At 34.7% G+C, this 144,179-nt stretch overlaps 1 protein-coding gene across 1 annotated transcript; it reads right to left on the bottom strand.

The window, feature by feature from the left end:
* Window positions 1–41,397: 41,397 nt before the first annotated feature.
* LOC110596015 (contactin-associated protein-like 2) lies at window positions 41,398–114,178 on the bottom strand (the record flags this gene model as incomplete). Its single annotated transcript, XM_021714743.1, has 5 exons — window positions 41,398–41,670; window positions 45,695–45,838; window positions 53,695–53,879; window positions 58,393–58,596; window positions 114,031–114,178. Coding segments are annotated over 5 exons (954 nt in total), but the record flags the coding sequence as incomplete, so codon positions are not given.
* Window positions 114,179–144,179: the final 30,001 nt, after the last annotated feature.

Below are 144,179 nucleotides of genomic sequence, written 5' to 3'. Positions count from 1 at the left end.
AAGGAGGAAAACTCAATTTGGAGCACTATGAAATTGAGGTGCCTATGGACCTTTCAGCTGTGACTGTAGAAGGGAGGTTGATACAAATTTGACTAGCTAGTTGTTCAGGAAATACAGATTTAGAAGTCACTGATTATTGGAAGCATGTGAATAACAGAATGCATAAAGATTAAAGCGGGATGAGTGTAGTTGGAAACTCCAGACAGTGTCAACCCTTAAGGTAGGACATGCATGTGGTGGAGACATAGGAGGAACGGTCAGGGTGGCACAGGAAGAACAAATAATAATCAGGGTATTATGGAAATTAACAGACAGCCTTGAGAGTAAGTAGATAACAGGTATAAAATGTACCAGCTGGCTTCCATTAGGTAAAGACTAACCAATATTGACTGCATTTGGACATCAAAATGGCAATATAATCTTAGAGCAGTTCTGTTAAAGGGTGAAGACAAATAGATTCTAGTTAATTGACAAGTAAATGAAAGGTAGAAATGTAAATTCAGCACTATGAGCATGAGAGGAGAATCAGTAAGGATAACTAGAGGGTGGTGAATATTAGATTAGTTTACAAATAGGGAATTTGGAAACTGGAGAAAATCAATTTACACAATCAGAAAGCTCTATATCTGTAACACAGTTTATGTCATTAGATTTAAGAAATTCATTTTTGAATATAACATTGTTGGGGATAACACCCATTTGTCTAGATTGTAATGCCATCGACACATTCTCTTTTTTGATGTATTTTTTTAAAAAATAAGATCTATGTAATTTTTGTGTCTCCTTGTATGTCTGAGTTGCCAAAAATTGAGGAGTTAAATATTATGCCAAACTACAGAAAATTGTTTTAATGCTGGCATTAATATGCAGCCTTTCTTCTTTCCTTTCTTCTTGATTTGTCTTTCTGTAAAAGTTTTGTTAAGGCATTTTGTGGTATAAAATTACACTTTTTAAAGAAGCAGTGCTTAAATACACCAAACTATGCAGGTGTTTGTGTCTGCCCTTACAGTCAGGGTTAGGGGTGGGATATGTTCCTGGAAAGATCTGGTGCATATGAGTCCAGTGTTAAATTACAAAATATCCTGAGCTTCATCTTTCATCTTAGATCCTTGAATTCAGCTCCAAGAAATCTTACTAGTTTGATTTTTCAGCCAGAATTACTCAACTGGAAAATTATGCTGTTTTTAAAGGTAGGTAACTACTTTGTCTTTGAATCTAATTATGCATAATTACTTGAACAATGTAATATCTTACAACATTTATGTTAACATGAATTAAGAAATTATAACCATAGAGTTACAAATGACTCTGAAAAAATATTTGATTTAATTAAATATTAACAGAAAAATTGAAAGGTAAGTAACTACATGGTAATGATTCTACTGAACAACAGAATAAATTAGTTTTAGAATCAATATACTTACTAATCAATATTTGAAATGAAAATGAATGCATAATTCATCATTCCATAATTATCATTCAGTCAATCAACTCAGTATTGCTCTATAGAGAATTGTATTCTTCCTTTGACATTTTTAAAGTTAAATGTTGTCCATTTGGAATAAATGTGATTTAGGTAAACTTTCAGGGAGCACAGGTACATAGGATGCTATAAATGTCAAGGAAAAAATAAACCTTTTTCTCTTTACCCAAACATAATAAAAATAAAGCTATTATTGGTATACATTAAATAGTCACTGAAAAGTCTGCTTATCTTCAAAATTATCAACTGAGGATATCATCATTAAGAAAGGCAATAAAAGTATAAATTAAAATGAACCAATATTAGTGAGGATTATATCCAGAGAGTGTAGAAACATCATGTTAATCATCTCTGTATTCCTGACAGTGTCTAGCATAATATCTTGAAAATTCTGGGCACTCAATAAATGTGAATTAAATAAATGACATTTTGAATTATTTAATTGCAGGTATTTTTTTTTTCGAGGAATATATTTCACTTGCAGGTTTCACGATTATAATGTAATGCCTAATATGCAGGAAGCTGGCAAATGGAAGACATAATTCTTGACTCAGTTTCCTGATACTACTTTAATCAGAAACTATTCATCCAATGAGATCATTACTCCAAGCTCCAAACACCTGATTTGGTTTCTGAAATATATAATTACATGATATATACCACATACACGTTTAGGCAAAGTTCTGTGGTTCAATGATAAAGACTTAGCTATCACAAATCTATTGTTTTCTTAAGTCAAGATTATGACATTAGAGTTGCATAACCAATATATATATATGAAAACACATATATATATGAATATGAATATATATATATATGAAAACACATATATATGAAAAAGTAACACATATATTTTTCTTATCAGTGTTCATGATTATTATACATTTGGTGGAATTACTTGAAAGAGTGAAAACAATACCACTCAATTGAAGTGATTTGCATTGCTTAATTTGAGACTGCTATACTGATCTAATCTTATAAAGGCACTGATTGGCCTTATTGCCAGTATAGTCTGTTCACCATTACATGTGTCATATATAATATAGAATGGTGACTATACTTTTACTTTTTTCCCTTGTTGGAGTCAATATTTATAGAGAGCTTTAAGAAAGGGAATAATCTACATTTCTAAATTATAATATGTTTGAAATAGTATGTTGAAAAGATGACAAATGCATTATAATTAATTTCTCAGTAACAATTAGGGAAAAGATATCATTTACAAAACTTATCTTTAAATATGAAACATATGCAAATTTTATTTTTCTGATATGATAGCAATGAAAAAGGGAACTTTAATATAATGGAAATGAAATTTCAATATAATACACTGAAATATCTCAAATCTTCACATACATTTTGGTTTATTTTTGGAGTTAGAGCATAAAATTTCTCATGAAATGAAGTTAAATCAAACCTAACCTTTATTATATGGGATTATTGCAAAGATTATAAATATTTACATATCAAAAGCAGTTTAGGAAAAAAACTGTTAATTAGAAAAAAATCTATATTTACCATAGCAACTATTTTTATTTGAAAATATTGGACACATAGAGCTCTTAAAATAACATCAGTAACTCTTATTTATAATTTTTATTGTCTACATTTAACATTACATACGGATGTCACTTAAAACATACCTTTGAGTTGAATTTTATTGATATATTTTGGGATTTGCCTTCAGTGTTATATTTGGACTATCTAGTCAAGAAATATACCAATTATATGAGAGGGATTCCCCCAAAACTGGAATGTATTTATTGAAAAAAAATTGTGTATTTATTCATACATGTTTAAACTTCGGTCACCTTCAAAGTACTCTCCATTTGATGCAATACACCTCTCAAGATGCTTTTTTCAGTTCTCAAAACAGTTTTTGAATGCATCAATTTTTGATGATTTTAGTGCTTCTGCTGTTTGTTGTTTTACCTCTTCCACATTGGCAAAACATTTCCCTTTGAAGTTTTTTGTTTTTGTTTTTAATATGGGGAAACAACAAAAAAAGTATCTTGGGGTGAGATTGGGTGAATACAGACATAGGGTATGGGGGTCACGCCGTTTTTGGTCAAAAACTGATGAATATTCAGTGTTGTGTGGGCAGGTGCATTTGTAAGTCACCTATTATGAAATGGACAAAAGTATTGAAAGAATCTAAAAAAAAAATTTACTGAAACCAAACACAGTTTCTCATAGCAACACTAGCTGGTACACTGATGTCAGTGGGCTCCTATAGCACTTACCTAGCAGGGGTAGCCTGTACTACAAGGGTCCCTTCCTCTGAAAGATACTTTTGCTTTTGGCGAGGTCTTCCCCCAACACTGTAAATGATAGAGAAAAATCAACTCCACTGGCAAAAATTTACCATTTGATATTAGAGGTAGAGTGTTATACCATTACTCTGGGAATCTTGGGAAAGAATATGAAGATTCTTGAATGAGAAAGCACAATAAACATGGAGACAACAAAAACTAATGATATTAACCACTAATGTAAATGTCAAAGGTGTGTGGATGAGAATAGTCAAGAAAGGGAAATGTCAGGTTTCATATAATGTTTTCCAGGGTTGGTTAGAGGGAAAAAGATTTGAAAACAAAAAAACCCAATCGGCCTTATTGCAATGGAACAATTTTAGATGTGGTATCAAAAGCACTACTTGGTTTGTTTAAAAACTTGGCAATTTATGGGGCAGGACTGGCAGTAGTGGGATTCTTCTAGGGGGGCATTGTTAATAAAATTATATTTTGTAGTAAAATATATTTTGTGGTAATTACTATCAAATTTTAATGCCATCAGTATTGAAATAAGGATGGTGAACTTTATCAGTAGTTTTTAAAATAAGGTATTTACCAGAATCTTTTGTTGAGCTTTTCAGTATCATGTTTTTAAAATATGGTATCTATTCAGAATCTCTTGTTGAGCTTTTTAGTATCATGTAGACTGATTCCACCTCAGTAGGTCTCCTTGGAACAGCTAAACCAAATAATTGCCTTGTATGATTCATTTTTTTCCCTGGTAAGTGTCTCAGGTAATGAGATTAGGAGTATAAGAAAATTACTTTTCCATCACAACAAATCAAAATGATTCCCTAAAATACCAAATTGTTTTATGAAGTTTTAGTTTTCATTTGAAATCCTTAAAGTAGAAAAAGGGATCCAGCCTGAGGAAATAAATGGAACAAAAACCATGGGAGGACAGCATGGTTGGTTCCAGGTTCTTGCTATTGTGAACAATGCTGTGATAAACATACGTGTGCAGGTATCTTTTTTATAGAGTGATTTGAGTTCTTCACGGTATATTCCCAGTAGGGGGATTGCGGGGTCATATGGGAGGTTGATATTTAGAGCTTCTAGGAATCGCCACACTGCTTTCCACAGAGGTTGCACTAGTTTACATTCCTACAAATTAAAAAAATGTAGTACATATACACGATGGAATACTATGCAGCCATACAAAAAACCCAACAAAATCATGAATTTCGCAGCAACCTGGATGGAACTAGAGCCTATAATACTGACTAATCTCTCACAGAAACAAAGATCTGAGTATCACATGTTCTCACTCATATAGTGGACCTTGAACATCTATCATAATACTATAAGAAAAGGATTGACAGTGGCGGGAAACTATGGGGGGGGTAGGGAGGGGAAGGGAGGTGGGATTAACGGTAGTCAATATCTGTCTGGGGACGGGGAGACACCCCTTATCAACAAGGGTGCCTGAACGATGCATATTTGTATATCTAACCCTTAACTGTACCCCACAATTTTAAAATAAAAAAATATGTTCATTAAAAAAAAAACCACAGAAGGGTCGATTGTAGTCAAAAAATGCTGTTGTCCCCTGAATCTGAGAAGCACAATTAAAGTTAGAATCTATAACAAAGGAGGGAATACATTTTAAACTGAGATAAGCAAACAAACAAAAAACTAACGCATATTGACTTCAGTTTTCTAATACTTAAAATTAAGAGTGCCAACTAAGAAGCCTTAAATTTCACTTCTGATTCTATAAACCTATTTAGACCAAAATGTTGCATTTATTTAAATTACTCTTCCTTACACTTAACTATCTCTTACAGTTCACATTGTAACTCAAAAATATGTAAAATTATGTGTCCATTAAAAATAAAGCTTACAAAAGAGTAAATTTATTATTTTAGTATTTTTTAAAGCACATTTGAATGGGAACCATGTGCTTCTTATAAGTCTTTTTTGAGCCCCGCTTGGCACAAAGCCTAACTACTTGGTTTATCCATCCTACGACAAGGCCCCACTCACCTGGAGGCAGCTACAGGCGCGGAGTCTCACAATGAATAAGCGGCCTCTATGGGGCCTGCTTTATAAACTCAGTCCTATTAAATAATATCAACTGTCACACCTGGCTTTTAAAAATGAGAAATACTTACAAACAGTTCCCTTTGTTTCTTAACTTACTAAACGACGAAAACTAAATAACAACGTTCTTTCAATTATGCTTTTGCTTTCTCCACATGAGTATGCCAGGATCACTTGAGAATAAAGTCTTCTACTTATCTGTTGAGCAGTTCAGGCACAAACACCTGTCACGTAAGATTTTGCTACCAAAAAAAGTCAATATGTATCTCTCTAGTTGTAGAGGGATTTACAGTAGAACGGATTTTCATTTTCTCCTTGTATTTTGCTTTATCTTGAGTTTTAGAATGAATCTCACTTTTTAAATTCAACCTTTTACAATTGAATATCTGACTCCAGAAAAAGCTAAAATGACTTTGTTCAAGAATAGAAAATGGGAAAAGAGTGGTAAGTCACAGACTCTATTCTGCCATTTAAGATATCTAATTTAGAAATCCCAGAAGCTCATCCATTTCAACCATATGAGACATAATTATTTACAGAGGTTTCTTCCACACCTAACTTTACTGCTCTCTTCTTGACACCATAGAAGACACAATACATTGCCTGCCCTCTACATTGTAGAGAAGGTTACAATTTAATTGGGATAATGAGTAGTTATATAAAAATGACATAGTGAGATGAAACCTAAATAACTGTGTTCTGTATTAACAAAGAAGATTTCAAAAGATAGTAGCTCTTTCTCAACCATAGGAGACAGAAGGTTAAAGAACAATCTAGAAGGAAAAATTGGTTAAGTATCTTGAAAAAATAAATGAAACATATTGAGGTGCTTATAAATATTTTAAATTCACTAAAACAATACAGACAGCACACTCCAGAAATGTGCCACTTATTTTAAGCAAATATGGATGCTGTATTATCTTTTTTGCCTTTTGAATGGGTAGATTTCAATTTTTTTTAATTTTAAGGAGCTAACTGTTAAGATATTCCTGCTGTTGTGTTGTAGAGCCCAGTCATCTATTTCTTTCTGACTTTTATGACCTGAGACTCATGGTTGCCCTACCTCCTGACTCTTCATCAACTACACTGAGACACATTCCTAAACTGTCTTGATTCTTGCAGATATGATGTCCTGATGGTCACTTCATTAGCCTGAGTTTATGTTCTCTGGACTTCCTTCACTTTTTCCTAGGTTTCATGACAAAGGCTTGAACTTGTGTGATTCGGCCTAGAACACTGTGTGTTGATCATCACCAGGAGAACAGAACCCAACCCCAGCTTTTAGGAGAACCCATGAGTGAGAAACAAGTCTCCGCTGCCAGAGGCCACTGAGTTTGTGTCTAATGATTGTTGAGAAATTTTTTTTTTTTGAGTTGGAGTCTCACTCCATGCCCAGGCTGGAGTGCAGTAGACAAATATTATTGATAGATAGATTCAAGACAGAAAGTGAATTTTATTTTCCTAAAAGTCAAACACATTTTTAATGCTTACTTAGCTCAGCTAACATATTGTAGCCAAAATTAAAGATGCATGTCCTTCTAGGTGGGGTGAAACTGAATAATGCTTGGAGGGTGCTTGTTAACTATTACAACAGCTCCCAAGGTTGATGTGCCATCCAGCCCACACACTGTGGTCTGACTGATGGATAGGAAGAGAGAAAATAAAGTGAACAGTAAATACCGTGTAAAAGAATGATTATGACTAAAGAGCTCCAGCATAATTAGATCCATAGAAGACATTTTCAGTTTCTAAATTTATACCTGTCTACACCCATGTGCAACACATGGAGAAATATTGGATTTCTTCTTCTGCCATTAATAATGGATTGACTAATTATTAACAGACCAAAAGCAAGAGCAACTATTAGCTTATGAAAGGAGAGTTTTTTTATCTTCTTATTTTGTATTGTACAACATTATTCATAATAATAGTTACAAGGCAAATTGCCTTTTTCTTGTACTAAATGAGCTCTGAAGATAATCTAAAGATTAAATTTTAAGCAGTGATATATGGAGTCACATAAACACTAAACTACATAAGAATATTGATGGACCATTCAGTAGGCCAACTATGGGTATTCCCATGTGCCCCAGAGTAGAATATCGACAAATCTCTGCTACCAAGAGGTAGAAAGAACATTTGTGAGTGTGCAAAAAGACAGATGAGAGATTGCCAAAGATGCTTTTTGCTTTAAGGAGACAAGACACTGGGTATGGTTTTTTTGTTGATCTGCTTAAGAGCAAAAGATTTCATTCATAGAACATGCTCTGGTAGCATAGATGAGGCAAATGTAAGTCCTTGATGAGGTTTTATGAAAAAGTATAAACCTTCCTTTGCTCTCCTTCTTTTGTTCTGGAGCAGAGAGAAGGTCAAAGCAGATTACTCAACAAATAGAAACATTACCAGTTTAGAGTTCCTTTTGATGAAAAAGGAATAGAGACTCATCAAATAAATCTTTTAAGGTTTCTCTGGGATAAAATCTATACAATAATGCATGAGAAAGGATATTCTAGAATGGATAGAGCCATGTACACTAGGAGTGAGAATACTGAACAGTGAATCAGCTCTTTTCTTTTAAATCAGATTCAAGATAATCGAAATAGAACCCACTCAGAAAAATCGTCCTTACAGAAAAACACTGGTTGGATGCTCACATATATTCAGTACATTGGTGTTGAGTTCCTGTTATATGCCAGACATTATACTCAGCTGGTATATAATAGTGGTAAATATATACATATATCTTAATTAGACATAAAACATATATTTATTATATACACATATGTGGTCAAAGTTAGGCCGACTGAACAATAGTATCCAGGATATAAAGCACCCCCACAGAAAAAGGCTCACTTATCCTATTCCACATATTAAAGTATCAGAAGGAAAATCCAAATTCTCCTATTTCTGCTTATTGCAAATCTGAGTTGGGCTAGTCAACTGGTACTTCCGACATGACATGTCTTAAGCTGAACTCATCACTCCCAGATACATTTCCTTTTGTATATTTTGTATCTCTGTTATTGTCAATATTATTTATCAATTAGTCACCAAGTGCTTTTGAACTTTTGTTGACTATTCTTGAATGTCTTTTTCTGGATATTTCTATTATTGCTGATAAAAATCTGTTTTTTCAAAAAATATTTTAATAGTTCCTTTATACTTTTAGGAGATAATCCAAATTTCTTTATTTAGCATGCAAAATTATTTACTATCAGTTCTCTTACTTACCCAACAGATTCAGTGATTCTTTCTTCTTCTCTCAGGTTTCTGAGTCTGAAATCATCTCTGCGATTTGAGCATTCTGTCACTACTAGCGGTATTACTTTTCATCTCTCCCACACCTCTATACTTTCACATATTTTAGCTTTAACAGTACTTCCTCAACAACAAAATAAAAATAAACAACCTCCCCTCTTAAGATTTAATTGTCACTTTTAAATGCATATATATATTATAGTACTTAACACATCATATTGCAATTTTATAACATGTTTGTTAAATGCTGGACTCCTTCTGGGTTTTAAACCTCTACATTCTCTATGATGGGCATATTTTATGCCATAAAAGCTGTTGGTATTAATAAAATATAAATAAATATATGCTTAATTAATAGAAGTAGGTATTAGTAATTTAAAATATAGCTATAATAATAAAAAATAAAATCTTGACAGAAACAAAGGCATTCAGCTATATGGTTTGCAACTCAGATAAAACTTCTGCAATTATAAACTCAGCAATAATTTTCTTCTCTGAAGCAGAGGTTAACGGAAACATTTTTATTTCATACTTACATAATTTAATAAATAAATTTGGTTCCTAAGAATGTGAACATAAATAAAAGAAATTGTCTAGATATATTTGATAAGTATCCATTAACATCGCTTATATTGTTGGTCTCTATATAGAATATTTATTTTTACATCAAATGACATTATCCTGGAAACACTTAGTAGCTTTATGACAGTATTTAAGAAAACAACTATCTTGTTTTGCAATTTCTTGTGATATCGACAAACCAATTTGTCAGTCATAGTGGTTCAGGGGCTGGATAGCTAAAAATAATGTTACACTTTTCCAAGCAAATCTTTGATGTTTCTAAGGTCTACTAATTATACTCTCAACTGCATAGTATCAGATAACTAAAACCCTTGAATAATTTATGTCATGTCTGCTTTGCAGCTTCTGCACCAAAAACCAAATATAAATAAATATGATTCATAGATAGGTAACAAATTTCTTAATTGTGGCTTGTGTACCTTATATGTACATTTATCAGTTTAGGAGGCAATAATATGCTCTCATCACATATTCTGAGTTGTTAGATGACTCAAAATTATTATTATTATTAGGTGCACAATTAATTTGGATTTGCTTGTATACTTGAGTTGCTCATATTATACAAGTGAATTCATAAGTATGAAAAAAATTACTTGTAGATCATGTACTGATTCTGGCCTTCAGGAAATATGGTTATGACTCAAAAGAGATGAGCATACTCTACCTTGTTCAGTATATTTTAAAATAATATGAAGACTCATAAATTTAACCCACATTAAAAATGAATGGAGTTGGTTCCAGTAAGTACCCTACATATGAACTCTCAAGCTGTGAACTTTTAAAGATGCGAATGTGTGTTCACATGTATAATCATGTAAGTTAGTTCATGTGTCTGGTGTACATTGTTGTGTGCATGCATTCTCTACAAATGGTTGTGCTTTTTGTGTACTTTACTGTACAGTGCTGGATACAGTACAGTAGTACGGTATATTTCAAACCCAGAATGTCCAGAAGCAAGTGTAAAAGCCGTGGTGTTGCAGCTTGTGCTGTCCTATAGCTGATTGTGTTAGTTAGGTACCTAGGCTAACTTTGTTGGACTTATGAATAAATTGGACTTACAAACATGCTCTTGAAAGGGAACTCATTCATATGTAGGGAATTACTGTATATAACTAAAGTTCTTTCTTAAAAGGTTTCATTCAAATCAAGCAATATCTGAACACTATTGACAAACAAGTATATCTGATTTTCTAATTGCTGGATTCATCTAGTTTTATCTTTGTTCAACACTAATCTCGTGTAGATATGTTAATAACGCATATACCTTTACCTTTAAACAATTGGAGACATAAGAGTTAAACACTCCCATAATAATTAGATTTCTGAAATAGAAATTTGATCCTATGAGTCTCTTATGTGCGTCTAAAAGCTACTCATAGAATAATATCTGAATCCTCTAAAGGACACACACTTCCCAGTTTGAATTATTATATGCAATTTCTGTTGTTTTTTTTAATAGTTCACATGCTCCAACCACTAACGTTGCCTGAAGATGTTGTGCAATTTCATACCTTTTAAATGCTCCCTTTGCCTGTTTTAAATGTTCCCTTTGCCTGTTTAGGGATAATTTGATTTGCCTCTTGCCCAAATCAAGAACCCTGACCTTTTCCTTTATGTCTCAGATCAAATGTTACTTCCTCTGTCAAATATCCACTGAATCCTCCTGGAAGCAAGTTGCTCTTTTCTTTATACATAAAATAACTTTTATACATCATTTTTATGGATTTTATTACACTGTATTGTAATTTTTTGTTTGAGATCTGTTTTCCCCTTTAAAGAATAAACTCTTCCTGCTTAGGGAGCCTGTTTTATGCTTCTCTATATCTTCTAAGTGCATTGCTTGGTGCAGGGCTTCCAGTAGCAGTTCAACAAGGGCATAATTCATTCTGGCACATATAGGAAGGGAAAATGATAATGATAGAAAACTCCATCATTCAGTCTTGGCTTTAGATTTAGGCATTGCCAATGCCTTTTGATCTTGAAGAAAAATTGCTCTGAGACACAAACACCTACATTTTATTTTCAGATGTGCTAATGCTTGGATTAAACCACCACTTTACCTCCCGTCTTATTTACAGTTAATGAATATGTTAATTGTTCTCAATCTAAGGTCAGCAGAATAAGATGTGATATAACTTAACAGTGTGAAAAGTAGTTTCTTTTCATAAGTACACCCAGTATGTGTTCCTGTTGTGCACGTAATCCATGGTGCAAAATAAAACAACTAAAGAACTATTACCGCAAATAGCATTAATAGGAATGAGCTGAATTCAATTTTTTTCAGCTATCATTCAAAAGGGATTTATAAAAACATTAAAGGTTTTTTTAAAGTATGGTGGAAACTTGCTCCATTAGATGCCGATGTGGTTATTATTAGATGTTTCCATATGACTGTTTTCAAGAGGTCCATGAAATTTTAATTTACTTGAAAACGTAAAACGCAGAGTTATTTGTTTTGACATGTTTAATCACTTTTCCATTTTAAAGCTAAAGATGAGAAGACACTGGGAAAAGTAAAAGAGAAGACAGTGTCAGTATGAGCACAAAGAAATGAGAGATTTGCAAATGAAACTTCACATTATTAAATTGTCATTTAGCTGAGCATTTTTATTACTTCTTTAGAACATGAAAAGCATATAAATTGTTTTTTGTTATTGCTGATTTAATGTGAAATTATTAAAGCCCTCCAAAAAAATCAATAAAGTCCCACTATGTGCTACTAATTTAATTACCAATAGCGAAAACATCAAAATGTAATAAAAATTTGAATTAAAGTTTAATAATTTATTATCTGTTTTATGGTAAATAGAGTATGTTTATATTTAAATGGAATAAAAATATGCAATTCATTCATACTGTTTGTTCATTCACTTGTTCATCCATCTAACCAAGGACATTAAAGCACATACATCTGTACCAGGCACTGGACTAGCCTCTTGAAAAACAATGAGAAAACAGAAATGCAGGATCCTAATTTTCAAATAGCTTATATTAGTGGTAAAACTAAACATGAAACAAATACAAATTGAATTTCATATTATTACAAATAGATGATAAAGGAAATAAGCAGAGTACAATAATAGAAAAAAAGGTAAGCTTTGAAGAGTATGAAACGCTTAGGAAGCGTGTCTTTGAGGAAGTGCCTCAAACCTAGTAAATGAAAAGAAACAAGACAACTGCTCTGAAAAAGCACATTTACAGGAAGGCACTGACATTTACAAAACAGTTATATTTGTTTGCAGTCAGACTATCTTCTTCTTCCCCCTTTTCAGTAGCCTCTTCCTTCTGACTATTTCTTGTACAATATTCACAACAAAATTGGGCTTTAGGAAAGACAGTGTGAAATTTCTTCCAGAAATACTTGCATTTTAATAGAGGTCAAAACCCCTGTTCATCACCATGGAAAGAAATAAGTGCTCTAATGCGAATGTTTCTGGCATTATGTGCTCAGTACATTCTGAGGACCTGGAGGAGGAATGGAGGGTCTTTCTTGGCCTCACAGAAATGATACCATGAGGCAGTAACTGAAGATCAGCCCTGTTGACGGCTTCTTGATAATATTTTGTTTCTTGGGCTGCTAGCAGGACATCAAGCAGTCAGGCCTGGAGACAAATGAAGAGTGGAGCCAGGTGTGTTTATGACATGAACTTTCTGGCCTTTCTGGGTTTATAATTAAGAGGAAGGGTGGAGATGGGGGGAGAAAATTCACAATTTTTTTCTTTTCCTGTGAACTCCATATAGGGCTCAAGGTTGTGTGATATCAAAGGTGACATATGGTTGGAATCATGTAAGTATGAAGTGAAAAAAGTAATCCCTTCTAGGAGAATGTCATAGTTACTTCCATGTTTGGTACATAATGTGATGAGGTCATATGCATGATCAATCCTACTATTAAAGCTCAAGGTTTGGGGAAGAACTGTAAAGGTCATTTGACTCAAGGACAGACATCTTTCCTACCATGTACTTGAAAATCCTTGACATATCCTTGTGTTGCCCTCCTGAAAAGAGTCGTGTTTTTTCTAATTGCCTCTCAAGATTTTTTCACGACTTAAGTGAGCTGACATCAATGAAAAGACGTTTAAAGCACACGCTGTGTGTATGCGAGGTGTATGCAATGCAGCAAAAGCAAGAAAAGTCAGATGAGGATTACTAAGAGAAGGGCAGAGATCATTTTAATATATTTGACAATTTTGCATTGATTTTTCTCTGGCAAACAAAGTAAAGCGTTTATGAGGTTAGTTTAAATGTCAGAAATGAGAACAAGGCATGTATTTCTGTGTTTATTCAGAACATTTCCCTCACATACTGTAGGTGCTAAAAGTTATCATAAAGTCTTTTTTTTTTTTTTTTGGTTCATCAATTTGTATAATATAAAAAGTGGCAACTCAATATAATTTTTACTTACCAATAGACCAAAACCCACATATGATACTTTCAGTCAAATAGTAAACCATTGTCTCTCAGCTCAAAGCATATCTTTCTATAATCGGAATGTGATGCTGAGTTTGAAGTTCTGAAAATGACATTTTTTCCTTTGCCAACTGGCTCTATGTTAGACTCTGCAATACATGCAGGTATTAGAGGAAGACTGTCAGGCAAAAGGAAAAAGAAGGAACTTGTTCCTTCCCATTTAGTTTATTGGTCTTGTCAGCATTGCCATAAAAATAATCCTTTACTTTATGTACTTGCAAGTGGCACTGGTAGCAACCGGTTCCCATTTCCAGATTTCTTGTACTCTGAGGTATTTCAACACACATGGGCAAGTACTTGTACTCTGAAGTTTGATCTCAGCTTCTCAGGGTCTCTCCTCAAAAGTGCTTAAGGTATTGGCACAGGCTGGGCAACACTATGTTCTCAGTGGCGTCTTTCCCTACTAAAATACAAGGTGGGACCCAAAATAATGGACATATTTTTTGGTGAGCATGGCTCTTGAAGTACAAGCTTCCCCGGCTGGGTAAGCACAAGGAACCCATCGGCGTTAGTTACCAGATAGCCTTGTTGTGAGAGGTTACCTTCCGTCTCAGTGAATTATTTGGAGATTCTGTCAATGCATTTGCCCATTTCATGATGTGTGATTTACGAGCACACCTGCCCACACCACGCTTAGTCTTCAGTAGTTTTTTCCCCCAAACAGTATGACTCCCATACCCTACCCTCTCTATTCACCTGATCTTGCCTCGAGTTACTTTTTGTTGTTGTTGTTTCCCCAGATGGAAAAACCCTCAAAGGGAAATGTTTTGCCCATGTGGAAGAGGTAAAACAAAAACAGCAGAAGCACTAAAAGGCATCAAAACTGATGAGTTAATAAAATTGTATTAAGCAGTGGAAAAAGCTTCTCAATAGGTGTATTGTGTCAAACGGAGAGGACTTTGAAGGTGACTGAAGTTTAAACATGTAAGACTATAAATTTTTATTAAGTAAACATATAAGTTTAAACATGTAAGACTATAAGTTTTTATTAAGTAAATTTGGCAATTTTTGGTCCCCCCTCATATGTACTATGACTATATATACTTAATTTGACCTAGTACATGCTATATATTATCATATTATCAAGCACATACATGATAGAACATACTAAGATAAGCATGCACAAATTATTCTCAATAATATATATTATGCTTAATTGTGTCTGATATTGTGTATAGGAATAATCTTTACTGATGAGTTATTCTTGCATTTACATATGACATTAAATCTTTAATTGTGAATGGTGCATTCTACCATTAAATCCCTATCAGCATCCAGATCACCTATGCAGAAGTCTGGTTCCCATTTCTGTAAGAGGCATCCTCCAGATTCTTATGGTCTAAAAATTTAAACTGTTCGTTCCTTCAGTATCTACATTATCTGTTGCTTTTGGTCTGCTTCAACTGTTATAACAAAATGCCATAGATGGGTGGCTTATGAAGAAAGAACAGATATCTATTTCTCACAGCTATTATGGTTGGAAAGTCCAGGATCAAGGCACTGGCAGATCAGTGTCTAGTGAGAGACTCCTTCCTCATAGTCGGCCGTCTTCTCGCTGTGTCCTCATGTGTCCTCACATGGCAGAAGGGGCAAGGATCTCTCTGAGGTCTCTTTTATAAGAACATTTTATTAATGCCATTCATGAGGGCTCTGCCTGCAATACCTAATCACCTCCAAAAGCCAATAAAATTTGGAGAAATATCAACTTAAAGACTAGGATTTCAATATATAAATTGGCAGGGTGTACAAGCATTCAGACCTTCACACCTGTATTGCCTCAGCAGTCCTCTTTTGCCATTTTAGTCTGTCAGTGTCTATTTAGCCATTTCACTCTATTAAATTATCTCTGTTGAAATAACTGGATGATTTCTGTTTTTGTAACTGGATCCTGACTGCCTTCAATAGCATACTAGGACACAATCTAACCACATGTTTTATGTCTTTTATTCCTATCAGAAGCCATATCATAGATATATTTATCTGTACTTCATATATTTAAAACATTCAGTAGTCAGTAATATGAAAACTTCTTGTAAACAAGGATAGTTTTAAAAGTTGCTGGTTTCTGTTCAATATCTTTTTTGGAAGTAGTTAAAAACAGAACTTCCATTTGGTGCATTATGTGCATTTTATTTCTATTTACTAGAAGTGGTGATGAAAAATAGGACAGCATAAACTGTATTTTCTAAAATACTTAATGCTTAATAAATAAAATCATAAAATGAAAGATATTTTAAAGTCAATAAATATTATCAGTATGTGAGCATCTACAATTGCTTATGATAAAATAAATACAAATACATTTGTTTGTGAATTCTAAGTAAAAGTCCACACTTCCTTTAAATAGGTTCATTTTAACTCAATTCAGAAGAGATTGAAAGTATTCCTTAATTTTGTATAACCTATTGGATCATTTCATTGTCAAATAAACATTTTTTTATTTATTTTAACTGGAAAAAAATTCTTTCATTGCAATTTCTCATTCAACTATTCATTTATTTTATGCCAAATTTCTCACATGAGAAGGTTGTACTTTCCCTTTCTAATTCCTCTGATCTTACTTATCTCTTTTTCAATTAAAACCATTTTATCCAGCTTTCACCTTTGCTGCTCCACAGAAACTGCGTTCTCTTATCAAGGTCATTATGAATGTTATTACATTTAGTGGATAATTCTCAGTTCTTATCTTTTTTGGTATCTTAGTAGTGTCATACCTTCTTGACATCATTTCTTTGCTTCTTTCTGACACTGCACTTTCTTGGAAGAGTAATCTTTGGCTCTTTTTCTCCTACACAGCGTACCCAGTCCATCAGGGAATTGACTTCAACTTATATTCAGACTCCAACTACTTCTTAACACTTCAACTCTTTTTCCACTACCACACCATCAGCTGTCACCTAGACTGAACAGTTCTCTCTGTTTCTATACCTGGATTCTAAAATCTGCTTTTTAACACAATAGCTAGAATGAACATTTATGATGTGAAACAGATGATGTCACCTCTATGCTCAAAACTCTTCATTTGCTTCCTATTTCACAAAGAGTGAAAGTGTTTTCAAGGTGAACTATTAGCCTTATGTGTGCTGTTCACCTCATTACCTTTCTTTTTTAACACCTCTCATGTCATTCCATCTTGTTCTGGAAACACTGACTTCTTTGCTGTGCTTCAAACACATGAGGTAATCTACTGTCTTTGGGTCATAGTTTGGAATTTCTCTTTGTCTTGAATACTCTTTCTCCAGATATCCACTTGGCTTACTTTCAAACCTGTGTAAAATTATTTTATCACCTTTGTTATAAAGTCTATGCTGATGTGCTTTACCCTGTTAAGTGTTCACTCCACTCATATTCCAAATCCTAATCCTACTCCTTTTTTGCCATAGCACTTTTCACTATCTCTTCCATCATTCTATATAATTTCTGCATGTTTTATTTATAATCATAAACTCTTGTTTGTCCACTTTTACCACCGTTCAAGCTCTCTATAGTCCAGGAATCTTTGCTTTGCTCATTGGTTTATATTAGGTTCCCAGAACACAGTAAGTATGGCACAGAGTAAAACGTTCAATAAATATTTGTCACATTCATGTAGAAACTTATGTAACAATTCAGTTTTCCTGACAAATCTTTGCTTCCCTCAAATGACTTCCTATTGTTCCGTGGAGAAGACAGTAGCACACTTATCTTCTTTATAAATTTACTTCCTAAAAATTATCCCTTCCTTCACCTAGCTAAATTGGAAGCATACTCTAAAACTCTACTCAAACTATATATTTTGTACGCCCTTCCCTTATCTCACTAATTTGAAATGATCTCCTTGTTCTGAATTTGTAAAGACAGCACAGACCAATAAGAACTTCCAGAATGAAGTTCAGAAAACATACTCCGTTCTGGATCATGTTACTACATAGGTCTGTAACCCTGGGCTGATCCATTAATATCGCAGCCTCAATTTCCTCATTTTAAAACAAACTGTGCATATTATTACCTGTGTGACTTCTTTTTTATTCTATTTTCTATTACCTTAAATATAATTTAAGCACAATGCTTAGAGTACAGTACATATTTGTTTAATGACCAAACATTATTTAGTTAATGATCAACCTATTATTTTAGCATTAAACCTAATACTTTTAAAAACTCATATGATAAGCTACATACCCATTTATTTATCTTTTCAACTTTTATTAAAAATTACTTGAGGTATTGAGGTATTGATTTATGTTTCCATACTACCAAGATTGTTACCAACAACACAGTAACAATAAAACAAGCCTAATATTTATAAGAGACAGTTACCCTTCTAACCATTTCACACTTAATTCTTATTGCTAGCCTAGATGGAAGATATTACTATTATCCTCATTATATCATTTTACAAAGGAAAAGAAATTAGTAGTTCATAGATATTTATGTACAAAGAGAGACCCAAAAGAACCCAGAATTTATTTATTTAAAAAAGTATACTTCTTCTTACATGTTTAAACTTCCACTGCACAAAACACTTTTTGAACTCATCAATTTTGATGCCTTTTAGTGCTACTACTGTTTCTTTGTTTTACCTCTTCCACACTGGCAAAACATTTCCCTTTGAGGACTTTTTTCATCTGGAAATAAACAAACAAAAGTCACTTGGAGCAAGATCCTGGTGAATAGGGAGGGTGAGGCACAGGGGTCATATCATTTTTGGTCAAAAACTGCTGAACACTCAGGATGGTGTGGGCAGGTACGTTGTTATAGTGGAAGAACCAGTCACAAAAGAAATTTGTTTGCCACAAAAAATTTCACTGAGGCCGAATGCTGCCTCTCACAGCAATGCTAACTGGTAAACTGATGCCAATGGGTTCCTAGAACATTCATCAAGCAGGAAAAGTCTGTTCTACAAGGGACCTGCCCTCCATATTAAAAAAAAAGAGAATTCTGGTTTTTTTTGCAGGGGTCCTCCCTCATATATAGTAAATTTGAAACCAGGCATTTGGGTTCTAGGCTCCAAATAACTACCACAACCTATTGACCCTTCTTTATTGCTCAATACATTTTAATTATTTAGTGAACACAGTAAGTGATTGAAAGGCAGAAAACAGAACCAATGACTAGTTGGTGCTTTTCTGAAATGAAACTTTTTGAATATGACTAGATTAATACTATTTAATTTCCTGAAGCAGAGTTAATCTCCCGTGTACATGAGTCATTATCTTTGCTAAAAACTTCTTATGCTGGATCCTGGCTATTTCAGCATTGTAGTAATCACTTAATTCAAAATGTATATTTGGGGCATCCAGAAATGATGCTTCCTACCATTTTCCAGCAGTACAAGGTGAAGATGATGCTTGCTACCATTTTCCATCAGCAAAACAGGGTAACACAGTTTTTCCACGGCTGCATCAGAGAAAAGGAACTTGGATGCAGAAGTATATCCAAACTTCAAAATTAACAAGGAAGGCTTCCCAAAGACAGTTTCATTTCCAAATTAGTGCATGGAAGCCAAAGATAGTCCCAGCTGTTCTTCCCAGCTCTGCATTCTGGTAGAAATGATTCAGGATATTGGAGCAACGCATTAAAAAAAAAATCTTCAAAGGCACTACCATATTTTGGATTTGCAAGCAAAACAGACTGCCAAATACACGCTAACTGAAAATTATGTTTTATGTGTGCATGTTTTTTCTTTTTTCTTGGTTTTGGCTTTACCCTTTAAAAAAAACTTTCCATAAAATTACTGGCAAAGAAACAAAACAATTATGTTGACACAGGTGAAAGTAAACTGAAGAATGGAAGTACTAAATTTAGGCCACTAAATTAGATTTTTGCCTGAAATACCCAGACAAGATGTGAATATTTGAGTTGTCATCTAACAGTTATTTCACAAGATTGGTGTAAAAAAGTAGAGTTTATATTTAGTCCTATTTGGTCATTTGTTATTTCTAACAGCTTGTATGCTAGATACATGTGACTTTAGTATCATTTAATCTGTCTATTTTCCACATTTTTTCCCCGCTGCCTAAACTTACAAAAGAGTAATTATACTCATGCTTATTATTTTCCTCACACCAGTTTCCTCTTATTCAGCCTTGGATTTACTGAACATTTTCCCTGACTTTTGGAACATTTGCCACGTCTTGTTTTTCATTAGTATGGGCTTCTAGAAAGAGCAGGCATTTAGGAACAGAGCCAAATTAATTCCAAGTATCAACCCTGCCTCAGTAGAACTTAGAGAATTTGTGTGAGCTTTTTGAGCTTTGGCTTTGGCTTTCTCTTTATAAAGAGGAGGATCATACAAACTTCAGTTGTTGTGACAACTTATGTGATGCAAAATAGGGTCAAGCACTTAATAGTAGCCACAAAGAAACCCTTCGAAGATGTTAGTTCTATGCTTTCTGTTTATTGGTTTTCATTTTTTAAAAAGTCTTGATCGAAATTCTATTTCTTTGTAGTCCGCTTGGGCTCTTTTCAAGTTTTGCCTTATTTGTCCATCTCCTTTCTAAAATTTCTAGTTTCTTTTCCTTGTGTTCCAATCTCTCTGATTACTTACCTACTCTGTTTTTCTTTGAACTTTTGCCATTTTGAGCATACATATTGTGACTTCCCAACGGGAGTGGGAGGAAGATGTTGAAAAGGGAGTAAACAAGAAATTAACATTGATCATTCATAAGTCTATGACAATATTTTCCAGTTTTCAAATCACACTAGCCTTGGTTTTCTCTACCAAGTGGAAATGGCATCTGTCCTCTCAGAGCCTTCCACAAAATCAGTAAGCAGTAGACTCTAGGATAGAATTTTTGTACTACTTACATTTCTGCCTTGCACTTAAACAAGGTCTAAGTTGTGCATTTCTTGTTATACAGTTGCACACTTAGGTTATTATATTTTTCTATTGTTCTTGAGGAATGTTACATCTGTGACTTTTAGTATGCCACAGTCTCTACTGTCCATTCTCTGTCTTCTATTGGTATTTCCTCCTCTTATCAAATTCTAGAAGGTAAAGTTCCTGGAGGCTTAGTTTGGGACTCTTTCTTCTTCTCTTCCATTCTTACACAGAAAAGTAACCCAACCCTATGATTCCCAATACTATCTATGTGCTTATGACTCCAGCCCTGATTCTTCTCTGAGCTCCAAACACACATCTCTAACTGGCAACTTGACTTGTCCACATAAATATCAAGGAGACATCTAAAACATAACATGTTTAAAACAGGACTGAACTTTCTCCAAGCTCTTCTTGTTCTTTTCCACATCAGCCAAAGGTGGTACTATTCAGTAATTCAAGTGATGAATCTGTTTCAGTCTTGATTCCTGTCTTTCTTTCACCTTCCACGTAGAGCTATTGCTGAGTCATGATGGTTCTACCTTTTAAAAATTTCTCAAATCCTTCAATTTCTCTTCATCTCTATGGCTATCATCATTGTCAAAACTACCACTGCTTACTCCTGGACTGTGCAATAGTTTCTGCCTTGTCTCCTTACCTCTTCATAATTTTCACTCCATAATCTATCTATCTATCTATCTATCTATCTATCTATCTATCTATCTATCTATCTATCTATCATCTGTTATTCACTTAGTAGACAGAAAGATCACTGAAAAATCACGTCATATCACTTTCCTAATAAGAAATCCTTCTACAGGTTTCAAATCTAATCTTTTACCATCATTTGGTTTCTACCTACCTTTCCAAGTCATAGGGCCTCTGTCCTTTGGGATTTTCATATTCTAGCTAGACCCTTTCTTATCTTTTATGTCTGGGCCTAAATTTTATATCCACAAATTTTTGTCATCTAGTTTTGCATATTTTCTTTATAGCTGTTATTATAATCTATATTTTGTATATTTATTTAATATAGTGAGGACCTTCTGTTTATATCCCCTATTCTTCACATACTAGTTACCCAATATGTAATAATGAATGACCCAGGGAAAGAAGGATTTGTGTGTGTGTGTGTGTGTGTGTGTGTGTGTGTGTGTGTGTTTGCAATCTGCAAATAAGACTGAAATCAGAGATGAGAGGATTGTCAAGGAGGACTGTGACTTCTCTTAGTATGTAATTTATGACTCTCACCTGGTGGTGCTGTATAATTTTTTTGTAGACATCAAAGACCAACCAGGTTAATAAAGGGTAGTAAAGGAATTAGAAGGAAGGTTTGCCTTCTTTGTTCAGCAATTATAGCAAAGGAGTAGCATCTAAGGTGTCATCAGTAGCAAAATTAAAGGCCCACTTAGGAGTAGGTAATAGTAAGGAAGGACACATGATGAGAAAAAGGAACTTCGAAGTTGACTACTCACAGAAGGTGCAAGATAATCGTGACCACCAACTCACATAGAGGAAGCTGAACAGCAGAGGTGTTCAGTGCTCACTCTCATCCTTGACAAATCATCCTTCAGAGAGACCTGAAACACACCTTCAGGTCTTCCTCTTTGGCCCTCCACACAGAACTCTAAGGAGCACACTTAGTTTCTGTTTGTTTGTTTTGTGGAAGGGGTATCATTTACTGAATTCAAAATACAGGGGGTTTTTTTGTATCTATAATTGGCTTACCTTAGATAATAAAAAGACATTGCATTGGGTCACCACAAAGCAGGTTTACATACAACCATCAATTTCAGAAAGACACAAGAAAGTTAAGTCTCTATCTGATACCAACAGAGGTACTCTTTCCTTGATTATAAGAAAATGATGTATTTTTAGAAATTATAGCTATCAAATTTACAGAATTGCAAAACATCAAAACACTTTAGGCAAAAAAACTCTTCATTTGTAAGAAAAAGGTACAATGTCTTATTTTGTATTCTTTGCATAAATTTTAATTCTTTCTTGTGGAACCAAAACCTCCTGAAGCCCTTTCAGTGCCGTCTAGGACTTAAACTTCTATTGCTGGTTAAAAATCCTTTCACAAGTGAGCTGTGAAATTTGATCACATTTTTTTTTTACTTCAACTTTTTCTTTGCCAGAATTAAACAGTACAATACCAATATTTCCTCTATAACACCAGTCTCTATGTCTGTAAAGTGCTTTGCAGTCAAGCCAGAGTATGGAGCAACTTTCTGTAACACCCAGAAGGAAGAGCTATCTGAATGTATGTTTCACAAAAGCTTTCCCCACAGGTGGTATTGAATAATCACTGGCACTTTACAGGTCATAGCCCACAGGTTACATGGGCCAGACATGACACATGTCTCTTCCAAGCAGAGTGTGGCAGAGTGAGAAGGTAAGTGGAAGAGAGAACACAGGAAGCAAGTAAGAGCAGGATAAGCCCCGGGAACACACTTTACAAATGATTATTTATTTTATTTTTATTTTTAGATCTCACTCTGTCACCCAGGCTGGAGTACAGTGTCTCAATCACAGCTCACTGCATTCAACCTTGAATTCCTGGGCTCAAGTAATTCTCTTGCTTTAGCCTTCTGAGTAGCTGGAACTACAGGGTCAGGGAACAATGACTAGTTTTGTGATTTGTTTTGTTTTTTAACTTTTGTAGAGATAGGGTTCTTTCTATGTTACTCAGGTTGGTCTCAAACTCCTGGCCTCAAGCAATCCTCCAGTCTTGGTCTCCCGAACACTTTGCAAACTAATAGATGGTAATTAACTCTCTTTTCTGCTCTATTTTTTTTTCTCTTGCCATAATATAATTAATTAAATATTCATAACACCTGAACTTAATATTCACAATCTATTGTGGCTTTTTAATATAATTGTATGCTGCCTCATATCAGGCTTACACATAGACATGTAATTTATGTGTGTGTCTGTTACTGATAAAAATGGCAGGACCAGGTTATATATAGTAAAGCAAGGTACTAGAGAGGTCAAATATCTATAGAAATAGAACTTGGCATTTGTATAAAAGAAATAACAAAATGTGGTTTAGAACAGTTCCTAAGAGAACTGTCTCATTGCAAAGATAGTTTTGACCATATTGAGAAGAATCGATAATGTCTCATCACTGCTTTGAAGTGCAAAATTTCCACAAAGAAAGCAAAAGTAAAATAAAAGGGAGGAGTCTGGAGTTTTTCAAAGCATGCATTTTGGAAAGGAAAAGAGGAAACTATAACAACATAGAGTGAAACAACAAAGAGAAGAAAAATTCTTAAGTGCACCTAAAAGGTGCCTCAGGAATCAGCTTGCCTAAAATTGCTACTGAGTCCAAGAGAAAATGTAAGTTTGTGGAGGGGAGGGGAGTCTAGCCTTTTCCCTCTGGGTTCCTGGCTTTTGAACAGGAGCTCCTTCAGATCAGGGTCTCAAATTAGGCACTATTGACATTGGGGGCCAAATTAATTTTTGGTGGAAGGTCGGGGTGGATGGGTATTGTCCTGTGTTTGTGAGACATTTAGTAGGAATTTTTAGTCTCTACCTTTATTATTATTATTATTATTTTTTGACTGTATTATTTTGGTCACCCAGGCTGAAGAACAGTGGCATGATCATAGCTCACTCCAGCCTCAATGTCATGGGTTCCAGTAATCCTCCTGCCTTAGCTACCTGAGTAGTTGAGAAGACAGACACGCACTACCATGTTTAGCTAATGTTTTAAAAAGCTTTTTTGTAGAAATGGGGTCTTTCTATGTTGTCCATGCTGGTCTTGAACTTCTGGCCTCAAGTGATCCTCCCATCTTGGCCTTCTAAAACACTAGGATACAGGCATGAGTCACTATGTATGGCTGGGTTTCTCATTATATATCAGTGGCATATCACTTCCCTCACCCCAGTTGTAATGATAAAAAGTGTCTCCAAATATTGTGAAATGTCTTCTGGAGGTCAAAATCACCCTTAGTTGAGAACTACTGCTTTAGATTTCTTCTTCTCACTTCCCTGTATTTCTTTCTATGGGTTTATTAAGAGAAAAAAAGAACCCAGAAAAGGTAGAAATTGTTATGCTATGTTTCTTAATAGTAAATGTTTGAACATTTGAACAAAAGAAATATAAAAAAAAATCATTTTCTACAAGTTTTGGATGAGCTGTAATTCTGACTTTTTAATGTCGTGTCATGTTACTGATTCAGTCTTCTCTATTCTAAATCACTCAAATATGGCAAATGGAGACATTATAGTACTCAACTAGAAAGAGATTTCTTGAATTTTAAGGTTTTTACTTCATAAAGATTAAAGAATTTTAGCCAGGTGCGGTAGCTCATGCCTATAATCCCAGCACATTGGAAGGCAGAGGCGAGAGGATTGCCTGAGACCAGGGTTTGAGACCAGCCTGAGTAACTTGGTGAGACCTCGTCTCTACAATTAAAAAGTTTTTAAAAATAGCTGCTCGTGGTGGTACACGCCTATGGTTCTAGCTGCTTGGAAGGTTGAGGTAGAAGGATCATCTGAACCCAGCAGGTTGATGCTGTGGTGGCCGTGAACGTGCCACTGCACTCCAGCCTGGGTGACAAAGTGAGACTTTGATGAAAAAAAAAAAATTAAAGGAATTTTTTTAAAAGTATGCACACACACCTGCACACACCTTTGCACTCACACAATACCCATCGGTCACATGACATCGCTAGGGTACACTCATTCACGATAATTGAGCTCACATTCCTTTTTTTTTTTTTAAATAGTGATGCCCATTGGCTGTTCTATGTAATAAATTGCATTGTGTATTACAAAACTGCTCCAGGAAGTAAAACAATAGACATAAAGCATCCTCTTTTTCTTTCAGATTCCTAAAGGGAATATTTCTTATAGAGACTATCAAGGGTTTATTTCCCTCATCAAGCTTTTTATGAACAAGCCATTTGCTGTGTACGCCTATGGCACTGATTATCCTGCATGAAATGAGATCTAGTAGCTTTCTGGATAGAAATGGTTAGAAATTTACCTGCCAAAGGATCTACATACATGATCCAGATTTTACATTGTCTTATATAACATCGCACTATAAAGACTACGGGGGTAAAAGTAACGAGTTTATTAGCTCTATTTTGCCCACCGTAGTTGAATAGAATATGCTGGAAATATAGTAAATATATGCTGTATGGTCTTACATGAACCTATGATAAATGTGCTGGGGTCAGGGTGAAGAATGGCAGAGATGAGATTTACTCTTCCATGTCCACATACAGTGTCTCCTATAAAGTTACTCTGAAGTATAGGTTTTATTGTTTAGTTATCTAAACAATGTTATCTAATGTTATTGTCCGGAATTTCCACATAGAGGAAATCAGAGACAACATGATTTGTTATCCATAGACACCATTTCCCTTAACAAAGCAAGTCAGATTAGCCTCCTATAATGACTGGATAGTCTCTGTTTTAACCAGGTGTAGAACTGACTAGATATCAGGAGGTTTATACAGAAAGTAGAAGAAAAATGTTTGATTCCTTATTTTTCTCTAGAGTTATCATGTCAAATGCATTCCCAAGCCTGAAGAAGAGAATAAAACTAAATTAATTTTAATCATGCACATTTAGTATTTTTGTATTCTGTGTGAAAAAATAAATACAAAGGAAACATGACCAATTTCAAGGTTTTGCTTCATGTCATGCTCCTGAGAATACAATTTTTTTTGGAAAATGTACATACACTTTCAGTTTGTTAATAAAATAGTTTACCCAGTGCAGCTCTAAGTTTCAATATCTTTGAAAAAAATCTCTTCTTATTATAAAAGCAGCAAATCAAAATTTAAGTCCTGATCAATTTTACACACATTAGCCTCCCAAAGGCTAAGCAATTATTTCCTTCGAGATATTTGCTACTCTGCTTTCATGACGAATTTGGTTTATATACATTGATGAATTATAAACTTACAGTTGATAACTTCTAGTTATCAGTTCATTAAAAAAAAATCCATCAACTGGATATCTGAAAACATGCTACATTTAAGGCATTGTGCTAGGCACAGAGGTAGACAACCTGAGTAAGAGCAGGATTCTTGTCCTTAAAACATTTAGAACATTAAGCATTTTCAAATAGAGTAGTCAAACACCTGAACAATATAGCATCATTCAAACAAGCGAAAACAATAAGAGTGATTTAAAATTTTAAAAGGATTGAGATCACCATGAGATGAATGTTCAGGCTTTTTGTGAGGCTCATGTGAGAGTTAACCTTAAAAATGTAGAGGTTTGTGAAAGATTTTTAAATAGGAACATAACTCAAAGGAAGCAATCATTTCGGAATTTTAATCAGGTGGGAATGTGTGAAATGGGCTTGTGTAAAAAGACAGCAGACAATTCTGCAAAAGTCCAAGTGTAAATCCAGCAAAGAAATGCAAAAAGGAAATATTGATTGTCTATTTTCCAATAGGTGTGAGATAAGTGTTAAGGAGTACAGATATGAGTGAGACATGGGAGTAAAGGAGTTTGCAATTTAAGACGAAACAAAAAAAAATTATTATTATTCAGTATATGAGGTGCTGTACTAGAGGGTGGTAGATTGTTACCTGGGGTTTGGGAAAGAAAATGATACTAAAATGGAATCATAAATGATGAACAGCAAGTGGCTGGGATGATATACAGAAGAAAAAGTTGCTGGCAGATAGTGGAACACAGAGAAAATGGGATAAAGTAGGAAATTTGAGGCTAGATACTCTTACTGGGCTCAGTTTGTGCATGCTCTTGTGAGACATCCTAAGAAATCAGGACTCATCCTTCAGATAATAGGAGATAATTAAATCATTTTCCTTGCCTTTCAGAAATCCAAAATTGGATAATGTGGAGGAAAAATGAGAAACAATAAAGGAAATTATTAGGGTGCTCCTGTGAGAATCCCAAATGAACGTGACAAGGATATCACTGATGTTGGGCTCTGCAGTCATCAAATATTTCAGATGTGCAATACCCGATCCTGTATGAATGAAAACTGAGGTTTTGAATGAGTGTGAAAGGTAGTACCACAGAGTGGCCAAAGGTACTGACTTCAGACTCAGATATTCTGGATTCTTTTTCCAGCTCTAATGTTTACTAGCTGGAGGAACCCTGGTGAGTTACTTATCTCATATTCCTGTGTTTCGTTATCTAGAAAATGCAGCTAATAATACCCTTCATCCTGTGGCAGTGTTGAAAGAATTAAATGGTTTAATATATTTGTGTATATTATCTTTGTTTTATTAGTGACTAGAACATAAAAAAAAAAACTCAATCAGTATTACCAGTGCTCATAACTATTATGCTATAATAAATAGGTCAGTGATTAAAAAGAAACATTTTAGTTTTGGGTTCAGATGCCCTTGATTATCTTTTCAAGTGATGTGGTTTTAAACTAGGATAAGGAGACAATAGATGGGTGAGGTACTTTAATAGAATCAGTGGTAATTGTTAAATCTTTACATGTGTCAGGTAAAGATGAAAGACAAAATTTGATTTTTCTCAAGGTTTTGAACTTTGGTTACCAGAAGAATGATTTCTACCATTGATATAAATGAGATAGAAAAAAGTTTTTTCAATATTTTCGTACCGAATTTACAAGGTTATTGGCACCTAAAGCAAAATAATGGATGTCAAGGTTTAGCACAGTGACAGGCAGAGTGTAAGTATTCAATAACCATTATCCATTATCATTGTCATCATCGTGATCTTGGATTAGATGAGAGATATGTGTGGAATGCCCTGGAGTTTCATTCCCTCCAATCATTATAGTGATGTAGGAGAGAAGTAGCTCAGCAGGTCTGAGTAAGCACAAAGAAGTTGGCTAATATGTGTCACTGGCATCCAGGGTCTCCCCTTCTCTAACAAGGCAACTTTTCTGGCTCCTGTCCCCATAGTAACGGTGCAGGTCTCTTGCTTCTAGGGAATCTTGGCTGTGGTGTCAGCTGACTAGCTATGCTCAACCTAAGCTAAGACCTTGGTGGATTGTATGTGCCTCAATATTTTCTGTTTGGAGTTTTCGCCTAATAAACTATATGTTAGATTTGCATGCCAGAAAGCAATAGAAAATTGATGACAAAGAAAACAAGCAATTGGGGATATTTGGCATAAATCTGCACAGGGATTGAAATAAGCATTTCAGATAGGGAGATGGCTAAAACTCATGCTCAAAAGGTAGGCAATATTCATAGGCAATAGGAATTTACAACCTAGACTCACCAAGTCAGCAATGTCAGGGTTAAAAATAAAATAGGAGAGAAATGGAATGAGGGAGAGGAAGAACTCTGGGAAATCAGAACTAGTGGACTTTAATATCCAGGCAGGGAACTGACAACGGGATATGTTTATGGGTAGCAAGACATACACTTCTGGACAGAGCTTCTACAATAGGAATACAATATCTGAAAGAATCCCAGAAAGCCTGGAATTCTAGAAGAAAGACTGGAAGTGCTTCTAGAAAGACTAGACATCTAAGCAGGTTATCAGCATCCTTCAGAGGCTACTAAGTGCTACAACAAAGATCTAATGTAAAAAGTGGATGATAAGGAGAAAGGAAAAAAATAAATGTGCCTGGAAAGAAGAAAGAGATTCAGAAATAACACAAATTTTGTCACCAGAAGTAGAATCTGAGCTCAGGCTAGAAAAGCCTCAAGGGAAATATATCAGAATAAAATAAGTCATAAAAGTGTGATTGAGGATGGGACCACAAACATCATTATTTCCTGATGCAATGTTTACCAAACATAATCATTTTCTAAGACATATTGTATGTCCTACCTCTATCCCAAATGTTATTGTGAAGAGCTTTTGTGAAAAAAGAAGAGAGACTAAGAAATATATATAGCTAAACACCATATTGGGTATTCAGAGGAATCATTCTTTCAGCTGATCTCAAGTCATTGTCAGAGATTCCCAGCATTGCAGTATCCCTTATCCAAGAAGACTCATTTCCACAACTAACTGAAGTCAAGCAACAGATAACCCAATAGCTTAAATTCGTCACAAACTTCTTTAAGAAAAGAAGAAAAAAAAAGGTAGATGCTAGTAAATGGTACTATCTCACCATCTGAATTTCCTGGTCACATTAATTATCTTGAGTAAATCTCATCATGAGGTTAATGGTGAAGTGGGGAGTGAGTTGGGGCATGTTCCAATCCAATGACTTAGTTTTGTAAATTTTTAACTCTTGATTGCTCCGTGTCAACACAATTTTGTTAACTATTTGTAACAAAATTAGATAATCAACGACAAAAATATCTAAAGTTGTCTTAGCTATCCCTCTACTATATAAATCCATATTGCCCACATTTACCAATTACTCGTTTATCAGTTTGAGAAGTTTCAACCTTATGTGAAGTTTCAGTCCCTGCACTTAAAACTAAGGTAAAGAAAAAGGGCCACAATGTGTATGTACTTCAAAACATCATGCTGTACACAAGTTCATACAATTTTATCTGTCAGTTACAAAATACACTGGCTTTTAAGCAAAGCTAATTTGCTTCTTTGTCCTCTCTGTTCTTGTTTTGGAAGTATCTTCAGCTACATACATATATTAATTTTGAAGTTTCTGGACTATGTTCTTTGTTGTTCTTTCATTCTCTTAGTTTATACCAGAGGTATAAAATTTTTTTAAATCTTTGATGTATGTGTACAGCAAACTGAATCTTTAAAACCATAACCTAGTCCCCATTGGCTGTTTTTGCCTCCATTTTATCCATTGAAGTTTACTAAAACTTTATCCTCTTTTTTGTAATTTTAAAAAATTATTATACACACATACACACAACATGTTTTATTCATCTTCTCTGAAAAAGTCATAGACCATTTTAAAAGGCCCAGAAATCTTGTAGAAAAAGAATGGAAACGGTATCCTGCAGTGTGATTATAAATTAAAATAACCCGTTTGCTTTCTAAAGAATAAGTCAATACCTAATATCATAAACTCTCCTCCCCCAAGCCTTTTATTCTTTCATCCTGGAAAATAATGCTTTTACTGATGTAAAAAAAAAAACATACCACTGTACACTGAAGAATAATTAAAGTAGACTTCCACTCAGCTTGCATGACAGTACAACCACTTTGGGACTTGAAATATAATAAAAAGTCAGTTGAGTGAAGCTACCCCTGAGCAACAGTCCTTTTACTCAGATACTTTTAAACTTGGTACCATGTGGCTCTCACAGCAAGTCAATTTATAAATTTGGGGAAATGAAATCACCAAACTGTGTTGTAGATATGCCCAAAGATATCGATATTTATATTCAGGTCTATCAATCGAGAACTATCCTTTTTTTGGCACTGTTCCAGCACAAATCTGGGCTCCTAGTTAAAATGAGCAAAGTACTCTATGAATCAGAATTCCTTAGACACCATGTTTTCCCTAAGAATATAGAGCTAATATTCCCAAGCATTATGCTTTTCAGGAATATAATTGTATCTCCAGTGATTTTGCAGTATGCCTTTTTTTTCTATTTCAATAATATATGATGTTTATTGTAGGAAATACAGATATTAGGGAAAATGTATTAAGAAGTTAGCATAAGCCAGGCATGGTGGCTCACACTTGTAATCCAACTACTTTGGGAGGCAGAGGCTAGAGGATTGCCTGAGTCCAGGGATTTGAGACCAGCCTGGGCAACTTGGCAATACCTCATCTCTACAATAAATAAAAAAAATTAGCCAGGCATGGTGGTACATGCCTGTGGTTCCAGCTACTTGGAAGGCTGAGGTGGAAGGATAACCTGAGTCCAGCAGGTCAAGGCTGTGGTGGCCATAAGTGAGCCACTGTATCCCACCCTGGGTAATAGAGTAAGATTCCGGCTCAAAAAAATAAACAAACAAATAAAAATATAATACATATTGCTACATAATTCTCCAATTACTTTGCTATAAAACATAATATAAATATAACAAATCAATTCAAGTATTTGTAGTAATGCCTAGGTAAATATTATTTAATGTTCTGAGTTATATAACTTCCTTTTAAGAAATCTTGGAAGAATATACATAGTCATATAGCCTGAAAGGACGTAACATGGAATCAATATTGCCAATGAGCAATCATTTTAACATTGCTTAGCTTTGTCATATTTTTCTAGTAGTTTATTTTAAATTATCCTATATTTCACTAGCCAAGGACAGAGCCGGTTTCTCAGAGATAGATATTGATAATTACTTTACAGCCCCCTCCCCAGCTTGTTTTGTAAGCAAATTAACCTAATCAGCTCTCCGTGACACACACAGACCCTATCATCATTGCAGCAATCATGTGACTAGCCCACCCATCTGCCTGCTGTCCATCACCTGATGTCAGTACCTGTGTGTACCTGCCCTCCATAATGATGTGGAGCAGACAACCACCCAACCACCTTAATGACCTGCTCCCATCAAAGGGAATGCTTAAAGTATTCAACTTCAAGTAGTCATTCACCATTGCTTCGTTAAACTCTGGTGTGTACACGTGGCTCTTTGAGCTATGGTTGTCATGTTTCCGGGCTTCGGCCCCCTCCCCTACATTGGTGAGCTGAATCTCCTGTCTCTCTCTCTCTTCATCATTTACTTTCTAAACAAAATATATTTTCCAATCTAACTGCTGTGCAATTCTTTGCATCTTTTACACAGCACTGGATGGCAGACTATCCCACCCAGGCAGGTCTGACCAAACATTTTGGAGGCTCCACTGGGACACATTTCTAACCTAATATTTTTGGAGGTCCCACTGAGATCATTAACCTAACAGAGCCCAAATTAATTTTTCAATAAACAAAACACCAAAAATTATATTTCAAATGAGAATTTTTTCTTATATGATGGAAGAGTTGCCTCACAGTGCAACATATCCCTAAACTTTGGAAACTGGTATGAATTACTTATCTTCAAGAAATAGTAGTATACTGGCTATTTTTTAAATGTTCAGAAGATTAAAAGAAGAGATATTCTAATTGTTTGGGATAGATGGTACAATGATGCAAAGCAAAGGTAGTTGCCCAGATTGAACTGGAAATTTGCCAATACTTCCCAGCTTGCTCCCGGGCCACATATTTCCATGTATGCTAGGAAACATCCACTTCTTCACTTGACACACCCAAATAGAACTCAACAATTTACAAAGGAAATGTTCCTGAGATGTAAAAGTAAATAAAACAATGTTGCAAAAGTTTTTCTCTGGAGATAGAAATACAAACAAAGATGACCTTTGCTAAGTACAGTTTTCTTAAACAGTGTAGAAGCTGGACAGCCATTCTAAAATAGAATCTTTATGTAAAATCTACATAAAGAAAACAAGGAGTGTCAGATACTTGAGTGTAAACTAATAGTTGATTTAGGACAGGACATATTCTGAATGACTTTTCTGAAAGACTGTTTATAGGACAGAAATTGATTTCTTTCTCACTAGATGAGAAAGGATATTAATAGAAATGACTTCTGCTCCATTATGATAAATGCTGAATCACATTTGACAATTGTTTTTATATGAGCAGACCACAACTGAGTATTGTTTTAAATATCTGTTTATATTTTGTGGCATGAAATTGAGGTATTTTTGTAACAGAAATCTTATTTCAAAGGTAGGTAGAGTTTTTTTTTGTTTGGCTCTATGTCAGATAGTAATATACATTAATTATTTTTTTGAAAACTACCATTATAATATTACAAAATTGTTCCCAGAAGATACAATGAATTTTTTAATATAGGGTGATGGAGTAAATACTCTCAGGCAACTAAAATTTAAAAAAAAATCCAACTTCAAATAAGAAGACAAGCCTATAGATTAATGTTCTCCAAACCATTTTGGGAGCATGAAATTATTGTACAGGGCCATGGTAATTTAAATAAATAAATAAAAATTATCATAATTCATCTAAAATAACACAATAAGTTTAATTTCATGAAATTTTGTGTCAGTAGGTTTTTAGGTGTGTAATAAAAAGATTTCTTACTGTGTTTTGATCAAAATCTTTTTAAAAAACACAGCTCTGGGACCACCTTCTTAGAGTTCTGACTTTTAAAGTTAAAATAAAAATTTTCACAATTTCAACCAAGAATTTACAATCCAGCCAAGTTCAGCTTCATCAGTGATGGAGAATTAAAATCCTTCCCAGACATCCAATCCCTAAGAGATTATGCAGTTTCCAGATCAGCTCTGTAGGAGACACTTAAAAAGGTATTAAACATAGAAGAAAGAAAAAAAAATGACCACACACTTTCCAAGAGAACAGTAGACCACAGAATCAACAGAGAATACAGCACAACAAGAAACTTGAAAACATACACACATCAACCCCAAAACCAAAAGAAAACAAGGAAACAAAGAAAAAACATTATAAGAACCTCATGACAGGGATAAACAATCACATTTCAATAATCAGCCTGAATGTGAAATGGACTAAATGCATCACCGAATAGACACAGTATAGCAAACTGGGTAAAAAAACCATGACCCAATTATTTGCAGCATATAGGAAACTCATCTCAACACAAGGGGCACACACAGACTCAAAGTTAAAGGATGGAAAACAAGTTTCCATGCAAATGTATCACAAAGAGGGAGGAGTTGCAAGCTTAATATCACACAAAACAACCTTTAAGCTATCAAAAATTAAAAAAGATGCAAAAAGACACTACATAATGATAAAAGGTTCAATCCATCAACAAGAAATATCCATCCTAAACATATCTGCACTCAACACAGGAGCACCAGCATTTATAAAGCAAGTACTAAGTAAACTAAAAAAAAAGATATTGACTCTAACACTATTATAGCAGGAGACTTGAATACTCCACTAACAGCCCTAGATAAATTATCAAGGCAAAAAATCAAGGAGATCCAGAACCTAAACTTGACACTTGACCAAATGGACTTGATAGATACCTGCAGATTATTCCATGCAACAACCACAGAATATACATTCTACTAATCACCACAGGGACTGTACTCCAAGATCGATCACATCCTTGGCCATAAATCAAGGATAAATTCCATAAGGTTGAAATCTTGCCAAGCACCTTCTCAGACAACAATGGAATAAAAATAATTATCAACACAAACATTTCTCCAAAGCCCCCAAAATCATGGACACTAAACAGCATGATGCTGAACAACTATTGGGTCAACATTGAAATCAAAGCAGAAATTAAGATTCCTGGAACCAAATGAAAATGAAGAAACGTCTTACCAAAACCTCTGGGATGCCATGAAAACAGTTCTAAGAGGGGGATGTATATCACTATGAGCACACATCAAGGAGACAGAAAAATCACAAGTGTAGAAGCTAATAAATCACCTAAAGGAGCTGGAAAAAGAAGACCACCAAAACCCCAACTTTAGCAGAAGAATCAAAATCATCAAAATACAAGCCAAAGTACAGGATATAGAAGACAAATACATCATAACAAACATCAACAAAACAAAAAACTGGTTATTTGAAAGAATTAACGAGATTGATGGACCCTAGCCAGAAAGACCAAGAAAAAGAAAGAAAAAGCTCAAGTAAACACAATCAGAACTACAAAAGATCAAATCACAACTGACCCAAAGAAAAGCATAGAAGAAAGAAAAAAAAAGAATGACCACACACTTCCCAAGAAAACAGCAGAGCACAGAATCTCTGTACAGAGTATACATAGTAATCTCAAAGATTATCAGAGATTACTATGTACACCTATATGGAAAAAAAAACTTGATAACCTAAATGAAATCGAGGACTTTCTGACATCAGACAACCTCCCCAGGTTGAAACAAGAAGACACTGAGACACTAAATAGACCAAAAACAACCCAGGAAATTGACTCTGTCAAACAAAAACTACCTACCAAAAAAAAGCCCTGGACAGGATGGCTTTCATGCAGAATTCTACAAAACTTACAAGGAGGAGCTGATACCAATCCTATTGAAGTATTCCAGGCAATTGAGAAGGATGGAATTCTTCCCAAGTCATTTTTTTGAAGCTAACATCACACTGACACCCAAACTAGTAAAGATTCAACAAAAAAAGAGAGAACTACAAGCCAATATCCCTTATGAATATAGATGCAAAAATCCTCAACAAGATTTTAGCAAACCAGATCCAAAAACACATCTCAAAAATCATCCACCATGACCAAGTAGGCTTCATCCCCAGGATGCAGGGCTGTTTCAACATTTGCAAGACCATAAGTGTAATTAAATACACCAACATATGTAAAACCAAGAAACACATGATTATATCATTAGACACAGAAAAAGCTTTTGATAAAATCCAGCATCACTTCTTGGTAAAAACCCTCAAACACCTAGGTATAGAAGGAACATACCTCAAAATAGTAAGTGCCACCAACAATAAACCCATAGCTATCATATTGCTAAATGGACAGAAACTGGAAACATTTCCCCTGAAAACTGGAACAAGACAAGGCTGCCCACTCTCAACCCTCTTGTTCAACATTGTGTTGGAAATCCTAGCTAGGGCAATTAGACAAGAGAAGGAAGTTAGGGGTAACCAAATAGGAAAAGAGTAAGTCAAGTTATCCCTCTTTGCTGACGATATGATTCCATACCTTGAAAATCCAAGAAAATCTGTCAAAAATCTGCTTGCACCAATAAAGGACTTTGGCAAAGTCTCAGGGTACAAATAAATGTGTAAAAGACAGTTGCATTCCTATATACCAACAACAAGCAGGCAGAGACTCAAATTAAAAGCACAATCCCATTCACAATAGCCATAAAAAAAACAAAAAGAGAAAGAAATACCTCGGCATCTTCCTAAGCAGAGAAGTGAAAGACCTTTACAACGAGAACTACAAAACAACGCTCAAAGAAATCCAAGAAGACACAAGCAAATGGAAAAATATTTCATGTTCATAGGTAGGAAGAATCAACATTGTTAAGATGTCCATCTTACCAAAGGCAATCTACAGTTTCAACACAGTACCCATTAAGTTATCAACATCGTTCCTCTCAGACCTGGAAATGACAATACAGAAATTCATATGGAAACATAAACGACTACGAATAGTCAAAACAATCTTTAACAAAAGAAACAAATCAGGGAGTATCACACTTCCACACTTCAAACTTTAAGGCTAGAGTAATCAAGTGTGGTATTGGTATAAAAACAGGCATATAGACCAATGGAACAGGATAGAGATTCTGGAAGCAAAACCTTGATTTCTCAACCAACTCATCTTTGACAAAGCCTCCAACAACAACCACTGGGGAGAGGGGAACCTATTCAGTAAATGCTGCTAGGAAAACTGGCTGATCACATGCAGAAGGTTGAAACAGGACCCCTATTTATCATCATACACAAAAACTAAGTCTAAATGGATCAAAGACCTAAACGTAAGACCTCAAACTGTAAGAATCTTAGAAAACGCAGGAGACACCCTTATGGAAATTGGAACTGGCAACCAATTCCTATTTAGAACCCTAAATGCCCATACCTTAAGAAATAAGATAGACAAGTGGGACCTCAACAAACTGATGAGCTTCTGCAAAGTGAAAGAAACCATTAAGAGATCAGGGAGACAGACCTCAGAATGGGAAAAAATATTTGCCAACTGTATATCTGACAAAGGCCTAACACGTAGGATCTACAAGGAACTCAAATGTGCCAAAAGGGAAAAAAACAAACAGCCCCATTAAAAAGTGGACAAAGGACATGACCAGACATTTCTCAAAAGATGATATACAGGCAGCCAATAGACACACAAAAAAGTACTCAGCCTCACTCATCATCAGAGAAATGCAAATCAAACCCACATTGAGATACCACCTAACCCCAGTAAGAATGACCATCATTAACAAACAAATAACAACAGATGCTGGCCAGGATGCTGAGAAAAAGGATCGCTTCTACACTGCTGGTGGGAATGCAAACTAGTGCAACCTCTTTGGAAGACAGTGTGGCAATTTCTGAAAGAACTAGAAATTGACCTTCCATGTGACCCAGCCATCCCCCTATTGGGAATATACCTGGAGGAACTCAAATCATTTTACAAAAAAGGTACCTGTATACATATGTTTGTTGCAGCTCTTTTTACAATAGGAAAAATGTGGAACAAACCATGCTGCTCATTGAAGCTGTATTGGATCTTAAAAATATGGTACATACACAGAATGGAATGTTACACAGCTAGAAAGAAGGACAAACATATGGACTTCGCAGCAACTTGGATGGATTTAGAGTCAATCATACTCACTGATCTATCACAGAAACAAAGAACAAAGTACTGTATGGGCTCACTCATAAGCAGACCTAGAACAATTATAATACTATAAGTAAGGGATTGGCAGTAGTGGGAAACAGTCAGGGGAGGAAGGTGGGATTGACATTTGTGGGAAACTGCTAGGGGAGGAAGGGGCACACCTCATCAGCAAGGGTACCTGCATAATCAACATTTGTAGACCTAACCCTGAATTGTACCCACATCTTTATAATATAAATAAATAAATAAAATTAAAATTATCCCCAGAGTGAACAGATGTTATCCATTAGAACCTTATTACCACTTTTTTATTTTATTACTTATTCCTAATTTAAAATAATGCGTGAATATTTATTCATAAATCAGTAACTTCTATACTATAGAAATAAATATAGAGGAATGTGTTTTAAAAGTTCATGTTGCAAGTTTGAAAATATTTTTGTGGTTAGACAATTCACTTTGTAAATTCATAGTTGCTCAGTTTGACAATTTTGTAAGCTAAATCTAGTGGTGGTTAGGCATATGGCTTACACCTGTAATCCCAATATTTTGGGAGGCCCAGGTAGAGATGCTTGTGACCAGGAATTTGAGACTAACTTGGGCAACAGCAAAACCCTGTCTTTATAAGAAAAAAAGTCTACTGTCAATGAGATTGTAGAAAAAAGTAATTGTAACTTTGAGGGAAAAATACAAAGAAGGAGTGAACAATATATTAAACATTATTTTATTCATAAGATTTATTGACTTATTTTGAATTAATATCCAAAGAACCATATTGCTCAAGATTGAAGAAAAAGCTCACCAAATGAATTGAGTTACCTTCATTCTAGACTATCAAACTGACTAAGAAAACAAACACATAAAATACAACTAACCAATAACCAGTATACACAAACAGTATCTGAGAGTTTCTATACTGACCTCTCAATGTACTACTTTGTGTATACAACAAAATGTTATCAGTGGCTATTTTTATCTTCTAAATTTTCTAAAATTTTCTAAATTTTTACAACCAAGTTATTTGAATAAAGAAGAAGAAACAGATTGACAATCTTCAACATACATGCTAATAAGAGTAATTCCCTTTGTTAAAGCAAACAGAGTTTTGAATTAACTATCTTCCCAGTGTTGCTACTTTACAAAGTTATTCATACATTTAATTGAGTTTGGTAAAATACAATTGTTATTGTCTTTTTGGAACCCATATGTATTTTTAGGCTGAATGAATAAATATAAAATATAGCTTTTTAAAATTAGATGGATATTTATTTTTAAACTAATCTTTTCTCAATTGTGAGCACTTAGTTTCCCCTGTTTATATAGGAAAAGATATTTGAAGTAATAAGTTATTTTCATTGGACTTTATAAGGGTGAGACTATAGAAATGTCAAGATTTCATATTATTTTCTTTGAGTTGTGCAGATTCTTGGATAAATTGATAAAAAAAATTTCACGGTCTATTTTTATCATCTTTAAGCAAATCTATCAAGGTGAATTCATTGTCACATATTAATTTTGTTTGCTCATTTTAATTTTTTAAATAAACACAGCTTTAATTAGATGAGAGTATTTTGGAGTTCTAAATTAGGCCAAATCAAATTAATAAATGTTTATTGATCAGTATGTTTAAGATCTTATTCTTTCAAATACAATTGTTCCTGTTGCATGGAAACCTACCAACAAGTTGGATTTGCTCAGAAAATACAAGGAGAAATGCCTTTATACTAATATTTTTATATGTTTAGTTACTAGAATAGAATCATTAATCATAACAGAATCTAGTGGGAAGCTTTTCAACTGTGGTAAACATTTGTGTGTGCGTTTCTTTTATCTGTTTTTCTTTTATCTGTTTTCTCCAGGTAGTTTCTATTTGCTCTAAATCTCCACAGGTAAACATCTACTGAAATGTAGTGATAAAATTTGGTTGATTAATCATTCTGACTAGTCATTCAAGGAGAAAGCAAAACTATCAAAGCAAAAACAGAGAAAGTGAATATCTAGGCATTTCACAAGAGCTTTTGATTTTAATAATTTAGACACATCTCTGACACAACAGTTTTCATATTTTCCTTAAATCCATACTATCAAGCCATACATAAACACAAAGCCTACTTTACAAGAAAATATATGTCCTTTAGCACTAGCTATTCTGCTAGTGAACAATAATTTAAAGGGTTAGAATATTGAATTCACAAATATTCCCAGACACCTCTTTCATACAGGTACTGTCCTGTATGCTAGAAATAGAACTAAAAGGTGTGGCCTCTACTCTCAAGGAGCACATAGCCTAGAGGGGAAATGAGATGGACACAAATAATATAGTATGTTAGAAACTCTGTCAGGCATATGCATAGGGTGCTATGAATGAACATGGCATATTTAGATATCAGAGTCTACAGTTAAGCACTTGACCTCTCTGTCATACTTCTCTCAACATTTGCTAGTTCTGTACCAAGAGTTCAGGACATGTTACGTTCCTCTGTCTCCTATTTCTAAGTAGTTCCTCACAAATGAAACATGACTGTTGCAAATAACATCCTGAGAAATTTTGTACAAAATTTTCCTATGTATCAGTCTCATATAGTGCCTAATTTTTCTTTGCTTATAACATACCACTTCATAATATCAGCTTTCTTTGTACCATATTAATAAAAAAGTTCCAAAGATGCCAAGTCTGTTTAAAATAATAAGAATAAGTCTCAGCTTATCTTCTCACTACAATGTCAGATTTAAAATTACCCTAATTTTAGTCAAGCCAGTCTTTCCTCAATTGATATACACATCTTGTCATTCCACCTTGTATTGTCTTTTTTAAAAAAAACAATTTACATAATGTTAGCAAGATCATTTCGAAATTTCGATTCTGGCAGTGGAATATTTCTTCAAAATTATAATTAAATTAATATAATCTTGTTACTAATAGTAAAATATATTTGAATGTTCATGAAGTCAAAAGATACCAGATATGTTATTAAGATAAATATTGTTTTTTAAATCATAAAGTATTCACTAAGAGGAATAGTAATTTCTATATTAAGTATGGACTAGCATTTGTAAGGAATTTGATGCTGTAAGACAATCTCAACCAACTTTCTCTCTCTCCCATGATTTGCCCTCTCAGCAGTTTTCTAAGACTCCCTCATTCAAACAGCACACAGTGCAACTAAATAGGTATCACAGAAACCTGAATCAAAATCTAATCCCGAGGATGTAACACCAACAAAATAAGACAAAACACAATGTCAGCTTTGGAAATCACAATAGCAGTTCCAGGAACAGATATCAAACAGATTTCACTGACCTGAGGAAATATCTATCTGACTCATCTTGGTCTGTGTGATGTTGATGTGAACACCCACTTTGCTTTCAGTGAGGTCAATCTCCACGTTGCCCAAATTATCCGCAAAGTGACTGAAGACCAGGAGACCATTGGGGTTCCAAGTCCTGAACTGGAAGCTGACTGAGAACAGGTCCTGGTTGAGCCGTCCAGGCACCTCCAGGTAACTTGTAGCATTGAAAAAGACAGGTACCGTATAGGGCTCCACACAAGAGAAACTCAAATTTCCCTATAAAACAGAAAGGCACAATTTGAGCCAAATAAGAAACAAAATAAATATCCATGTAAAGGTGTGGACAAAGCTATAGTTCTACAAATTTTGAAGCAGCGATTGAGTCTGTGCCAAATTCACACGCAGTATCATGACATGGATTCAGCGATCAGATGCATCATCATGAATCTACACCAAGTGTAAGACCTAGTATTGTGCAGCAGTTGGCTGTATAGTTGTGGGACATAACAAGCGGCTTTCACCGTGGAATTGATGGTCTGACAGCCTGATATGGTGGGCTGACCATGAGATTTGATGTGTACATGTGTGTTGTGGGCTTTGCTGGCAGAAGGTGTATCAAGGAGAGAGACACCTTTGCCCTTTTCTGGATATCTGATGCCAATGTTTCTTAATATATCAATTACCCTGGTCTCAATGGGACCTGTGGTTGTTTGTTTGCTCTTTCTAAAACTGATATTTTGAGGCAAATATCTTTGGATTTTATCTGCATACCTAATATACATATAACTATTAATAATTATTTAGTCTCAATATAATTGTGATTATTTCATTATCTAACTCAAAACCCCATTTAAATTCCCATAAAGTGTGGTTATATCACAATGCATTAATGCTTGTGGATCTAGCAGTACCATACTCCTCCTTTTTTGGCATGACCCTCTCCAAATGGATTTACCATTTATATACATAAAATTTTATATTACAGTGCCTAAGTATATTCCTTTTAAAGATACATATATCAACACCACATAGATATAATAAATGCCTAGTTCGTTCATGTTAGTACATTATTTATTAAAGGTAATGCAGGCTGTCTTTCTGAATTAATACTCAAATTCAATTTGTTCTGTTCCTTCACAGATGATTATTTTTTAAATGCTTGCTTTTACTAATGAAAATGTCTAGGCATAAAAACTGAGATGTTCTAACTGATCACATACCTGTGTTGAGAGGATCACCTCCTTGACAAAATTAAAGATCCATCCTGAATAATGGTTCTGATTCAGGAGCCAATGCATAATGAGGGATTGGGAAGGTGTGAAGAGAGGGGTTGGGATGAGTGCTGAGGTAATTTCACTGAAATATCAGCACCTGACATCTTTGAAAGCAAATGTTTTCTATAAATATTTGCCTTTGTAGGCCTGCTTGCAGAATGTCCTACTTGTCGCTATCCTGCCTAAGATTTTTTTTTGTATGTATATTTTGACTCAAAATTATTTATTAAAATAGAATATAACTACAGGCCACTTGTGCTTTAGTAAATATTTTTGCCATCCAGGCTTGAAACAGCATTTATAACCACAATACAGTTTGCAGGTCCAGTTGATTTGAGAATAAGTCTCCATAGTGCAATTCACTTTAGTTTGGGTACCAGATGAGTACATGGACTAATGGTGAAGTTTGGGCAGAAATAATATTTTGCCTCTTCTTAGAGGGGTCAATAATGTAAACTGGATTCTGGTTATTTGGATTCTGTACCTTTCTATCTCAAGCGACACTTTCTGCGAAAACAAAAGGGCCCTGGTGACATTTTATCCAAAGCTTAAAATAGTAGATAGATGATAGAAAGATGATAGCTTGCTAGCTAGCTAGCTAGACAATACTGCTCTATATAAGAAATAGTACAGCTTGGAAGAAGACTATTGCCTCTGGAGTCAAATAATATAAATCTATGTCTGTTACCCACAGTCACTTTGGAAAATTACTTTCTATGAAAAATCTCAATATTCACATTCTCAAAATGTTCATATCTTTTTTCAGTGTTTTCAGATTATCAAAAATGTTTGTAGCATGCCTAGCAGAGTGCCTGTTGCCTATAAATGGAGTTATTACTATTTTTCTCTATAGTCATTATACTTTGTGAGAAAACTTCATAGTTTAATTTTTAATTATTAGTATAAATTTATCATTTAAAAAATATTAAAGAATCATTTTGCATTAAACTCATGTTTTAAAATTTCTTATATTCAACCTGAACTCTGTTTATTCATTTAGTGATTTCCATTCCTTCTAATCATTTGATGAAAACCCTAAGCTCAAATGTGAGGCCACAAGACCGTCAGAGTTCTTTCAGAGCACAGGGCAAAACTCATGACGTTATTAACTTCTAATATCTTCTCATAAGTGTGGGTCTCTGAAATTGCCTCTCCCAAATAAGATTTCTAGGCTAAAGTAGCCCCGATCTCATAGAATTATAGGGAATTCACATATTAATTCTTTTTTTATTATAAAGATGTGGGGTACAATTCAGGTTTAGGTATATAAATGTTGATTAGGCATGTACCCTTGTTAATGAGGTATGCTCCTCCTCCCCTAGCAGTTTCCCTCAACTGCCAATCCCACCCTCCTTCCCTGACAGTTTCCCACTACTGCCAATCCCTTTCTTATAGTATTATAATTGTTCATGGTCCGCTTATGAGTGAGAACATATGGTACTCTGTTCTTTGTTTCTGTGATAGATCACTGAGTATGATCGACTCCAAATTCATCCAAGTTGCTGCAAAGTTCATAAGCTTGTCCTTCTTTCTGGCTGCATAATATTCCATTGTGTCTATGTATGACAGTTTTTAAAAATCCAGTCCAGCTTTGATGGGCAACATGGTTAGTTCCATGTTTTTACTATTGTGAATAGAGCTGCAACAAATATACGTGTGCAGGTATCTTTTTGTAGAATGATTTGAGTTCCTCCGGGTATAGTCCCAATAGACGAATTGCTGGGTCATATGGAAGGTCAACTTCTAGTTCTTTCAGAAATTGCCACACTGTCTCATATATTAATTATTAAGCTAATATCTTTCAGGGATTCTAAGGAGTTTCCTGGGGAGGCAGGTGTGCTGAGGCTGGTTTTGCTCTTCTTTCTGAAATCTATTGTGCTGATGCATAAGTTTGTAGTGTTTACTTTTGACATGGCAACACTGCAGTGCTGGGAGTTTGTTTATGGTTTGGCATTTGTCATTTGGAATGATAATGTCCACTCCATATTCGTGCTTGCGAATATGCCTTGCATTTTGCAGATTCGAAGAAAGTGCCATTTGTGGGCTAAAGAAGATGGAGTGTCAAGTGGAAAAGAAATGAACACTTCTGATATATTCTTCTTTTTAAGTTTAACAGAGGTGTAAAGGCAGTGGAGGTGGCTCGAAGCATCTGTGTTCTGTATGGGGAGAATGGCATTGGGGAAAGCACAGAGAGAAAATGGTTTGTCGTTTCAACGAGGGTCACTTTGACCTCAGTGATTCTCCATGTTCAGGAATGCCATCGGGCTTTGATGAAAACCATTTAAACACTTTAATCCATGATGATCCATAGTCAGTCAACCCGAGAATTGGTGAATGTGATGAACTGTGGCCAATCAAGCATTGGGCAACTTTTGTATTCAATAGGCAAGCAAAAACGCCACGAACTTATGCATCAACCCCATAGTTAAATCTGACACCCACTCACACAAGAGGCAGAAGAAAACCACTGTGAGCATCTGTGGCACAACTTTACTGTCCAGTAGAAATCAAACTTTATTTAATGTATAATATTTAGTATGATTAGAGGTTTGACAATATGGTATTTATATGCACATTTGAACTCTGAAAACATAAGAATAAATATAATTAAGTCCCTAGTTTAAAAACTGTTAAAACATTAAGTTAAATCACAAACAAAAAAACACAGAGCATGTGTAATCAAACATTTGAAAACATGGTGCTGCCAATTTAAGAATTGTGGAACCGCTGGGAGGAAGCTTGCACTGATGTGCTTTCCTGCCATGGGCAATCCTGAAACACTGAGTATGACAGTCTGCGCCCTATTTGATTAACCCCTACCATCTATTCCAGGCTAATTCTTACAGAATATCAAGTATATACACAATTTCAGGCAACTCTAAAATGTGTTTTATGTTATTGAACCCAGTGAAGATATGATAAAAATTATGATGATTTTGTTGTTGTTCAGTACTCCATAAAAAACAAAAAAAAATTCCTTGATTTTTGATTTTATGGACCAATATTTTAGGGACGAGAATTCTTACCACATTTGAAGGCTCTAATTTCTTCCTTCTGGCAAGATCAGTAATGTTGATGCCATTGTAGTTAATGCTTTCCATACAGCCTTTGAAATTCTTCCTACTACTGGAACTTGGCTTGCCAGAGAAAGGTATGCCTCCAAAGGTTATCTGTGAGAAAAATAAAATAAAATGTAAACATCCACACTGTATTACAATAAACTAGAAAAAAAATCTATGAATACAGCCAATGCCAAGTATCTTTACCTCAATCAAAATATATAAATATTATAGTATTCGGCCTCCAAATTCTGTTGCACATTAAATTGTTATTAAAGTGCATAATTGAATCATTAATTCTGATACCTAGATTATAACTTAAACAAGAAAATAAAAATTCTTTGCATTTTTACAACCCAAAAGACATTTTATAATTGTTCTTGAGAATGTTTTAAATCATCATTTTATCTGGCAAAATCCTTTCATTAAATAATTCTAAAAATATATTTTGTGTTTATCATTCAAAGGCATATTATCAATACATGTCTCTAGTAATTATGAAATAATCAGTACTAATGTAATAAAACTACAGCCCAAAGCAAGAAATATTATATTATATTTATTCTATGTAGACTTGCAGCTGAATGGCCATTAGAGTCAAAAGTTCATTATTTTGAATAAAGAAATAAAATAGTTTTACTATATTTTTAGAAATCTCCTAGGACTTTGGAGCTATAAGTTGAGCAGTACAGGCTTAAAGATAATAAAGAGTTTTAAAATCCTAAGAAATAAGGACAATGTTACTTATTGTGCTTCTCTGGCTATTATTGCATATAGAAAGAACGTATTTTTAAATACAGTTTTGAATATGTATTCTATTGTAGCATTAAATTTCATACAATAAAAAGTAATATGTAATATATGTATGGCCAATAATATCATTTACTACTAAGAGTGAATTACTAGAAAGTTAAGCCAACTGTTAATCAGAGTTATAATATCAAGATATATGATCCAAATGTTATGTCTCTTTTAAATTATTACTCATATTACTATTATAATTGTTTCTTAAATATTTTTGAAAATGAAAGCAATAGTTATGATACTTTTAAATGTCAGGACTTCACATTTGATGCAGGAGGGAAAGATCCTGCTTTGTATTTTCAAGGACGCTCATGTTCTATTATTTAGTGTCATGGCATTTAAAAAGCTTAATTAGTTTGGAGGAGAAATACAAACTGATAGTTTGTGAAGCAATAGTAAAAAACAAAACAAGCTGGACTCGGTGGCTCAGCCTGTAATCCTGCGCCTTTGGGAGGCTGAGGTTAGTGGATTGCCTGAGCCCGCGGGTTTGAGACCCGCCTGGGCAGCGAGACCTCCTCTCTACAATAAATCAAAAAATCAGCCGGGCGTGGTAGCGCATGCCTGTAATTCCGGCTACTTGGAAGGCTGAGGTGAAAGGATTGCCAGAGCCAAGCAGGTCGAGGCTGCGGTGGCCAGGAGCGGCCACTGCACTCCAGTCCGGGCGACAGAGTGAGACTCCAACTCAAAAAAAAAAAAAAAACCAAAAAAACCCAAAGCAAATGTGGGCATGGGAGTGCATTCCTGTAGTTACAGCTACTTGGGAGGCTGAAGCCAGAGGATTACTTGAGCACAAGAGTTTAAGACCAGCCTCAGCCAACAAAGCAAGACCCTATCTCAAAAAACAAAAAACAAAAAACACCAAAAAAAAAAAACCCACAAAGAAACAAGGTCTTATTTAATATAACATGAATTATATATAGTTCACCACAGAGTTTATATACAAGAAGGAAATGAGAAAATTGAGAAAAAAACAAATATTTTTTAAGAATTAGAAAACTGCAAAAAAATAGAGAATAATTTAAAATAGAATTACTAGAAAAATATTTTCAAGTTGAATGGAACAGAACATATTAAATATTGTGTAAGTGTATCCGATATCAAAGGCAATCGTTTTTCACAACAAATTGGAGTACGGTATTTCCTGCTTACAATTTCTTTGGTCAATTTCTTCCCCATCTGACAGTAATAAAATCTTCTGTTTTGTACAGTCTCACATGTTGAACAATATTACTATATACAAGTTTCAAAATATTGTTTCTTGCCTCCATATGCAGTTTAACTTAGGTCTTTCATTTTCCTTTGAGAAGATGATTCAAATGCTCCTTATGTTTTCTCTGCTTTCAACAATTCTTGGGACACGTCCTGTCCTATCAAAGGTGCCCTGATAAAGCACTACAGGCTCAAGGTAAGAGATTCCTAATGATTATTTGGGTTCTAACTCCAATTGCTAATGCCACTAATGATGAGATATTAGATTGTCACTTACTCTTTCTTAATATGTATTGTCATTGGTAAAAAGAAGGGTAGGACCACAAAATATTTTCTGACATCTTAATGGTTCTGATAGTTTTAAAAAATTGTTGCAATTGTCAGATTAATATAAATTTGCTTGTGGTTCATATAATAGACTTATTAATGATATTGCCAGTCAGTAACCTTGCTTTTAAAAGAAATAACTGCATATTAGCAACTTTGTTAGCTAGAAAGTATGACAGAGGCTGCTAGATATCTCTATTTTTTCTTCTTCTCACTTCTTTAGGGAAAAAAATACAGTCAATGTAAGAAATTATCAACCTCTTTGAAGCTAGTTTTGGTTTTATGATATTCAAGTGGAAGGGTTGTGTGTGAGTCCAAAATTGTCACTAAGGGGAGATGGTAGTCTTCTTTAGTCTTTAGTCTTCTTCCTTCCTGCTGGTTGGAGTGCAAAGTAGAATGTGAGCAGCCACATTGGAGTGAATTGCAGTTGGGAAAGAGCACAGCAAGATTAAAAGGAATAGTGGCCTTAATGACCACAGAGTGGTCATTGAACCTGTTACCTGCCTCCAGATTCTTTTTATATATAAAAGCCTAAGTATGCATCTGTGATATACAGCCTAAGAAATCTTAGCATATGTATGTATGTGTGTGTATATACACACACATATTTTTCCAATTATATTCTTTTGCCTCCTTACATAAACCTATGAGAAATGTACTATTATACTTATTTCATAGAAGGGGAATATGAATTATCCAGTCACACAACCAGTAAGGAGCAGAAAGGGATTAAAACTCAGGCTTCTGCTCCTGTTTGAGTCTATGTGATTGATTTTCCTACCAGCCAGTCTGTGGGTATGCCATGGTCAAGAGGGAGTCATTTCTCTACTTTCCTGGCAGAGCTGTATTGCAAAAGAAAACAGCAGAATTTTCACTGCGGGTGTGTTCTGGAATTTAGCTGAAGAACAGAGAGAATCTAGGCCAAACACCATTTTGTTGTTCTGCCCTTTGGTTTCATTGGCTTGGAGGAGGAAAAATGAAGTGATGCACATCTGTGCGTCACCATACCAGTCTCTGCTTATCCTGTGGCTATCAGGCTAACTGCAGGTGGTGACTGGCCTACCTCGTAGTGTACACAGTTAGAGAGAAAGGGATGAGGTAAACTCCTAGGCCTATGATAAATGTCCACCCTGAGTGAGGTTAAGGAGTTAGCTTGCATTCTGTTGTTTTTTTCATAATATTCATCTCTAGGAATGGTAATAGGTATATTGAATTTACCCCTGGCAGTGCTGTGCTGGACCCTACCCATTCTGGCTCATGAGAACTGACTGTCAAACAGAGCTATTATTAACAATTAAATTATATAAGCTAGAAATGAAACAAATTACAATAAATACAAGATAAATAACTGCTCAGAACTCATATATACTTTTTACTGTCATATGTGTTCTTGAGGTTATTTACACTTATTGTGTCTATATGATGGAAATGCTGTGCTATTGGGCAACCCTTACCACCTTGCTGCTCAGTGCTGTCATGTTGGTAGGATGAAATCAACCATGGTACAGAATTCACATCATGAAAATTAACAAATCTTACATATCAGAAGATTTCTCCCTTCCTCCCTAGAGAGTCAGTCGTTAAGCATTTACTGGCACATCCTTGCTCTTAAGTCTCAATGTCCATGGCCTTAAACCACTCTGGAATAACAGAAGCAGCGTAATCTTGGGGAAGCAGTATATACCATCTTCAGACTTTGTGAAGATAAGACCAGGTTTCTGTTCCTTTAAGCTAAAGTCTTTAAATACATTGGTATGAACATTATATAATTTGTATTATTTTATATTTTAAACTAATTTTCATGTAGTATATGAGATGTGTCTAGTTAATGTGTGGAAACATCAAGGAGATAAATCCCACAACACTGAGAGACTAACTTTAATATAGCCCTCAAGTTTGTCTAAACAAATAAACAAAGGGAGTCCCTTTCTACTGAGATAAAATTGTAGAAATATAAAGGTAGGCACAACCACTTATAATACAGCTTATGCCAATAATTGCAGTATCTAAGACGGTAATAAGTCAGTAGCCAGGAATAAGTTACATCTATCCTGATTCTTTCTCCATAAATTTAAATTTCTTCCTAGTGTCTCTCTCTAACAAATGTTTCCCAGGCATTTGTAGTCTTCAGTTGAAGATCCTAAACATAGTATTGTATAGAGATGGGCTTCAAAGTGTCCATGGAACGGTGGACCCCATATGGAAAGTGTTGTGTGTGCATGAATATTTATAGACTTCATCAAAAACTCAATAGGATCTATGACCCCAAATTTTTAATTCTGTTTTTTGAGAATTGAAATTATGTTTGCCCATTGCTAACGTTCCAGGATTTCTCACCTCTTCTATGATAGTTCAAAGTTTATTAATGGAAGATAAATAATTCATCCTTAAGATCACTCATACATCAGGAGACAAGTCACATGAGTCAAGATTTATACTAATTTAGAGAACATAGAAATTTCTGGGATTTTCACATTATTTTTTATTTCCACAATCAATTTTCTTGAAAGAGATATTTATAAAGAGTAGAGAGAAAATTATTTCCCTATAACCTTAAATTAAATGACAATGGAACAGCCCTGGATCGTAGGGCCATATATCTCTAGGCTCCTTTTATATAAAAGAGAATAAACTTGCATCTGTCATATACAGTCTAAGTAATATTAACTTATATATATATATATTTTCTACTCCTTCCTGATGTCTCCTCATATAACTCTATAGGAAATATGCTATTATATTCATTTTACAGACAGGGAATATGAATTGTCCACTATAACACAACCAGTAAGGTGTAGAAACAGATTCAAATTCAGGACACTTTATATTATGTTAATGAAGTCTCCCTCAGTATTTATACAGTATATTCTATTCTAAATTTTTATTTAGGGATATACGTATATAGTGTATTCATATTGCAAAAGTTTTAGAAACTATTTAAGTATATCAAGAAAATCGAAAACACAGCTAATAATCCTGTTCTTTCCACTTATTATTTTATATTTCACATTCTTTTTTTTTTTTTTTTTTTGAGTTGGAGTCTCATTCTGTCGCCCAGACTGGAGTGCAGCGGCCGCTCCCAGCCACCGCAGCTTCGACCTGCTGGGCTCTGGCGATCCTTCCGCCTCAGCCTTCCGAGTAGCCGGAATTACAGGCATGTGCTACCACACCCGGCTGATTTTTTGATTTATTGTAGAGATGAGGTCTTGCTGCCCAGGTGGGTCTCGAACCCGCAGGCTCAGGCAATCCACTCACTTCAGCCTTCCAAAGGCGCGGGAGTACAGACTGAGCCACTGAGCCCGGCCCATATTTCACATTCTTAAAATTTGATGTATAAATATAGATAAAACACACACATGTACAGGTACATACCTGCAATTTCAAGACTGGATGCCAAGAAACACTAAGGTGGCACTGCTAATTCACAGATTTCCATAGTATATTTTGAATTTTTAAAGAAAAGGCAATACTTGACATAGTTTGAACATTGAGTGAAACATTAACTTGAGGCAGTTTACTGTTCTGACATTAGATCATGCTACATTCCTTTTAATATGCACCATCTTTGTGAGGTTGGGCTTTTTTTGTCATTACTCTGTTTAAAACAGAGTATCACATAAAGTTAAAAGTGGAACAAAAAACTAGGTTGTTGATGTCAATCTGATTCTAAAATCTGACAAGTGTGCTGTAGAAGAGCACTTAACCCATTATTACTTAACCAATTATTACTGCTATTTAAGAGTGAAATAAAATTATTTCTTTTATTTTACATGTATTTCTTTAAATGGCTGCCAAAGATTTAGGATATAAATTTTTAAGTTCTTTGAACCTGATAGTCTAGTACTGTTATGGAAAACATTCTAAGACACTAAAGACTCCATGAACTGAAAGAGTTTGAAAACCTCTGACTGAGTAATATTTAATCCTTTTCATTTTACCTTTAGGATGCTTTTGTACGTGTAGTGTTATCTTTCTTTTTGTAATAGACATAACACTGTGACAAACATCTTCTGAGCAACTCTTGTCTTTATATATAATTAACAATTTTGATGGACATTTAAGGTTGAATTGCTCTCCAAATAATTTATTTAAAAACCTGATATGGGCAGGGTGAAGAGGCTCATGCCTGTAATTCCAGCACTTTGGGAGGCTGAGGGGGAGGATAGCTTGAGGCCAGGAATTCGAGATCAACCTGGGCAACAAAGTAAAACACTCATCTCTCCAAAAATTAAAAAATTAGCTGGGCGTGGTAATGCATGCCTGTAGTCCCAGCTACTTGGGAGGCTGAGACAGGAAGATCACTTGAGCCCAGGAGTTCGAAGCTGCAGTGAGCTGAGATAATGCCACTGCACTTCAACCTGTGAAATAGAGTAAAACCTGTCTCAAAAACAAAACAAGTCAGGGATGGTGGCTCAAGCTTGTAATTACATTACTTTGGGAGGCCAAGGCAAGAGGATTGCCTGAGTCCAGGGGTTTGAGACCATTCTGGGCAACTTGGTGAGGCCTTGTCTCTATCATAAATAAAAAAATTAGCCAGGCATGGTGGCAGGCACCTGTAGTTCCAGCTACTTGGAAGGCTGAGGCAGAAGAATAGCCTGGGGCCAGCAGGTAGAGGCTGTGACGGCTGTGAGCATGCCACTGCCCTCCAGCCTGGGAAATGAGTGAGACTCCAACTCAAAAAAAAAAAAAAAACCATACCTGATCTGTCTACTAGTAAGTTATGGAAATATATTTTTAACAATATCATCGATTATTTTTAAATTTCTAATTATTAGGAGAGTAAATTTTGTCTTTTTATTAGTGAACAATCTCTTTACTACTTTCTTTCTTTAATGACAATTATACCTGAGAAGATAAACTCATCAAATACCCATCTACAGTCATGAGTTTATAAATGATTTAATATAAACCAGAAACTAGGATTTTCTATTCAATACTTTGTAATAAATATGACGACCCTTTATATATAACATACTGCACATTCTCAAGGGGAATTACTAGCATAATTAACTACCAGTGAAAATATTACAAATTAATTTATCCTGAACTTATTAAATGTCCCTGTTAATATGGTCCCTCTATTTAAATTATTACTTGGGTATAAGATTCTTTTTTTTTTTTTTTTTTTTTTAGTTGGAGTCTCACTCTGTCGCCCAGACTGGAGTGCAGAGGCCGCTCCCGGTCACCGCAGCCTCGAGCCGCTGGGCTCCGGCGATCCTTCCACCTCAGCCTTCCAAGTAGTCGGAATTATAGGCATGTGCTACCATGCTCGGCTAATTTTTTGATTTTATCGTAGAAATGAGGTCTCGCCTGCCCAGGCGGGTCTTGAACCCGCGGGCTCAGGCAATCCACTCACCTCAGCCTCCCAAAGACGTGGGATTACAAGCTAAGCCACTGAGCCCGGCTCGGGTATAAGATTCTTAAAACAATACTCATGGTTGCAAATTTAAAAATAAATAAAATAACACGCATGTATAAAGTAGGTTTTAAAATTGTAAGTTTCTCTTTGAGAAGAAAATGAAAATGGTATAGGTAGGTATATGAGTAACAACAATACAAAAATACAGTAGGAGACTGAGGCAGTTGTTGGATATTTATTGCAATTTATATGTCATCACCACATGTACCTCATAGTCCAAGTCCAGGTAGTCAAACTCTCCATTGGTACGGAAGTGCTGCATGCTCCTGTCCAGGGTGAGGTTAATACTCCGTCCCTGGCGCTCAATGACCACAGAGTGCCAGTGGTGATCATCCAGCAAACTTCCTGTCATCACTGATGTGTGGCCATATATGGGGCCAAGCTGGTTGCTTCCTGTCAAAGGAGTAAAAAAGAAACAAGCCAATGATCCCATGACCAACTTCCTGTAGCAGAAGATCTTTCATTTACAAGACCTAGGGCTGACATTCCATCAAAACTCTATCCATTGAAGATAACCCACAAGTAACTACATTTAAAAACACAGTATGTAAAAGATAATACAGATGGAAAAAAGTCTATTCCCTTAAAAAGAAAAAAAAATGAGTGTAGTCTGACTGTGCCAGGGATTCTGCTAAATTTTGGTAAATTCCTTCCAACATCATCATTACATGGGCTTTGACATCCCCATGCTGCGTTCTGATGCTGGCTCCACCAACAGCTCGGTGTACATCCTGGGGAAATTGATGAGTACTCTGGGTCTCTGTTTGCTCATATATAAAATGAGTCTCTGCTTTATAAAGTTGCTTGAATATTAAGTGAGTTAGTATAGGTAAATAATTTATTATACTTCCAGGCTTATAGACAGCATAACTGTGCCTGTTAATCTTTTATTACTGTTATCATTATTGATCAAGACGACACAACATGACAAGTTTCAGTTTTTGTTGACTCCAAAAGTCATTGTTGCAAAGTAAGCACTATATAGTAGTTAATGGCATAAAATTTACTTATTTTTTAAATTAAAATAAAAACATGCAGAAATACATAGGTAGCATTGACCTAGTTTTGAAATATGATCTAAATAGCAACAAAACTATAAGTAAGAGTAAAAGGTCATTAGAATCTAAAATGTTTACTAAGTTAATCTCTTGATGTGGTTAACATGTTTCATTTCATTCTTTTATTTTGTTTAATCAAGTATTTCTTTTCATGGTCAGGCAAAATTAAATGCTATAAAAACATAATATGGTTTCAAAATAAATAGCAAAATAGAAATGAAGCATAATAATCACATTAAAATGTCTTTCTTTTTTTCTTTCTCTTTTGACATTTAGTATGCTAATGATCCCTAGGTTGTACATAATCTCAGTCTTCCTAGATAATCTTTTCTTCATGTATGGTAATGAAATCAAATTTTGATGTGTAATAGTGATTGCATGTGTGAATAAAAAATGAAGGAGAGAAAAGAGGAGGAGGGAAAGAGAGAAAGAAAAGTGGGAACAATCTAAGTGAAAGGTCATACTGAGTTTTATTAGTTTAAATATTTATATTAGAAGACTGAGCAGCAGACAAGTATGTCAGATATTTAGATAATCACAGAAAATACTAACTGTAAATACTGGAGTGGATTTATTTATCTGGCTAAATTCTAGTCAGTCAATAAAATGTCAGTAAACTGCTTTTCAGTGAAAAGGTAATAAACCTTTTTTGGTAAGGTCATATAGTCAGTTACTTGTTTCAAAACAGTAATGCCACACCTCTATATAAACCACAGTTGATTTTAAAAGGTTACTCTACATGTTTCATATTTTTTTTAAAAAAAGAACGCTTTAAAAAAGTAAACATTTTTAGATATAATTCAACTTCTATGGGGGTATGCATGCACAAGTGCATATTTTTACAAAAATATTTATATTTTGTTTCTGGTTCCTCTCCCTTCACCCTTTTGTCTTTCCCTCTGTTGAATCTTGTTTTAAGAATAATTTCAAGCCGGGCTTGGTGGCTCAGCCTGTAATTCCGCGCCTTTGGGAGGCTGAGGTGAGTGGATTGCCTGAGCCCGCAGGTTCGAGACCCGCCTGGGCAACTTGGCGAGACCTCATCTCTACAATAAATCAAAATGAGCCGGGCATGGGTAGCGCATGCCTGTAATTCCGACTACTCGGAAGGCTGAGGAGAAAGGATCGCCGGAGCCCAGCTGGTCAATGCTACAGTGGCTGGGAGCGGCCACTGCACTCCAGTCTGGGCGACAGAGTGAGACTCCAACTCAAAAAAAAAAAAAAAAAAAAGAATAATGTCAGGCTATTTCCCCCCAGGTAGCACAATGAATGCATGCTACTTCTTACAAGTAGAGAATATTATGAAGAATTAACAAGTAAAATAGAATGTAAAATCATTTCCACGGCTAAAAATAGTTTGGCTTATTTCCTTCCAGATGTTTTTTTCATGTTTAGTCATGTACTGTGTAATGACATTTCTGTCAATGACGGACTTCATACACGATGGTGGTCACATAGACTTAATATAAAAATTTTACTGTACCTTTTTCATGTATCAAAATGGAAATACCATAATTCTACAAAGATCCTACAGTATTCAGTACAGTAACATGCCGAAAAGCAATAGACTATACTAGGAGCAATAGACTATACTATCTAGTTTAGGTGTGTAGTAGATTAATGCCATCTGGGTTTGTGTGAGTTTACTCTATGATGTTCGCACACCTAGATTAAAATTGCCTAACACAGCATTTTTTAGAACGTGTCCCTGTTGTTAAGCAACACACGTCTGTACATACATTTAATTATATACATAAATGTTACACGTATGCTCATGCATATATATTTAATATAAAATAATGATATACTATTTATATTTTCATTCCACAGTTTTAATTTAGTTTTTTTTTTTTTTTGAGTTGGAGTCTCACTCTGTCGCCCAGACTGGAGTGCAGTGGCCGTACCGCAGCCTCGACCTGCTGGGCTCCGGCGATCCTTCCGCCTCAGCCTTCCAAGTAGCCGGAATTACAGGCACGCACTACCACGCCTGGCTGATTTTTTGATTTATTGTAGAGATGAGGTCTCGCTGCCCAGGCGGGTCTCGAACCCGCGGGCTCAGGCAATCCACTCACCTCAGCCTCCCAAAGGCGCGAGATTACAGGCTGAGCCACCGAGCCCAGCTCATAATTTGTATTCTTAAGTGACCCAGGTTTTTGTGTGACTTTTTCTTTCTTTCTTTTTTTTTTATAAATGCTATTATTTCCATTACTTTGCACGAATTGTAATTTTGAATGCTAGTACCCATGTTGTTGATCTTTTCTTTAGATTTAAGTAAATTCTACCTGCATTATCCATATACAAACATACATTAGTATTATTCACTTAAAAACAACAAAAACTCAAAACAAAACAATAACTGAGTTAAATTTATCTTTCTCTGGCCAACATTTCATTTGTTTGCTTCCTTCATTTCTAACTGGCTGTATTCAAGATATTTATATCCACATCCCTCCTTCTTTTTTTAACCTATTAAAAAAATCAATGAAACTTCTGTTCTTTCCAGTCCACTGAGAGTAAATTAACAATAGCCTCCATGTTGTCAAAACCAATATTCACTTCTCTGTCTTCACCTTATGTGACATTTTAGATGAATTCAATACATTTGACAACTTCTCTTATTTCCTAGGTCTCTGTGATGCTATTCTTTATTCTTTATTTCTTCCTATTCACTGTCTACTTCTTCTTAGTCTCCATTGTATGAGCACCTTTTCCTGTCAATCTCATATATGCAACTCCATTACAGAAAGTTGTACTTAGATATTTAATAACCAACTCTAATGAACTATGTCTAGATGGATCCCCAGATATTCTCCTAAAGTTTTCTCTATTTCTAAAAATGGCATTAATGTCCATTTAGCACCCAAGCTCAAAGCCTAAGAATCATTCTCTATTTCTACTTTTTACTTCTAATGCCATATAGAATCCATCACAAGTCATGCTGAATTTACCACTAAAATAATGTCCCTAATCGACACATTTCTCTGCATTACCACTGACAACCACCTTGTGCAAGTCAGCCCTCTTTCCCAACCATGCAGAAGTCCTGCTTTGACACTCATGCAGGCACAATTCTTACACAAATCTCAGTGCACTTTTAAAATTAAGATGCCATACAGTTGAAAGTCTTCCAACACCTCCCCATTCTTAAAATAATATCTAATACTCTACCATACCCTGCAGGAAACCACCGAAATTGGTCAATTTCCTCCTCTTGGATTTCATCTTCTATCTTAATAACTCACTGCTTTTATTCACATCAGCCTCCTTGTTTCTTTCGCATGCCAACCCGTCGTCTTCAATGATCCCTCCCTATGAAACTCTTTCCTTTTGATGGTTCATGGCTAGTTTCTTTTTATCACTCGAATCTTAGCTTGAATATTTTCTCCTTAGAGAGGAGTTTCCTCACTATTCATTCTAACATTGGCCCCAGTGCCTCTGAAAAGGGCATATTAACCTATTTTCCTTATCATCTTCACCTATTTTACTGACTTCATAATATTTATTATTTGAAGTTATTTCTTTTTGTTTAGTTGTTTTAAAATAAAAATGATAGATGATATAGTGTCTGATTCCTCTGCTCAGTCACAAACTTTATGAGTTTAAGCACTTTGCCTCTTTGTTCCCTGCTGTATGCCTAAGGCTAACATAGCGCCTTATACAGTACAGGTGTTTGATAACCATTTCTTGAGTGAATAGATATATCATTCTATACCAACCACTATGGATTAAGAATGAACTGACAATGCAATGAGAACTCTTTCTACAATTTACATTTTAAGAATTTAAGCATTAACATTATCCTAAAGGGAATATGAATAACACAAAGAATGGTAGCAATAGTCAGGATATACCTAGGTTTAAACTGAGAACCAGCTTGGCTTTTTTCAGTTCCAAAGTGATGTAATCCCCTTGCTGGCCTTCACCATGCAAAATTACTCCTTCACTTTCAGAGGTTTTAAATTTCAAGGCAATGACATCTTTCAGTGTTTTCATCTTCTTGTTTCTGAATCTATATGGTAGCACAACATGACCATCAAAGTTGATAACATCAGCCCCTAAAAAAAAAAGGGAAAAACATTTCAGTTCAGTTATTGTATGCTATCATCCACTTCCAATGGGTTTCTGCACAGTTTAAATGAGAATTAAAGATATGCTTTTCATGAGAAATCTAGAGTCTTGGGTTCTCATTCTATTTCTTCTTTGGATTGACTGGGTATTTTAAGTGGGATTTAGAGAGAATGTTAATTTTTAAAAATTATCATAAAAGCCTTCATCAATATAAAATTTTGCTTTAATATTACAATAAATTAAAAATCATGTAATATTAAAGTAAAATTCATGGAATGGTTCGAAGTTATATTGCAGCCATTCAGATCAAATATTGAGTTCAAATATTAATAGAAGCTTAGTTACCATTATTAAGTCTTTATCCCAAAAAATATTGTCAAAAATCCACTGCTGCTAGCTTTTCATTTTTAAGTCATAAAAAACCTGGTTGAACCAGATAGTTCTAATTGCCATAGAATTGCAAGCCTGAACAAAGCTAGCCTCTAGGTTTTGAGTAAAGTCTGGCTAAATAATTCTACCAGGAGACATTGGAGGAAAATAATAGCAAGTTTAAAGCCTGTCAGAGAAATATTTTCTCATTTCATGTCCTAGTTCCCTGGCATTTGTTTACTTCAATCACCACTGGGAATACTTTGGTTCGCCTTGTAAGTGGAGCTTACCACCTGATAAATCCCCGTGGTGGCAATGTAAGAGGAACAAAGCCGCCATAACCACGTCTACTGTTTATTGTACACTATCTCCCATTCCAATTACTTGACTTCACCTAATTTTATGAAATGAATTGTTTGAATATAGTTATTTCAAACATTACTTTAAATTAAATCTAAACTTTTCTTTTATGTCATCAATGTCTTTCACATACTTTAAAAACATTTGCTTTACTATCTCAAATATTTGTGCTTTTGAATGATAGCTGGGGCAATGTTACATCATAAAAAGTTCAGAAAAAAATAAACTTTAAGTTTTAATTCTTAAAATAAGCTCTTTATTGCCCATAAAAAAGACTTTCTTAATCAACAGAATTCTGTTCTGTGAGACTGTGAATCACAGAGGTTTATTTTAATATGAGGAAAAAAATTCAACCATTAAATTTTGGCTTCTGCTAACACTGCAAAGCCAATTAGACTTTAGCTTAATCATCTATACTGTCACAGCTGAATTCCAATGGCAATATCTTTATCATCTGTGATGAGAAATAAAGAAGAGAAAAAAGTAGAATCTGATTTTCAGATCCCAGGTTGAATTTACAATCCAGCAGTTGATAGAAATTACTTTTTGTCTTGAAAAGTGAATAAATGAAAGGAAGAAGGGAGTAAATTCTAAACTCTAGAAAGTAATTTTGTAGTCAATTTCATATCAAAGACAGTTGAATAATAGACACATCATTGTTTAATACACCTTTATATACATTAATTGACATAAAATATTTCTTATTCATCTCTCAGAAAGTACATGTTCCCTGAGCTGAGGGAGAGGAAGGAATTCAATCCCTTAGACTTTCTCCTAAATCAAAACCTACATTCAGTTCCAGGTACAGAATAGAGATTCACGCAGATGTTGATGCCTTTCTGCCTTACATTTAAGGCAATAAGAAAATGTGACAAAAAGGATGGATATGGTGATTTTTTTTAGACTGTCTTAAGATGTTAACAAAAACAAGAAGGAAAGCTATTCATGTAGACCTATCTAATTTTACAAAAGCTAAGTGGTCAATGATCAGACGGGAAATTGATCCACAGCAAAAACAAAAAGTTTTCCTATGAATGGGTTCAATACATCCAAATTATCAGCCTGTTCTCTTGTGGATATAAGCTCAGGGCTGGCTGGCAAATTATGAAATTTCTAGAAATAATCTATGATATGTAATTTATACTTAAACATGTCATACACTTTTAAAGACTGTGAGATTATATTTCAATCATGTAACATCCATCAGAGTTAGCTCAATTTCCGACAGAAATACATTAAAATTTCACTTGGCATCTAATAATATGTTGCGTTTATTTGGGGACAGGCCACTTTTTTCTTCTATTATCCTGATTGCTCATCATTCCCTAGAATTAAGTTTTCTATGCAATGATTAAATATGTATGATTGAACTGTTTAAGCAATCTGAACAACAATAATGGCTAGTCAAAAAGTGAATGCAAAATCATAGTGTTTCCAAAATTTTGTTTCTAACAATAACATAGAGAGCTGGTAATATGCCCAATTCATCCAATCATCATGGTAGAAAAGTCTTTTCTTAAAAAAAATAGTTACTTAGTCTTTACTTACTAAATTTGAATAAGATATTTTAGAGAAGTATTTGCCATCTCAAGATTTTAATATTTTAAAATATATATTTGCTTTTACTACAAACTATGCTTATTGTTAAAAGAAATTAGACAATACAGAAATATAGAAAGTAAAAAGTGGATCCTAGCCACGAGATCACCAATGTTAATGGATAATAAGTTGACGCATATCAAAGATTTTGTACATTTACCTACTTATCTATCCATCTATGTAATATATGGAATCATACATGAAATATAAGCATATGTGTGTATGCATATGTGTGTGTGTGAGAGAGAGAGAGTGATAGAAGAAGAAAGGGAGTGAAAGAGAGGGAGAAAGGGAGAGAGAGAAAGAGGAGAATTTCATTTCATTTAGTCATGACCCAAAATGTACCATGATAGCATGATCGTATCATAGTTTGAGCTTTGGGTAATAAAATATTTATAGTGTAAGAAAATTGTATGTTTTAGCTCATTAATATGTTTTATTGACCTTTATACACTAAGGCTCTTATAAAAGTGAGTATATATATGTATATATATATATAATTTGTAAATGTAATTTATCATATTTATCACTTTTTAAAGTGTTTGAATATAGCACACCAACAAATTAGTATTTAAAAGTTACTTGTATGTAAACCCTGTTTTCTTATAAAAATGTATCACTTACTTGTAGAAGATCTGAGAGAAACAAGAAGGATTAAGGCAAAAAATTAAAAGGGCATGATTCTACTTTCCTGAAATAACCAATGATAATGTACTGTTCTTGATTGTTTTAAATTGCATGTACAGAATATTTATGTATGTACATAGGTACACATAGAGATAATATGGTATATAGCTTTACATTTGGTTTTTGTTACTGAATATCATATTTTTAAGCTCATCTCATAAATTTTTTTTCCAAAAAGCAGGATTTTGATTGACTAAAAATCTACCATCATTTTTATGTCCAACTTCTTCAATGAGAATAGTGGTTGCAGCTTTTTGAAACAAGCTTTTAAATTTTTGAATAATTTGAATTCAGCCAGCCCTGAGAAATTTAGCCCTGCTGTATTTTCCAAACTCATAGCTTGCTTTTTTTTTTTTTTTTTCTTTTTTTTTGAGTTGGAGTCTCTCTCTGTCACCCAGGCTGGAGTGCAGTTGCACTCACGGTCACCCCAGCATCGCCCTGCTGGGCTCCGGCGATCCTTCCGCCTCAGCCATTCAGGGAGCCGCAACTATAGGCACCGGCTATCATCCCTGGCTAATTTTTGATCTATTATAGAGATGAGGTCTCGCCAAGTTGCCCAGGCCGGTCTCCAACCTGCAGGCGCAGGCAATCCACTCACCTCGGCCTCCCAAAGTGCTGGGATTACAGGCTGAGTCACCGAGCCCGACCCATAGCTTACTTTTATACCGGGCTACCATCACCTCTTGTGTTGCCTATTGCATTAACACGGTTAAATGAACAATTCCGTCCTCCAGTCTTTTTTGCCTTACATGTATCCACCAGAAAACTAGAAAGATATTTTCAAAATTAGGTTTTCGCTGAAAAGATCCAAACCCAAGCTCTTCAGTATGGCCTATACCACTTTCAGTGATACAGCTCCAGCCTTCCCCCACAGCCTCATATTTTAGTGTTATATTTCTCCTTATATGCTAATGATAAAAAGCTGGCGGAATTCCTTGTGAATGTCCTAGTGCCTTCCCTCATGCTGTCGTGACTTTCTTCGATGAACAGTCATGTTTTCTTCTGTTCCTTTACTTTTAGGCATCTTCCAAGCATCAGAGAAGCTTCACCCACTAGAAAGCTTTCCGTGTGAAACCTTTGCCTATTGTTCCATAGCACCTTGCATGATTTTATCATATCACATTTCATGTTATACTGAAATTATCTTTTCCTCTGCATACATTAAGCTCTTCTAAAGTATAGATTTTGGATTGCTCCATCTTATTTTCCTGACACAACAAAAACTTCTTAAACTGGTCTAAACATAATTTGTGTTTGAAACAAGGCAAAAGAAAAATTCCACTGTTTCTTCTCAAAACCATACTTGGTGCCATACAGTTTACTTTCTGAGAGTATAGACATATACATTATGTAATGGTAGGCATCGATGCATTGATATAAATATCACAACTATGGGTTTATGCTATGAATAAATTTTAAAACAAAAAATGCTTTATTGTACTCACGCTTAAGTAAAATTAAAGGCTAAGACATTTAACTTCTGTATGAGTCTTAAATGCGAAATATATACTTTCTTTTTAATTGAGTGAATTTATGAGAAACTTGCCTATTCTAAGATTAAAGTTACTAAATTTTAAACATCCCTTTAACATAGTCATTGTATACTAATCTTAGATAGTTATTGATTTACGGAAGTAAGGGGGATTTACTTATTTGTTTTTATTTTTTGATGACTTCATACAAAATGAATGAGTCATGAGTCACGTTGTTGGCCCACTGAATCAAAACAAGACAGAAAAATATTAGTAATTTTTTGAAATTGTATTATTAAAATCATATTGTTATTCAACATCAAAATAAAAACAGAAAGCTGAGGTACTGTCTGCCTCCCAAAATGGTCATTAGTACATGTACACACATATATTCTATTCTCTCTCTTATCCATTCATGACCCACAGGATACCAAAAAACTAGAGTGATCTATTTTTAAGCAGGGTTACAACTCTAATATTTCTGATAATGCAGAGATAATAAGCAATTTCTGAAAGCTAGTAAAAAATCTATTTGTAGAAAATCAATGTGGAAGCTATTTTTATTTATTTTTATAAATCAAAAAGTCAAACAAATGAGACTAGACTTCTCTGTGATAATATTGCTGTATATTGAAAATAGCTCTATAGTCTTTGACCACACAAAATCTTTTTTTTTTTTTTGGCTGGGAAAAACTATATTTAGAATTATAAATCCTAAACAAATGTTGTACAGATGAGGTAAAGAACCAGACATCAAGAAGCTCCTCAGAATGTCTTTTGATTTAAATTATTCTCAATATTCATTTCAGATATTTTTAAATCACTATTTCGTTCCCATTCTAGTTCCATTTAAAACATCATTGTTGGTGTTGATGTCCAGATTTCAACACTATATAGGCTAAAGGATGGCAATTTGGTTGGAAGTGAAGATAGGGAACTAGTTTTGAGGCACTTTTTTTCATAGTAAATTATATAACAATGATCTCTATTAGTAGCGGTGTGGGGGTAGACACTGGGGGTGCAATGGTAGCCACCCTGGTGGTTTCTTGAAGCATCCATGGCTTCAGTTTCCCCTCTGCACTAACCAATGTCTTTGATTTTCTGTGTTCTGATGCTTTGACATTGGGCATTGCTCACCCTGGAGGCAGTGCTCTTGCTCGTGTTAGCCAATTTGTAGAGCTAGTAAACACATTGTCCGCCAGCACACTTTCCAAATATAAAACAACCAATCCGTAGTCTACACCCCAACCATCTCCTTTATCTAGTTCTCACTCTCTGAGCCACTATCGATCTGTCCCAGTCACCCCAAAGTCAGATGGCTGACAACTAGAAAGAGCTCCATTCCCCAGAGCTCCCTGAAATAACTCATCCTGAGCCTGCTTACCCTGTCTCACCCACTCCTTTTCATGGAAATAACAATAAAGTTTCTTGCCTATAGTCTCCCTCTTGCCCTCTGCCTCTGACAGACCCTCGTGCTTCCCTGTGCCCCCCAACTCCTGGCGTCATTCTGTAGATGACTCCCTCCTCTTGGAAGCTGTGAGTAATAAGCTATCTTTTCATGGCAGATGTTTTCTGATATGTTGGCTTTCATGTATCTCAATTATTTCATGAATACACTATATTTTAAAGTACCCTGTATAGACTATTCTCATATATGAAAGAAAATAAAAATTAAACTTCTGATCAAAAAAGATAAAAGTCTTAGATTTGTTGAAAAGAGTTAGTTTATAGATCTGTAAAGCATACTTGAAAATAAATTTTAGATGTCATTATTAAATGTCTGATATCAATTAGTGGTCAATGGAATATATTCTATATCCATAACATTGTATCGAGACTGTAGGGTATTTGAAATAAAGGGGTGAATTTTAAGAAGAACTAATACATGAGCTTTCCTGTAAAAAGAGAATGAAGATGAAGATAAATTCAGACAGAGAGGGAAACAGGACATCTGATTGTGTTACAAAGCTCATTTCTTTGTGACTTTAATATATAAGGCTCACAGGTCATAGGCAAGTATATAATTGGAAGATGAAGAATTTAATGTTCTCTACGGAAGATGTGAGTCTATGTCTGTAATGTAAAGGTGGAAACACATGTTCAGATTTGCACTGGAAAGGTAACTTCTGTGCTGATATGGGATTGAAAAGGATGGGAGGAGGAATAAAAAGGTGGAGAGAACAAAGACCCAGACTCAATGAAGCTGACATTCTTATGTGTTGACAAAGATTGCACAAAGCCAGCTTCAGGACTAACCTATGTCACTAAAGTATGTAAAGTGTTCTGATGATGCATTTTCGCTACCCATAATTTCAAAGTAAAGACTTTTATAATAATTGAAGAATTTCAGGTGAACATTTACAATAGTAGTTTACTCCAATTGTATGATAAGAGCTATATTACAAAGCCTCAGAACTTTTAAAGGAATTGAAACTACTCTAAAAACAAAAATAAAACATCAAAAATTCTTATTTGAAACATGCTAAATATTGGAATGCATTTATTTCCATCACATTAATTTTTAGATAGAATCTTATTGTGCCACTTCTGCTATCTAACATTTTTATGATCTATCCTTACAAATTCATTCATCCATCCATCCAACCATCCATTCACACATACATACCAAAACAAACACCATTTCTTTTTAAATGTAAAATCAATATTGTTCTATACTGTGTACACTTCACCAACAACTCCTACAAAGATTCCTGGACAAGTAGCAATATGTAATAAGAGACTAGTAAAACATGTCATCTTTATTTTATTTTCTGTGCTTTCCTGAAAGCTAAATAAGTTGGTACAAATGATTTACATTTATTTGCAAGAGTTTAGGACATATGTTTGGTACGTTTTGAGTTTATGTATAAGGTATGGTACATTACAGCTATGCTTTATTTTTGTTTTGATTTCACATGCCTTTGGGTGAAGCTTTTACCTCAGCCATAAGATAGGATTAATAAACCTCAAAATGTACACATGTTGTGAGATAATGTGCTCTTTCCTCTCCATTAGAACATTTGGGTCCTGTCTGGTAAAACATTAAATGGTGCTCTGTGGTCTGGTCATTAACACAACTCAGTGGCTTGGGCGTTGGAGGGAATCTGATTCACTGTGAACTTGGGTGCTGTCTATTACTTCATGACACCTGCACACTCACTGGAGCCCTGGCAAACAGGTTGAATTAATTTATTCCACAAATGAGCAATGCTCATACCACTTGTGCAGAGAGCCAGTCCTGGCAGAGATAAAATGATTTGAAGCTTCTAAAATTAGAAGTCACAACTTCAATGTTCAGACAGGACACGCAGTTCATACAAATGAGTGACACTAGTTTGTTGTAAAAATCATGTAGTTCCATTGATCTTTCATTTTATCAGTTTTGATAGTGATATGAGTAATAGAGACATGCCTTTCCCTGATTAGAAAATCAACTGGGGAAAGATGCTAATTAATGACTAAAGTTCTCAGCCATGATAGTGGAGAATCAACAAGGAGTGTTAGAGATATGTTATGTGTATAGGGGGAACAGTTCCTCTCCACCTGTAGGTGATTGAGGCTATGCAGGAATGCTGATGTTATTCAACCATTCAAGTCAAGACAGGGCAAAAAAAAAACCCAAAAAACAAAATTATAATAAAATTGCCCTAATTTAAATGCTGAACTGTTGATTTTGGGTTGTATTAGAAGAGGCTGCTAACTACGGCCCACAGATGTGTATTGTTTGCCCACACATCTCTTTAAACTTGAATGCAGCCAAAATATATGACTACATGGATCATTATAAGTCTGAAAAAGTAAATGTACTTTCTATTATATCATAATTTACCTTTGAATTACTGCAGTATGTATCAGCATGGACTTTTATTTTTTAAAAGATAGATTCTATAGAAAAAAGATGATTAATGCTAAACCAATAGAGTATGTATGGTTAAGAAAAGCCAATTCTAATGTAAATAAGAGAAGGAGATGGGGTTCGAGACCCGCCTGGGCAGCGAGACCTCATCTCTACAATAAATCAAACAATCAGCCGGGCGTGGTAGCGCATGCCTGTAATTCCGGCTACTCGGAAGGCTGAGGCAGAAGGATCGCCGGAGCCCAGCAGGTGGAGGCTGCGGTGGCCAGGAGCGGCCACCGCACTCCGGTCTGGGCGACCGAGTGAGACTCCAACTCAAAAACAAAACAAAACAAAAACAAAAACAAAAAAAAAAAGAGAAGGAGATGCATTTTTTCCTTATATGAAGGATCCAAAGAGCTCATGGATCAGGTCACATATGAAGGAAGATGCTACCTATTGTTTTGTTGCTGCTGGTATTGTCAAAAGGAAGAGTAAATTTGTAGGAACAAAAAATCTCCATATTTGAGATTGGAAATAATTAATTACTGAATTAGTCATAGCTAGTCAAATGTTGTTAATGACAACTAAGTAAACCATCTTTGGAAAGATGTACTGAAATCAAATCGATTGTCTTTTTTTCTGTTTTATTTCTGTAAAACTGGGTTTAGAAATAATGTAATGTCAAATCCAAAAGGAAGGAAAGAGAAAGAAAGAAAGAAAGAAAGAAAGAAAGAAAGAAAGAAAGAAAGAAAGAAAGAGAGAGAAAGAGAGAAAGAAAGAAAAGGAAGAAAACACCACAAATCTTATTACCCCTTTCTTCTTTTCTATTTCTCTCTTTTGTAATGAGACTGTCATCCTACAACTGTCCCACCATTGTATTTTGAAAGCACACATGAGGGGAATCCCCCCAAACCCCAAAATTATGTATTGGAAGGCAGTCTTCTAGTAATGCAGGCTTTCCCTGCTAGGTAAATGTTTTAAGAACCCATCAACATCAGTGTACCAGTTAGCATTGCTGTGAAAATCTGGGTTTGGCTTCAGCAAATTTGGGGGGTAGAGTCTTTCAAGGTGTCTGCCCATTTTATGGTGAGTGATTTATGAGCGTATCTGCCCACAACTTGCTGAGTGTTCAGCAACTTTTGGCCAAAAAGGGCATGACCCTCATGCCCCACCCTCCCTATTCACCTGATCTCTCCCTGATCAACATTTTTGTGTCCCCAAATGAAAAAAGTCCTCAAAGGGGAAAAAAGTCCTCAAAAGTATTTGCCCATGTGAAAGAGATGAAACAAAAAATGGCAGAAACACTAAAAGGCACCAAAATTGGTGAGTTCAAAAACTGGGGCAGTGGATAAAGCGTCATGATAGGTGTATTGCAGTGTATTGCATCAAACAGAGTACTTTGAATGTGACAAGTTTAAACAGGTAAGAATAAATACACAATTTTTATAAATAAATTCCATTTTTTGAAGGGTCCCTCTTATATCTTGTCTGATTTCACAAGTCCAAGCCAGAAAGCAATTTGCCTCAAAATGAATGGTTCCTTTAGTCTCACTCATGTCTGATTTAGATGTTATTTAGATAAGACTTTGGATATAAAATTCAAAGTTGATGCCGGAATGATTTAAGATTGTGGGACTACTGGATGGAATGAATGGATTTTGCATGTAAAAAATGAATGAATTTGGGGATTTCAGTGAACAACACTGTGTAAAATCCATTTTTTTTTGTAGTATAGAGATATGTAGAATCTCTGATTCCTGGAGAATCATAGCATTCAAATCAAATCCTCCAACTTACATTTCCTGTGAGGCAAGGTCTAGACTTTTTTCTTTTAATGTAGACATTTGAGTATTGACTACTTTTCCTGACTTTAGAGAAAATATTATGCTTGAAATTTGCAACATAAAAACACTGATTTTAATGACTCTATTAAAATGGGACATTGTTTCTTCTCTAAACTCTGAATTACTCTAAGGCTATAAATAAGCTTGAAGTTAACTTCCTATTTTTATAAATTTTAGATATTCCTTTATATAATTTATACCTTGAGTTTATACCTTCCTGACATAACATTTGGGTTTCTCTTGAAGAGACCTGGTATTTGCTTTTGAATAAAGACTTGAACTATTGGAAATATTAGAAACCTATTGATAAAGGTGCAGAATTCTGTAGTTTCAACAAGAAAGTCATTTTGAAGTCAGAAAATATAAAGACAGACATATTACAAATTTATATCAATTTTAGAAAAGTTTTTTTTTTCTTGAGGGTCATTAGAAAAGGAACTGAATTTGGAAATAGAAAACATTTTGATACGATGCCTACACATCTTATTTTCAACTTTCTGCATTTAACATTTTTTACAATTTAGGTCAATCTTAACAATTTATGCACTTCCCAAGGCATGACAGATATAATGCTCTCACAAATGCCATTTGTAATAAAGCAGTTAAGTCCTTAAAATGTCAATGGCTGAGTTTCTCTTAACGTAGATCAAGAAGCATAGCACATGCTTTCATTCTAGGGGAGTAAATGGCATGATGAGGCAGAGCATTTATCAGAAAATTTAAGTAATGCCAGTCTTTTCATGACCCAAGAAATATATGGTTAAATCAACAGTATCATGACCAGCCCATCAGTCTACAGAAGAGCACTGGGTAGGAGCCTGGAGGCTAGAACTCAGACCTGGTTTTCCTGCAATTCACTCTTTGGTCCAATGTAAGGAAGGAAGGGGACAGATAATCTCTTGGATTCCATTCAACTCCAAAATTAAGCATTCTTTATTCTGAGTGACTTACTCAAGATTACAAAGAATTTACTATTCATTTATTTTTAATTTTGAATGTTAAGTTAGATTCTAAAATAGGATAATTAAGGATTATGGAGCATATTCATATTTCCTAATTATTTTAGCACATTATCAATTGGACTATTTTAAAGCATAAAGTCAACAGACATTGAAATACTTTCATGGGTGACTGAACAATCAGCTAATGCACCAAAGTGTCAAAATGTGCAAATTGGAGCAAAAATATTACATCCTAAATACCACATAAAATTGTCAACATTGTTAAAAACATTAATTTTTTATTTTATGAAATTTATTAGAAGTGGAATCCAGTAAAACAATATATAATGATGATAAATCGTTTATAGTCTTTATACCTCTATTACGTTAAGGCAGACAACAAAATTAGTAAGAATGAATTATTTTAATTCTACAACAATTCTAGAACTAGAAAATTATTTATCTGAGTAAATGAAGCAAAATATTCAGAGATACAATTATATGGGGCCAGGGAGAATTAGATTGTATGACCTTGAGCAGGTGTAAAATAAAACACGTAATCTCATTCAGCTACAACATGCCATGTTTCCCTTCCTTTTTACAAGTATTTAGCTTTGCACAACAGTACAGACCTTGTTGTAAATATCGGAGGATTGTAACACATACACACACAATTTCACATCTGTCCTCTTTAATAAATCAAGGTCACCTTGAAGTGAGGGACTTTGTGGCTTTCATGCTGGTGATCCTGGCTCACAGTAGCTGGAGAGGTGATACAGATATTTAGGTGAAACTGCTAGGGTTCTAATTCCTGCTTTGCCACTTGGTAGCTATGTGATCATCATCAATAAGCCGCAAAACTGCTCTAAACCTCAGCTTCCTTAATTGTCAGAAGGTGAAGGGAAAGATACAGTATGCTTGATATCACTGTGAAGATTGATTGAGCTAATAAACAGAATCACTTAAAACAGTATCTGGTACACTTGTAAGCTGTTAATAAACATCAGCTGTTATCATTATCATATTTTTTTTGTTTAATTGATTTGAAATAATGAATCTTCTGATCCATCTACTTGGCAACATTGACTTGGTCACATTTACACAAGAGCATTAATGGATTTAGGACAAATTGAGCGCCATGCTTGGTGACTGTGTGACCCTCCTGGCTTACTCTTCTATTTTTTTGCTGACTTCTCTGATCCAACTAATTTTTCCCTTAGAGAAGAAGAACACAAAATACAGAGAAGTTAAATGAAAAAATATATATATACGTGATTCAGTCTACTCTGTTTCCACTATTTTCTGTACTGAATAATATTTTAAGACAAGTATTTTGGAGGCCTTCTTGCACTGTCCTCTCACCCTGAAACACCTGTGGTGCAGGGTGAGGATGACACCTATCAAAACACCTGTAAGAAAAGATTTTCAAGTGGAGATTTGAACTCACATCCCTCATCTGGGATTCTGTCCACACCAGCATAATATAAGTGGTCATTTCCTTATAGCTTATAAATTTGCTCCCCAGAAAACAACTAATATTTTTTGAACACAGAAATTTGGTTTCATAACATCGGGTCAAATGTATGTATTCAGTGTAATCTCTTATTTTTATAACTTTAAAGTTACTAGGTTTACTTAACTCCTACCCAAAGCCAGAATCTATAACAAAAACTTGCTTCCATTTTTTCATATTTCATGACTAAATTTGATGAGATTCTGAAGAGTTCAAGATGAAGAAAATGTCTCATTTGCTAAATCACAATGCTCTGGTTAAGAATATATTAGCAAAATCAAGTACAAATAAAGGAAAAAGTGTAAAGTTTCAGACATAAGTGAGAAAAAACAGACAAAAATGTTTTTCCCAGGGGCAGCGGGTGCTATTTATAAAGGTTTTATACACAGCATGAGAAGGCTTATGAAGAGAACATTTATAGACATTGACAAACAGGGAAGTTCAAGGCCTGGGATTATGGAGAAAATAAAGTAGGAGGGCAGGATGCTGATGTCTTGAAACATCTAAGGTGCTGGCATAAGATGTTCAAGAGGTGGGATGGATACACAGAACAAACAGAGACATTGAAATGAAACTGTAACGTCAGCTGGGAGACAAGGAATTGTCTGCAGTGGCAACAGCTGAGATAGTGAGGCTCCTGCGTAGGCAAGCAGAAACAAAACTCCTTTTTGATCATGCACCTAATCCATCTTGGGTGGACACCCGGGGCCCTGACAACCTGCTAGGAGAAGCTGCCTTGCTTTTGAGAAAAGGCAGATAACTCTGGACCTGGCACAGTCCTCCAGAACTCACTTACCAAACCTTTCATTACTTTTTCATAATATTGCATCCTATTTTAGGATCTGATTTTGTTTATAAGAGTGACTACTATGTATTCTGCCATTTGAGTGACCCTGTAAATAATATGGTTTTAAGATTTACAAACTTTTATTTTGCAATTTAAGGTTTTAAAAAAAGAGGCTTTGCGCCTCATACAAATCTATTTTTTGTTCTATTCTAATGTCTAGTTTTCTAATTTCAAAATTCCTGGTTTTGACAGCTACCACAGAGAAGCTCTAATATTTACGCTAGAAATATTTTTTTTTCTGTTAAAAGGTCACTTCCCTAGCGATCCTGTTCTCTATTTTTCTATGATCTAAGTGAGATTTACTTTTCCAAAATTTGAGACAACAGTTAGATGACCCGATAGATGTTTTCCTCTTGAAATTTAGAAAAGTTTTGAAATACGAATTAGGAAAATTAAAGTACTGGGGTTAGAGTGATTCATGAATGTGGACAAAAAATTTTTGTGTAAAGTTTAAACTCTACTCTAAAAAGTTCTGTTGCACTATAGGAAAAGAATGACCGTGTTCTTTTGATGGTTTTCCTACTAAATAAAGCATGAATAACCACTGTTAGAATCTTCCATTCCTGGTTGAAACGGTTCTGCCAGGAATGGAAATAAAATGCTATTTCTGTGGTATCTATTTTATGGCAAATTCCATAAAAAAGAAATAGGAAATGTCACTAGACAAGAATCCAGTATTTATAGGGCCAACTACGCTGTGCAAGTGAGATACAAGTAATTACTTATAACTATACAGCATACATAAATTCACCACTCTCCCTACACACAAACACACACGCGTGCATGTGCATACACAAATTAGCATTATGCCGTTTACATCTTTGCTAGGGCTATCCATTGCTTTAAAAAAATGGAAATGAATGTTTCTCTGTGTTGCCCTCTTACATCAGTGATTGTCTGTTCCCTCTACACCTATTCAACATGCCCTTTCACTAACAGACACTTTGCAAACAATCTGCTTAAAGAATTCACATTAAGACATACATATATCTAATGATGCTTAAAGTGTCCAAGATATTCAGGGGAACAGCACTTAACTCTCAGGAAAGAAATGCTACAGAAAGAACTTGAGACCCTGGATAACAGTTAAAGAAAGGACAGCTTGAGTGGAAGGAGTGATCCTTGAGTCACTGAAGTTTCATCATTTAGATATTAACGGGATACACTGGTGATACTCATATATGAAAACTACAGACACAGATACATTTATTTGTGTGTGTTGCCCTCCAAATCACAATATTTCTTCAGGACACAATAGAGGCAAGAATAAAATTTCCCACAGTATGAGAGGATAATACACACAAAACTTAACCCTATCTTTAATTTTTTTCAAGCTCTGTAGTATACTTTTCTGAGGTTTCTGGCTTGCTTTGCTTTGGCAATGATTTCATTATAGCAAAGATGAAAATAGTTGTTTCCCAGACAGACATTATTTGACGGAATTAGAGAAAGTGCTGTGTGTCATGTGAGATAGGGAGTCTGAGATTACATATTTTCTGTAGATACATCAAAAAGAGCATAGATAGAAACATTAAATTGCATTGTTATTTTCTCTTATTAGTTTTACTCTTTCATATCTTTGTATCTATTTTTTGTTTCTTACTCTTGTTTATTTAAACTAATTTATTCTTCAAACCTCTCCTCTTTTAAGACTCATCAAGCTGAGAGATTCCTTTCTTTCTTATTTAAATGATTCATTATCTTCATTCCTACTAAGATATCCCTTTAAAATATTCCTATTGAAATGTTTTTAGAGTTTATGCCATTGATGAGTATTAAAGTTGAAAGCACAAATGAATATTTTTTGGAAGTTGTAGTAGAAAACTGCTTTAGGTGACATGTCTCACTGGATTTACTACCATTTCAAATTGTGCTTTACTGAGGCTCCGAGGTTTAAAGAAAAATTTATTTGAAAAACATGACTCAGCCGGGCTTGGTGGCTCAGCCTATAATCCCGCGCTTTGGGAGGCCAAGGTGAGTGGATTGCCTGAGCCCGCAGGTTCGAGACCCGCCTGGGCAACTTGGAGAGACCTCATCTCTACAATAAATCAAAAAATCAGCCGGGCGTGGTAGTGTGTGTAGTTCAGCTACTTGGAAGGCTGAGAAGGAAGGATCGCCGGAGCCCAGCAGTTCGAGGCTGCGGTGGCCAGGAGCAGCCACTGCACTCCAGTCTGGGCGACAGAGTGAGACTCCAACTCAAAAAAAAAAAAAAAGAAAAGAAAAGAAAAGAAAAACATGACTCTACGGTTTGACCTACAGAGGTTTTGTGTGTTTTAGCAACATCATTTCTACAGACACACATAGAACATCTGGGTTGTAGATGTAAATGATTTCCTCATTGCTATTAATCATTTGTGTCTCCAGATTGCTGGATCAGAGGATGATGACCTGTGAAAAATTTCTGAATGACATAATGGGAAGCAATACACTAATAAAATGATTAGGCCTAAAGAGAATTTAAAAACATACCATAATCAGCTGTGAATAATTGACCAGACAACATGGCAAAATGTTTATATTTTTTAAAAAAAAGTCAATGTGTTTTTAGCTTTGAAAAACAGTAACTGTATGATTGTAGGAGAGGTATCACCTGTAGCATAGTTTTCAAACCAGACAAAAGGGATACATACAAAGATAGCAATGCTAGGAGATGAATAATGAAGTCAAAGATGCTAATATTTCAATGTACTTTTCTTTTTTTTTTTTTTTTTTGAGTTGGAGTCTCACTCTGTCGCTCAGACTGGAGTGCAGTGGCCGCTCCCGGCCACCGCAGCCTCGACCTGCTGGGCTCCGGCGATCCTTCCACCTCAGCCTTCCATGGAGCTGGAATTACAGGCATGCACTACCACGCCCAGCTGATTTTTTTTATTTATTGTAGAGATGAGGTCTCGCTGCCCAGGCGGGTCTCGAACCCACGGGCTCAGGCAATCCACTCACCTCAGCCTCCCAAAGGCGCGGGATTACAGGCTGAGCCACCGAGCCCGGCTCAATGTACTTTTCTTAAACAAATTATTTGTTTTTCTCAATTAAAATGCATTAATTAGAATCACATAATTTATTGATTAAGAATAGTTTCTTAAGATATTAAATGATATGATTATAGTTTCACTAGCTCATAATAAATTTCAATCCTAAAACAAGACTGCCTTTTGAGGCTGAGAGTATCATTTATGTAATTTTAAATTTAATGTTCATACGAGAATATACATTTAGCAGAAGTGGGAGACTTCTTCAAACCACTCACTGAGGGCAAAACACAGTATTTCCTGTATTCCAAACATTAGCTTCTCAATATTTTTGAATGCTCTTAAGAAACAAATTCAGATTATAAATTGCAGCAGGCTGTCTCAGCTGCTCACCTAACATCCATTTCTGCTTTGTTGTTGTTATTGTTAGATGAACCTTGATTTCATTTAGATGTCCAGTGTCCATCTATTTCTCATATAAAAGAGGAGTCACTTTTCTCTGCAACAAAGTCAATCCTGAACTGTCCAAGTCATCCATGACAACTCCATTCTTCTAGTCAATACTTGGTTTAAGGGTGAACATCTGAATCACTTATAGCCAAAGTGGATGAAGAAAGTGTGCTGATGAAAAAATTGTGCCTTATAGATAAGTCTTCCTGGTTTCTAAGAAGGAGATGATGGCAGAATAGATGGCCTCATCCTGCCCTCAAGAATTGCAGAGTATGAATATGAGAACGAAAGGGTACAGTCATCTTGACATCAGGATGGGAGCCCATCAGGATGGGAGTCAGACTCAGGACCAGACTGACATACAGGGAGGCATGAGTGATTTACAAACGATTCACAAATCATCAGGTCAGTGAATCAACTAACTCTGGGATCTGCTCCACCACTAAATGTTCATCATATGGAAAATTAATTTCCTCGCATTTTGAATCAGTTTGATTCAGGTCTGTAACAAGACTAAGAAACTATAAAAACTAAGGCAAACTTAAATGTATATTTTTAATTTTTTTCTAAAAATTATGACAATTGTCCCCTTCAAAAATACAGAAGAGAAGGAATTATCTCTCATTTTCATAGGGGCAAGGAAATAAACAGTATGGGAGAAACTGATAGTTGTTTAACAAAAGTGCAAGGGGAGTCTCATTTTAATCATAAAAAATTAAGTTTTAGCCTAGTACATGACTATGGAACTGATACTATTTTTTCTATTTTCCTTTGCATTTAGGCATGGGTGGCCATATGACCCAGTTCTGGTTATGGGGATGTGGGCAGATGATGCCTGTTCATTTTGGCTTTGTTCTCATTAGAAGAATAAGCCCTTACAATCAGAAAAGTGGATCCCAGCCTCAGTTCAAAGAGATAGTGATCAAATGCCTCAGGACAATATAAAGAAAAGGAGAGCATGTTTTTCCTAAACCCACTATTCTTTGGTGATCACAGTTTCCATTTTCTTTCTTCCCTGCTTGTGGTCCCAATTAATACTTAAATAGCAGCATCCAATCCTCAGTTTTCCCTGAGGCTCCAAGTCCAGCCTGTGGCTGACTTCAACAACCTTTACTTCTTTGGTTTTTGTGCAATCAATGAAACTCATGCATTTCCTGCTTAAACAAACCAATGGACATGTTTTGAACTGCAATCTACCAGTTCTATAAATATTATTATTCTGATCCAAAAAACTATTAGCCAGAGTCTATTGATCCAGTAGCTTCCTCCTTTTTGGAGGACCAGCATATGGGTCATCTTGTTTGGTTTCCATCTATAAGCACAAGCTGGGTGTGGAAGACTGTACAGAAGTGGCAAAATAGTTGTTTTTTTTTTTCCAATGGCACAAGATGGGGCTCTTCTAAAATGAAGTTTATACCAATTTTACAACTTTCTTTTGATAACATCATTAAGATTAATTAATCTCCTTTTTTAAATTTTGATTTTAGAATTGTGGGACACATGCGAGGATTTGTGTGTAGGTAAGATTTGTAAATTGCATGCAGGTGAGGTTTGGGCTTCTAGTGAGCCCTCTCTTCTCCTGGTAGTGGATAGGGTAGGAGATATGGTACCCAAAGGGTGGTTGTGTGCCACTTATCCCCCTTCTACCCCCTGACCCCCATCAGCAATGCTTAGCATCAGTTGAATCTCAAATTTTTTAAGTGATGAGTGGTGGAGATTGCTAATTTTGGTTTTGGCAAGGACTCAAGAGAGAAAAACACAAACTACATTTCTTGAAAGGAGGAGGTAGGACCTATACTGAGATTTGGAGTGAAGTGACACCTAGAGCAGCTGATGAGGAACAATGAACCAATGGCCTATATCATTGAATAGAAGCTTCCCAATTGTCCATTCTTGGGTATACTTTCTGAGTATATATATATTTGATATATAAATATGTGTGTGTAAATATATATATATTTATTTATTTTTTAATGAGTTGAAGTCTTACTTTGTTGCCCAGGCTAGATTGCAGTGGCATGCTCAATGTGATCCTTCAGTCTCACTCTTTCTAGTAGCTGGAACTACAGGTATGCACCACTATACCTGACTAATTTTTTTTTCTTTTTTTGATTTATTGTAGAGACAAGATCTTGCCAAGTTGCCCAGTCAGGTCTTGAATCCCTGGGCTCAGGCAATCCTCTTATCTCTGCCTCCCAAAGTGCTGGGATTGCAAGCGTGAGCCACAGCACCCAACCCATAATTATTTTTTGAGATGCAGCTGAACACATTACTGTGGAGTGCTACCTGAAATCATAAAGACTGTTTCTTTGTGAATATCACATCTTTTTTATAGCTCCTGAATCTTAGATTTATTCAATTTTCTGTATCTATCTCTTCCACTAGATTGCACACTCCTTGAAGACAGGAATTCAGGAATTATATCTCATTGAGTGTATACTATATTGATTTCATATGAAATAAATCTTCACTGTTTAACATGGGAGGAGAAGTAAAAAGTGTTATAGATAATCTTTCAATGTATTCTAATTTTCATTTGCATCAACTCAGTCTTTTGCACTTTTTAGGATATTTAGCTAGAGCCAGTATTGGTTTATGGGTGAAGAGGCTAGTGAAAGCAGGAAAATGGGTGTTTGAATTGTCTGGAATCAAATAGGCATACTGTGATTCCAATGGATATGGAGCAGAAAAAATAAGAAATAGTGCAGAGTTGAAATGACACAAAGATACATCATTCTATGCTGCTATAAAACTACAGTACGCATAGGATTTTAGTTGAAAAATACAGGTTGTCTTTATAAATACTATCGGTATTTTAATTGTATTTTCTGACTGTGTGAAGCCCACTATAGACACAAAAGTGATTTTTAAAATTATTTCATACATGTATGCATTTCATAATGTTTTTATTAATTATTGAATCTTTTCACTTAATCAATTTTTTTCATATTTTAAAGATGTAGGGTACAATTCAGGATTAGGTATACAAGTGATCATCATACAGGTAAAGTTTGGGGCTCCCTTTGGTTCCTATTTTGCCTAGTTTGAGATCAGTTACCCTTATTGATGCTGTGTCCCACTCCCCAACCCCAGCAGTATCCCGCTACTGCCAATCCCTTTCTTACAGTATTAAGGTAAATGTTCAGGGTCCGTTTATGAGTGAGAACATGTGGGACTCTGTTCTTTGTTTCAGTGATAAGATGACTGAGTGTGACAAACTCTAAATTCATCCAAGTTGCTGCGAAGTCCATATGTTTGTCCTTCTTTATGGCTGAATACTATTCTATCATGTGTATGTACCACATTTTTATCCAGTCCAGTTTCAATGGGCAGCATAGTTGGTTCCATGTTTTTGCTATTGTGAAAGTGCTGCAATAAACATGTGTGTGCAGGTATCTTTTTTGTAGAACGACTTGAGTGCAGGTATCTTTTTTGTAGAATGACTTGAGTTCCTCTAGGTATATTCCCAATAGGGGGACTGCTGGGTCATATGGAAGGTCAATTTCTAGTCCTTTCAGAAATCACTACTCTGTTTTCCAAAGAGATTGCACTAGTTTGCATTCCCACCAGCAGTGTAGAAGCATTTCTTTTTCCTCTGCATCCTCGCCAGCATCTGTTTTTTGTTTTGTTTTGTTTTGTTTTTATTAATGATGGCTATTCTTACTGGGGTTAGGTGGTATCTCAATATGGTTTTGATTTGCATTTCTCTGATGATTAGTGAGGCTGAGCGCTTTTTCATATGTCTGTTGGCTGCTCATATATATTCTTTAAAGAAGTGTCTGTTCATGTTTTGTTTCGTTTTTTTTGTCTTTACATTCCTTTTATTTTATTTTATTTAAGATGTGGGGTACGATTCAGGGTTAGGTATAAAAATGTTCATTATGCACGTACCCTTGTTGATGAGGTATGCCCCCGCCCCCCGGCAAATTCCCACTACTGCCTTTTTTTACTTTTAAGTTGTGGGGTACATTTCAGAATTAGGTATACAGTTAATCAATATTTTTTTAAGTTCCTTCTATATGCCAGGTTAAATGCTGAGGGTATAAAGTTGAATAAAATATATAATCCAGATCTAAAGTACAAAGAAGATATCTATGCAATTTTGGGGGGGAAAAGTCTTGTTATTTACCTTAATTAATAATTCCCATGTTTTAACAGTAAGACATTACCTTGAAGCACTCATTCTCTTATACCTAATTGCCTCCACGCATAGTGACAGGGTGAATTTTAGAATATGTACAAATCCAAGGGATCAAGTTTATAGCAAACAAGAAGAAAATAGGGGGAGATCTGATTATAACATCAGTTGCTTTCTAATCAGAGGGAATATTTGCCAACTCACTGGGTGAATCTCATGTCCATCAAGTCTGCTTTTAGGCTCAAGTATTCTGATCAATTAACAGAAAGAAAAGCATTCAGCTATACAAAAAAAATGGACTAGTATTTGAATTCTGATTCTACTTCTTGCTAACTTTGCAGCCTTTTATAAGAATATAACTTTTCTGAGCCTCAGTTTGAAAAATTGTGTAAAATAAATGTGATCCTGAAGACAGAAGAGGGTAATCATCAGGGCTATAGATACCATGAAAGGGCAAACATGCAAAAAACGTGCAAAAAAATAACAGCTGTATAATCATTGTGCTTGATGTGGTTATTGTTTTTAATTATCAATATCCCATAGACTATACTCCATTTACTGTTTATTAAAGGATTCCTCTCAGGTTACCCTAAAAGGTAGGTGTGTGTTATAAAGGAGGACTGAGGACGTGGTTCCTTTAAATACAAGTCTTTCACTGGAGTTGCATCTCGAGTCACATGTCCCACTAATTGGGGGATGAAGATTCAAGTCTGTTAGGCTGTGGTTTGGTGGCTGGCAACATTGGTTCTCAAATTAGAGGGTGTGGGTTCCTAGCTGGGCTCCACTGCTTTCCAGTGGCAAAGATGTTGTTCAAATTCCCTGTGGCCTCAGTTTTTTCATCTACTAAATGGAGATAATAATAACGTATACCTCACAGCAGAGTTCGTGGGGGATCAAATGAGTCAAACGTGAAATCTTCTTTTTTTTTTTGAGTTGGAGTCTCACTCAGTCGCCCAGACGGGAGTGCAGTGGCCGCTCCCGGCCACCGCAGCCTCGACCTGCTGGGCTCCGGTGATCCTTCCGCCTCAGCCTTCCGAGTAGCCGGAATTACAGGAGCGCGCTACCACGCTCGGCTGATTTTTTTGTAGAGATGAGGTCTCGCTGCCCAGGCGGGTCTTGAACCCGCGGGCTCAGGCAATCCACTCACCTCAGCCTTCCAGAGGCGTGGGACTACAGGCTGAGCCACCGAGCCCGGCTCAAACGTGAAATCTTTAGAATGATGGTTAGAAAATACTATGCATCAAATACGCTAGTTACGTTTTATTATAGAGCACAGCACAGCATAAAGTAAGGTCTATCATCAAACTAATTGAGACAAGTAAAGAAGGAAATTCAATGCTATAAATTAGGCTGGATAGTATAGTATTTTTTTTTTAATGGAAGGAAAATTGGTGGTGGGGGGAGTACAGAATAAGTCTGTCTGCATTAAACCATTGTGGCCAAGGGACCTATAGCTCCTTTCTGGATTGCAGCCAAAATGGAACCTGCAGACATCAAGCAAGTTCTGTTAAGAAGTAAAGAACACCAAGGTGATAGAGCTTTAAAAAATTTCTGCTTTCAACGGCTTCAGAATTCCCTGTTTAATCAGTAACAGCTTATCAAGCATGAGATGGGAGAAAAACAATCATCGGGGCTCCAGATGGAAATGTTTAATGCATATGCAGTTTACAGGATGAATATAAATTGCAAACATGGTGGTTTTTGGTTAATCTGCTGAATAAAAAAGTATTGAATTTGTTCTACTTTAATTAATGAGTAACAGAATATTTGATACAGCAACACGCTTAACTCTTTCACAGAAAGTCAACTGCCAATGATTTGGCAGATAAAGTTGGCATTGTCAGTGCTATTTTCCTTATCCATGTAATTCTTTCAAAGTATGTTTTGCAGCAGAGATAAAGTCTTACAAGCATCGCAATCTATTCACTCTGCACTGATGAAAGGTATATATCAATTTACTTAATTATGTAGCATACATTGGAGAAGAAGCAAGTATTATTTAGAAAGTTTAACACTCTTTGAGCAAAGGAACAAAGGTAAACCAGATGTCATGAACAAGAGAAGTAATAATGACCCTATTAGAGAGTAGCAAAAAGCTTGAGAATAGAGAAGACAGTAAGGAGTGAATAAGGTGGTATGTTCTATCTATATCGATTTCCTTATCTGTAATCTGTGAATTGTGTAGCTTATTTTAATTGTACAAATTTTTACATTTTTATAGCACTTGCTATATGTTCCAGGAACTTTACAAATATTAACTCATCTAACCCTCAGGACAATCCTATAATATAGGTTCTATTACTAATCCTATTTTACAGGTGAGAAAATTGAGGCCCAGAGAGGCTAAGTAATTTCCTCAAGGCAACCAGAAAATGTCAGGATTGGAGTTTGAAGCTATTCTGGTTTTAGAATACATTTGCATGTAACCACTACACCTGACCGTCTACGTAGGAAGTAGCTGAAATGGAACCTACATATATATGCATTTGATATATATCCATTCACAATAGGGTAAAAAATTAGAGAAATAGAAAATATGTTGTCACTAAATTGAGTTTCAGGAAATATGAAAACTTTACTTCAATCTAAGAATATGAAATTCTTCATCACCACTGTTGCTTTGAGTCTTTTCCTTTTGGGAAGTTGAGGAGAAAAATCATAAACCAGTGTTTTTGTTTCCACTGAATAAAATGTGTAAATGAAAAAACTATATGTACTGCTAATCACAAGTGCATTCTTTCTTCAAACACCAAATAAAAGAAATTAGGGCCACCTATAATTACACAACTAAAGATGCAAATGTTATTGTTATTAAGAAAAAAAGGAGAAAAATTAATCTTTTAAAATTATGTTTGTTTCAGTAAAAAAATAAATTAAAATCTGAGCTGTGGAAACAACAGGGCTAAATTGGAAAACAATGATAAAATATTTAAAGATGAGAAAACACTCTGTATTTTCTCAGATTGAAATTAGCTTTGTTATTTTAAGAAGCTAAATGAAAAATATTTTCAAGGTAATTCAATTAAAGCATTTAATGTCACAGTTTTTGTGGGAGGAAAGGAAACAGTTGTGTTTTAAAGAAACTCAGGAAACTAATCCAATGTTCCTTATTTGCCAGCTGATTGTTTATTGCTATACATTTGTAGTATCTGCCATTAGAAGGAAAGCAGCTATTTAAAAATGCAAATCACTAGTTTGACCTTGACAGTGCTGGCTTTTTTTTTTTTCTTCTTCTTTTTGTTTTCTAAATTATAAATCTTGTACTATTTTTGATAATAAAACCAAAACTTCTATTAAAATGAAAAATAAAAATATTCTAAATATTGCACATTTTTCATTAGCATCACCCATAATATTCATGAGATTTATGCTGAGAGGAAGAAGTAACAAAGAACAACATCCAGAATTCTTTGGCTGAGTTTTTAAAGATTTTTCATTATTAAAAACCACTCACTTTTCTTCACCAATAATAATACAGCAGATTAAAGCTTGCTTTCAAAGTCACAACTGATTTCACTTAGATATGTAATGAGTTAAAAAGATCATATTGAAGAATTCTTGGTATTTCATATCTTCATATACTAGTATTATTATTGGTCTGGAATTCCTTAAGAATGTGATCCAACTAATTCTCAAAATATTACTTCCAAAAATCAAGAAAGACAAAAATTCTTAGGATAAAGCTTTTGTGCTGGATGAAGCTGAGAGGAGAAAGGCAGTACAATATTGTTGGCAGTTCCTGTTCCTACCTGCCATGGGAATTTCTTAAGTTTTAGATAAAAGTATATATAAAAGCAAAGTAAGTTGAAGCCCTGTGTCAAGAGAACCATGTAAAATTAATACATGGTATAAGAATAGGATAATAATACCTCTCATCCACTACTTTCAGTCAAATGTGTAATCCAATGTTGTTTATCCACAAAAAATACATATTAATTGACATAAATGAAGCATTTATTTATAAAACAAGATTTGTTAGTGGATTTTTACTACAATGTATTATTCTTTCCACTAGTCCCAGTTCAGAAGTTTCATACTTGTGAAGGATCATTTTAAAGCTTGCCCATATTCAACAGAAAATAACACTACTGTGTACACTTATGGCATTTGAAAACTTCCTAAAATGAACCAGACGTCTATATCTTAATCTCAAGGTAATGCTAGTCTGCAATGTGTATGGTCAACAAGCTTGGTCTTCAGGTATAAGAATTCAAAAAATGCTTCAGAAGAAGCAAAATATCTTTAGTTGAACAAAACATAGCTATTAGAATAGTTCAGGCTATGAAATGTCACACCTGCAGGTTTTGAGAAATCTTGACTGTAATCTCACTGTCAGTAGAAAACTATTCAAGAAAAAATAAGATGAATCATGACCCTCCTGATCTATGGGGTAGTTTTTTTTTTTTTTTAATTTCAGGATCCATAATCATATTATTGAAAAGATGAATGTTTTATTTTTAACTTGATTTGCATTTTGATCTATTTTGTAATACTAGCATATTTCTGTTTATTCATATCATTCTACTTATAAAAGTTTTCATATAAGACATTAGTAACAAAGAATAGAAAAACAAATTTTTCCCACTTGATTGGACTTTTAAATTATGAATATAAGGAAATGCTAATCCATGATGAGACTACTGTTGATATATATTCTTAAATGCCAATTGGCCAACCATAAAAGTAAAAATGGTAGAGGGGAAAAGGATATGAGAATGGTGAGGAAAAGATGGGTTGGTAGCAGTGCCATATGCAGACAGAAGGAAATGAGCAAATATACAATATTTATTGCAGCCAAACAATACACATCTTCTGTAAGGGTAAGGGGAATGTTGTTACTTGCCTATCTAAAGTCATAGTATAGGCCAACCAAGTACACCATCCAAGGATATCAAGCAGATGGTAAATGGAAGAGCAGATGGAGATCTCCAGAAACAACAAAAGAAAGGAAGGAGAATGATTTTCAGGGAAATATGTTAGTTTTGGGGAAATGCCACTGAAAATATTGGCTCATATCTTGGATTCTTCATCTGGGGTGAATAGAATGAGGTAAATTCTATGGAGTGGAACAGCTAATGAACTGTAACACGCTAAGAAATAATTTGAGGTTAATTTGACTCACCATCTTGATTCCAAAAGCAGATTGTCTAAAAGAACAAATTAATTGCTTCATCCTTATTCTACTATATGATTGATGTTTAATTTGGAAATGCTACTCTGTAATTTCTAACTCAGTCTATTAAACTCTCAAACATTCCTTAAGATCCACATTATTCTGGTTTTACTTCCTATTACTTCAATAAACAATTCATGCTAAGATCACCATCAACTTCAGTTTACTAATTTAACGGATGCTATCTTAACCCTCATCTTGCATGATGTCTTAACAGTATTCATCACTGGTGCCTATTTCTTTCTCCCTGGATGTCCTGTTGTTACATCTCTCCTCTGAATTTCCCTCAACCTACCTGCCATACATTTTTTTTGTCTCTTTTGAAGCTTAGATTCCACTATTCACCCATTAGATTTTGGAGGTCTTAAGGATCAGTCTTGGACACTCTGTTCTTCACACCCTATATTTGTTCCTTAGTTTGTCTCATCCAAATAGTACCTTCCTCATGTATAGCTAATTCATAAATTTGTCACTAGCCCTATCCACACTGAGTTTTTTTTACTCCTTTTTCAGTTGTCTACTAGACATCTTATGGATCCTATAAAGACACTTCAGATCTAGCATTTTATGAAAAAAAAAATTGTGGTCTTTTCTTTAAATGTGATTCTCGTCAACAGTCCCTGCCATTGTGCATGGCATTGCCCCATAGCTGGTTAAACCAGACTGACACCCGGGAGTCATTTCCAGCCTTTTTCTCCACCACAGAGCCCCTTTAATCCATTACCAAGTGCTGTAGATTTGTACCTTCTACTATTTTTAAAATCCTTCCACTTACTGATACCTTGCTACCACTATTCAGGTCCAAGCTGCCATGTCTCACCCAGACTATAGCAATATCCTATACCAACTCCTCTCTGCTGCTCTCAGATTTGTTGTCTACACTGCAGCCAGAGCAAGGTTTCCATAGAGAAGATATAATTGTGCTTCCTCCATGCTTGTCACCCCCAACACGCACAAACTTTTAGTTTAAGATACTTCAATGGTAACTTTTCAGGCTTCTAATGGAATCAAATCCAGAAATCAGTAACGTGGCCCATAAAGCCTTGTACTGTCAGTACTTCCCACTCTCCAGTCTCATTTCACACAAACCACCCTTCACTCTCCATCATGTAGTCACACCAGCCTTGCCTCCTCTCAGCTGCAGTCACACCAGCTTTGCCAACTCTCTGCCTTTAGAACCCTGTGTAGACTCTTTTGTCTCCTTGAAACATTATCCTTGCTCCTACCTTCAGTTACCTCCCAAAGCACAATCCACCTATCACCTCCTCAGGCAAATTCTCCCTTAGCTCTTTATTGAAGTCACATTTCTGTTGGCTCCTATTACCCTCAGAGCACCACCACTCTTTAGGATGAACACCATGGCAACCCTACCTCCATTGTGCAAATATTTAATAGCCGTCTACCCAAAAGGCAGAGATTTTTTTCTCCTCACTGTGATACCATGGGCACATTCCCAGCTCGTACCACATGGTTGGTCCTTAGTAATTTTTATTGAACAAATGAATATTCTTAGGATCAATTAAAAGTCGTTAATATGAATGGCCTGAACTCTCAGAAATGACTTGAAACAAAATATTTTTAATCCTCTGGCTAGTACTATACAGACTAGTATTTTCAGTCATTCATTAACTCACTAGTTCATTCATTCTGTGATACTCCCTTAGCCCTAACTACCTGTCTTCTTTTCCACACATCTCATTCTTACTTATTTTGCATATCTCAGCTTAAATGTCACTTTCTCACATATGGCCAGGGAATATTTGCTAAATGAATGATGACCCTATTAAGCATTCATTGATTGCTATAATTAGGTGCCAGGCAGCATACTAGGGCCTGGGGTTACAAAAATTGATATGAAACTTTTTTTGCCATCAGGAACTCATTTCATACTTGGGGATTGCAGTCATGTAGAGGGATAATTAAAGCATAATATAAATGGTGCAACAGAGGGTTACATCTCCTGCTTGTTGAGTGATGCACGGAAAAAGTCCTGCTGTTGTTCCTGCAGAGTGTGGTTGGAGAAATGCATACATACCTTTTTCAGGCTAATCTGCTTTTTACCTGTTAGCTATATGACTTTAACAATATTATCTCATTACTTGTTAAAAAGAAGAAAAAGACCACTATTTTAAAACATTGCTGGAAATTTTTTCTCATGGAGAAAATTTAAATAAAATTTGATGGGCCATTTGCAGATGAAATGATAGGCCCAGATTATACCTTAGAAGGCTGGGTTGGATTGTTTTATACAAAAAAAATAAAAAGGAATGTGTCTACCATAAAAAGCTACAAAAGGTCAAGCTAGAGTACCAGAGAGATGGAGACATGTAGGGAGAAATAATGAGGCCTTGGGAGAAAAAAAAGAGAGACCAAACAAAATACTCAGGTTTTGGGCCTGAGGAAACACACACACACAAACACACACACACTCTCTGCCAGTGATACTTTTTTTTTTTTGGCTATGCTTCTTTGGAAAATAGAGGTCTCTACTATTTAGTTTTAAATTGTGTTTTGATACAAATCCATCCTAACTCAGAGTCCTTCTCATATAATTCCTTATGCCCTTCAGCTCCCAACATGAGTACATTCTAGAAAAATGTATACAGGCGAGTTAAGTTGCCTGATGTGTAATCCTGACTCCAAGAAAGGAATAAAAGCATGAGGCTCTAATCAACCTTCTCAGCCCTTGCATCCCTGCCTTGTCCACTCCCTGACAAGACTGTATGACTCTCATTTTAATGCCAAATGCAAAGCCCTTTACATTCCCTGGAGTTCCACCTTGGGGTAGAACCACAGGTAGACTATGTAGAAATCAATGACTAAAATCCTGGTGGTGGGTGATCTCTGCACAAGGTCAGCCATTCTAATAGCCCCTCTGAGCTCCCTGGGATCTAGTTTCTGGCTAGATTCTCAGTTGGGAATCTCAGAATTCTGAAAATAACCTTAATAGTTAATATAATGACATTTCTCAGAGCATTTGAACCTTGAAAATGGGCTAACTATGCATATTTTAGGCTCAAGAATAATTGATAGGTCACTCTTGCTCTACAGTGAAGTGCTTTTTCTTCTTCTGCATTTATGCCTGTTTCCAATTTTATTTGATTGTTTCAGGTAAATCTAGTTCCTCTCAAAAGATAGTAATTTCCATGTGAAAATAGACTATGTCATATATTTAATTTCTATCTCTGTTTGTAGCTAGGCACAATATATTTTCTTTAAAGTGAAAAACAAAGCATATGAAATTGTAATATGTAAAAAACATCATACTGAACTGGTCTATTGTTTCAGGTTTAAAAGAGATTTTCAGGCAATTTGTTAAGCAGGTTCACATTAATAATACAAATATTGAAACTCTAGACATATCACAGCTCTTATTTATAGTTAAGGCTATCAAAGTTCCTACAGAAGTCCAGCTATGACAGATAGATTATTCTCAAGGACTAAGCTGCCCAATACTGCAGCCATCAGCCAAATATAGTCATTTAAACTGAAATTTAAATTAGTTTGGCCAGGTGTGGTGCCTAACGCCCATAATCCCAGCACTTTAGGGAGCACAGGCAAGAGGATTGCCTGATCCCAGGGGTTGGAGTCCAGCCTGGACAACATGGTGAAACCTCATCTCTACAATAAATCAAAAAATGAGCCAGGTGTGGTGGTGCACACCTGTGGTTCCAGCTACTTAGAAGACTAAGGTGGAAGGATCTCCTGAGTCCGGGAGATCGAGGCTGCAGTAGCCATGAGCTCATCAGTGCGTTCCGACCTGGGCAACAGAGACTCCCACTTAAATAAACAAATAAACGAACAAACAAATAAATAAAATCGTTAAACTCGAATAGACTTAAAGTTTCAGTTTCACAGTTACAATAGCCACATTTCAAGTGTGCAATAGCTACATATAACGAGTGGCTATGGTATTGGACAAAGCAGATGTAGATGATTTCCTTCATCACAGAAGCTGCTATTGGACAACTCTAAATTCTAGAGAGGAGGTTGGGTGCAGTGACTCACACCTATAATTCTAGCACTTTGGGAGGCTGAGGTAAGAGGATCGCTTGAGCCCACAAGCTCAAGATCACCATGGGCAACATAGTGAGACTTCTTCTCTACAAAAAATTTTAAAAATTAGTCAGTCATGGTATCATGTACCTGTACCCCAGCTACTTGGGAGGCTGAGGTGGAATGCTCACCCCAGCCCAGGAGGTTAAGGCTGCTGTCAACCAGTGACCTGTAATCTGCCACTGCACTCCAGCCTGTGCAACAGAGTAAGACCCCTAACTTAATAAATTAAATTAATTACAGAGAAGAAAGAATGATAGTAAGCAAATAACTTTGAGATTAGCGACAAAAGTATTATGGGAAACAGGATCTACAAGTATCAAATTGGTTCAACTTTTAATATCTTTGCTTAATCCCCATATTGCATTAAGCTTAAATATATTATTTATGTGACCTCTTCTCTTCCCTACCAATTACTTTCTTACTGTCCCATTCTAGAAAGTCCTATTGTTTTCTTATGGGATAAAATGTATTAGAAAAAAATGAAAAACTGAATAATTGGAGAATGTATGGAAGTTCAAAATTCTAAGATGGCCCCCAATATTCCCTGCTTCTGGTAAAGGTGGCCTGCATAATTCCTTCCCTTGAGTGTGGCTCAATACCTGAGAGTATGACGGGTTCACTCTTCTGATTATGGTTATGTTATATGGTAAATTGAGAGGATTCTTCAGATGTAATTAGAGAAACAGAACCAGGAGGATGTACATATACAAAGATCTATTTCAAGAAACTGGCTTATGTAAGGTAGGGGCTGACTTGGCAAATCTGAAATCCATAGTATATACTGTCAGGAAAGGTATGCTGGAAACTACTGGGAAGAAGCCCTAAAACCCTGTCCACAGGCAGAATTTCTACTTCATCAGAAAAAATTTCTCCTCTGCTTTTAAGTCCTTCTATTTGACTGGATCACTACCATCCAGAATATTGCAGAAAACCTCCTTTACTTAAAGTCAATTTATTATAGAGGTTAATCACACTATAAAATACTTCCACAGCAAAACATAGGTTAATGTTTGATTGACCAACTGAAGAGTATAACCTTGCCAAATGGACACATAAAACTAACCCTTTTGGGTTGCTAATCAGTTGATGCTGTTACTCAAAAGGGTAGCCATCTTGAGTGGGCCTGACTCCCTTTAAAGTAGGGTATAGAGTTGTAACAGAGACTCTCTCCCTCCTGCTGTCTCTGAAAAAACAAACTGCCCTGAGTTCTACAGCTGCAGTAAAATGAATTCACACAGCAGTGATGGAATTTGCACAAGAAACTTGAGCCTCCGCCCAGACCACAGCCTAGGCTGACACTTTAATTGCAGCATTGTGAGACCCCAAGCAAAGAACCCAACTAACCCATACCAAGCCACCTGGTCCACAGAAATAGGGAAATAATAAATGTATATTTTAGACCATTAGTTTCTGGTAGTTTTTAATGCAGCATAGGTTATTCACACAAAGTGGAGAGGAAAAAGAACATGAAGTGAATTGAGGAGTGAATTGAGGGCGTTGAATGAGCTTGGCACTGAGCTGAGGAGACTTTATAACATATCTTACATAATGCTTGCTGAAATAATTCTCTTTTTACCAATGAAGAACCTTCTTATGCTTTATGGATGGGAAAGTTGAAGTTCAAAAATTGGACTTGTTCAAGGCTTCATTGCTAATAAGAGAGGAGGACCAGGATTGGTTCAAGACTCTATATTATAGTAGTTTTTTTGTTCATTTGTTCCTTTAAATCCAATATCATCTATAAGATTTTCCATAAGAAATAGAAATGAGAAGAAAAAAATACATAGCACAGATTGACTTAATTTTAGCTGCATTTAAAAGCCCAGTATTATTTTTTATTTGGTCAAATAAAACTGTTTCATCAACTTATTTCATAAGGAATTTGAGCTCAAGAAACTTGCTATGGGATGAGTTTTAGTTTGCCCAAAGTGAAACAGCCCCTGTTGGAGTCAAGATTTATATTGTGGGGACATTTCATATTAGCTATTCTTAAGGAATTATATAGGACAGGTGGATTATGAATTAGTCACTCTTACATTATAAATATTGTAGCACAGTAATGAAAAAGAATTATGATGAAATACTATGATTTGTAATAGTTGTATACAGATATTAGCCTTTAATCGATCTTGTCCATTGTGTACTGAATGTGTCCTCTTCCAAAACTCATATGCTGGAATCTAGTCACCAGTACATTGGTGTTTAGAAGTGGGACTTTGTGTGTTAACTAGATAATGAGGATGGAGCCATCATGGATGGGATTAGTGCCTTTTTAAGAAGAAACCAGAGAGCTAGCGCACTGTCTTTTCACCATATGAGGAAGCAACAAGAAATTGGCAGTCTGCGATGTGGAAGAAGACCCTTATCATACTAGCACTTTGATTTAGATTTCCAGCCTCCAGAAGTATGAAAAATAAGTTTTTGTTGTTTATAAGCCACCCGGTCTATGGTACTTTGGTATGCAAACCAACGCACAGTCTCACATGTGACCTTCTAAATAAAAAAAAAAGAAAAGAAATACTCATCATGGTTGATGTAAGAAGCATAAACCTATTTAGTAATTTTTTCCAATATTTTTCATCTTGACTATTCTCTCACTCTTATGAGTTTGTGTACTCTGCTCAAATTTAATTTCTCATTAAGAAAAACCAGCTAGTGTAGTTCCAGCTACTTGAAAGGCTGAACCGGAAGAATTGCCACTGCACTCCAGCTTGGGTGACAAGAGTGAGACTTTAACTCAAAAAAAAAAAAAAAGGAAAAGAAAAGAAAAGCCAGTTAGAATCTGTGTGAACACTTACTAATTATAATTGAGACTGAACACAGCAAAAATTTTAGGAAACCCAGAATCTCCCATAAAGTTTGAATAGAATTAATTAATAAAATTTAATATCCCAGGAATGTTTACTAGCTATATTTACAAGGTCAAACCAAGTTCCAATATTCTAGGCTGTTCAGTTTTATAATGAGAACCCATCTATAAGGCAGCTTCAGCAGACCATGAAAACCAAGAGTCAGAAATTTGCTGTGTCACCTACATTACTCTCATGCTGGTTTGGGCAAGAAGGGGTGGAATTTGAAGTCTCTAATATCTTGACTGTACTAGTAACAAAATGGACAGAAATAACCCTAGAACTGGCAATCAGCTGCTGAAAGTTACAGTCTACTGACATCATTAGTTCAGTTTAAAGAACTGTTATGGATCATTGAGAAAACATTCTCTCTTCTACTTAAATAATAGGTCAATGTGACCTTTGTTGCCTTCTAGTCTTTGTATATCAGACTCCAGTTGCAGATGTCAAGTTTTTGCTCTTAGACCTCTGAATTAAATTGTAATGTGCTCCCGTATAAAACTACTTTTTCTATCTTTCTTATGCTTTAGAATTTGGAAAATAGATAGATATTTAAAATATGGGTCAAGATTATGAGAAAATCACTTTTTTAATTTTCTCAAAGACTCCAGACTTTAATATCCACTGAAATCTATGTGAAATCAAAAATATATTTCTAATCATCTCCAATTGTAAAAAAAAAGTTGGTTTGAAAATGAGTGCCTGCTTTGCACAATTTATATGTTTGGATGGTGAGAAGGATAGGAATTTTGTACCCCCCAAAAACAACAAAGTAGTTCATGTCTTCAAGAAATTGATGATAGAATTGAAGATATATTAATAAAGCATAATTAACTCATGCAATTTTCAGATATAGAGTAAACTGAACATAAAAACAATAGAATAAAGGGGAAAAATTATCCATAAGACAGACATGTAGGCTCAATTCTGTTTCTGCCACTAGCCAGCTAATTGGCAACTAACAAATTATAGCCACTCCAGAATTCACTTACTTGGTGTTTAAATATGAGAGTTAGAAAAGATTATCCTAAATTGTATATAGGAATTACTCATCCTCAATTTCCTTTCAACCTCAATTTCTTAAGTAGTTAGAACAAATAAACTCATATTTAGATCACAAGTTTGTCTACATTCAGTTTGATTTCATTCTTATAAACTATGCTTCTCTACTTAGAACACAAAATAGTCTGTAAGTAAAGGTTCAAATGGCTACCGTTTATTTAATAATCACTATGCGTAAGACATTTTCTATCATTCTTCAATAAATAATTAACAAGATTAAAGAATAGTTATCATATTCACCTTATAAATGGAAAATTGAATTCAGAAAGGACCAATGACTTGTCCTAAGACAGGGGATCTGAGATTTGTTCAAGCTTTTATATTATAGCAGTTTTTTGTCCATTTGTACCTTTAAAATTCAATCTTATCTATGAGATTTTTTAATAAGCAGTAGAAATCAGAAGAAAAATGTACTTATGGCAGATTTACTTAATTTCAGTGACATTTGAAAGGGCAGTATTTTATTTTTCACTTGGTCAGATCAAATACTTTCATCAGCTTATTTCATAAGGAATTTGAACTCAGAAAACTTTGCAAAATTGATATGGGACTTACAAAGTTTTAGTGATAAAAATTTTTCTTTCTAGACTGGAATAATGTCAGTCAAATGTGACAATTTAAACATTTTTGAAGAATGTATATTTTATATATAGTTTTGTTACAGATGGAAAGAATCAGTCTTTCCTTTTTTTTTTTTTTTTTGAGTCGCAACTCTGTCACCCAGGCTGGAGTGCAGCGGCATGCTCACAACCACCACAGCCTCGACCTGCTGAGTTCAGGCAATCCTTCTGCCTTAGCCTTCCAAGTAGCTGGAAATACAGATGTGCACCACCATGGCCAACTAATTTTTTTATTTATTTTAGAGACGAGGTCTCACCAAATTGCCCAGACTGGTCTCAAATCCCTGTGCTCAGGCAACCCTCTCGCCTCGGCCTCCCAAAGTGCTGGGATGACAGGCTTGAGACACCACTCCTGGCCAGTCTTTTCTTTTAATTGTTCTTGATTTAAAGATATATTGACATTTAATAGACTCCTCTTTGATTATTAATTAACTGAATATTAATTGTTTATAGATAAATACACTATAAGAACTGTTGGCTGGAGACGCGAAAGAAGGTACAGGAGGAGAGAAAGGTGGTACGTGTGCATTTAAGAGAATTCTGGCAACACTCATCTTTTGTGAAGAATATCATGCAGGGCAAAATAAAAATGTCAAATCTATATAGAATAGTGTGGCCAGTCAGAGGATTCTTCCACATCAGTTCGCAGTTGAGATGCTACCCTTTCATCCACAGTCTCTTGTTACACAGTGGAGAGGTTTTCATAGTAGAATATGGACTTCACTGCCATATACGAAGTGTGTGGGGTGTGTGGGTGTTATTTCTTTCTTTTTCATAGTATGTGAAAAATTTTATGGACTATTTCGTGAGAATCCTGGAATTTTAATAATCTTTTGTTAATGGTCACTTAATGCATCATTACTAAAAATTCTGAAAAATTAAAAATTAAAATGATACATTAGCTTGTTAATGGGGTAAGTCAGCATTTTAACATATAGAATATTAGTACTGTTATTTTAACATCATTTCACAAAACATAAGTGCTATACTTAAAAATCACTATTGCACATTTGTTAAAGACTAAGAACAGTGCTATTTAACAAATATATATTCTATATTGACTTTAATGAGTTGTCCCTCTCTTTCTTTCCATCTCTCATTTGTCTCTCTTTGTCTCTCTCTCAAAAACTGCTATAATTCTTGGCCTACTTCTATATCCTTACTCACCTATGATGTTAAGATCATATAATACTGAGAAATTGAAACTGTGATTTGGTAAGAGTCCTGCTAATGATTTTGATGACAATTGATATGATAAACTGTCTTTGCAAATATACCTACCTGTTTATAAGTCCTTATGCCCAACTCTATGTTAATTTTTAGACATTTTTACCTCCCATTCCTGATCATATATGAATTAATTTATTATTTAAAGGTAACTTAAGTGTAAACATTTTCTATTTCCCTGGACCCAATATATTTGCTTCATAGTCCCACCCTGCTGGCAACAATTCATTTTCTAGAAAATACTGATGTTTTCATTTGCTCCTCATCCTTAACTATGTGTCAATAAGCTCTTCATGTGTATAAAGGATCCCCAGTGTGCCCCATGCCTGTGGTTGCATGATTATTCTCTGGTGTAAATTGCTAAGTGATCGGTCATTTCTTACTAACAAACTTGGTTCACATGCTTGATAGATAAAATAGGGATTCATTTTCTTCAGAAGTATTTCAAGAATAAGATAGCTGAAGACCTCTGGACTAAGCACTAAAACTAGAGTCAATACAGTTCTGCTACTAGTTGCTTGTGGGATCGTCTCAGAGGGAGCCGTTTTCTTTTGCAGGGAGTTCTCAGTTCTTCATCTGCAAACTCAGCTGCTGGTCTAGAAAATACCCAAAAAGACTGCCTCCTTCAAACATGTTCTGGTTCCATGACTTCTGTCTTTTGCTGTGCTTTAAAGTCAACCACTGCAGAGAACCTCTTTTCTCAGTATTGTCAATTATATTGTCATCTAAAGGTGGCTCCATCTAGAAAATGTCTATTACTCTGTGTGAACATCAAGACTTCATTTTTGATGCTTAATTAATGTTTAAGGCATGTTTTCTTGTGAGGTTAAGAACAGATGCTGGGTAATAAAATTCATCTCAGAATTGAGAAGATAGGAAACAAGCCAATAGTTGCTAAGTAATTCTTTGTGCTACCAAAGAGAAGAACTAAGAAATGCGAACAACAGCAATAATAATGATCACAACAGCTAATATTTATTAGTCCTTACCTTAAGCCAGACGTTGTGCTAAGCATTTTGCATTTATTATCTAATTTAATACCTATGACAACTCTAAGGAGTAAGCATTATTATTTCCATTGTGAGGTGGCAGAATAGGGATTTAGAAAGCTTAAGCAATCATCTCAAATCACTCACTTGATAAACATAGCATTGACTTTGTATCTAAATCCCCAAAGTCATCTCGTTTCATTACATAATAGATTTCATAATAAATAATAATGTTATATTTCAAAATATGATTAACACAAATTATCTCTGTATGCACGTATTCTATTCAAAACTATAAAGTGACATTGTGAATGACATTGTAAATAGTTATTTGAATTGCTACTATTTTAGGCATTCTATATTATATTCAAACAGAGATAAATTGTGACATAAAATCACAATAATATAAAGATATTATACTGTTTCTTTTCATATGACATTTAGAATATAGATTTTGGTACTTTTATGGTACTAATTTTACATATATCACAAAAAAAATCTTTGCATTATATTATTAGTATCTGAATACTAAGTAAACTGGTTTATTTAACTAGTGCATTTTTTTCAACTAAAGTAGCCGATTGCTATTTGCAGGTAATTATTTACAGATGAACCATCAGCAGATTCCCAATTGGTTCAAATTCCCAAGACTACCAGAGAAGCAGACCAAAATCACTGAGCTTGGTAGAGGTGCAGGGAAATATAAAGGTGACAGTAAGCAACAGAACCAGTCTATGTGGACAGATAAGTACACGAGTGTTATCATGTGTACAGACAAATGTGTATGTATAATGACACAATAAAACTCTAAATAGAATGACATGAAGATAGACTTAGAGTAAGTTTCCCAAAAGAGCAACAAAATAGAAGCTTGAAATCAAAACTGTTGATTAATAAAGGGATGAAAACTTTCACACACATCTGATTTTGTACGTTGAAACTCAAATCTTATATACACTTAAAATGATACTTCAAAGCAAGTTATACATGTATTTCTATTTTCACACTTCAGAGTAATAAAATTAAAAAATTTTTATTTTATAGAGGTAAAACCACATGAGATCTTTGCTCTTAACAAATGTGTAAGTGTTCAATACATTATTGTTGACTACAGGTAAAATGATATGAAGCAAAGCTCTAGAATTTACTAATCTTGCTTAATTGAAACTTTATGCCCACGGATTAGTAATTCTCCAATTTTTTCCTCTTCCCTAGCCTTTGGCAATCACTATTTGATCCTATAAATGTGACTATTTGCAAAACCTTTTAAAAGTGTAATAATGCAAATATTGTTTATGATTATAGTAATACTTGAATACTACAATAATGAAGTTATTTATTAGTATTAATGCAGAAAAGTATGAAATAATGAGTTACTGATAATACCACATCTCAGAAATAAAATGATTTGCATTTTTTAATCAAACTGCTAAGTGAAAGAGATATTGTTCTGCACAAACAATGCCATATTCTGCGTTTCTTCACCTAATACATATTATGACTATTTTTGTCTTAACAATTATTCCAATAATTTGTAATGATTGTTTAAGATAATTATTCAATCACTTTTCTTCTTGCCACAACTTCCAAATCTACTCTTAGGGAAAATTTAATATAGCTATATTGTGCTATAATCAGTCATAGAGAAATTTTTATTTTTTAGTTGTTATGTTGGAAGCATTTAAGAATAAGCAACCAGTAAACAAACAAAAGCATTATTGTTCTAATTTTTACACTCACTGATTAAATGAATAAAAAATTATTTAGTCTTTAGTTTTTCTCATTGACAAAATAGAGATAATAGTTCATAAGCTACAGCAGTATTATCAAATTTTAAATAAGGCACTGAACACAATATCTGACATATACTCAATGCTCAATAAATGCTGGATACTAACTATAATAAAAGTAATAATGATAATAATTATTATTATAGTCACCCTTACATGATCCTGCTATGGCGTGATTTTATGCTGCCTTTAAGAAGAGTATGCTTTGGTGGAAAACCCCAAAGTTAGAGTAATGTTATTTGAGAATAGGATAAGTTGCTTCAACATTGGTTTTCTCACTCACAAAATGGGGGTATAGCTATTTATTTTGCAGCTTTGCTTTAAGAACATAATACATATGAGCTAGATATACTAAATAAATGCTGGTAGTCATTCCTCAGATTCTATTTCTTCATAGGTATATTTTTGATTCAAACTAGTGAGTGTTAATCTAACAAACAATTGCTTAGTTAACCAAATCACCCACTATTTCTTCAATTAAAAATAAAGCATGAGGATAGTAATATAGTTTTTAAATGTAATTACAGTATATAATTAGAAACTAGACCACAGTCAAGAGTGTTTTTTTCTTTACTTGCCCCCCACAATTAGAATTATCAAACAATCCTCCCCCAGATTTTATGGTAAAGACTATAACTAAGTAACTGAATTATCCACACTAGGTTGAGGCAGCTAAGAGTTATCCAAATAGCTCTTTGAGTTGGTCACTTCAATTTAAAAGCAATAAAAATCATCAGCCAAACCAACTTAATGGCAAATCATTTGAAAAGTTGTTTGAGTTTTAGATAGAACATATTTTTATACTCCTTGTGTACTTTACCACATATGTACATCACTAAGTAAGCATGATTAAGATGATACAGGGACTTCATCCTCAAAATCTAAAGAGCATCCACTTGTATCATTCCATTTCTTAGGGCAACCCTACAAAGTAGGTAGCAGTCAGGGGATGACGCATTTTATAAAGATTGAAAAGATCTGGCCGGGATTACTGAGTACATCACCAAGTCATGTAGTGTTATATGGTGTCATATGGTTCATGAAAGTGTTATTAAAAGTGCAAAAATGCACAATCAGACCCTCATCCTTTTCTTAATGAACAGATAACACCCTTTGAAGAGGAAGCTAAGAAGTGGAGAATAGCTCCTATTTTACTTATTTGTTTATTTACTTGCTCTGTTTTAGAAAAAAATTAGTCTTCATGCTATACATAAAAATTAATGTTTCTGAAATATGGAGTGTATGAAAACAATATAAATTTGTAGTCTATCAGCAAAGTAGCAAAGTACATTCTATAACAGTGATCCCCAATTTTGGGGGCACCAGGGATTGGTTTTGTGAAAGACAATTTTTCCACAGATGGGGGCAGAAAGGGTATTATCTAGCATTACATTCTCATAAGGAGCTCGCAACCTAGATACCCTGCATGTGCAGTTCACAATAGGATGTGCCCTCCTATGAGAATCTAATGCCCCCACTGATTGACAAAAGGAGTTCTGCTTGCCCACTGCTTACCTCCTGCTATTCTGCCTGTTTCCTAAAAGGCCATAGACTGGTACCAGTTCACAGCATGGAGGTTGGGGACCCCTGTTCCACAATATTTCTATTGTTTTTAATTGCCTATTGACAAAAGTAAAATTCAGAGAAACAACCATATAAACAATCTTCTGCTTAACCTATGTAGAAAATCCAGTCCATCTCATCTTGATTCCAAACTTAAATTAATAATAACAAAAATATTAAATTAGCCAAGTAAGAATATAGATAAAAATTGACCCTAGTTGTAAAGTTAATATAACTCATGGCAAAAGAAAAAGGATGGCAACTAATCAAAATAAAACCACTTAAGTTAAACATGTTTAGAAGAAATTTTGTATGACTCTCCACAAATGACACAGCTAGAAATATAAGAATTCAAAGGGTAATTTTTCTTTGCCATATTTATGCTGATAAGATGATAAAACAGTGTTTTCATCTACAGTACAAACAGTATAGGATATCTATATGTGTAAGCATACTTTAATACTATGACTTTTGTCTCTGTTAATATAAAGTCAAAAGAAATCTGAGGATGCAGAGTATACCTTCTACATAAAGCAGACCCTAATATATAAAAGAAATGACTGTTGAATCAGTTCTTACAATATGTCCATTTTCCTTTCATAGTTCATAACAATATAAGCAGTCAATTACCAGGTGACACTTGAGCACCATTTAAACCACCATTTCTTATCCAGGGGCAATTTTATCTTCCAGGAGATGTTTGGGTTAATTTTGGTTGTCGCAACTGATGGAGATATTACATACTCCCAGCATCTAATAAATAGAGGTCAGGAATGGTGCTCAAGACTCTACAATGCATGGGACAGCTGATATTCACCTTGAACAAAATCTAAAATATGATTTGTTTAAAAATATTTATTTCTGATTTTATTTTAGGAAGAAATAAAAACAAGGAAAAATAGAGAATAAAAGAGAAAGAGTGGCATCCATTATTTTTTTAAAAAGGAAGAAAATGTGACCTAGAGTTATTATGGAAGGTCATGTGAGAGATAAGGCAGGTTCTGGTTTCAGGCTAAGCAGTTTGGGGATAGGTCCAGGTTGGCTCACACTGTCAGTTGACAAAGGAGGAGAAAGAGCATTCTCCAATCATCTCATGATCTTGAATTCAGAAGACATCATTTACAGCATGGTCTTATATAAATTTGTAGCACATCTTAACTAAAACGCCATTGAAAAAATTCATCTGGGAAAACTCCCTCAGATCCCCTCCCCTCTGGGAATTTTTCTGTCCTCTCAATAAATCCTGCTTTAAAAAAAAGGAAAAAAAGAAAAAGCTCATCTGGAGAATGAATGGACCCTCTCATTCTACTCTGTTCCCCTGATAGGCTTCTGGGCCACTTGCCAGGTAGGTTTTGTGGTAAAATTTACTAAGCTTGCTTTCTATTTGTTAACTTTACATTAGTAAACAAACTTTCTTCTGGGCCAACCAAAAACATCCCTGTTACTCAGAGACCCTGTTAAAACAATTGTATTCAGAGGCAAACTCAAATGAAAGTAAGTTCAGTCATATTTTCTCTCTGCCTTTTGCAACATAGAAAAACCTTGCAAAATAATTTGAGGAAAATAATTATCTTATCTACATACTTGTACTGCCATAGGAGAGAGGGATTTCCTCCCTCAATATTAAAACACTTATATTTCAAAAATGGAATCTCCTTGTCCATTTCCTAGAGTAATTTTTAATTATTCACAAATATGGCTAATATAGCAAATTTAAAATAGCACAAACCACAAATAAACATGATAAATCGGTAGATAACAGAGAAAAACAATGCTGCATAGGGTTTTGCATGTCATTGATTTGGCTAAAACTAGTAATTAATGCAATCTATATAATGATATTAAAGTCAGATTGGTAAATCAGATTTACACAAATCAAAGGTCTTATGTAGAGCTTAACATTAGTAATAATTTGGAAAACAAAAAACTAAGAGGCTATGATACAAGGTCTTAGAGTAAGACCCAATAAATAGTATGAGTACCTTGACATCTGAGAAAAGCCAGAAGGGTCTCAAATGGTCTGTGAGCTCTCATCCCAGCTTTGCCCCTATGGATAAGGTCCTCTGAGCTCTCATCCTAGCTTTGCCCCTATGGATAAGGTCCTCTAATTTAAAAAAAAAAAGCAAAAACAAAACCCCTCTTTTCTCAGGGACCAAGTACAGCGATGGCTTATCCCTAAGTTTTGGGTTTCAGTTCCCTGCCACCCCTCAGAATTACTCAAACAAACGAATCACACTCTCCTGGAAGCCAGGACACAGACAACCTCCTGAATGCTACAAAGTCTGCCTCCCACAGGTCTTGCTCATTCTGTTCCCAATACTGCAAATCCCTTCCCCTTCTCCTGCAAGGTATGACGTGTCTTCCTCTTAAAAGCTGTGAGTATATATGATTAATAAACTACTATCGGTCTCAAGGCCAGTGTCAAGTGTCAGGTGTTAGGCCATCTCCATAACCCCACGGTGGGAATCCCTGCTTACCAATGGAGTGAAGAGGAGCCAATTAAAATAGAAAGACAAGAAGAGAGAGGAGGAATCCATGTGCTTTCTGGCCTAAAGAAAGGAAGGTCTCTAATAAAGTATGCAGTTTATTGTCTCCCACAGAAGCATTTAGGTTAGACAGTTTCTCCATTTAATTCCTCAGTAGTCACCTAGCTTATGGCATTTTCCAGGGAGCCATGATCATACACCCAGATATGCTAAGTGTGTTTATTATAAACAAGTAAAAACAAGAACATCTTGCTAAAAACATGCTACAGATAAGGACTTTCCTACTAAGATCATTATTTGGGGGTGCTTGGAGGTACAGTACTCAGAATGTTTACAGTAAGATTGTCCAGGTTGCCTGCCTTCTTTTTCCCTGAGATTATTCCTCATTCCGGACCACTGAGAATGAAAGAGAATATAGGACAGCTTCTTTAACATTTCTCAGTCCAACAAAATAAGCGTGAAATCCTAAAAAGACTAACATGGCACTATTTTGAGCATGAGAAAAAATATATATGTTTAAAAATGATGACGAATTATGCTTAAGCCTGACTATAAAATACCTGATACTATTCTAGTAGGCATAAAATCATTTCATGTTTTGAAATAACTAATTTCTAATTCATGTAATTTAGATTGCTTGAAAATTTAAAAGCCAGCATATTAAATAACTATTTTATTATATTGTTACTTTTAATTCGTGAGGGTGATAACGACCATCTTAAATATTTGCTCCTCTCTCCCTTGCTAAGCTAATTTAAAGAGGTGATAATTAAGACTAACAACACAAGACTAAAAGCTAATAAAAGAATCTCTTATATATATTTGCAATGTTTTAAATTTTACTTTCCTCACATTTAACAGAGATTATAAGTGAAATGTTGATGAACTGTATAACTGTAACTTAGACTTTAATACTTTTTGCAAGCTTCTAACATAAATAAAAATTAACATATGTATAAAAAGAGGCTAAAATATCTCAGGAGGTAAGATTACCTGAGGAAATATACTAACTGATGTTGAGAAACTTTCTGTACCAAATGCAACAATAGCTTGAGTTATGTTTATTTGGAAGCTGTCCTTAAATGAGTATATTATGAAGATCAGTCATTTAAATTTTCCTACTGTACATGTGTAATGCACAATACTATTGAAGTATTTTATTCTTACAGTGAACATTGATGGGCTAGAACATTTTTATAGTCATTAAGATCCACAAAATGATATTTTCTGTAGGCCATCACTAAGATTATAAAAAGTCCTATGGGTGGGAAAGAAAAAATAGCACCAAACCAGAGCAGAGAAGTATCAAATGTCAGGGAGAGAGCTATGCTGTAGATAGTTATGCAGAGTTTCTGAGTCAGTGATTGATTCACTTATTCAAGTCACATAACTGTGGATTTTGATTTTCTCATTAGTAAAATAAGAGATTGGGCTAGAAGATCTCTTGGGAACATTTCAGCTTTAAAGTTCTTACAGAATACACATACGGCTCCTCTTTGTATTAATCAAAATATCTTATTTATAAATGAAGCTGAGGCATAGTTCTCTTTCATTAACTTATTCTTATCTTCAACCAGGCACCATAAGGTATTTGTATACTTCTGTTTTAATATATTTACTTTTCTTGAAATATTTTATTGTGGAAGAAATTTTGGATTAATGTGTACAATAAAAATTATATCCTCTCTTACTCTACAACCAAAATCTACTGATCTTCATTATTCAGAATGGCAAGCATAGGTCTGATTGCATGTTATTCTCTACCAGCAATTTAGTTTTCTCTTAAATAAACACTATTGATTTATATGTTAACTTTGAAAGTTTTTTTGTTTTGGTTTGCTTTTTTTGAGTTAGGGTCTCACTGTCACCCAGGCTGAATGCAGTGGCACAATGACAGCTCACTGTAACATGGAACTCCTAAGCTCAAGTGATCCTCCCACTTTAGCCTCCCAAGTAGCTGACACCATGCCAGGCTAATTTTTAATTTTTATTTTTTTGTAGAGATGTGGTCTAACTAGATGTCACACAGTCTGGTCTCGAACTCCTGGGCTCAAGCAATCCTCCTGCCTTGGCCTCCCAAAGTGCTGGGATTACAGGCATGAGTCACCATACCTACCAACTTTGAACATTTTTGAGAAATATTTAAATTTAGATTTTGCATTAATATGATGTGACTCCAACTCTAAATCAGTGACATTTTAAGTAGTTCTCCAAAATATGAGCTAGTTGCCATTTGCAACTGTCTTGTTCTTAAGGAGAAAGTTATGTTTGCCATGTTTTCTCATTGAGCAGACTCAATTTTAATGTTTTTCCAAGAAAACAAATTACAAATGAAAAAAATAATTAAATGCTGATAGCATATATTCCCATAGACATGAAGAATGAAAATATGATTTTTCATGCTTTAAATTTCCTCAATTCAAATATTATCCTCAAAGTTGATTCAGGAATGAGACCAACTAAGTTGATTTGTCCAGTAATATAAAATGATAAGATAATAACTTATGTTTCCATATTTATACTTTTAATTTGACATTGCTGTCATAAGTAAAGATGGTGACACACATGATCCAGTATGTTTTTTCACCACTGCAAAAATTTTAGACCGCTACAAGGATAATTTATCAGTTGCTGCATTATTACCACCAAGGTGAACCACAATTAGATATCTAAAATAGTCTTTCTATTACAAAGTTTTCCAATCCCATTTGAAATATACACTACTTTTAAAAACACTGAAAAATACTACATGTGCCCAAATCTAAACTCGATATTCCTTAATGACAAGAGTATTTCCAGTTACACCATACCAATTTTTAAAATTCTGTTACATGAAAACGTAAAAATTCAAAATATCCTGCATATGCAATATACTAGTATGACAATTTTAATTATTTATTTATATTGTGTAACTTGGCAGTAATATCTTTTATTTTTATATTAACTTACTTTCATTATCACATTAATCTGTGTATAAAACCAAAATTAATTAATGAGTGGTATTTTTTCCTCTAATAATAAGAAATTTATATATGCAACCCATGAAGCGGCCAAAAAAAAAAAATGTGGTTTAAAATATCTTAATGAGAAGTAATACAAGGTCTAGAAATATTTCAGTTGAAAAAGCCTGCAGAGTTATTTGCTTCATTTTATTTTCTTGCAACATCTATTATTATATTCAACTTGGCAATTATTTCAACATTTTTTTGACCCTTAGAGCATTGTTCAATATGATGCAATAGGATTATACCCTGTTCAACCAATAAAAAAATCTATACAGCCTCAAATAGTAATCAATTTTTGCTCAGAGAATAAATTATGTCTGTATCATTTACATCTGATAGCAATTCACTTCGGCAAACATTTACATCTGATAGCAATTCACTTCAGCAAACATTTATTGTGAACAGGGTATCTGCTATTTAATGAGATGCCAGTTGATGAATACAGTGACACTTTCTGCCTCCTCCTCTAGTATCTTACTGTCTACTTTATTTTGGAATATTTTGATAAATATTCCTTTGGAAGTATTCACATAATGTAATGGAGTAATAAAAAGAAAGAAGTGTTTCATTCTGGAAATTCAGAGAAGACTTATAAATATTGCATCTTGACTAAATTTCAAAAGATAAAAATGGCTAGTCAGGTGAAGGATGATAGAGAGGGTATTCTCATTAGAGAAAATGTTTTGAATGAATTCATGTTAAAACATTTTGAAGGAATTCATGTATTTGGAAATATGAATAGTTTCTATTCATGCTTGGAGCATAAAACACAAGATAGAAATGACAGGACTTAAGACTACAGAGATATTTGATGAGTAGGGGGGATTATATTTCCAGTTAACAACTTGGACTTCATAGGCAATGTAGCCTCATTAAAGTGTTTTAACCACAGATGTAATATGGTCAGATTTGTATTTTAGATTTAAAATTATTAAAATGCTTTAAAAAGAGTAGAATTAAATTAATGACAATGGGACTGAGGAACCTGTATCACAAATATATTTATCCTCTAATCAACATAATTACCATTTATGTATATATACATATAAATGGCACTTATATTGTTAACTAAAACTGACTCCAAATATGAAATAAATTATACTCTCACCTCTGTGTCTGTGTCTCTGAAAAAGTTATTTCTTGTCTGGTATGCTCCTTTACTCTAATTTCTGTTGTTTTTGATGATAACTTATCCCACTGCCAACATAGGTAAGGTCTCCTTCTCTGTCAATAGCATTTATCATCAAGTATTAAAACTATTTAATTACTCATTTCTTCTGTCAAAAATTAGTCTCCTAAAAAGCAGAGTCTATGCTTTAAGTTGTTCCTAAATGACTAATAAATTGAAATAAATCATAAGCACAAAATATAAGTATTTATAAGTCTTTTCGCCAGCATCTGTTGTTTTTTGAGTTATTGATGATGGTCATCCTGACCGGTATTTGGTGGTATCTCGGTGGGGTTTTGATTTGCATTTTGATGATTAGTGAGGATGAACATTTTTTCATATATCTGTTGGCTTCTCATATGTCTTCTTTTGAGAAGTGTCTATTCATGTCTTTTGTCCACCTTTTAATGGGGCTGTTTTTTTTTTTTCCTTTGTCACATTTGAGTTCCTTGTAGATCCTGGATGCTAGGCCTTTGTCAGATATACAATTGGCAAATGCTTTTTCCCAGTCTGTGGGCTGTCTCCCTGCTCTCTTGATGGTTTCTTTTGCTCTGCAGAAGCTTTTCAGTTTGATGAGGTCCCACTTCTCTTCCAAAAGCATGGGCTTTTGGGGTTTTGATCAGGAATTGGTTGCCATTCCAATTTCCATAAGGGTGTTTCCTGCATTTTCTAAGATTTTTATAGTTTCAGGTTTTTTGTTTAGGACTTTGATCCATTTATTATACCTGGAAGAACTCAAATCATTCTATGAAAAAAAAACCTGTACAAACATGTTTATTGCTGCATTATTCACAATAGCAAAAACACGGAATCAACTGTGTGCTGCCCATTGAAAGGAGACTGGATGAAAAAAAGTGGTACATATACATGATGGAGTATTATGCAGCCAAAAAGAAGGACAAAATTGTGAACTTTGCCTCAATTTGGTTGGATTTAGAGTCTATAATACTCAGTGATCAATCACAGAAACAAAAAACCAAGTATCACATGTTCTTACTCATGAGTGGATCTGAATATTAATCATAATACTACAAGAAAGGAACTGACACTACTGAGACATTGATGGGTGGGGAGTGGGAACATAACATCAATAAGGGTACCTGATCTCAAACCAGGTGAAGTGGGAACCAAAGGGAGGTCCAAACTTTACCTGTACAGTGACCACTTACTAACAAAATCCTAAATGGTACTCCACAGTTTTTAAATAAAATAAAATAAAAAAGAAAAACACAGTTGACTTCTAGAACATATTTTTTTAAAAAATTTCTGCCCATCTAAACTGATCTAAACATAAGATCTTACCAATTTTAATGACTATATATTGTACTTGTTGAATGGTGTCCTCTCCAAATTCATGTCTAGTCACAATCTCAGAATGTGGCCTTAGTGGAAATTGTGTTTTCGTGGATATAATTCATTAAGATGAGGTCTTAAATCCAATGATAATGGGTCTTAAATCCAATGATAATGTCCTTATAAAAAGATCATGTGAGGATTCAGAGTCACATATACACACACCCACACAATCCACCATCCGAAGCTGGGGGGATACATATATTTAGTGTTTATGATTTCTTCAATTTATTCAGTGAACATTTATTGTATTTAGGCATTTAGGAGCTACTTAAAGCATAGACCCTGCCCTCCAAGAGACTAATTTTTGGCAGAAATATAGGCAAATAAATAATTGTAATACTCTATGATAAATGTATGACAGAGGAGAACTTATCTATGTTGGTAAAGAGATAAGGTATTACTAAAAGACAACAGAAATTAGAGTAAAGGAGCATTCCAGACAAAAAATGACTTTTTCAGAGACAGAGATTGAAATGATGTTTTTCAGAAGAAGGTATTGAAATGATACAGCAACAAGCCAAGAAATACCGAGGGTTGTGGCCACCACCAGAAGGTAGGAGGGAGGCATTGACCAGTTTCTCTCTCTAAACCTCCAGAAGAAACCAACTGGACTAATACCTTGAGTTTGGACACCTGGCCTCCAGAATCATGATCTAACACATTTCTGTTGTAAGCCTTATCTTAAGTTTCTTGTGATTTGTTATGGAGGTCCTGGGAAACTAATACATGTTTGCATGGCAGAAGCTCTTGCTTAGGCAAGATGAGAGAGCTTTAGGAGTTGGTCTGTGGTTCCTACAAGAAGACACTCACATTGGAGAATGCAGAAGTGCCATTAGCACAGCATGAAAAGAATCCAACACTTTCTTTCATTTGTATTTGGTTTCTCCTGATGTGCTTCTTTTCTTTTTTCCTCCTCAGACTTCACTAATTTTCCACCATGATTTACACTGGATGACATATGCAGGTTTTATTAATTAGTCATCCAAATTGAAGGCATATATAGAAATTACTTTAGTTGTGTGTATTCTGGTTTCCCAAGTTGCTGTCCCTCCTCTTAGGAAGACTCTGGTTAAATGCTAATTAAGTATTTGCCATCAAAAATGCTCACTACTTTAATCAATACACTGTGTTTGGCTTTTTCAAATGAATGTTTGAGTAATGCAGCTGTAAAAGATTTTAAAATTATTAAACTGAGACTTCTTCACTTTGCTTTATGAAGTCCTTCTGGTATAGAGTAAGAAGATTAGCGCCGCTGTTATGAGAGAAAACTTACTGCATCAAAGGACATGGGACATCTCGCTAAGTTTTAAAAATAACAGCATGCATTTGTTTCAACTAAACTTGAGGGAAAATTACATGTAGAGGAAGCAGAATAATTTAAAATGAGTTTTGATTTATTGAAATTGGAATTCATATTATATTAGATAAGTCAGGAAGTAGAAACAACAGAAGCCCTAAAGGCTTCAAAGTAGTGGCCTGAACTAAACTTCTCCACCTGGAATACTGAACATCTTATTTCAGCCTTGAAAAGTACCTAATTTCTCAAATGACAGCGTGATCATGGAAAAACTGCATAGAAGAAAGATGACATACACAAGGGGAATTACAATAGGCAGACACTCACACAGAAAAAGTGCTCATGTCATGATTTCCTCCTCTCCAGTTCTTCTAGAAAACTTGGAAGTAGAAGTCCCATTCCCAACCTGCAGGTTTAAGATACATTCCAAATAAAATCTCTAAGGTATGCCCAAGCAGATTAGAGAATTCATCTGTCTTCCCTAGGCATGATCAAAGCCAAGTTTCTCCCTGCTGAGACTTTGGCATACATAGTACTGCTCTTCTCTAAGATGGTAAAAGGGGAGGCTGTATCTGATCAACATTTTCCCACTAGAAGGTATATGATTCTATTTCTCATTTAAAAATAAGAAAACCTTTGAGACAACAGTCACTAAGTTCAAGAACACATAATCATTTTCTTCTTTTTTTTTCCCTCTTATTTCTACTGGTCAGGTCTTTTGTTTTTTTTTAATTTTTAATTTTAAAGGCGCGGGGTACAATTCAGGGCTAGATATACAAATGTTCATTATGCAGGTACCCATGTTGATGAGGCATGCCCCCTCCTCCCCTGACAGTTTCTCAGTCATTTTCTAAGGCCCCACTCTAGTTTGAAATCAAGTACAGAAAATTTAAATCAACATAACTTCTGAAAAGTTCTCTATTACAAGTATATTTAACATATCTTTTTCTTGTTATAAACATGTACATTTTTCTTGGAGAAGAGATGAATGTAATTTGCACTCTTCAAAATTTGGCAAATGAAAACTAATTTGATCTGGACATTTGGTGTGGCGATGGTTTGAATGTCTCCCCCAAGTTTAAGTGTTAGAAATGCCATCTCCAATGCAACAGTGTTGGGACATTTAAGACATGATTATGTCATGTGGACTCTGACTTCTTCCATGGGATGACTCAGAAAGTAGACCTTTGCCAGATACTGACCCCTTGACCTTGAATTTCCAGCATCTAGAACTGCAATAAATATCCATGTTCTTTCTAAATTACCCAGTCTCAGGTGCAAAACGGACTAAGACAGTGTGGTTAGGATGATGACTGGTTATTATATTTTTGACAGTAGAGATAGTTTTCAGGATGATCAAATTTTTGTTTTCAAATGAAGAAAAAAATATTAGAGGCTAACATTTTAAAAATTAATGTTATAGGTTCTTTAGATTATAAAAGGACATGGAATAAAAATATCAAGAAGATGACTTGGCTTCCCTAAGCTGCACTGTCCAATGTGGTAGCCAGTAGTCACACTACTTAAATTCAAACTCAAATAAATAAAATAAAAAATTTAGTCCCCCAGTTGTCTTAGCTACATCCCAAATGCTAATAGCCACATGAGGCTAGTGCTTAGAGCAGATCGAGAACATCTTCATCTTTGTAGAAAGTTCTATTGGAGAACACTGCTCCAGAGCTATTTTTGTCTTTTTGCTATTTTCCAAACTATATTGATGTTTGCATTCGTTTTCTGTTGCTGCTCTAACTAATTACCACAAACATAGTGGTTGAAAGCAACAAAAAGTTGTTCTTTCATAGTTCTGGAGGTCAGAAATTCCAAATCAGTTTTGTTGATCAAATTCAATGTGCTGGCATATCACACTCCCTCTGGAGAAAATCTGCTCCTTTTTTCTTCCCAATTCTGGTGTCTGTTGGCATTCCTTCGCTTATAATCACATGACCCCTGTCTCTGGCTGCAAGGTGAACACATTGACTCCTTTTCTGTCTGTGAAATCTCTCCCTGTCTACCTCTTCTAATGATACATGTGATTCTATTTAGGGACCACGTGGATAATGCAGAATAATCTCCTCTTGTCATGACTGCTAATTTATACACAATTGCAAATACTCTTCTTTATATACTTACAGGTTCCAGGAATTAGAACATGGTGGGGGGAGGAGCGGCGGGAGGGGATTATCTAATCGATTACAACCTTATACATTGCTGTTTTTTCCATTTTTATTTCATTTTCTGTTGCTAAGTTATCATTCACTCCACTGGCATCTATTGATACAAATGTTAATACAGTTTCCAAAGCTGTATGAATTATTCCCCCAGAGAGGCGTATACACCAAAAAAGTCTGGCTTCCTATTTTGCTTCCGTTATTTTGCCTTTCTGTCTTGTAATTGTCAAAGCCCAGTCTTGATGGAAAAGCCCATGATAGCACAAACTCACAACTTTATAAATCTACTTGTAACCATTATAGAACATGTTGTCATATTTTAAGGCACACCTGACGCAGAAGACTATTTGCCTTTCGGTAAATTGCTTTTGCCTTTTACTGGGGGCTCTTAAGTAACCTCACTGGCAATGCTGGTTTTAAAATTATTATTTTTTAAGAAAGCCTTCTAAAAAATGAGACACATGTCTAAAGATTGTAATGAGAATGAAAATAGAGAGACTTGCCTGTAAATACTATTTAAAACAATTAGAACAATAAATCAATAAATGGGAACTCACAGAAATATGAGTAAAATTTTAAATGAACATTTCATAAAAGAGATTATGCAAGTGACCAATAAACATACCTCTTTAAAGTTCAGGAAAATGCTCATCAAAACTAAAATGAAATACAACAAACACAAGAATGACTAAACCTTAAAAGCAATACTACATGTCTTGACTTGTGAAATAGAAACTCTAGTGCATTGTTTGTGATCATCTCAATGGATAAAAACACTTCTGGAAAATCTGTGTCATTATTGGCAAAAGTTGAAAATATGATAGTTTGTTATCACCACATCTTAGGTCTATACCCATCAGAAACATTTGTACCAATTCTACAGAAATAACCAAAAACTATAAACAACTCAAATGTTCATCAGCAAGAAATGAACAAATAACTGTAGGATATTCATACCATAGAATAAGAATACTAAGATTAAATAATACCTTAAATAAAAACTTTGATAATTCTCAGAAATGTGATTTTCAACAACAGAAGTCAGATGCAAAATATTTTATGACTCCATTTTGAATTTTTTTTTCAAAAAGAAACACGAATCTGTGGTGAAACAAATCAAGAGAATTTTTACATTTAAGAAGTAACAGTAACTGGGGATAGACTAGATCAGTGCCTCTGAGGCGTTCATATAATTTCTTTAAATAAAACTGTGGGTGATCACATTGATGCTTACTTTGTTGGAATGAAGGAGAACATAACAGTGAGAGTGGGTTGCTGAACTGTACAAAACAATCTGGTTTTCCTTTCAGCTCTATCACTCAGGTTATGTGCCTTTGGGCAAATTTGAACTTTCACAGATTTTATTATAATTAATACTATTAAATTATTTGCCCCACTTCATCTCTCAAAAAACCATGGTTTTCTCATTCGTGGCAGTAAAACTAACATTTAATTATTTCATAACACATAAAAAGCAGGTTCAGCAAATGATAAAATAAATTGCACACATCATGGTTCCCATGAAGGATATTACATATTTTTCATTTACCAAAAGCTGAACATGTTCTTCATAGAGTTTGTGATGGTGAAAAAAAAAATCATAGTTTGTTCTAGCCTTCCCATTGTGATGCTGAGAGCTAGAATATATATGAATACAGCATTTTGTGCTCAGACCACAGAGTAGCAAGGATCCTAATTTATGTTAGGGCTGTTTTTAGACTTCTCCTGAAAAGTTAAATCTTCCTTCTAAAGAGTTACATTCTCCCGAAGAGCTAAATCTTTTGTCTCTCTATTATTATATCTGATACAATAAAGGAATAACCAAATAAAATAAACACATAGACTTTTTAAATGTTCTTCACAATCCCTTCATTGCTACCAGTTCAGTTTGCAAGTAACACTGCTGCTTATGAATTAATAAGATTGATTTGGTCCTGATTATAGCTAACATTTTCATCAATTTCTGCAGATAAATTATACAGAGATAAAATATATATTTTTTTAACTGTAAGAGACAAAGTACCTAGTGAATTTTTAAAAGCTTGTACAGAGTAGGAGCATTTGAAATGTTTTGGTTATAGTGAACTCATTTTTATGGGACTATAGGAATGGGTAGGAAAGAGTCTAATAAGGGACTTCTTGCAAAAAACTGATATCCCAGTTACCTTTCTGACCATATCCAGCATCCCTGGTTTCCCAGTCAACTGGAAGAACAGGAAAAAAATTTCCTGGAGGAAAAAAAGTAATGTACTGGCAAATACATATTCTGAAGCCAGCATTTGCAAATCATGTACTTGTAGATTAAATTTACACAATTTAGTAGTCTAAACAACAACAAAAACAACCTTGAGATAATCTTCAAAGCAATTCTGTGCTGCAATTTCCCTCACAGAGGCAAATAAGCAAAGATAAATCCTCTCTAGAAGAATCCATCATCTATCTTGGTTTGAATGAAGTTCCACGGGTAAAGTTTTGAAGAAATTGAGGTCACAGTCACAAATATGGATAGGTATAAGGAAAAGGAAAAAAAGAATGAGCAGACAAGGAGGATAATAAAATGAGGGTTCAGGAGGAAGAGAAGGAAGGAGGAGGAAGAGAAGGAAAAAAATATTATTGGCAAAAATTAGCAGAAATAATAGAAAGCAGAATTATGATCTCCAAAAAATGTATATGTTGGAATTCTTAAATATGTGTATAATGTACTTAAGAAATAGAAAGGGGGATTTAAAATATGATTAAGAGAAAATAAGCTCCTTAGGTAACAGAGTAGATTTTCAAAAAGCAAAATGAAGCTGGGCTCGGTGGCTCAGCCTGTAATCCCGCGCCTTTGGGAGGCTGAGGTGAGTGGATTGCCTGAGCCCGCGGGTTGGAGACCCGCCTGGGCAGCGAGACCTCATCTCTATAATAAATCAAAAAATCAGCTGGGCATGGTAGCGCATGCCTGTAATTCCAGCTACTTGGAAGGCTGAGGCGGAAGGATCACGGGAGCCCAGCAGGTCGAGGCTGTGGTGGCCGGAAGCGGCCACTGCACTCCAGTCTGGGCGACAGAGTGGGACTCCAACTCAAAAAAATAAAAAAATTTAAAATTTTAAAAAAGCAAAATGAAATTTATAGAAAGATAAAATGTAATTGATTTTTGAAAGTCAGTGATGGGCTTTAATATAAGAATAGGTATAAATGAAGAGAGATTTAATGAACTGGAAGGAAGTCCAGAAAGTATTCAAACCCATCATAAGTACCCCTAAAAATGGATAATATATAGGTTTCTCCTTTTTAAATATTTCTTAAGACTTTAAGCAATTTTATTAGCAAGATTGTTGTTTTAGTCTATTAAACAAAAAAAATCACTTTTTGAATCTTTTACTTAAGGTATAATTAAGATATTCTTATATGTGTGTTTCTCTGTGTGTAATATAGATTTATAACATACAAACAGGAAAACATGTATACACACACATATATGTATATATAAGAGTAGCTTATTGTCGGAAAAAGCAAGTTATGTAAAATAATTTAACAAAAACAGGTTACTATTTACATGAAGATAACAAAACCGGCCACAAAGTTAAACAATATGACACTCACAGTAAGAACAGCCATAGACTTCGATTCTGAGCCCAATGCGGCCTTCTCCGTTCCAATCCAGAGGCACTATGCGCACATAGCGGGCAATAATCGGATGCTGCAAGTCATGCCGGACCACACTATCGGAGTTGATGTTTCCAGGAAATGCCTGAAAAAAAAAAGACACAGAATTTTAAAAATTGGGAAAAAATACTTTAGAAACAATGTGTTCTTTAAGGGCTAAAATAAACACAAATATTTTTATCCCATGTTGGGTTTTTTTTTTTTTTTTTGAGTTGGAGTCTCACTCTGTCGCCCAGACTGGAGTACAGTGGCCGCTCCTGGCCACCGAAGCCTCGAACTTCTGGGCTCCGGTGATCCTTCCGCCTCAGCCTTCCAAGTAGCTGGAACTACAGGTGCGTGCTACCACACCCAGCTGATTTTCGATTTATTGTAGAGATGAGGTCACTCTGGGTTTTTTAAATATGAATATACTTTCACACCATATACAATTTGAAGAAAGCTTCTTTGCTCCCTTTATTTGTAAAAACGTTCAGTTTTGCACTGCTTAAGAAACCCAAGAAGACACAAACAAATGGAAAAATATTCCATGCTCATGGATAGGAAGAATCAACATTGTTAAGATGTCCATCCTACCAAAGGCAATCTACAGATTAAATGCAATACCCGTTAAATTATCAGCATCATTCTTCTCAGACCTGGAAATAATAATACAGAAATTCATATGAAAACAAACAACCACGAATAGCCACAACAATCCTTAGCAAAAGAAACAAAACAGAGGTATCACGTTTTTAGACTTCAAACATTACTGTAAGGCTACAGTAATTAAAACAGCCTGGTATTGGTACAAGAACAGGCATATGGACCAATGGAACAGGATAGAGATCCTGGAAGCAAAATCTCAATTTTTCAACCAACTCATCTTTGACAAAGGCTCCAACAACAACCAGTGGGTAGAGGAGAACCTATTCAGTAAGCGGTGCTGGGAAAACTGGCTGACCACATGCAAAAAATTGAAACAGGACCCCTACCTATCACCTTACACAAAAATTAACACTAAATGGATCAAAGACCTAAACATAAATCCTCAAACTATAAGAATCTTAGAAAACACAGAAGATACCCTTATGGAAATTGGAACTGGCAGTCAATTCCTGATCAAAACCCCAAATAAACATGACCTAAGAGATGAGATAGACAAGTGGGACCTCATCAAACTGAAAAGATTCTACAAAGCCAAAGAAACTATCAAGAGAGTGGGAGACAGCCTATAGAATGGGAAAAAATATTTAACAACTGTATATCTGGCAAAGGTCTAACATCCAGGATCTACAAGGAACTCAAACATGCCAAAAGGAAAAAAGCAAACAGCCCCATTCAAAAGTGGGCAAAAGACATGAATAGACACATCTCAAAAGAAGATATACAGACAGCCAATAGACACAGGAAAATGTTCTCAGCTTTACTAATCATCAGATAAAAGAATATCAAAACCACATTGAGATACCACTTAACCCCAGTAAGAATGGCCATCATTAATAAAACAAACAACAACAGATGCTGGTGAGGATGTGGCGAAAAAGGCATGCTTCTACACTGCTGATGGGAATGCAAACTAGTGCAACCTCTTTGGAAAACAGTGTGACGATTTCTGAAAGAACTAGAAATTGACCTTCCATATGATTCAGCAATCCCCCTATTGAGAATATATCCAGAAGAACTCAAAACATTCTATCAAAAAGATACCAGCACATGCATGTCTATTGCAACACTTTTCATAATAGCAAAAACATAGAACCGACCGTGTTGTCCTTAGAAACTGGACTGGATTTTTAATAATGTGGTACATATACACAATGGAGTATTATGCAGCCATAAAGAAGGACAAAACTACTGGGAAGGGTGGGGGAGGGTTGGCAGTTGAGGGAAACTGCCATGGGGGAAGGGATACACATCAACAAGGACACCTGCATAATGAACATTTGTATACCTGACACTGAATTGTACCCCACATCTTTAAAATAAAAAATTTAAAAGTTTAAAAAAGTTCAGTTTTAAATGAGACATGGACCAATATTTCTATGGGCCTTTTTGCAATCCAGGAAACATGGAATGCCCATAGCTTAAAGAGCACATGGCTACACCATAGCTTAAAAAGGGAATGGCCACAATGGCCTGGCAATGGCATTCATAAACATTTAAATTATGAATTATAATATGTTGCATTTAAGTTATGCAATAAATAATTTGTTATATAATCCAATCATATTTCTTACTTTCTAAAAGTCTTCCCCATATTATCCTCCCACACAACTATAAAAACTCTAAAGATATCATTTTAACATCAGTTAGATAAGAAGAACAATTGAACATGTTGTAAAGAGGTCAGGATTTTCTATCTTTTATTGGAACAGATGTATTTAGAGAGTTTGTTCAGTGGGTCAGAAACATGTTAATTTCATTTTTCTCATTATAGAAGATTATGTCAAAAGAGTAATTATCCATGAATCTTACCTGTCATTAAAATTTCACATTGCCTGTTTTTTTGCAGTAGGTAACACATGGATTTTCTTTGAGCATACATAATCATTTAACAAGGATTTATAAACTACCTATTGCATAATAAGTATAGAATAAGATAATGTAGGAAAAACAAAGATGTGAAGAGCCATAGATTCTACCCTCAAAAGGATTTCCATCTAACAATAGGGAAAATGTCAGTATAAAGTTACAATCCAAGGAAGATTTAAAGAAATAAACCATTATATTTCCAAGGATATAAGTCAAAAAAATGAGAGTTTGTGCTATTTTAAGCATCCACTGTTTTAATTTCATATATGCATTCTAGTTGTCCTTTATATAGATAACTTGTGGTTTTAAATCCTGTATTCTGAATGAAATTCTCCTTTTTCTTTGTTTAAATTATGTCATACCCATAGAAATAAAAAAATTAAAAAGAAAATTATTTTTTAAATCATAAAATTATATAACATAGGCACAATATTACATTGTTAGTGTGTTTTATTCTTGAGGCATTGAATTTGCTTCTATATAAAACAAAGAGTTTCTTCTTTAAAAATTTTATTTAAAGCCGGGCTCGGTGGCTCAGTCTGTAATCCTGCGCCTTTGGGAGGCTGAGGTGAGTGGATTGCCTGAGCCCGCGGGTTCGAGACCCGCCTGGGCAGCGAGACCTCATCTCTACAATAAATCAAAAAATCAGCCGGGCGTGGTAGCACATGCCTGTAATTCCAGCTACTTGGAAGGCTGAGGTGGAAGGATCGCCGGAGCCCAGCAGGTCGAGGCTGTGGTGGCCGGGAGTGGCCACTGCACTCCAGTCTGTTCGACAGAGTGAGACTCCAACTCAAAAAAAAAATTTTGTTTAGTAATAATTGTTAATTATTCTCTCCAGTAATAATAACATTAATAGAATATTAATAAGAAGCAAAGAAGGATATGCTTGTAATAAAAAAATACAGAGTAACTTTGGAATTGAAGGCAATGGTTTAAGTTTGCACAAGCAACACAATAGAAAATTTTTAAAGATTTGTTATCCAATCCACATTCCCCAATTAAATTGCTGTTCTCCAAAGTACAAAATATATAACATAAGACCTAGTAATTATAAGGAACACTTTGAAAGATTTTTTTTCCTGGATTTAAACAATTTTATATAACCTTTACATGTAATAATCTACATAATGGGTAATATCTAGTCTTGAAAATTGAAATGCTCTTCAGTGATGATTTCTGTTGTGCTCTTCTTGGTTTTCATCAATGAATTACTGTTGCCTTTTAAAAATAGCCACATCCTTCTTCAGTCCTTTATTAGACAAGACTATTTGAGCAGTAGGCCTTGAATTTTAACACTTAATAGAGCATCCTCTTTGTATCCTACTGATTTAATCTTACGAAGGCAATCATTTTTTTAAAGTATATTCTTTATTTTTAGGTGCTTTTCTAACCAGCTTTTAATTTTACAAAGAATTCACATATCTAATTAAGTATTCTAGTGACCATGGCTACCTTTTAAGATCACTATTGGATTTTCTAACTTCAAATGCAAGAACAATGAGAATCCCTGGCCAAAATCAAGGGAATTAAATCTATAATTGCATAAAAATTAATCTGAAATATATGATTTTAAATTATATTCAGCAAAATCCACCAAACCATTTTAACTTGAGAAGCAACTATATGACTAGCATGTTGCTAGGTTTTTTCTGAATATTAAAAACAACAGCGTATTCTCCTGGGACACTGTCTCTAAAACACTTGCAATCTTATGAAGCTAAAAATAAATATGAAAAGATATTGCAAAAGGCAGCATTAAAAGACACTACGGAAGTGTATGATGTATCTAGTAATTTTACTTATTTTGGAGTTCTATGAAGGCTATGTAATCAGACAAATTCTACAGACAGAGTTAGAGCTCAGCTGCATAGAAGGATGGTGATATTTGGAAAACAGAGAGAAAAGACATTGGATACACTGAAGAGTAGGTTAAGTCTGGCATAAAGAACTCAAACCTGGGGTTTAAGACTCAGAGTCTAGCGCTAGTTGTGCTAAAATCTTGCTCTGTATGAGTAAATTTTCTAGGACTCAGTTTTTTCTTATTTCATTCCATATGTTTTTCACACAAAGACTTAACAAACTTATTTGTAAAATCCATTTTTTAACTAAAATTGAAGATTCTCTGAAAGCATAAAACAAAGTGTACTCAAGGATAGGCAATAAGGACACAAGTATAACTGGAAAAAGTATTTATGTTAAAAAAATAATAAATGTTTTAACAGGTTCTATCTGATTAGAGAAAATACAGCATGTATTTTGGGAGGGGGTGGTTTTTGTTTTCAGAAATGACAATAAAGCCATATTTATGAGATCGTGGGTAGTGAGAAATCACACTGGAAGCAAGAATATTAGCAATAAGGAATTGAAAGTCCACACCAACATGTTAGCATGGACAAAAAATAAAATAGATTTGATATTGTAAGTGAACAATTATTAATGATATGAAAAAGAGAGTAAGAGGGAAGATATAATCCACTTATTCCAAGGTATTAGAGTTGCAGGCATTGGTGACAAAAAAGGGGAGGGGTGAAGTGATATGATGAATATCTATGGCTCTCCTGATCAACAACTTCTCTTTCTTTTGGTAACAGTATCTCAATTTCCTTTAAAAAGTTCACCCTGTTGCTGGTGGGAATACAAACTAGTTCAACCTGATGGGTCCAAATTAAGATAGGTTAAGTGTTCAGACATCTTTTTTATCAATACATGACTTTCCCCCAACTGACTAGGCATACCAGATCTGGCTATCTTGCAGATTAGAATGAGAAATTACCATTACAATAAATTACAGAAACAATAAGGAATTACCCAAAATATAGACATGATGTTCTTTAAAAAAGCCCAAATCTAGTTAGGTAATGACTTTCATTATTTAGAAGGTCATTATTTAGAAGGTCCTTCCAATAACACTGTGGAAAACAGTGTAGAAATGTTTAAAAGAACAAAAAGTTGACCTTGCATATGACTCAGCAATCCTCCCAGAGGAATATACCCAGAGGAACGCAAATCATTCTACAAAAAAGGTACCAGCACATATATGTTTATTACAGCACTATTCACAATAGTAAAAACATGGAACTAGCCATGCTGCCCACTGAAACTTGACTGGATAAAAAAAATGTGGTACATATATGCTGCAATACTACGCACTCAAAAAGAACATGGAACATGGAATTCGCAGCAACTTGGATGGATTTAGAGTCTATGATATTCAGTGATCTGTCACAGAAACAAAGAACAGAGTACCATATGTTTTCACTCATGAATGGACTGTGAATATTTACCATAATACTATAAGAAAGGGATTGGCAGTAGCATGATACGGCCAGGGGAGTTGGAGGGAACACAACATCAATAAGCATACCTGATTTCAAACCAGGCAGAATGGGGACCCAAGGGAAGCACAAACTTTACCTGTGCGACGTCCACTTGTATACCTAATTCTGAATTGTACCCCACATCTTTAAAATTGTATATGTGTATATATAAAATACACACACATATATATTTTTTAATGTTTACCCTTAATACTCCACTCTTAATCCATACTCCACTGTTCCTCTGGAGAGGAAGGCATCATTCCCTGCCATGAGAGTGGGCACCTAACTCAGTGAGATTCAATTTAGCTCTTCTGCTAAAATGATTCATAATACATGTATTCATTTATTTATGTATTCACTATTCACTCAGAAGATATTTGAGAACCAGATAGTGTTCCAACCACTGAGTACACACTAATAGGTTCCAGTTTTCATGGCATTTATGTTATTAAAATACAGAGCAGGCAAAGTAGAGCAGATAGTCACATATGTATATTTATTATACATGCATATTATGAACTGATGCTGTTATATATAGTACATACATACTGTTATATATGACATATGTAATTACATATATAGTGTATGCAAAAGACAGAAATGCAAAGGTACTGAGCATACTGTGCAGGGTTGAGAGGGCAGCAAGAAAACTTATGTCATTGGAGCACCCTGAAGATGGGAAGAGCAGGGGAGTAGTTGGAGAAGCCAAAGCCAGAGCAAGGAAAGCCTGGAGAGTATGGTCAAGCTGCAAATTTCAAGTGCTCTGGAAGATCACCCTTTGAGGAGTTTCAAGCAAGAAAGATACACATCTCATAGTTTTTAAGGTTGGAGTCATTAAAATCTGCCTTTCGAAGTAGAAGGAAATTCCTAGGAGCAAAGAAGAATATAGAATAATGGTAGATGGAATAATGTGGTAAGAAGTGTTTGAGAGGAGTGACTTGTTTAGGTAGGAGAGAGGAATGGTAATGTGCAAGTAAGAGCGGGAGTATTACAACATCTGCCACATCTTGGGATGCCAAGTGGGTGGCGTGTGAGAAGAAAACAAACAAAACGACAGAAATGGAGGCTCTCTTCCCACTCAGCTTCCGTTGGCCATTTTGCTATTACATTACAAAGGAGTGGATATCAGAGAAAGATGGAGTAGGCACATCTGTGATGACATCATTTGAGAATCCAAATCCGGATCTTGCTGAAGGTCTTTTTGTTTATTTGACCTGTTTCCTCATTCGTTTGTTTTTGAACATGTGAAATCGTATTGACAAAGACTAAGATATTTGAAGAAAAAGATCATTAGTGAAGATTTCGATGTATTGTATTTGAGATTTCTTCATCCAAATAAAAGGTAGCATAGAGAATTTGAGATGTTTAGAAAAACAGTATTTTATCTAAGGTTAGCTCTGCAGAGAGGTGCACATTTATTCTTTATAAACAAATACATGCTGTTTGATATTTTCTTCAGGATTCACAGCATTAATAGATTGTGCTTTTTGTACTTATTTTTATATCCAAGTATATTGAGATTTAAGACATAGTCTTAATTGAAGCTGTAAACATTTCAAAAGAATTGTGGAGGCATTGTCTTTCATTGTCTTGGATACAAAAGTGTAAGTATAAGTGAAGCATCTCCATAAGTAGCATTATTTGGAAAAGTAAAGAAACACAGAAGGAGATGTAGCCACTGGTTTAATAAAAACAATACCACATATTTATATAGCACTTTATTATTTAAAGGGGTCTGGTATACTCTGGATTCTTTATATCCCATTGAAAACTTTGACAGAGGTGTTATTTTTCAAAAAACCTTAGACCCAGAAAAGTTAGATAAAAGGACAGAGAATATGTAGCAAGGGCATATAAAGTAGGGAAAAAGTGAATAGTTCCCTTTATTTGAGAATCAAATTTCAGCTCAATAAAGATTTTATTTTCCATTTAGGCACCAACATAGTTTATGTTTGATATTTGATATCACATGTTTAAATATCAAATTTAAAGTTTGATAGAAAATTTTTATCATACCACTTTTTGGATGTACATTTGATTTCTGGCCAATTTATAAGATGATGCATCGTGCCTTCATATTTTACTTCTCTCTTCATTTTTATCTTCACAAATGTTCACAAAATCAATATTGTTTTTCTCACACATTTTCCCCAATCATGCCTCTGTTGTGGTTATCAGCACCAGAAACTCCTCTGCAGTTTCAACACAAGTAATTAAAATGTTTTATAGCACTGTTCATTAAAATGAAAGAAAAACTGGTCAGCTATATATATGCATATAATTTTAATAGCAATGAATAAACTATCATAGGTCTTGAAAAGGCACAAATTTTTTTCACACAATTTGAGTTGCTTGCAGTTTTTCACATAGGTGCAGAAGGAAAGCAAAGAAATTAAGATATGGAGCTGAATTTTGTAAAATCTTTAAGATTTGGAAATCTGCATCAAAATTGAAAACTTAAAATGAATTTGAGTCTTTCTTGGATAGAACAATATCCTTTATAATTCAACCTTCATTTAGACAAATATCATACAATAAAAGTGTTTTGCAGATACACGAAATATGCCAACCAAATGTATCATTAAAAAACTGAAAAATCAATTTACAACAACTTGTGAATTTCATGATGTTGCTATTAAAACTCCCTTAGTGCTGTGATTTGTATATATGCAAAAGAATATGGTTTATTATTATTATTAACATAGTATTTATGTATCACACAAAGCTTTATGTTCAGTAAAGTTAACAGTAATATAATAAAATGTTAAGCTTATGGTGCTACTTTTAGAATTTCTGTCTTATAAATTGTGCAAATATACACCAAAGAGTTGGCACTTTTAAAAATATATTACAAGTCATCCACAATGTCAATTTCAGAATAATCTAAACATCACAGTAGTTTTAATAACTGAAAATGTCCCACTATGTGCACTAAATATTTCTTTTGGCTACAAAAATAGTTCAGATGGTCTAAGAGGGAGAAGCAAATATTTTCTGTAAAGTGCCAGATAGTAAATATTTTAGGCTTTGCAGGCTGCATGCCTCTCTGTCCCATATTATTCCTCTTCTTTTTTTTTTTTAACAACACTTGAGAAATGTAAAAATTATTCTTAGCTCCCAAACTTAAAAGAACAGTGGAAGAGAGCTGACCCATGGGTTGCAGTTTGCCAGCCTCTGGTCTAAAAGAACCTTTGAAATTGCTAAATTCTCTTTGAAGCAGGCATAGTTAACATTATTTAAAAGTAGTTAGGCTGATAGTCTTAGATGGGTCCAAATTAAGATAGGTTAAGTGTTCAGACATCTTTCTTATCAGTACATGACTTTCACCCTACTGACTAGGCATACCAGATCAGACTACCTTGCAGATTGGAATGAGGAATTTCATTACAGTAAATTACAGAAACAATAGGGAGTTACTCAAAATATAGACATGATGTTCTTTAAAAAAAAAGCCTAAATCTAGTTAGGTAATAACTTTCGTTATTTAGAAGGTCCTTGTGATCTTAAAAGATAGAGATATGGTAATCAAAACTTGTTACCAGGTACCTGCAAGCCTTTATTTTGGGCTCATGGTTTGCTTAATAATCATTGTAAAGTATATAAAGCGTCTTGTGAAAGGCAATCATATGCCTTTTCTCTTAAGGCATCCATGCCTTCCTTTAGTGTGCCTTTTCTTTACAATAAACTGTATTTTGGACTCCTTCTGAAATACTTTTCTGTGGCAAAGCCAAAGAACCCATGAAGCAACATACCAGATGACCCAACATCAACTCCTCTCAATTCAGACAAGATGCAAAAGTCTAAAATCATCAGAAGACTTTCTAGTCAGTTGACATTTAAGACCCATTAAACTTTGGAAAAGTATTTAGTAATGCTTTAAGCATATAATTTATCCAACTGGTGGAAAATATATATGAATTTAGAAATATGCTACTTATAATGTAAGAACTAATATTTTCCTTCAAATTTACTCTTATGGAGTCTGAAGTGTGACCTATGAAGCATTTTATGAAGAGAATAAAGATATGTAGTCCTCATTAAAACTTTACTTTTCAAGAGACCTAACATAAAAGATCACAAGTTCATTTGGCAAATGAATGAGACTCTGTATCTTAGTGTAAAGGTCTTGCGTAAGACTAAAAAAGCACCTAAAATACTTAACTATTGTGTAAGTAAACATAGGAAGAGTTTTTAGTGTTACTGACAACAGCCTCATATGGGGAAAGTTGTGTGAGAAAAACAACAACTTGACTATTCCCTAAAGTGGGAGATCTTATTTTCTTAAAATATAAAATGTTTCTGCTGGCATTGAAACACACAGTGATTATACTTTAAGTTAATTTCATAAAACTGTGATCACTATAACCACTTATCTTTTTTTTTTTTTTTTTTTGAGTTGGAGTCTCATTCTGTCGCCCAGACTGGAGTGCAGTGGTCGCTCCCGGCCACCACAGCCTCACCTGCTGGGCTCCGGCGATCCTTCCGCCTCAGCCTTCCAACTAGCGGGAGTTACAGGCATGCACTACCACGCCCAGCTGATTTTTTGATTTCTTGTAGAGATGAGGTCTTGCTGCCTAGGCGGGTCTCTAACCCGCGGGCTCAGGCAATCCACTCACCTCAGCCTCCTAAAGGCACAGGATTAGAGGCTGAGCCACCGAGTCTGGCTCTGTAACCACTTATCTTTAAGTAAAACTCTCTATCTTACCAAATTTTAGATTTTTCCCCCATGCTAACAATTTATATCAAAATGTGGAAATAGATTTTCCATTTTTCAACCTTGATGTGAATTTCCAGGACTAGTTACATTCCCTGCTGTTGCAGGAATAAAAGGAAACCTTCATAAAATACTATATCTGTTACACTCCCAATCCAACCTCTTCACCTTCAGTCTCTGTTCATCATTTTTATCTGGCTGGACACACACATTCTGCTGTACTTGCCTCAGATAGCACTTCCTGACAGCAAGGACCTCGCCTCCCTCCACCCACAATGTTCTGTGGGGTGTCTTATAGCAGCTTATATTTATTCCTTTCACTCATGTGTTTACTTTATTGTGTTTATTATCCGTTTGACTTTCAGAAGTATGTAAGTCAGCTTTGAAGTCTGAGATCATATCTCTTTGGTTTCTCTGTATCTGATGCTTCTACCACAGTATTTAGCAATTAATAAACTTGCTTTTAAAAATGAATATAAATGTGGATTTCCAAACTCCAACTCATTTACATTTCACAGACTATTATTATTTCTGAATGGACCAAAGAAAATGGTCAATTATCATTTACAGTCTAAAATCATAGGTTTAATAGTACCTTACAGAACAAAAAAAGCATGCAAGTGTGATTCAAAAAGATACCAGATTAATGAATAACCTTTTCCCAGAGGTACAGGAATGTCATTATAATTATGCAAAGCAGCTAGGAATCACAGGGGTCATGGGATAAAAACTCAGGGAAGAAATGCTAGGAGCAATGTAAAAATTAAGCACCTCCTCCCCAATCAAATCTAGTATGTACACATGGGTAATTCATTTGATTTCTGCTAAATATATACTGTTTTTGGATTGTAAAACCATGATAAATGTTGTGGGACAAATGTCAAATTATTCAACATCTACACAAACAGCAATATTCTCTCTGGACACCATTGTTCTTTTTATTTTTTTGTCAACATTATGAAAGCATTTTACCAAAGTATTGATTAGGCGTAGCATTATTTTGTAAACAATAATATGATTTAGAAAAACAATAAAGTCATATCTAACAGATCTGGTTCTTGATTCTTTCTCTTTCTTCATGTTTTACGACAATGTGATGATGATGTTCAATAAGTTTTATCCTTTGTCTGTGCTAGGCTACACAACATACAGATTGTCTTTATTGTTGGGAGCCGGCTACGGAGGCCCACTGAGCGTTAGGGATCAGGGAGGGCCGTGGACCCCGAGACCACGAGGATGCGTTTGGGAGCTGTTGACCCCATTCCCTCTCCCTTTCCTTATGTGGCACTTATGCCAGAAACAACTCTGCTAGTTCGAGCATAAAACTCTGAGATCTAAAAGGAACACAGCTAACTTTAGAAATCTCATTGTTCCCGTTTTCCAATAACTGCAATTTTGGCTTTAGTACAACTTACAGTTTAAACTTGGGTCACATTTGAGAAAACTTATTACTGGTGACAAGCTCCATATATTAGGATTAGAAATTAGAAACTTTTCTAGAAGTTAAGATAGATATATATGATTTTAGAGTAGCCATTTTGTTAAGTGATTGTAATCAATTGTTCCAAGAAGTGGCCCACTGTGAACTTTGGACTAGGCCACCTTCTGGAGAGCCCAGCGTGATCTTTGGACTGGGCCACATTCTTTAGGAACTGGTTTGAGCTATAATTAAGAGTTTCCATAGCAATTGTGTAAGTAGAACTAGCATAGAATAGAAAGGTAATAGGATTTAAGTTAGTCATCATAGGTGTTGTGTACACATAAACTTTAGAAGTTATTGATTATTAAAACATCATGATGCTAGTAGGGATTGTTGCATTACTTTTGAGGAACATTAACCAAGCATAGGGAACAGTAAGACAATTTGGGGTTTGTCCTTCCTCATACCTGAGAAAACATCTGGTGGGTGAGGGATGCCCCTCATCCACCTGGCTTTGTGTTCACGTGAAAGACGTGAGACAGACTGTGCAAAATTTGGGGATAAAAGACCCATTGTAATTTCCAATAAACGGCTTTCTGCACTAGACAGGAGTCCAGTCTCTTTCTTTCTCTTTATATCTATCCCTCCAGTATAATCGCCGATGCTGTCTCACCGACCAGGGAACCCCAATTTCGACAGGGGCAAGTCCCCCGCATTTTATAATGGCTTCATTATCCCTCATAGTTTATTTCTCTCCAGTGTAAAACTCTGGCACAGGAATCTTGTATTCTTCTTTTCCTTTCTTCCTCCCACTTCTTCCTTTCCTTCAAATTCCATCATTTCTTTCTTTTCTCTCTCTCCCTTTCTTGCTTTTTGTCTCCCCTCCGCTTCCTTCTTCCCTCCCTCCCTCTTTCCTTCTTTCCCTCTTTCCCTCCCTCCCTTCCTTCTTTCCTTCCTTTCCTTTTTCTTTCCTTCTTCCCAGTGGTTTCATATGATACATGATTATTTTTTGTTCATTTCACCTTTAAGTATGGAAAAAAGCAGGTAGAGGAGCTTTGCTCCACTTTGTCATTTGGAGACCCAGGCTCACATTAGTTTGTTCTCATCATCAAAATCGAATTCTCAAGTCCACCACAGCAATAAAAGAGAAAGCATGAAGAAATGTATCTAAGTTAAAATAAATTAAAATAAATGAGTTTATGGCCAGATTAGATAGATACTGAACATATCACTTCTGCACACATTCCATTGGTCATTTATTTCACTGGTCCAGGTATTTTACCTTAGTGCTCAAGAGACTGGAATATATACCACAGAATGAAAATGAAACAGGTTTGATAAATGCTTAATGAAATTACATGATGCTCACTTCGAAATTTTGTGCTTATATATATTATAGCATTTATCATACTAAATAGTAAAGTTATATATGTTCACTATTTGGTTTCTCAACTAAACTGCAGACTATGTAGGGAACAATTTGTCATTTCTAAAAAACACTGTAATAATTTCAATAAAGTAAACTGCATAGATATTAAGTGAAACTATTGATCAGTTTTGAGAAATGCATTTACCCATGCAATCCCCATCCCCTATCAGGATATAGAATACTTCTATTATCCCAGAAATTTCCCTTGTCAACTTCCTCAGTAAACAACCTTCTCAATTAATGCCATTCTCCACCCACCCTATGCAACCACTTTTCTGATTTTCATCACCACTAGATTAGTTTTGTCTTTTCTTGAACTTTATTTTGTTTTATTTTTTAATTTATTGCAGAGACAAGATCTCACCAAGTTGCCCAGGCCGGTCTTATACTCCTGAGCTCAGGCATTCATCTTGCCTCATCCTCCCAAAGTGCTGGGATTACAGGCTTGAGCCACTGTGCCCTTCTTGAACTTCATAACAAAAGAATCAAATATCACTGGCATCTTTCACTCAATATAATATTGCTTAGATTCCCAAACTTTGTTGTGTGTATAGTAGTTCATTCTTTGTCTATTTTTTCTTAATATTTAATTATACTAATTAATATAATATTAATTATATCACAGTTTTTTTTGTTTTACACATTTTTGCATTAATAGGTACTAAGAGTGTTTCCAGGTTTTTACTATTATAAGTAAAAATTTTGGTGAGCATTTGTGCAAATGCTTAGGAGAATAATTTGGAGTAATAGAGTAGATGCATGTGTAAAATGTCAAGAAATTGACAAATGATTTCCTCATATGTTGTAGCATCAAACATCTATTTTAACTTTAATTCATCTATATTATTTCTTTTCTAAACTTTCCTCATTTCTTTCTCTGTCCCATGTGGAAACCATAAGATGAAAATAATTAGATAAAGTCTATCACAATTTTTAATATGTGAAATAAATATATAGACAAAGTCAGAAAAACAGACATAATGTTATCAACTTTGGCAATGTTGAAGAAAAACATAACTGACAGAGGTTTGGAGATGGAAGTGAATAAGAAAATGTAAAGAAAGAAAGGGGGCAACCCCCTTGGGTGCCCTTCCACTGTGAGAGCTTTTCTGTCCTATCAATAAATCCTGATTTAAATAAGTAAATAAATAAAAAAGAAAATGTAAATAAAGGACGCTATCAATAATATACTCACCTTCCAAGTAAGGGATCAAAAAAATTATCAAAGCTTGATAGACAAGTAGACCAATATATAAGTATATTATTAAATATAGTAACAAACCCATAGAGAATTAAAAATATTTAATTGGATTTCTAAAAATTTGCCAGGTATGTAGAAAAGTTAGCTAACTAAAAATTGATCTAACAAGTTAGTAGTCAATAAGTAATCTCAATGTTGATAAGTAAACAAACTGTTACGTAAGTATAAAAGGAGAGAAGAACAGGAAATAAGGAGGTATTGGGAAAACAACATCTGCTTTTAAATTAAATTATTTTTGTATTATTTGATTTAAAATATTTGTTCATATACTACTTTGATTCAATTATTGAAAACAAATAACAATGTGCATGTGGGGGGTCATCCTGCCTAAAAATTTGACTTTAAAATTTCTAGCATACCACATAAATGGAGACACAATCTGTTGCAAGATTTATCTTATCTCTAAAAATAGAATCCAACCAGTTGCTTGATGAAGCATAATAGCCCTGGTACTGAGCCCAGAAAGAAATTTCTCAAATTCTCATATAAAAGAAACTATAAAGAACAAAGTGTTCAACAGTATCTATATAAAAAGACAATGACAAATTGCATACATTTTTTTTTCCTATTTTAATAGTTTTCCTGAATGTAGCCCCACGGAAAAATGCCAGAACTCAATTCACTAAATACAATTTCACAGTAGTAGCCAAAATTTTCAACCCAGGTATTCGGCTCTCCACTGATAAGCTTACTCTAGAATTTCTTTAAAATTTCTGCAGGATTGAATGGACTGCCTTGCCCTCGGGTTGTCCTCCAAAAACCATGCTCTTCCTAAGTATTTGGTAAGCACTGATGGCAGCAATATGAAAAAGTACCTGGAGACATTTTTTCTAAATGTAAAACTGAGTGTTTTTACAAACATACAATCAACAGAAGGATCAAGTTTTATTTAGGGTAAGAATTGGTAATAGTAAAGTAAATTAGCATCTTTAAATTTTCCCTCTTCAAACATGAAATTCTTTATTTTGATAGCTTTATCTCATGAGATATTAACAATTCTGATGCTAAATGTATTGCCTGATTTGAACATTGATAATGACTTTACGCTTTCTCAATTTATTGTGTCCATGCTTCCTTCCATTTTTATATTCTATTGCATGATTAATACCAGGCAATATTCCTTCAAGATCCAGGAAAAAGCCAAAATAACTGATGTTTCTTGGGTGTTCAGAAGTTAATTTTTTTCCAGTATATTTGAATTTCATATTTCTTGGGGAGAAGAACATCCAACTTTTTAAAAAAACATTTTATTATAGGATTGTGGGATACAAGTGAGGATTAACTACATAAGCAGGCTGCATGCAGGTGAAGTTTGGGCTTCCAGCTATCCCGCTCTCCTCCTGGTAATGACCCAAGTACTCTTTGTGTTGTCCAGTGACTACTGATCCCTCCCTTGTGCTAACGTGATTAATGTTCAAGGCCCATGTGTGAGTGAGAGCATGTGGTATTCGGTTCTTTATTTCTGGGATAGTTCACTTAATATGATGGCCTCCAACTCCATCCAATTTACTGTGAAGTCAATACAAATTCAAAGTTTTACATCATGCCCTTTCATGTTTACTGCATCTAGTTTTCTACTCCTTTCCACCTCAAATCTCAAATAAATGGGTTGTGCTCTGTCCTTTCCTCTTTCTCTAAGGTCTCTTTAAGCTTTAGCCATCTGCTTGTTGCTGTCCCTTCTTTTGAAACAGAAATCAGAAAGATCACTGATGGTAGCACAATCATCTTTACTTTAAAATTGATTTTTCTTGGCTATCTCCCACAGTTAGTCATCTTCTCCTTGAATCTCTGATAATCAAGGGCATATCTATTTTGTGCATTTCTTTTTGAGCTCTGATCACTCTTCTGTTACCTTGGTTGGTTTTTTTTCTTCTTTTTCTAGGTATTGCAAGATCATGCTGCTCCTTCCACTTTTTCACAAGTGAGATCATCTGCATTCTCACCTTCAGACATAAGTTCTACAACAATATTTTACTGTCATTTTCTCTTTCTTCCACTAGCCGATTTTATTTTCTGATTTCCTGGTAGTCTGGTAGCTCTATTCATAACAATTCCAATCTAGAGAAGTTCCAAATGTGTATTAACTAATAAATGGATTGAAAAAGTAGTAAATCCACAATCTACTACACAGCTGACCTCTTTTTGCAGTTTACCAAGGGACAAATCCTACTTGGACTACTTTATTCCTTCTTCTCACTCAACTCTATCTTACCTATTTTTCATCAACCATATTTGCATAGTGTCCCTGTGCTCTCATTCTTTCCTTAAAAACTCTCAGCCTCAATGCTTGTGAATGAATGAAACAAATCTAGTGTCCTGATTTAAAAGAAAAAATAAATCAAGGAAAACCAAAACAAGAAACACTGGATTTTTTAAACTCACTTTTTCAAGTCAATTCTTCATTTGCAATTGATGTCCACTTTTATTGACCTCCCAACATTCTTGAAACGGTGGTTTCATATTCAACCCTTCAAGGGTAAAGGGCTCATTACTCTCTCCTATTCACCTACAGTTTGTCTCCTACACTAATAAAGTGAAATCTGAGTTTTCTTTCTCAGTTCTGAGTCTATGGAATATACGGTATCCATATCATCAGCCATATGTTGGATTTTGAGATCTAGGCCAGAATTTCCAACCTTCCATCAGACATGTTTATTTGAATGGCCGAAGATATTTTTTTAAAAGCTTTTGCCTTTTCATCACTAAAACATCCTTTATTGCCTGTTTTCCCCCCACACTGCTTGCTGACACTACCATTCTAGTCTTCCATCTAGAATTTTCTATCACATCTATGACTCTTCTTCTTCCTCACTCACATCCATAATGTCCTGGGTGCTAAGGTCCTAATGGTTTTCCACTCATGTGACCACTTTCATGTGACCATGCCTCCTTCTCTGCTGACAGCTCTCTGAATGTTCTCCCTGCTTCTTGTTTCCTTCTTCTTCAATTCACTTTAAAAACTACCTAAAGGGGAATCTTTATAAATTAAAATCTCAGTCTGTGAGAACCTAATTACTTACCCTAAAGTATAGACACAGGTTGCCTTTATTCACATGTTTCCAACTCAGTAAGTCTAAAAGAATAATTTGCACAATTATCACCCTTTGTTTTGTTTATGGGATGCTAAATGATACACTTAACAGATTCTTTTCAACAAATTAACATAATTGACTTAACTGAACAAATATATTTGTTTATTGGTGCCATCCATATACTACCATACACTGTTTTTAGTTAGATACCAAAACAAATAGCTGGCTACAGCTTCCGATTACAGAAAATCCATACTGCAGTTTTCGCCTTTAATACTTTCTTTATAATGAAAGATTATCCATTTCTTGTGCAATGTGATGAGCATCTCTAGAATTAGGCTATATCCCCTGCCCATATAAAAATTTTCTTTGCTTTCTGAAAGGACATAGCCTCAAATGGAGCTTCTTTGGTCTCCGAGTTTTTACACAACAACAATCCTTTCCTGGAACCCTGGATGAGTCACAGGACATTGAGATTAACATCTCCTAAGAATTTGTCTTTCAGCTACTAAACCTGCCCTTTTCATCTAAATGACTGACCCACACATCCACCTCCATCTTCCATCATCATGAAGCCAGCTCCTGGGAATGCTTGCCTGCCCCACCTACCAAAGAAGTTTTAAAGACCCCTAGTCTCAAGCACTCACCACGAGGTTTTTCTTTCAAGTATCTGGTCCCTTCTCTCTACTTCCCTTCTTGAGAAGTAAATCTACTCTTTTCTAATGTACTCTCTAAATAATCTTTCCTTTCTATTCCAATTTCTGTGCATTTCTTTGCATTCCCGCAGCACTGGCCCACTAGCCTAACATTTTCTAAACTGTATAATTCAAAACTTTAAATAGATGATCAACTGTAACTTCTGAACACATTTTCCTCAACTAAGAGTGGAAAGGAGAGGGAATGTGGAATACAGAGCACATTGAAATAAGTCCTGTGACTTGGAGCTATTACTTTAAAATATTATCCAGAGCAAATTCTTTTGTTTTGGTTTCTCTCTGGAGCAGTCAAATGTGATAGATTTAGATATATAGTACCTTCATCGATTTTTTTTTTTTTTTTGGTGCTAACACAAAGCTAATAAACAATGGGTGCTGTTAGCCAATTATACACAACCAGAGACTCTGGGAAATAAAAAAATTAGAGAGTTTATTTTGAATCTGCCCTTTTGAATGTGTCTTTTTTAAAAAGTTGTAATAGCTATTAGGTTATTTTGAGAATAGGATTGTGCTATTCAAGTTGATTTTATTCAACTTGTATTGAGTAGGTATCCTATGGAACTATCCAGAGGAAAAACAGCATGACAGCTTCTTGAGAAAAAATGAAACAAAACTTCTAGCAGAAAAAAAGCAATTCAAGAATAAACCAAATATTTGTGATGATGTATTAATTTTTATGTTTAACTATTAATGTAAATATAAAGAAAAAATTTCTTTAATTATATATTAAAATTCTAAGACATTTTATAAATCTTAACATGAAATTAAATCAATGGAACAAGCATATGTCATTCATAAGGTGTTTTTCAGAGCTATTTAGACGGTAATATTTTTTAATGTGACAAGCAAGTAAAATCATACTTTGGCTTCCCACCATTTATTTATAGAGTTTTGATATTAGTATTCTGCTGTCATTTCTTTCTACTCAGAAACAATCTATCTATGTTTCATATAAATACTTATGCAGTATAATGGTTTTATCTATAGCTCAGGGTCCTATCTTCAATTTTATATTCATCAAGAATTTTCAAGCAATGTAAATACATTTAAGTTTTCAAGCCATAAAAACCAACTATTTCAAACAAGCATAGACATTGAGCTATGATATGCACACACATAGATTGAAAGTGATAGAGACTTTAAATCACATGACAATCTATCAGTTTGGCACTTTTAGTCTTTAATTTTTTTTTATTTTGAAATAACTTTAGACTTACATAGTAGTTCTAAAAATAATTGAGAAAGTTTCTATGTACCAGTCACCTCCAATGATAACATCCTTCACCATTATGGTACAATCACAAAAGCCAGAAAATGGGCATTGGCACCTTATCCATAACCAAACTATAGGCTGAATTCTGATTTAATGAGTTTTTATGTATGCTTTGTGTGTGTATATATATAAGCTACTAGTTGTATACATTCATTTAGTCTCTGCAATTGAGATATAGAAGCTCCGTTGCCCAAAAGTAATTCTCTCTTTAATTTTAAACTTTACAACACAAATTAGTAGAATGTGTTTAGAAAATCCAGTTTGGCTTTTATTTCTGAATTTAGTCCTCACTCTAGTGAACACTGTTTTATTTCTCACCACTGATGGATTCATTTGTGACTGTTATTGGGTTAGATACTGGACACTAAATGTTAGTAATAACACATAAAAGAAACAAAAGAGACTATCTAAAGACAGTGATTAGGTTCTACATGAAATAAGGTGTTCCCAACTGAGTTTAAATTGGGATCAGGATAGGAGATTCAAAAAATAAAGAAAGGAGTAGACAGTCACGTATCACTAACCCAGTCCCAGAAACTACGTATGCAAATTAGGAAACCAAGCATGAGAAGAAAAAAAAAAATCTATGGGAATAATAAGCTTGTTTTTGTTTTTAAAATCATTTTAATGATTAAAGGACTCAATGACCTCTCCAGTGATGACTGCAGGGTATTCAGAAGGGCCACTGGCAGCAAACATGATGCCCAAGAAGGGCAGAAGCCTAGAAGTCAAAGCAGCTGATTAAGAGTTATAGCAGCAGAGTGGCAGAGCTGAGCGAAACAGACACAGTGGTTAGAAGGACAACATGGGGGAATTGAATAATACGATAAGGATCTGAAAGCTTCATTCTTTTATGCAAAAGTTTACCATTAAGCAAGGGACCCAGCACCCTGCACCATAACAGTCAGGCATACAATACGTTTGTGTAAACTATCTCTTCAAATTGACTAAAGATATGATTAGTGATTCTCAATTCCCAAGAAGAGCTCTATATCTGTTTTCCAATTTGAAGGAAAGAAAAACTTCAATAAAATCTCACAAAAAATGTTAAAATCATGATACAATTAGCTTAAATATTTTGTTATGAATAGAACAATAAGTACGTTTATTGTGTGTTTTCTTAACAGAAACATGCTAACAAAAAATTCTCCAGAGATGTTATGATATTTCAGTTAATAATGAAAAAGTAAAAAAGCATATGCAAATATATAAAATTCACATTTTATGTTTGTAAATAACCCTAAACACTTCTGCACAGTGAAAATCCAGATAAGTGAGGAAGTTTTGCAATAAAAAATTACTATGAAGAATTGGAAAGTGGATCTTATAATTTAATCAATTTAGAGTAATTTTCTAGGGGAAGTGCGGAGGTAACCATTCAAACTTACATTTCTGGAATAGGAAACATGTTACAGCTGAGAATAGATCTAGAAATCATTGTAAATTATTCCTGGCAGACAATGACTCACTGAGTTCTTACAATGAAATCAAAGAAATGGAATGGAAAGCTTTATCCTGCTTTGTGAAAGACAGTGTTTCTATGAGATACTGTTTTTAATTCCAGTCACCAAACTGCAACAAAGAAATAACATAATTCTGGAAGATCTAGTTAGGGCTAGGTGATAGCTATACTAGCCAAAAGATTATAGAATCTTTCATATTAAAATACGATTAAAAAAATAATTTTTTTTTTTGAGTTAAGAGTCTCACTCTTTCACCCAAGGTGGAGTGCAATGGCACACTCACAGCTACCACAGCCTCAATCTGCTAGGCTCAGGCAATACTTCCATCTCAGCCTTCCAAGTAGCTCGAACTACAGATGTGTGTCACCATTCTTGATTAATTTTTTTATTTATTGTAGAGACGAGGTCTTGCCAAGCTGCCCAATTAAATCTCAAACCCCTGGGCTCAGGCAATCCTCTTGCCTCCACCTCCCAAAGTGCTAGGATTACAGATGTGAAACACTATGCCTTGGCTTTATTATGCTCAGTATAAATTTTTTTTTTTAATGAGAGAAAATGGGGTTGTACAGGCAAACCCAAAATGTATTCATTAATACATCAGTGACAAGTGCATGATTCTCTTTTATGGTTGCTGGAGAGTTCTATATTTAATTCTCTGTGAATCAAAAATTCATTTATGTTTGATAAAGGCAAATAAGAAATTGTTATTAATTCCTCCAGAGGTAAACAGCTTAGAAAAATAACAATATTATAAGACTGAGGCAATATTTGAAGATATCGTAAACACAAATAGGCTAAATATAACAAGATCAAGTTTTGTACATGTAAGTGTAAATATCTGAAAGTTTCAGAGTAAATTAAACCGGTAAGAGGAAGGAAGCAAATGTAAGAACATCTTGAGTTGGAGAAGTCAGGAAGTTCTTCTTAACCCTGACTCACTGTAAGTTATAATATGTTCAAATTTGGTTATAATATGTTATACTTGGTAACACTATTTTGCCTTTAAAATGAATTATTAGAAATAAAATATTATGCCAAGGGAAATAAAAGCCTTACTCTATTTTATGCTAACCAGGAAAAACATGTCTTACAAAGCATTGGCTAAAAACCAAACAAAAACACCTCAAAATTTTAGTCAGACCTATTAAATAATTGTCTCTATAGAAATGTGTAATTAAAAGCAACAGCAAGGGATATGTGTGATTATGACAATAGCCCAGCTTCTAGAACTTGTGGATGCTCACTGAACTCATGTGACTCTTAATGTGATCACATATGCATTTCAGGATTTTCTTTTTTAAGTTTATATCTATAAGCCTGGGGTACTGGGTTGCTTCATTTAATTTAATCAAAAAATGCTGAACAATGGTAACATGAGCTGCATCTGGATAATTATATTTCTAAGAATGTGAACCCACATTCCATTTTTTGTCACTCAACGTTAGCATTCTCTGACTGATGTGTACTTCTGACTTGTACTCCACTCCATATCTTTCTCTGTTTTTCCAGATTTACGCAGGGGTAAAAGAAATATCCAGCTGACTTCAGATGCTATGCTTTAACTTTCCAGCCCCTGGCACAGTTAAAAAATATTTTTAAAGGCAATATCATTTAGAAAACCTGTTGTGGATGACACAATACTCCTGGGTCATTATAGAAAATACTACATTTTCCATCAAACCAGGCCTCTGAGGGTATATATGAATAACAACAAATGCACTATGAATGCAGCACAATGTAGCGAATCGTTTTCTCCTTCAAATGACAGCTTTAAGTGGATCTACTCAACTAAACGAAAACTCCATATAGCAAGGAAATTTGGCACAGTGTTTTTGTGAGATGTATAGTGTTTAAATAAAGCAATTAAGGTCAAGGCATAGCTTGCCCACATCTGTCACTCTAGCCCAGACCTTTTTAGCCCCATAACCTTTCTATTGTGTTATTATATTAATCCTCATTAGTCATTCGAACTCAAGTTTCACACTATGTCAACGACATCTACAGAACAACAGGAACATATTTTAAAATAGATCATATAAAATATTCTAAAACAGTTTATATAAATATTCAAAAGCCTTCACTGGTGTGATGATTGCATCAAGTGTGATTAAACTCATCCTAGGATTCATGATCATCTATGTTACGTGTAAAGTCTATTTTTCTCAATTGTTTCCCATCACATACCAGCATTATGCATTTCACCTACATTATCTCACAATTGTCTTAACCCTGTTTTATGTTCTTCATTTTCTCATGCTATTTGCTGTAACCAGAACCTTTCTGTCCACTGAATTTTTTTTCTAAGTACTACTTAGCTCTGAAGACTTTCATCAGCAACTATCTCCTTTATAACTCTATGTTGTCTATAACAAATAAGCTGTGAGCCCTCTCAGCTCTGAAATACCATTAGAATACAACATAATTTCTCCTTTGTACTGTAAGAATTTACACACTCATTTTATTCTTATATTGAACCATGTTGACTAGGGATGAACCATTTTTTCTCAACTGTATTCCTTATGTCTAGATTTCTGAGTTACACGTAATAGACAATATGGTTATTTAGTATAAAATAAAACAATAATACATGATAAATAATAAGTTAATAGCACCATCATGATGAATACTGGATATTGAGTATAATACTGACAATCCCATCCATTACACCGAATATATTTATAACAGTGTGAAAAAGGAAAGACTTTCTAGGAAAGTAATAGAGATATTGATGCAGGTCCTTTTTTGTTGGATTTTACTCTGAATTTGTTGTTTTTATTTTTGTTGTGAGTTATTTTAATAGTACTCCCAACTTGTGAGACATCTAGAGAAAAAAATGTTTCTATCATGACTAATATTCAGTTAACTATTATGTGCCTTCATTAAGTGTTAGCAGGTCAAACAGTCTATAAGACAAATCCTAGGAGACAGTCTGTGACACCGGAGAACAGGAACATTTAGAAATTATTTTTGAAACTCAGATGAACTGGCTACACTTGAGAGAAAATAATTACTTTCTTAACAGTACATTTTTAAAGTCCAATGAAAGTTTTAAATGTGAATTTACAATTGACCAATAAATTCTCAATACTCAGAAAATATAAGCGTTACTATAACAACTAATAAAGATTTGAATAAACTTTTTTTAACCCTTTGCTTAAATTACCTTCTTTTTATTATGAATTCTTTACAGAAATTATGCACAGATAATTTTGATATTACACACTGAAAAAAATTTGTTGTGTGGGGTTCTAAATAGTAATGGGCAGCTGATCTTCACCGTTAATTATACAAACTATCAGTAAGGTATTAGTGCTGATTTTGTCTTTAATTGTTATTCTCAAGACAATGGTTCAAAATCATTTTTAGAAGGGGATTTCTGTTTGTCAAGGGAACTAGCAGGTTTGTACACACTATCTTTGTCTTTGACTTGTCAACATTCAGAAAACACCTGCTCTTTATTTAATTTCCTTGGTGCCTTGTTATCCAAATACTTTACCATTTGTTTAATTGGCACAGAGAGCCAATTTTTGAAAAGTCTTTTCAATTGTATAAGCCCTTTAATTTATAAATCTAAGGGTTTTCAAAGATATTTTTTGACATAATGAAACTCTTTTTTTCAAAAAGAAATAGAATACAATTGCAATTTATCAATTAAAAAAACCACTTCATCTGTATAAAGTGTGGGTGAGGGGATTTTGCCAATTTATTCTTCCTTCCTATCTTTTCCTTTTGTCCATCCAAAGTAGACACTGTATGGAAATCCTAGTAATCTTTGTAACATGTATTAAAAACCATAACATGAATTTCAAGCAAAGGTCACATGGCATGACAGGAAGGGGCTATAGGAATACAAGGAGTCAGGTCAATAATCTACTTCACTTGGGTTCAAAGTTCAAGAAAAAAAATGACTTACAGTTGTCTTATAGCTCTATATCTGGTTGGAAAATTCTGTACCTAAAGAGTGTGATAGGTACTTTTATTGGTTTTTATGTGAAATATACAGAGAATTTAGTAAGAAAAATTATTCAAAACTTGAAATTATGGCAAAACAATTACTGAGTGTCTTTACACTGAAGAATTGAAGAATTGGGAGACAATTGGGAAAAATAGACTTTGCACATAACATTCTAGGATGAGTTTAATCATACTTGATGCAATCATCACACCAGTGAAGGCTTTTGAATATTTATATAAACTGTTTTAGAATATTTTATATGATCTATTTTAGAATATGTTCCTGTTGTTCTGTAGATAAATTGAAGAATTGTCTAGCAAATCTACCTACCAATCACTGAGTTTCTAGGGAAATGCACCTTATTTTTTTTTCCTCATTATTCATTATTGAGTAGAATTGAGATTCTGCAAAGATAGATATCAACTTATAGAAGATTAATAAATTATAAATTGCTTTTTTCTGACATAGATGTTAATGGTTTCCAGTCAATAGAAATATTAGCTCAGTTATAGATTTACTGCTTTGTAGAACATTAACCAATTTTGTATCTAACTTGGTAATCTTATTTCAACAACCTTTTTTTCATTGATCATAAACAATATTCTCTCATATATTTTATTTTTTAAATAGCTTTAGCATCCTACTATTTTTCTCATTAACAAATTAAATCTTTAATATATGCTTACTGCGTATTTGTATAAGAATCTTTTTTCTTAACACTTTGAAATTTATACTTGAGAGTACATTGTAAAAAGAGTTGTTTAGTGCAAACAAATCAGTTTTCTGTTCTTTACTTATGATTTTCTGTCTTTGGCATTATCAAAAATTGCATTTTTTTATGAAAATAAAAGTTGAGTTAGGAATGTAAGATCATTTGAACCAAAATCAATTTTTACTTGAGATTCTCCAATAAGGCATTTTAGAGTTTTTGTCTTCATGTAATATAGGCATGTATAGCATAAATGGGAAACAACATCATAATACAATAATTACAGTAGCTAAAACAAAAAACTCCACCAACTCTTTTATTCATTCATAACTCACTGTGCTTCTAATACATACAAATTAACTAATATGCATGCATATTTTTGTCTTGTATCTTTCATTAACTTGTCCACAATTTCACCTAAATGCAAAGCATATTGGAAGGGAAAAATTATTAGTTTTTTGTCCTCAGTTCTTAGTACTGTATGTGGGTCGCAGTACACACTGCATTTATATAGGATAGGAGTCCTCTTTCAAGAACTTTACATTCCATTGGTGAAGTATAGTCAGAGTTAAACAGCAAAACAATACTTCATAATATTCCACAAGGCAGTGGTGATTATTTGCTGAATACGTTATGCTTAGAATATGCGCTATAGGTATTCAGCGGAAGTTAGATGAATATGGGGATGTGGATGAAATTGTCCTACCAAGATTCTATAAAGAGGCAGAAACAGAACTAGATCTTGACGATGAGATCATCTTCAGGAGGAAAAGGAAGTGAGTAAAAAGAAAATAATTTCTGCTGGAAGAACAGCTAGTATCAAAGTGTTTAAGTAAAGACTTGAGTGTGCAGGGACAGTATATTTGGTTGAAATGGATGTTTAACGTAGGGAAAATATAGCTAAGTAAAATATTTCTATTTGACTGCAAAATCGCTTAGCACAAAGCTAAAAGTTTAGTCCTTATTCTGAAAACATATGAAAGTTTCAGTAGTTCTTTTACTCCCCCTCAGGTCTAGTGCAACTCTCTTGAGCTTTAGTAGTCAAAACTGCAAATAGAATTCCACAGATCTCTCTCAGTGACTAGTAAAATGACCCTTTCTGTCAGAGTTACCCTGATCTTTTTGAGTCCATCAAAAAATAGAACCAATAATTTTAGAAAATTAATTTTATTCTTTTCATATCTGTTATCATATAATTGATATTTAGTAGCCTGTTATTCTAGAAGACACATTGAATTATTTTTCTCTATATGTTTGCTTTATGCTTGTTTGACTTTTTTTGGGGGGGTTAGAAGTGACTTTGAAAGAATTATTAAAAATATTGATCCATTAATTTAATTTTTATCATCTACAAGAGTTGTCAGACATCTGCTTACTTAGGGATTTTATTTTAAATGCACTTTTCACATCACTACTCAACTATGTTTACCCTGGTTCTAATACTGATAGATCCTTAAAGACGCCAGTACTTCTATCTACATAGTTTTAGGCAGGTTTAAGGAACTCTCATTTTATCTTCTCTTTTTATTTCTAAGTTTTATATACAAATCAAAACGTTCAATCTAACTACAAATACTTTTTTTTAATCCTTGGCATGGAAAGCTGTCAAAGATTTTTCAAAGCCTAAATCAGTTTCATTTCTTCTTGATTAGCCTCAATTATTACAATTCTCAAGTTTTAAATCAATCAACTTTTAAATATTATATAGTGTTAAAACGCTCTAAAATTATTCTATCATGTAATTTCAAGTTTCTATTACATTTACAACTATTATTTGGGCTCAACTCCAAACTAAACTTTCATTCCTTAAAACTAGTACTTTTTCCAAGACCATTACTTCTTCATCATCCTAATTCTTTTCTTATTTTTCACATAATTTTAAACTGATAGAACAATTTCAAGAATAGTATTAAGAACTCTTTTCTTCCTGAGTCACTTAAAAGTAAGTTGCCAGCAGACTTTCCATAATGCTCAAGTATTTTAGTACGTAATTTCAACAAACAAGAGTATTCTTTTACATAAGCCTGATAACCTTCAGAATCAGGACATTTGTATCATTATCATCTAATACCCTAATCTTTCTTACTTTTCACCAATTAAGCCACCACTATTTTTTATAGTATAAAGGAAGAAAGGGGGTAATTCCTTTCCTCACCATCATAAGGATCATGGCTGATAATCCTATAACAAAAGACGGATTAACAAGATAAAAGTATAAGAAATTGATTTAATTATAGTTTTACATGACATAAGAGCCTTCAGAATGAAGACTTAAAGATACAGGCAAAAGTACCCATTTTTATGCTTAAGTTTGTTGAAGAGTGGACAACCCTGTAGAACTACAGAACAAAAGGATATGATCTAATTATAGTAGACAGAGGTAGGGAAATCCAGCAAGGCCTGTCTCTCCAGGTTTGTCTTGGTCTCTGTTCAGTATTCCTTCCTTTAAGTTATGGGGGGCAGGGCTTTTTCTGGAATGCAGTTCTTAAGGCCTACTGTTATTACTGGGCTAGCAGGATCTGCCTTGTGGTTCTTGGTTCTTGTGTCCCGTTGCCAAGGAATTGAAAACTTGACACAAACAATTGCAAGAGCAAGTGATAGTTTATTGATAGCAAGGGTACAACTCCATGCAGCAAGAAAGACAGAGTGGGCTGCCTGAGAGAGAATCAGTTCCAACTAACTGTGGGCTTTTTTTTTTTTTTTTTTTAGTTGGAGTCTCATGCTGTTGCCTAGGCTGGAGTGTCACAGCCATCCCAGCGTCGACCTGCTAGGCTCTGGTAATCCATCTGCCTCAGACTTCCATGTAGCTGGTACTACAGGCGCTCACTACCAAGCTCAGCTCGGCTAATTGTTTATTTATTGAAGAAAAGTTCTCACCAAGGTGCTGGGGCTGGTCTCAAATCCCCCTGGCTCATGCAATCCACTCGCCTCAGCCCCACTCACCTCAGCCTCTCAAAGGGCTGGGATTACAGGCTGAGCAATTGAGGTTTCTGTTTTATGAGGTTTCTTATTTCTTTTATCCTGGTTCTCCTCCTGCCCATCTATTTTTTCCTAATTTGATGGACAGATATTGTGTTATATAACATCCTGGGGTTGCACATGCGGGTTTTCCAAGAATATCTAAGTGAAACCTATGAGGGAGAGGAGAGGAAGGTAAAACAACAATGCTAATTAAACTAATGATATGGTAATAACCTAAAGGTTATGTGAAGACAGTCTTTGGCTTTCAATGTCCAGTTGTGCTGGTCTGGAAAGTCCCAGGTTCACAAAGTTCCACACTAGAGAGGATTCTGTGACCACAAGATGCAGGGACTTTCTAACCGGAATGAAGAATTTGGAGCAGGAATTAGGAGCAGGAATTAGGCTGAGACTAGGTGGTCTGGGGTGTGGCTGGAAACAAGTTACACTCAGGGATGGGCTACCCCTGCTTAAGTATAACTGCTATCTAACACTGTAAATCAAAGTAGGTCAGAGAATTTCTTTATAGTCAATTCTTATAGAGAAAGGCAGGTTTTGCGATTGGCTTTGGGAAAAAGGGTTTCTTGGTTTTGGGGTTTTTTTTTGTTTGTTTTTTGTTTTTATGAGTTGAAGTCTCATCTTGGGAAGAGGAATTCTAGTTTTTATGGCTTGCCTCAGAGGAGAATAAGTTGTGGGAGATATGAGGGCAGGAGAAGCCAGTGGAGAACTTAGCTTCTGAAGCAACTTCTAGAGCCTTCACTTTGGGATATCATTTTTTGAACCTAAACAATACCAAAAGGATCCAGTTCAGAATCGTGTCACATTTAGATCTTTCAATCTAGAACAGTTGTTATTCTTTCTTTCACTTTCACAACATTGACACTTTTGTATCACAGGCCTCCTGTTCACTGGCAGACTGTGCATCAGTTTGGGTTTGTTTCAGTAGGAAATTCAGGTTAGGCACTTTTGGCAGAAATATCACAAAGATGAAGCTTCCTTCTAGATGGTGCATGATGTTAATGTGTCCCATTCGTGATACTGACTTTGATCACGTGCCAGCTTCTCTACTATGAAATTGCTATTTTTTCCCCCTTTGCAATTAAGAATTATTTGGGAGAAAGTTACATTCAGAATATGTAAATATTCCATTCTCCATTAAATTTTAACTCATTAGTTTTTGCAACCAGAATTTTTTTTAACAGAATAAATTTGCTACATAGCTGTCATATTGTGGTTTTCTGATACCATCATTTTTTCTATACTGATTAGTTGGCATTCTTCTGTAAGAAAAAACTTTCTTTTCCTTCAGTTTATATTTATTTATT

The sequence above is a fragment of the Carlito syrichta genome, unplaced genomic scaffold, assembly GCF_000164805.1.
Source record: "Carlito syrichta isolate Samal-C Ts95f unplaced genomic scaffold, Tarsius_syrichta-2.0.1 Scaffold305746, whole genome shotgun sequence".
Classification (NCBI taxonomy): Eukaryota; Metazoa; Chordata; class Mammalia; order Primates; family Tarsiidae; genus Carlito; species Carlito syrichta.
This window is presented reverse-complemented; position numbering and strand designations above follow the sequence as displayed.